At 49.0% G+C, this 121,861-nt stretch overlaps 3 protein-coding genes across 4 annotated transcripts; 1 reads left to right on the top strand and 2 right to left on the bottom strand.

The window, feature by feature from the left end:
• Window positions 1-469: 469 nt before the first annotated feature.
• CYCS (cytochrome c, somatic) lies at window positions 470-18,331 on the bottom strand. Its single transcript, XM_069212152.1, has 3 exons — window positions 18,181-18,331; window positions 13,494-13,670; window positions 470-896 (listed from the first exon to the last, which is right to left on the bottom strand). Exons 2-3 carry the CDS (start codon window positions 13,660-13,662, stop codon window positions 748-750), a joined length of 318 nt encoding a protein of 105 aa, XP_069068253.1. The 5' UTR covers window positions 13,663-13,670; window positions 18,181-18,331; the 3' UTR covers window positions 470-747.
• A 44-nt stretch (window positions 18,332-18,375) lies between these two features.
• On the top strand, window positions 18,376-32,324 carry CMC4 (C-X9-C motif containing 4). 2 transcript variants are annotated; one of them, XM_069212154.1, is made up of 3 exons: window positions 18,376-19,522; window positions 21,287-21,354; window positions 31,449-32,324. In XM_069212154.1, exons 2-3 carry the CDS (start codon window positions 21,297-21,299, stop codon window positions 31,622-31,624), a joined length of 234 nt encoding a protein of 77 aa, XP_069068255.1. In that variant the 5' UTR covers window positions 18,376-19,522; window positions 21,287-21,296; the 3' UTR covers window positions 31,625-32,324. The 2 variants fall into 2 exon arrangements, with proteins under 2 accessions (XP_069068255.1, XP_069068254.1); XM_069212153.1 differs by having other exon boundaries at window positions 18,379-18,984.
• Window positions 32,325-56,314: 23,990 nt separating this feature from the next.
• On the bottom strand, window positions 56,315-107,680 carry FUNDC2 (FUN14 domain containing 2). Its single transcript, XM_069212151.1, has 5 exons — window positions 107,572-107,680; window positions 77,299-77,449; window positions 73,536-73,611; window positions 73,268-73,402; window positions 56,315-58,438 (listed from the first exon to the last, which is right to left on the bottom strand). Exons 1-5 carry the CDS (start codon window positions 107,639-107,641, stop codon window positions 58,361-58,363), a joined length of 510 nt encoding a protein of 169 aa, XP_069068252.1. The 5' UTR covers window positions 107,642-107,680; the 3' UTR covers window positions 56,315-58,360.
• Window positions 107,681-121,861: the final 14,181 nt, after the last annotated feature.

The following is a 121,861-nucleotide window of genomic DNA, read 5'->3' as shown; positions in this document are numbered from 1 at the left end:
CACCTGCTGACGCTGCCACTTCACTCGCAACACAAAGCCGCCAGCCCACACCGGACCCGCACAACAGCCACCCAGGCGACTGAAACAACCTCGAACCACTCAATTGAAAAGTGCCCAATGCCAGACCCCCTCTGCAAACACGCCACAGAAATCTGGGACACCATCACAGCCCACTGCAAACTGCCAGGCCATGTCCTTTCCAAAACAGAAACACAAGCAACACCAGACTGGCTTTGGGCTTTTTGGGCATCGTCAGTAGAGTGAGACTTACTTCCAGTGGCAATCAATTGGTTGCAATGCTACCCTGAGTGATTGCCAGTCGTGTAGTTAATTTGCAAGCGACCCTCCCATCAGCAACTGTGTTTGCTATAAATAGCCGCAGCACAACAAAACAATCATTCTTCTTACAGTAGTCCAACTTCGACACAAGCACTTTGCAAACATACAATAAACAGACAAAACTTAGCTGTCTCCATAGACGGGTTTTTTATTTTTTTATTTGAGCTTTCGCTTACATAAAACCACCAGCAGCACTTATATATATAGGGCACACAAAATGCAGAGGTGTTGGATTAAACTGGCAGAGTCAATGAATAATGTTCACATATAAACTCAAAATACCCAACGGAAATTCAGTGTACGAAGAAGACACGTCTCACAGGTGAAATGATCGTCAAAAAGGACAAAAATGTGGAGTTTAAAAAGTGCCTCTGCCGGTCAGTCCACACTGACAAACATGCAGCTCTGTTAGTTTGACGTCGCCTCCTTCAGGTAAGCTATCAAGTTGCGCCTCTCCTTATCACTCCTTATGCCAGCAAAGATCATTTTTGTTCCTGGGATGTATTTTCTGGGATTATCCAAGTACTCCATCAGTGTTTCTTCACTCCAGGTAATGCCTAGACAAGATAGAAAAAGTAAGCACATTAAGTAACATATCGAACAAGTGAAAAACTATTTTGGGGCTGGTACACCAAGTGTTCCTTTAACACCTCCTGCTCTTACAAGACAAAGCAGGGGACCCATGATTACATTTGGGGAACCACACCCCTACACGCTGCCCAAGCACCTGGATACCTTCTGAGGCGATTAGTGCGCTATACAAATCAACATAACAACTCTCTCTCATAAAACACTTCCAAGGAGAGAGCAAACTAATCAGAAAGACTCAAACACCAAAAACTAACATAGCTCTGCTCTGGGTGTGGAAAGGGGATATTTTTAAGCATTTATTTTAAAAAGGAATGCACTTACGGAATGTATGCAAAAGAGCTACAGCAACTTTTCAAAAAGCTTATTTCTTACAGAGTGAGAAATAGTTCACTAAACGTTTACTTAAGGTACAGGTGTACTTCTATGGGGGGGGGGAGATTACAATGCTTCTCATGAAGCTGAATGCTTAGTGCACACGCCTGGGAGACGCTGCTCTGCGTTTCTTTAACCATAGGTCTATTGTGCACGAGTAATTGTAATCGTATTTATATAGCGCTTACTACCCCTGACGAGGCGTCGAAGCGCTTTTCGATGAGTAGCACGCTACTCCGGTACCCAACAAGAATTAGTGATGGATTAGTATAATTTAATAAGGAGTACAGTTTTAGTATTATTATGAGTTAATTTGAGTTGCAGATATGAGAGTTTGTTAGTTAGATTGACTGGAGTAATGGAGGTGTGGAGGAGGAAAGAAATCCAGAAGTGTTAATTGGGAGTTTATCCTTCATTTACTCAATCCAAAGGCTTGAGATGAATAATAGGGGAGTGGGGGGGGAAAAGAGGATGTGGATGGGTTAGGGAGAGCATAGAAGTAGGGTGAGAAGAATGCAGGAGAATTTAGTAGGGTTGTGTGGGAGGTCACAGAGGTAGAGTGAGGTTTGGTGAGTTAGATGTGGAGGTGGAGGGGAAGAGCTTAGGCAGAGATATTTAGGAGATGAAAGTGGTCGAAGGGATTTGGGATGAGTCCGAGTGAGAATGGAGGATAGTTTGATAGAGACATGACATAAGAGTGATGGGTAGATAAGTGTGATAAAAAGAGAGCAGAAATTCATAGATATCAGGAGCCATGCAATGATCCACAAACATGCCAGGCACAGAAACATATACACATGCATACACATATATATATATTTATACACACACACACACACACACAAATAAAACACACATATGCACATACAATACATAATTAGAATCATGGGTAAAAAATACTTAGACAGGTTTAAAAGAGTGTGTGTGTATTTTATTGTTATTGGTTTAGTTTCTGTAAAATGAGCATCGTGGCCTACCCAACCGGAGTATTTTCTACGAGTAGGTCAGTAAGCGTTACCTAGCATGTTTTATACGCCCCGTTTATATTGTACAGTAAGAGTACGTGATGGGCCACGGGGTAAAAAAACATCTCCAGCAAACCTTGTGTGCCATTGGCAATGTGATTGTTACTAGTGCGTCTTTGTGGATATGTCCTCGTGCTTCTGAGCATCAACAACGCACCACCGGAATCGGCGGTAAACGCAGTGGGGTCGTTTGGAAAGCTGTCCATCATCGTGGTAAAAGGCGGGGAATTCCTTTACCTACTTCGAGGGTGGGCGGGGCGTGGCTCAGCGGGCGGAGCTTACAGGTGCTTTATAAAGGGAGAAACCTTCTACTCTGTGTCTCCAGCAGAGGAAGATAGAACCTGCGCGTCACAGTCAGATACAGATTACGCTCTAGTACATCATCAGTTCACCTCCAGGATGGATTCTAGATCTTTTTCTGCTATGGGATCTCTGAGCGCACAGCCTTGCTTTATCTTTGCCAAGCCCAAGAGTTAGGGTGGCTTGTCCTTTCCAGAAGCTGAGCTTCAACTGCGGCACCTGCTACGATTATATTTGTAAGTGCTTCTTTTGAGGTTTAGTTTCTGTAAAATTGAGCATCGTGGCCTACCCAACCGGAGTATTTTCTACGAGTATGTCAGTAAGCGTAACCTAGCATGTTTTATGCGCCCCGTTTATATTGTACACTAAGGGTACGTGATGGGCCACGGGGTAAAACGTCTCCAGCAACCTTGTGTTCCTTTGGCAATATGATTGTTACTAGTGCGTCTTTGTGGAGATGTCCTCGTGCTTCTGAGCATCAACAACGCACCACCGGAATCGGCGGTAAACGCATTGGGGTCGTTTTGGAAAGCTGTCCATCATCCTGGTAAAAAGGCGGGAGTTCCTTTACCTACTTCGAGGGTGGACGGGGCGTGGCTCAGCGGGCGGAGCTTACAGGTGCTTTATAAAGGGAGAACCTACTACAAAAACGATTTTGTGTTTATATTGTACACTAGGGGTACGTGATGGGCCACGGGGTAAACGTATCCAGCAACCTTGTGTGCCTTTGGGAATGTTATTGTTACTAGTGCGTCTTTGTGGAGATGTCCTCGTGCTTCTGTGCATCAACAACGCACCACTTGAATCAGCGGTAAAAACGCAGTGGGGTCATTTTGGAAAGCTGTCCATCATCCTGGTAAAAAGGTAAAAGGCGGGAATTCCTTTACCTACTTCGAGGGTGGACGGGGCGTGGCTCAGCGGGCGGAGCTTACAGGTGCTTTATAAAGGGAGAACCTTCAACTCTGTTTCTCCAGGAGAGGAAGATTGAAACCGCACGTCACAGTCAGATACAGATTACGCTCCAGTACATCATCAGTTCACCTCCAGGAAGGATTCTAGATTGTTTTCTGCTTTGGAATCTCTGAGCGCACAGCCTTGCTTTATCTTTGCCAAGCCCAGGAGTTAGGGTGGCTTGTCCTTTCCAGAAGCTGAGCTTCAACTGGGGCACCTGCTACGTTTATATTTGTAAGTGCTTCCTGTTGAGGTTTAGTGTCTGTAAAATGAGCATCGTGGCCTACCCAACCGGATTATTTTCTACGAGTAATTCAGTAAGCGTTACCTAGCATGTTTTATATGCCCCGTTTATGTTGTACACTGAGGCTACGTGATGGACCAAGGGAGAAAGTCTCTAGCAACCTTGTGTGCCTTTGGCAATGTGATTGTTACTAGTGCATCTTTGTGGATATGTCCTTGTGCTCCTGCGCATCAACAACGCACCACCGGAATCGTCGGTAAACGCAGTGGGGTCGTTTTGGAAAGCTGTCCATCATCCTGGTAAGAGGCGGGAATTCCAATACCTACTACGAGTGTAGACGGGGCGTGGTTCAGCGGGCGGAGCTTACAGGTGTTTTATAAAGGGAGAACCTTCAACTCTGTCTTCAGGAGAGGAGGATAGAAACCGCGCGTCACAGTCAGATACAGATTACGCTCCAGTACATCATCAATTCACCTCCAGGTAGGATTCTAGATTGTTTTCTGCTTTGGAATCTCTGAGCGCACAGCCTTGCTTTATCTTTGCCAAGCCCAAGAGTTAGGGTGGCTTGTCCTTTCCAGAAGCTGAGCTTCAACTGGGGCACCTGCTACGTTTATATTTGTAAGTGCTTCCTTTAAGGTTTAGTGTCTGTAAAATGAGCATCGTGACCTACCCAACCGGAGTATTTTCTACAAGTAATTCAGTAAGCGTTACCTAGCATGTTTTATATGCCCCGTTTATATTGTACACTGAGGCTACGTGATGGACCAAGGGAGAAACGTCTCTAGCAACCTTGTGTGCCTTTGGCAATGTGATTGTTACTAGTGCGTCTTTGTGGATATGTGCTCCTGCGCATCAACAACGCACCACCTGAAACGGCGGTAAACGCAGTGGGGTCGTTTTGGAAAGTTGTCCATCATCCTGGTAAAATGCGGGAATTCTTTTACCTACTACGAGTGTAGACGGGGCGTGGCTCAGCGGGCGGAGCTTACAGGTGTTTTATAAAGGGAGAAACCTTCAACTCTGTTTCTCCAGGAGAGGAGGATAGAAACCGCGCGTCACAGTCAGATACAGATTACGCTCCAGTACATCATCAATTCACCTCCAGGAAGGATTCTAGATTGTTTTCTGCTTTGGAATCTCTGAGCGCACAGCCTTGCTTTATCTTTGCCAAGCCCAAGAATTAGGGTGGCTTGTCCTTTCCAGCAGCTGGGCTTCAACTGGGGCACCTGCTACGTTTATATTTGTAAGTGCTTCCTGTTGAGGTTTAGTGTCTGGGAAAATGAGCATCGTGGCCTACCCAACGAGTAAGATGCTTCGCCAGGCTGCTTATAGTGTGTGGGGGATGCTTCCCTAAGCTGCACGCACAGGGTATGTGAGGGGAGAACGTGCTTCACGTTTCTCTAGCCAAAATAGCAAACCTATCAGAGGGTGAGGGCAGAGGGTGGCGGCTAGGGGGGGGGGGGTTTCTCTGACAGTGCATTGTCCTAACAGGCACCCGTCATTCAGTTGTCCTCACACGAGCGCCACAAAAACACCCTACCGTGTCATGGCGCTAGAATCTTTCCTTTTACTAATACAACTACCAGCATGTAAAACCAGGTCAAGTGACCGCCTCAATCCAGTGGAAGAAGTTTAAATGTGTCTAAAGTACTAAGTAAGATTGTATCAGTAGTTTGATAAGAGGAATTTATAAAGTATGGGCACAACATTAAAAACCAAGGGGCATTTACTCACCCAATTTAAATGTATAGCTACACATAAAAAACACAATAAAAATAAAATGTAATAATAATGAAATAATTTATAAAGTGCCTGGTTTGGTTCAAAAACAGAGCATCACCGGGCTGTAACAAACAGCAGGCGTCCACTGAACCTTGACCTCGGACTGACCTTTACAACTGCCTAAAGAACCAGGTCTTAAGTTTCTTGCGAACGGAAGACTCAGAATTTTTCTGTTTTATGTCGGAGAATACATAAGCATCAAACCAGATACCAAGATTTTTCACTTTCGACTAAGGCACTGGTAGAGGCCCTAGTACATCAGGTTACAAGGCAGAAGACCAGAAGAGGGCTGTTTTTCTACTAACAGTACCTCAGTCTTGCCAAAGTTTGGCTGATCTAGCAGAATGGATGTCTCAGAGCTGCCTTAAGCTCGACAGGATTTAAGCCGGGAGGCAGATACTCCGCTCTCCTGGGAGATCCACGTATGATAGGACCTTAAATCCACTCTCAATGACATCAGCAAAGGTGCCCATTTACAGATTTAACAAAGTGGGGCTCAGAGCTGCGTCTTGGGGCACCCCCTGCCTAATCAGCACAGCAGCTCCCCCTACCACATCCACTATCTGTCTCAAGGAATCACCTGCTAACAGGGTCGACTCTGCACTAAACAGAGGGCGGAAGACTGATTGGGTCTCAGCCCTCTTTGCAGAAATAGGAAGCAAATAGGCCTCAAGTTTTCCGGTTTTGCAGACTTGAAGGAGGGTTTTTGTTTTAAGCAAAGGCACAACTATCGCCTGTTTTCAACTCACAGGAAATTGCCCTGCTGTAAAGGACAATTTAAGGTGGTCATGTAACCCTGGGAGAATTGCTAGAATCATAGCAGGGGCCGGATCACTGGTGGCGCCTGATCTCACCTGCCCCCTTAGGGCACATACCTGATCACAGTCAGGGTCGCTAATCTCAACTAGTACTGCCTTAACATGCCTGGTTCAAACCATATATCGAGACGAGTAGCCCTGGTAACATCCTTTGGAAAAGAGCCATAAATATTGAGACCCTTAGCATGGAAGTAGAGAGCAAGTGTGTTGCACATTTCCTCAGTAGGTGTAGAAATCGGGGCCACTCGCTCTAACGAGGCCAGAGCCTTCACAACAGAGAAAAGTTCCTGTGAAGAACTCTTTGCTTGCTCCATTTTATTGGCATAAAAAAAAGACAGCATTTTTTCTTAACCTGTTTATGATAGTTTCTCAGAGCTATACAATAGGTATCTTCCTCCTACTGCATAGTTGTCTTGGGCGACGCTGGTATCACGCTCAAAGGCCTTTTTTAGTGCCCAAAGGTCTTCAGTGAACCACTCAGCCAAGGGTTTACTCGGCGTCGCTGTGTAACGTCACTGGAGCGATGCGGTCCAGCACACCCATGAGCCACTTCCAAGCTGAGTATTCGTCTCTTCTACATTGTTAGATAGGGTAGGGCGATTTACTGTTAAGTCTTCCCTAAAAGCCACTGAAGTGACTCTCCAAGTTGTGAGTAGCTGTTCTGCCTACCTGCATTACCCTTGTTGATACACTAGGGAATAAAATCTGAAAAGGTATCGCACAGTGGTCAGACCAAGTAAGAGGGATAGGAGGCTCAGTCGGCACCCCAGTCCAATGAGCAAAAATCAGGTCTAAAGTATGACCCTTACTGTAAGTGGGTGGGTGCACCAATTGGACATTCTGAAAAACTTCCAAATCTTCTACCACAAGGGGAGCTGCTTCACACTCTGGGTCTTCAAAATGCAGACTGAAGTCCCCTATGTAGGAAAGTACCCTCTTTTTTGCACGGTTACCCCCACTTTTTGCCTGATGTCAGTATGTTTTGACCGTGTTCACTGGGATACTGCTAATCACGAGCCCAGTGAATGTGCTCTCTCCCTCTCTGGAATCAAACATGTCTGAATCATAACCCAATACTGCTGCAAGTATTGGAAGTGTGATTCAATGCACTCCTAGGGCCCCTTAGAGGACCCCCAGCATTGCTACCACCGGTCTTACAGGGGTTTCTGGGCAGCCCAGCCACTGCCACCTCTCAGACAGGTTTCTGCCCTCCTGCTGCTTGATCTGATCAAGGCCAGGAAGGCAGAACAAAGGATTTCCTTTGGGAGAGAGAGGTAACACCCTCTACCTTTGGAAACAGGTGTGACTGGCTTGAGAGGGGTAGCCTCCCCAAGCCACTGGTTTGCTTTGAAGGGCATATTTGGTGCCCTCTGTGTCCACACTGGTTTAGGGACCCCCAGTCCCTGCTCTGGCACACAACTGGACAATGGAAAGGGGAGTGACCACTCCCCTATCCATCACCACCCCAAGGGGGGTGCCTAGTGATCCTCCAGAGGGTCTCTGGGTTCCGCTATGGTTTCCAAGGTTGGCAGGGAACTCTGGTGTCATCTGAGTGGGCAGGGAACTCTGGGGTCATCTGAGTGGCCAGGCCAGGCAGGTGATGTCAGAACCCCTTCCTGATAGGTGCTTACTTGGTTAGGTGACCAACCCCCCTTTCGGGGCTATTTAGGGCCTCTCTCTTGGGTGGGTCCTCCAATTCGGCTTGCAAGATTCCAGCAGGACTCCACAGCAACCTCTGCTTTGACGTCCGGCCACTGGAACTGAGACTGGACCCCTCCAGGAACCAGCAAGTGCTGCTACAACAAAGACTCTTCTGCAACTTTGTTTCCACGTCTCCTGCTAGCTCTGCAACATTTTCCCAGCTGTGCATCCTCAGAAGACTGCAACTCTTCAGCCTGCACAAGACAAAGAAGGAATCTCCCTTGGAGTGAAGGAGTCACTGCCATGCAACCGCAGGCACCTACAACAAGCAAAGGCCAACTGTGATCCCCTCTCCTGCTCAGCTGCGTGGATACTGCATCATGGGTGGTGGTCCGGAGTAATCCTCTTGGTCCTCTCTGCCAGCTGTCCCACTTTGGTAGAGGTAAGCCTTTGCCTTCCCAAACTGGACAGTACCCCAGTGCACTGCGTCCCTTGCAGCTGCCAAAGCTTGTTTGTATCTTCTCCAAGGGATCTTGGAGGCAACGTGTAGCTCCAGCCCCCAGCACTCCATCTTGCAAAGCATAGCCTCCTGGGTGGTTCTCCTGCGACGTGGGATCTTTTGTAGTGCTGCGGGGGCTTCCTCTGCAACTCTTGTATCCTGGCCCTGTGGGACTCCTGAGGGTGCTGCATCTGCTCCTGTGGACTCTGCAACACTGAGGGTCCCCTGTGGCTCCCCCTCCTGGGTTGAGGCCTCCCGGGTCTTGCTGGTCCCCGGCACCACCTCTTCCACTAACTGCGAGTTTGCCCTTGCCAAGGCTTGTTGGTGAAATTCCTGCATCAACACAAGTCTTCAGTCTTCCTTCCAGCGTGGGGTTTCATCTGCATTCATCAGGAACTTCTCTGGTTCTAGGGCTGCATTGCTGACCTGCTCTTCATCACTGTCGACCAACCCCTGCATCCACAACTGGGTGGGTAGTAGCTCCTACTCCTCCTGGATGCCACTGTGACTCTAGGACTTGGTCTCCTCTCTCCACAGGTCTTCTTCAGGAATCCACTGCTGGTTTTTGTGCAGTCTTGTCTGGGTGTCTTTTTCTCCTTTTCCTCATTTTGGGTGGTTTGAGGGAAATCCAGTGTTTTACTCACGCATTCCTGGTCACTGGGGATTTTGGGAGGGGGTGTTGTGTTACTTACCACTGGTTTTCTAGTACTCCCAGCTCCCCTACACATTCCATCCATTTAGTATAGGGTTTGTGATCCCCCATAGGGTCACTATTGGTTATTGATATTTGCACTGTTTTCTAGCCTTTTCTGAGTACTAGTGTATGTATTTAGAATATTACTTACCTCCCAGGGGTGGGTTACCTGTCTAGCATTTTGTGGTGATTTGCACCCCCTCACCCCCAAAAACAAAGTACCTTTATTTTTGTACGACTGGGTGTTTTTGTTCATGTGTTTAAGTGCTGTGTGACTGCAGTGGTATTGCATGAGCTCTGCATGTCTCCTAGTTCAGTCTTGGCTGCTCATCCACAGCTACCTCTAGCTCCAGCAGAGAGCCTGGCTTCTAGACACTGCCTACACTTCACATGGAGGGGATACATGGATCTGGTATAGGGTATAAGCTACACCTTAGGTACCCACCACAAACCAGGCCAGCTTCCTACAATCCTGCAGCTCGTTTTTTGTGTGTGTGTAATGGACTTATTGCTAACAAGAGAAAAGGGTAAGACTTGTTCTACCACAATTTTACCCTGGGAAAATCTCAGAGTCCATGCGCTAGGCTGCCAGAAAAGAAAATCCCCTCTACTATCTGTTTTTGTGAGGTGCTGCTAAAAAGCTGGAAGAATTGAGCCAACAGCTGCCAACTGGTGTAGGAACGACTCAGTCGCCTGCAATCAGGGGTGTTGTCGCCCCTAATCCAGCAGCCTCGTAGAGATAGAGTCATTAACAACAGCACGTACATTATAAAGAAGTTCTTGGGTTTAAATTATATATAAAAAGATGTTATTTTTTCAACTAGTCTTGGATTTATTCTTTGAGTGTCTCTCATTTATTGCCTCTAAGTACAACAAATGCTTAGCATTACTCTCGGATGAGCCTAACCACTTGCCCACAATACCACAAAAATAGAGCATTAGTCCTATCTATTTTTGTTTCCAGTGGAATCTCTGCACAGTGTACTTCTTTTTACAGCACCATATACAGGGAGTGCAGAATTATTAGGCAAGTTGTATTTTTGAGGATTAATTTTATTATTGAACAACAACCATGTTCTCAATGAACTCAAAAAACTCATTAATATCAAAACTGAATATTTTTGGAAGTAGTTTTTAGTTTGTTTTTAGTTTTAGCTATGTTAGGGGGATATCTGTGTGTGCAGGTGACTATCACTGTGCATAATTATTAGGCAACTTAACAAAAAAAAATATATACCCATTTCAATTATTTATCATTACCAGTGAAACCAATATAACATCTCAACATTCACAAATATACATTTCTGACATTCAAAAACAAAACAAAAACAAATCAGTGACCAATATAGCCACCTTTCTTTGCAAGGACACTCAAAAGCCTGCCATCCATGGATTCTGTCAGTGTTTTGATCTGTTCACCATCAACATTGCGTGCAGCAGCAACCACAGCCTCCCAGACACTGTTCAGAGAGGTGTACTGTTTTCCCTCCTTGTAAATCTCACATTTGATGATGGACCACAGGTTCTCAATGGGGTTCAGATCAGGTGAACAAGGAGGCCATGTCATTAGATTTCCTTCTTTTATACCCTTTCTTGCCAGCCACGCTGTGGAGTACTTGGACGCGTGTGATGGAGCATTGTCCTGCATGAAAATCATGTTTTTCTTGAAGGATGCACACTTCTTCCTGTACCACTGCTTGAAGAAGGTGTCTTCCAGGAACTGGCAGTAGGACTGGGAGTTGAGCTTGACTCCATCCTCAACCCGAAAAGGCCCCACAAGCTCATCTTTGATGATACCAGCCCAAACCAGTACTCCGCCTCCACCTTGCTGGCGTCTGAGTCGGACTGGAGCTCTCTGCCCTTTACCAATCCAGCCACGGGCCCATCCATCTGGCCCATCAAGACTCACTCTCATTTCATCAGTCCATAAAACCTTAGAAAAATCAGTCTTGAGATATTTCTTGGCCCAGTCTTGACGTTTCAGCTTGTGTGTCTTGTTCAGTGGTGGTCGTCTTTCAGCCTTTCTTACCTTGGCCATGTCTCTGAGTATTGCACACCTTGTGCTTTTGGGCACTCCAGTGATGTTGCAGCTCTGAAATATGGCCAAACTGGTGGCAAGTGGCATCGTGGCAGCTGCACGCTTGACTTTTCTCAGTTCATGGGCAGTTATTTTGCGCCTTGGTTTTTCCACACGCTTCTTGCGACCCTGTTGACTATTTTGAATGAAACGCTTGATTGTTCGATGATCACGCTTCAGAAGCTTTGCAATTTTAAGAGTGCTGCATCCCTCTGCAAGATATCTCACTATTTTTGACTTTTCTGAGCCTGTCAAGTCCTTCTTTTGACCCATTTTGCCAAAGGAAAGGAAGTTGCCTAATAATTATGCACACCTGATATAGGGTGTTGATGTCATTAGACCACACCCCTTCTCATTACAGAGATGCACATCACCTAATATGCTTAATTGGTAGTAGGCTTTCGAGCCTATACAGCTTGGAGTAAGACAACATGCATAAAGAGGATGATGTGGTCAAAATACTCATTTGCCTAATAATTCTGCACTCCCTGTACAGAGTCTGCTTCCTACGAGGAGGTATAACGTTTTGGTGCATATGCCTGTCTACATATGTTAGCATATATGGATTTGCATCTAAACTCATGGGTGGTGGCATAGAAATGCCCAAGAACCATCTTTGGAACTCCCACTTGATGAAAAGTAGAGTAATGACCCAGGAAAAGGAGGAAATGAGTAAGGTATGACGATGGTGCCAGTGAGATGGCTCAGAAGAGCAGGCACTATGTAGGAGCTTATTTTTTTTTACATATGGCAAATGCCCCTCAGGAAAAAAGGGCTATATAGGGTTTTTGTATTATTTTTATTACTAAGAGGAGCATTATTGCAGCAGATGCTGGACACTGGGGTGAGGTGTGAGTGGCCACTGCACCCCAATTGAAGAGGGTAATTTTCACAGAAGGGACAGAAAGTCTGCTTTGAGCATCAGGCCTGGGAGTGGAGGCCCAGTGGAGTTGGCGGAGGAGGCAGCCTGCCTGGCAGAGATGCAGGTGCCTGCTGCTGCAGCATCAGGGCCGAGCAGTATGAGAGAGCTAACTAAACCCAGATATGGCTGTTTAACTATCCTTGCTTGCGTTTGGGGCCCAGTGCCCAATGTCTTTGCCAGTACAGCTTTGGGCCTTAGAACAATTGCCCAAGGGAGAGATAGTAAAGCAAGGGAGACACTTTCTTCAGTTTGTGTCAGATGACAGGGAGGGAGATGGAGCGAAAAGGGACCCATGGTTTTCAACAAAGAACAGAGGAGAGCCCACGCTTCGCGGCAGCAGCCCGAGACCCTTTGCTGGAGTGGCCCAGGGAATCACAATTATACCCGTCTTACTATAAAAAGGAGGTGTGGGGGCTCATTTTCCTTGCTTTCGGCAAAAAAAAGATGGCAACATGTGGGAGCTCATTTTTTTTTAGAAAGAAATGGAGCCTGTTTTATTGGTGGAGTGGTGGTCGGGCATGGGGGTGGGGGGATGAAAAGGCGGAAGAGATGGCTGCGTCTTGGGGCCTCAGCTAACAGTGCAGCAGCTTCGGGGTCCAAAAGTGCTAGGAGCTCAAAGCCCCAACTATCGGTAGTTGTGGTTTATCAGTTTTGTTTGATGGTTTTGTTCCTCTACAAGTTTCACATTGAGACTTGTGCCAAAAATGATCTTTAGCTTGTGAACGACGATCAAAGGTTTGCAGACCCACTTACTGGAGCCATCACTGCAGCACCAAAAGCCCATTGTTCAAGTCACAGATATATTCGGGAGTGAGGGGCCTCTGCTTAGACTTCAAGAAGTGCAAAAAAACTGAAACATAGCTTTTGGGAAAGGCAATCTCACATTTGCCCGGTTCGCCCCTCCCACCAAGTTCTTGACTATTCTACTGCCGCATAAGACTCACTGGGTAAATGTGTGAGCTCTGGTATTACCAACAAAGATCGCTTTGGCTCCAGAACAATCTGTGCTTCAGGGTCCTTTGGGAACTCAGGGAACAAGATCAATGTTAATTTGGGGTGGAACCGCAGACACTAGAACCTCTGCGCCGCACAGCCCGAATGGCGAATCCGAATGTCAGACATTCATTTGGAGGGAATTTTGGGCGTCCGAGACTGGTGTTGGGGGCCTTGTGAGGTCTGCAGAATGGAGATAACCAGGGCTCGGTGATAAAGGGCACATTTACAAGCAGCACATTTACCTTTGTTTTTGTTGGCCTCCGTATACGAGAAGCCTGGAGCCTGCCCAGTCTTGCGCCCAAACAGGCCATGTAGGTTGGGGCCAACCTTGTGCTTCCCGCCTTTTTCAAGGGTGTGGCACTGCGCGCACTTCAGAACGAAGACCTTCTTTCCTTTCTCAACGTCACCCATTTTGAAGTCTGAAAAACAATTTAAACAGTCACTTTTTTTAATACTGGTTAGTCTTAACACCTGGAAAAAAAGCATGGTTAGGAAAGGGTGGCGGTTCGTGTGAAGGCACCACACATTGGTGAAGTAGGAAGACAAATCAATTACCTACTGTCAAAGAATAAGTAGGATGCCAAGATCCTCCCTGTTTCAGGCCTGAACTGCTCAGGTTTAGACAGTCTACGCCGAGAAACGGGGTCTACTTACTGCTATGTCGTCAGGTGCTGCCGCTGCTCATCTGCTTTGGCACAGCTGGGAAGTATGCCTATTCCAGAATTAGAAAGGATCATTTCACTTTTTAAGAACCGATCCAGCAATGAGAGAAGTGCAGGCAGGTGGGCGTACAGAACACTTGCAAACTATATCCACTGTAAAGAAAACAATGCAATCTTTTGTAACGCTCTGTAATCAACTCTCCCGACCGGTAAACGTTGTGTGAGTTGGGTGGCTGCAAGACAGGACGTGCAGGTCGAACACAGAATGTCAATCAACTGAAAGGCAGCACTGCTCTCTAACAAGCGTACCCCGTGGTATGTGCACCCACAGAAGGAAGACATCTTAGTGGTGACAAGTTAGAGTACAGCACACTCCTTCTCTGCTACATAAGCTTACTGACTCAGAACACTGAAAATATGTTCTGCTAAGTAGGGAACATACATTTTCACACTCACAATACACTGAGCCAGGCTCAGAAAGGAAGGCTGGAGTGTGCTGGGAAGGAATCCAAAGTCACCCGTGGCAGACAGACATCCAAGGTGATACTACGAGTGACCAGGACAGGGGGGGACGCGTGTGGTCTGGAGTAAACTAAAATATGCATAAGATCAATCTTTCCAGTATTGTGTGAGACATGGTGATGTGGAATCAGAGTGGGTGCACAGAAGTGTGGGATGACAGGGCGTCTACAACAGACTCACGGGTGTAGACGGACCATGGGTCTGTGTAATAACGCTCAGAGGTCTCCAGCAGAATGCAGCATCCAGGCGTAGACAGGCCCGGGGGTCTGCTGCACACAGGCGTAGAAAGGCCCCGGGGGTCTGCTGCGCACAGGCGTAGAAAGGCCCCGGGGGGTCTGCTGCGCACAGGCGTAGAAAGGCCCCGGGGGGTCTGCTGCGCACAGGCGTAGAAAGGCCCCGGGGGGTCTGCTGCGCACAGGCGTAGAAAGGCCCCGGGGGGTCTGCTGCACACAGGCGTAGAAAGGCCCCGGGGGGTCTGCTGCACACAGGCGTAGAAAGGCCCCGGGGGGTCTGCTGCACACAGGCGTAGAAAGGCCCCGGGGTGTACAGCAGACTAGAGCAGGTAGGTGTGGAAAGACCAGGGGTCTACAACACATTACTCCAGGCAGGAAATACCTCGAAAAAAATCAAAACTATAACTAGACCCGCAGGTCTAGATCTTGACTAATCTAGCATTGTCATCGGGGGTGGGCAGAAACATTTCACAGTTCATGTTTAAAAATTGCTTATAATAAATATATTACTAAATCATGATGTGCACTGTCATTTACAGAGAGCATATGTGCAATTAAGTTGGCCACTAACATACAATTTCACTGAAAACTGTGTGGCACAAACAATGCTTGAAAATTGGGCGTCAGTAAAAATATTTATCATTTGCACATCACCAAGTGAAGTGTTCCGAATTTTTTGAAATCCCATAAAATCTTTTTCTTCGCCACAAAGAATTGCAAAAATGTACTTTCATACCTACTTAAATATATTTTTAAATGCGTGTGCAGTCACTTATTAGCTTAAATATGTGTGTTAGGAAAAAAGCTCAGCTTACAGCCTTTCACGCCACGCGCTTGCACAGTGCGACTGTCAGTTCACTTAACCAAACCCTCTCGCTTCGCAGAAAGAAAAAACTAAACGCATGAAAAGGCAAACTGACCTTTAACCTCGGTCTTTAAAGGCAAAGCAAATGTGGCCAGATGAAAACAGGATTTAAAGGCATCTGCATTGCTCAATCACTGTGAGTGAACAGAACATCTGACAGCTCGCCAGAATGGCCCAGTAGGTCCTAAAAATAGCTCCCCCTGATGAAATCTGACACGGCGTGGCGAGTAGATACCGCGGGGCTTGCAGCTGTAGGAAGACCAGGGGTCCACAACAGAATACTGCAGACGGGTGTAGGAAGACCAGGGGTCTCAGTGGCGTAGGAAGACCAGGGTTACACAACAGAACACTGCAGCCAGGTGCAGGAAGAGCAGGGGCCCGCAGCAGTGTAGGAAGACCAGGGGTCTACAACAGAATACTGCAGACAGGTGTAGGAAGACCAGCGCCTTGAGACCCTCACGGCCGAGTAGTTGCGCTATACAAAAACTGATTGATGGCCAGAGGTCCACAACAGAATTGGCGACAATGGAGCGATGGTCCAGGGTCTGAAGTCTGGATGCAACCCTCCGACATGAAGGCAGAAAGAAGGATGCTCGCCCGGCAGCCCGCATGTGGTCTGAAGAGCGGAAATAGCCGCACCGCTGCATCCACCACTGAGATGAGGAGGGGCAGAATAAGGGAACTAACAACTAAAACCCTGAAGTGAGGCATGCAGAGTGGGCCTTGTGGGTACCGCTGCCACGGAGTTCTCCATTAGGACACATGGAGACATTCTGCCAAGCGTGCTCTGCGGGATTTGTCGGACTGGTGCACGGAACACACACCCCAGGGAGTTTTATGGCGCAGGTCGCCCCCCCATGATTAAGAAATGGACGTAGCAGCCGAGGCCCTCACTGGAGTGTAAATGGTCACCGGGCCTCGTCCAGTTTGTTCAGATCGGAGCAGGGCCCCTCAGGCCCGCGTCTAACGTTACACACCACAGGACTGCGGTTCACCTGCCTCTGGCATCCTGCACAGCCCTCTGCCCCACACATGTCACAGAGAGAACGATAAAGAAATGTACCAAGACATGCGGTACAACTTTCGAGGATTAATTAAAACATTATGCTAAGAGAATACAAAATAAAATAAACAGAAGCATGTGATCAAAAACATCCGTGTCTACTGCCACAAGAAGAGCCCCTCCACAACTCAAAAAGCACACCGCATCGCGATATATTACGTGAAATTCAGATTTGAACAGGTCAGGATGCTGAGTGAGTTCCTCCCCGAGCAGACCGAGGTCAAGGATTGCCGCGGGAGGGGCCGAGGCAAGCTGAGACAAAAGAGGGGACAGAGGGCACGTCAGCTGTGCCCTTCAATGCCCAGGCCTGCCGAGCGCCCCCGGCCACGCGAGCCCCTAAGTGCCACGCCAGGGAGGTGATCACCCCAGAGGCCCTGGACCTGTCAGATTAAAGGGAGCACCCCGTGTATGCCAACCGCTCAATTCGTAAGCAGGGTCCCTGGGGGTGACGAGGACTGAGGGTCACTGTCGAGCGCTCCACCAGATGGTCCCCAGGGGTGATACACTCCGAGGGCTGTGTGAATGCCCGAGACCAACCAGATGACCTTGTGTATATGAACTGATCTCTCACAAGGTAGGCTCTCCGGGGGGGGGACGGCGTCGTGGTTGAGTCGGCGACCCTCCACCAGAGACGATCCTGTGTACATCGGGCCTGCCTTCATACCACAGGGTTGTTACGTTTGGGGAGTGTCCATCACAGATGACCTTGTGTACATCAACTGGTCCCTCACAAGGCAGGTTCTCCGTGGGGTGACAGCGATTTTGGCGCGTGTGTGCTCCCGCACCAGAGATGACCTTGTGTACATGAACTGATCTCATAAGCCGGATTCCCGGGGGGGGACGAGTGCTGTGGGTCAGTCTGTGACATCCCCCCCCAAATCACAAATGACCTCGGGCCCGCCCTTGATACCACCGGGTTCTTACGGGACTGAGCTCCCCGTGCCCATCGGAGGTTACCTTGTGACCCGGCTGTTGCCTTCAGAGCCGCCCAGGAGTGTCCAGCACCAGAGCACGGCCGGGCGCGTCAGCCCCCCCTTTATTACACAGCGCCTCCCCGGGCGCCGGCACCGAGGCAACGCCCCTGCGGGGGCCCGGGGACCGCTACCGAGGGGTGCTCTTCACCGCCGGGTCCTGGGAGACACTGACCGCCCGCACCGGGAGCTCAGTCCTAGAGTGATCCTGCGTATGTCACCGGTCACTTAGGGTCACACACACCGGGAGGTCAGTCCGTAAGATGACTCAGGGGGGCATCTGTCCCCCGAGGCTACTCACACCGGGAGGTCAGTCCCCGAAGTGACCTCGTGTATGTCACCAGTTCCCCGGGTTCTCACTCACACCGGGAGGTCAGTCCTCTCCCTCCCTTGGGTTCGAGGGCCCCGGGGGTCAGTCAGGGTGGGGGTCACCGCCGAGGCCCCCGCCAGCAGCAGCGCCCCCCGGGAGTCCCCTCCTGTCTGGGGTGCCCCCCTCACCCCGGGGTCCCCTCCATGGCTGCCCCGGTGTCCCCTCGGCCACGGGTCCCCTCCATCGCTCCCGCGGTGTTCCCCCTCACCCCGGTGTCCCCTCCATGGCTGCCCCGGCGCCCACCTCCGGCTCCGTCCGCTCCGCCCGCAGCTGCTCCGCTCGCGCTCAAGGACACGCTCTGATCCGTCGCCGGCCGGCTCGCGCCCTTCACACTTCCGCTTCCGGGGAAGCTCCCGCGCACTTCCGCCGACGCCGCGCACGCACTTCCGGTGCCGCCTCCTCTCACAGGCAGCCTGAGCGGTGACCCCGAGGGGCGGCGCCGTCCCGGGGGAGGGAGGAGGCGCGAGGCACTCCCGCAGCGCGTGACGCCTGCGTGACACCTGCGTGACGCTCCGCCCTGTCCCAGGCGCCCCCTCAAGGAAGAGCCCAGTGACCTCCAGGAGCTCCTGAGCCGGCGCCGCCCTCCCGGCCTTCGTGTCCTCCCTGTGACCTCCGCAGCTTCACCCCTCCCCCTGTAGCTCCAGGTGACCCCCCCGGGAGCCCACACACCCCGCGTCGCCTTCCCCATCCGCGGCTACTCTTCAGCGATTCCAGACAGCGCTGTAAAGCAATTCTCGGACCCAGGCACACACTTTCTTGCATCAGCCAACTAGGGCCAGGGCGACGCTTGCACGTTCATCTTCACAATTTCCGTTCGAGATAGCACTGGTTATATTTGCCCGAATATGTATTTCACAGAACTGGCAAAGAACAGCAGAGTTCCAGCCACGGCCCGGAACGCCCTCCCTCTCCACATCAGACAAACCACCTCCCTCCTCAGCTTCACGAAGCAACTGAAGACACGGCTTTCTCAATAACCACCTCACCGGTATACGCTACTCTTCCTCCTCCCCACACCGCCCCCTGAGTGTCTTCAGACCCTAACGGGTGAGTACTTGTGCTTTACAAGCACTGATTGATTGACCGGGTAGCACACAGAGCAGCTAACTAATGACGACCACTTCTCAAGGACCACCTCTCTTGAACTGAACCACCATTATCATCTCAAAGTCATCTCACAGGAGCCGGATTACAGAGGATTTAAAGGATTTCAGCAAGAACGGCCGTAAACCTCTTTCCAAAGAACGCAATACTCTAGAATACAACCTCTGCTGCCAACCACCAGTCTTCCCCTTGCCTCATGAGGCGGTGTACTTTCCTAGACTTTCTGTTGGGGCACACTTTGGATTGTCCCTTCGACTAGCAAAGACTAGCAGACAATTACTGACAGTAATACAGTGCTGGTCCCACAGGGGAATAGCACAAAATGGCACAGAACTGAGTAAAACGACAGTTACTGTCATCTACATACTTCGGAGATTTTCATTCCAATAGTTTTTACTAAAGAGAATAATTGCAACTCATAGCTGAGTAGTCTTCACAATGCCAAATGAGCACTCAGCATCCATTCGCCCTCCCCTTTGGAGTAAGTACCCTATGCAATTTTCAGGTGGGCTTCTAACGTCTAGTTCCTCCTTAAAAGTACTGCCCTTTATAGCTGAATATCCATTTTAACGCAAACATGGTTCCCTTTGTTGCACTAGGGTCAATAACTCTAAGTAAACATAGTTTTTGATATTCAACTTCTTCCACACTCATACTACACTTGGTTCACAGTTAGTGACTTTCCCTGACTTGCTGCCCCAACCCACCTCTTCATTTAGTTTTACTGCTTGCTCCAACTAAACTCGCAGGCTCCCAAAAGAGAAGTTAATGGATCCCCCAGAAAAATGAAAAGTAGTGGCACCTCTGCATAAATTTAAGAAGCAAAGGGCTTTTCAAACCTTGGAACATTCGGCCCATAACAAAGGCGTGCATCCCCCTTTGAGAGGGGTCAGAGGGGACCCTGCAAGACTCTGGACTTTGTAATCATAGGACTTGTTCTCTTTATCCTAACATTGGTTGATCGCTGTTCATTCCACCAGTGGCATCAGATTGCCTGGCATGTCTTTGTAGACACAATCGGTGTTAGCGTACTTCCAGATATTTCTTCCGTCTTTGGCATGGGAGTTGCACATGTCATAGCGCATCCATCCGTAAAGAGATCTAAAAATATTTTGATATGCACTGGGGTCAAAGCTAGCTTTTGCTCCATGGGAAGGAAGTGGTTAGGGAATAGTCATGATAGGTGAACCCACACCTGTGCTGCAAGCCCTTGTTTTTTGTTATAGCCCTGATCACTGCAAGTATGAGCGTTAAAATGTTCCCTTGTTATACTGATCATTACGACAGAAAGTGAGTTAATTTGTTCCAATATAGTGACTTCAATCAGTAGGGATGGTGTCTTTCCATTCTAGTCCTGTTCAGTGCTGCTGCATGACACAAGTTCAGATCGACACTTGGCTTTTGGTATTGATGCCACAAGCCCTCATATGCCACTCGGACCCCATAGATGGCGCTCAGGGGAAATACCAGTATTTTTCAGGCCTTAAAAAAATCATAAAAATGTTACTAGACCTGCAGGTGAATTAACTTAAACAATCTACTCAACCTAACTGTAATGTACGTGATCCGTAAACGGGTCTCAAATTGTGTGATCCTAGGCAAATAGTTTAGAGTCTCCTTTTTCTTCATTCTCACATATGACTGCACCTTCAAATAGGTGAGCTCAGCATTTCTGCAGTACAAAAAACCTCTTTTGTTTGACTAAATTTTCGTGCATGTATCACAAGAATCTACTCGCATATAAGGGACACATGGCTTCTTTTAGTTTACTAACAACATTGCCATCAGGGCAGCAGTGTTTCTCAGTTTGTTTAAACACTCACTTTTAATAACTATATTACTAAACCATGATGTGATAGTATATTGTCACCCACACACAATCAATTTTCAAAAAATGTGCAAAAACCTTTCCACTAACTTGCAACTTTACTGGTAAAACTATATAGTGTATTAACAATCTGTGAAAATTGTGTTTCAGAAAACATATCGTTAGCACATCAACACGCAAAGTATTCTGATTTGTTTTCATCCTTTAAAAAATTAAAGGCATCCTTTATTGCCCCTCTGCTTTTCAAGTAAACATTTTTTGTCAGCTTGCCAGAAGGGGCAAGTAAGTCCTAACAATAGCTTGACCTGATCAAATAATACTCGCCATGGTCAAGTAGATTTTTCGAGGCCTGTTTTTTACCATTAATGAGTGTAGCATTGGGCTAACTTGAAATAATGCATGATGTTCACGTTGCAGGCTCCTGGCTATGTCTCAGAAAGATCCCTGTCAGAAGCAAGCGTGTGACATACAGAAATGTTTACAAGGTATGTAAGTGATTGATTTATACCCAATTAAACTGTTAATACAATATGGACAACATGCATGAGAAATAAATCTGAAGTTCATTTTTCATTGTCTAGGGGAAGTACATGGTGTGAGTGTGTTGGAGATGCAAGAACTTATATGGATCTGCATATCCACTTGTATCCAGGTACCTTCTCTAATATGTTAATGTTTACACAGAGATTATGGTTTTCCACTGGAGGGTGAATCTTAATGTCAGTGGGGTTTGAATCCATTGTCATATGAAATACTATCCATCCACTGTATGATACCAGTAGAGCCCAGCCTGGAGTGGGATGATCGCAATCTAAAAAATTGTGGGATCACAGATATTGACATGCTCAGTTGAACAGTTGACAGCACAGACATACACGCAGCATCACTACCACCATCAAAACACATCTTCACGAGTGCAATGTAAGTAATAAAGCCTATATGCATCAAGGACTGAGAAGAATCAGGAAGCCACAACTTAATAGCCAGCAGTACAGTTGTCTTCTCACCAGAAGGGGAAATCTAGGGACACCATCACAAGCGATTAAAGGAAAGCCGCCAAGAAGAGGGCTTATGAAGTAGGCACCCGGGTGAGCCATCGCAAGGTATAACAGAAGCATTCAAGAGTACCAGGCCTCCAGAAGCTTGTCACCCCGCTACCCCCTGCAGAGACAACACCCTGGACTTCACATTTAGATCTATGTCCCGCCTCAGTTGCCACTATTTGCTGCACATTGACCGGTCAAACCCCACAACACTTGCCTTCGATCTACTGAACCCCAAGCGTCAAACCAGAGGACACATGTAGCCAGCAAAACCGTTCCAGTCGGAATCTAAACTCTGGCAGATTCATCAGACCCATTGTTAACATTAGCTACCATTCTCCAATTCAACCCTATCTTCCATACAACTATAGACCCTTTGTTCCACTCTAAACACTCCAATCGGATGTCACTCCGCCCTAACAGCCAAATGCTCTTTCGAAAGAAACTCCTGATGAACTAGAGTAAAAGTGGCATCAATGATGACAAGAAGTCCTCTCAGCCCCAAAGGCTGTCTAGTCTCAAAGGCAATTCATCACCGAGGCTAGTTCCATCGTCAGTACAACATCCAAGAGAAGTAGATCCTGCTCCAAGAGGATTGGACATTGTCTCTGCTCTGTAACACTCCAAGGAAAAGTGCAGAGCAATCAACACTTTTTTCAACAAGATTGACAGAATCACACTCTACATTAACATCATGGAAGTACCACCCTCCTCCACCTGTTGGTGAATTTAAATTCACTTTAGTGTAACCATTTTCACACACTGAGTTGATGATCTTTCGTCACCACTCAACTTGCTGAAGGTCACATTCTTGAAGAAAAGATTATACCCAGCTCCGGTGAGGCTCTCAAACCTCAGCTCAATGCAGTCAACTCTCGTTATTTAGGAAGTTTCAAGACACACTGAATACTGGCAAGTTCTGCCACTGCTATAGATGCCCAAAACCTGGACTCCGAGGCTCTGAACTACTGTCCATCAGCTGCCTGCGTGTCCGAAGCAAGAGAACTGAAGGGGCTGTCACTTCCCAGCTCACTAACATCAACAGCAAAGCCCTACTTCAAGCTTCTCAGCCAGGTTTAAGAACAAACTGCAGCACTAAATGGCAGCAATGCACACATGATCATAGACAGTGGTGACTGCTGTCTCCTCATCTCGCTTCACCTCTCTGCAGCCTTCAACACTGTGATACCTCACTTAATGCCTTCTCAAGACGAAGCTTTAGCAACAATATCCTCAAATGTTTTTCATGCTATCTGAGCAACATATCCCAGTGTGTGCAGATAAAGTCTTACAGTTTAGAGTAAAACGCTATGTTCTCTGGCATAGAGTAAGGTTCAGTTTTGTCTCCAGCCTATAAATGTGATGCCTCGTGGTGTTCCTGCAGACCAGACAAGAACCTAAGATTCACCCATAGGCAGGCGACATCAAGCTCTACTCAAATGAATGTTTCACTGGGAAGTGACTGACTGGGGGCACACATCACTGGAGTGGAGTCTTGAGCTCTGGGGGCAGACTACAAGCCCCAGACTGCCCTGGAACAAGGAAGAGGGGGGGAGCAGCATTGCCCCTTGCTGGCGCCTAAAAGTGCTGCTGGTGCCCCGCAGCACGTGGGACGTGCCCAGAAGAAGACCGGGCCTGTCTTCGCCATTCATCGGCCGGCAGAGGCTGGGACGGGACCCCCTCCAAACTTGTAGCTCATTGATGGGGGCTGCACTGTGATCTGAAAGTAAGGCTTGTGTGTGACTGAGAGCCATGCGGAAAAGGAAGACACTCATTCTCCCGTCCAACCCCCAGTTGCAAACTACCTAGCCTCAGTGATGGGGGCCATAGAATCTGAATTGGGGCAAGTGGAGGAACAGATTGGGCGGTGCAGAAACTGACTCAGAGGCCGCCACTGGAGCCACTTGCAACAATGACTGCCACGCATATCAAGCTCATCATGCGCAGCGAACGCAAACCCCGCTCAGGAAGGGCTACAGCTGCAGTCATTGCTCCTGGGCCTGCAGACAAGTCTGTCTGAAAATGCAATAAACAACGCTTCTCTAGCGAATCCCCGCCTCCAACTAAAAAGAGGAGGTAGGGGAAAAATGCAGTTTGCTTCAACAGGACAAAAAAAGAATAAGACCACACACCAAGAAGTGAGCAGGGGAAGCAGGTGGTTGGTGAGACGCCATCAAGGGATCCGAATAAGGGGGAAGATATTTTGAATGACCTTCCCCTTAAAATCAACTCAGTTCTAAAATCCTTTTGTACATCTTTGGAGGAGAAGGTGATTCATCTAATATCTGGGAAGAAGGACCAATTGCATGCACATGTGATTAAAACATTAGTGCAAAAAGGGACGAGGGGATCCACTTTACTCAAGCAGACAAGCTGCGGTATGGATATAGGAACAAAGATAGAGATATGGATATAGGAACAAAGATAGAGATATGGATATAGGAACAAAGATAGAGATATGGATATAGGAACAAAGATAGAGATATGGATATAGGAACAAAGAGATATGGATATAGGAACAAAGATAGAGATATGGATATAGGAACAAAGATAGAGATATGGATATAGGAACAAAGAGATATGGATATAGGAACCAAGATAGAGATATGGATAGAAGAACAAAGATAGAGATATGGATATAGGAACAAAGAGATATGGATATAGGAACAAAGATAGAAATATGGATAGAAGAACAAAGATAGAGATATGGATATAGGAACAAAGATAGAGATATGGATATAGGAACAAATATTGAGATATAGATAGAAGAACAAAGATAGAGATATGGATATAGGAACAAATATAGAGATATGGATAGAAGAACAAAGATAGAGATATGGATATAGGAACCGAGATATGGATATAGGAACCAAGATAGAGATATGGATAGAAGAACAAAGATAGAGATATGGATATAGGAACAAAGAGATATGGATATAGGAACAAAGATAGAGATATGGATAGAAGAACAAAGATAGAGATATGGATATAGGAACAAAGATAGAGATATGGATATAGGAACAAAGATAGAGATATGGATATAGGAACAAAGATAGAGATATGGATATAGGAACAAAGATAGAGATCTGGATAGAAGAACAAAGATAGAGATCTGGATAGAAGAACAAAGATAGAGATAAGGATAGAAGAACAAAGATAAAGAAATGGATAGAAAAACAAAGATAGATATATGGATATAAGAACAAAGATAGAGATATGGATATAGGAATTAAAGATAGAGTCCCGCACAGGCCTAGCGCAAGGGAGCCTGATTCTTTCACTGCTCAGCAGGGAAAAAAAACAAACCGCGAGAACTCGTACCGTGAGAGAGCAATATTTGGACCTTTCTAAGTGCCCAAAGTTTTCAAATCCCACTGCAGATAGCGCTGAAGGCACATTCCATCTACCACCATAAAGCGCGCCATGCATTCTAATTTTGGAAATTGTGCCACCATTGGCGTTGGTCGACAAGGAAAATACAATGGCTTTGATAAGAAAATCAGCCCACCGGTTGTGCGCAAAACCTGGCTTTTTTGATGATTTAAACAGCAAGATCTTGCATGCACAAAGAGTGAGATGGGTGGGCCTAAGGGAAAATCATCTGCAGGAGACTGTATAGTGATCATTTCTAGAGACCCGCATCTCGTGAGATCCCTGTTAGCAAATTTGAACTTTTGTGCAGGGATTCAAAGGGGGATTCGAGTTCATCCACTTCGTTACTTCTATGATCCACCTTTATTATTTAAGAAAACTTTGAAAGTGACACAAACCCCCTGTAGCAATTTGACTCCTTTACAGGCAAAACCAAATGTCCCAACATCAAACCACTTTGAGATATTGAGTACCCTTGTCTCAAATAATTGGCTCTTGAAAGACGACAAACTATTGCAACAGGAGGATGCCCCAGAAGAAGAAGTAGCTTTCATCCAAGGTGTGGTGGGTTCATCATGTCCTCGAGCTGTATGCCTCTTCTCCCCTGTTTCTCCCCCTGCAACCATGGGTAAAACAAATTAAACGGTAGGTCTGAAATGCTTATCCCTGATTTGTTGTAACATTGCATTTGTTCAGACTAAATTGAATAACCCAGACTGGCTAAGCTTTGTATCCCTGTTTGATATTATTTGTTTTCAGGAGATCTGAGTGATTGAATCTTTTTATTTAGATGTCTGTTTATCCCCACATCAACCTGCACATCTGTCAGCCCCCAGCTGACCCCTCCCCCCCCCTCCTACCTCTTATGGCGGCCGCTGCGCGACTGCGCAGCGGGCGCGCGCAGCGGGCACGCCGCTGGCGCGCCGGAGGCGCGCCAGAGGCAAGCCCGTCTGCGCCCGTCCGCGTCTGGCCCGCGCCTGGCCCGCGCCCAGCGCCACGACCCCTGGTCCCCAGCTCCCCCAAGCCCCGCTGATCCGCTACGACCCCACCACCCTCCACGCCCTCAACCCAGGGCGCTCCAAAACCTGCTTCCTAGCTCACCCCAAACGCACCCATGGACCCTTCGCCTGCAACTCCTGCAAACGCATCTTCCACCACGCAACTACCACGACCACAAGCCCACGCGCCATCAACCACCTCAAGTGCATCCTGATCAACGCTCGTTCCGTCCACAAGCACGCCGTTGAACTTTGGGACCTCCTGGACTCCACAGCCCCGGACGTCGCCTTCATCACGGAGACATGGATGAACGCCTCCTCTGCTCCAGACATCGCTACCGCCATCCCCGAAGGCTACAAGATCTCCAGAAAAGACCGCACCAACCAAGTAGGAGGAGGTGTCGCCATCATCTTCAAAGACTCCATCAGCGTCACCACCTCCACCGAAGACCCCCCCCTCGCCGCTGAACACCTGCATTTTCAGATTTGCACCGACCCAAGGACCACCCTTAGAGGATCCCTCGTCTACCGTCCTCCCGGACCTCGCGCCTCTTTCAGCGACGCCATCGCCGACTTCATCTCCCCGCACGCCCTCGCCTCACCGGACTACATCCTCCTAGGCGACCTCAACTTCCATCTGGAACAAAACAACGACCCCAACACCACCACCCTGCTCGACAACCTCGCCAACCTCGGCCTCAAACAACTGGTGAACACCGCCACCCACATCGCCGGACACACGCTCGACCCTATCTTCTCCGCCAGCAAACACGTCTTCTTCAGCCACACCTCTGCCCTACACTGGACCGACCACAGCTGCGTCCACTTCACATTCCGACGCGAGAACTCCCACCTCCGCACTCAACCCACCCCTCGTCGACAGTGGAACAAGATCCCTGAAGAGCAACTCTTCTCCGCTCTCGCCGCCAACCAACCCACCCTCACCACCGACCCCAACGACGCAGCTCTCAACCTCACAAACTGGATCTCCAACTGCGCTGACAACCTTGCTCCCCTCAAACGCACGCATCGACAGACCAACACCAAAAAACCTCTCTGGTTCTCTGACACCCTCAAAGAATCAAAGAAAACTTGTCGTGCCCTTGAGAAGGCCTGGCGCAAGGACCACACCGCGGACAACATGACCGCCCTCAAGAACGCTACACGCGAACACCACCACCTGATCCGCACTGCCAAAAGGAACTTTTTCACCGACAGACTAGACAAAAACAGCCACAACAGCAGAGAACTCTTCAGCATCGTCAAAGAGTTCTCCAACCCCAGCGCCAGCGCCAACGCCGTCACGCCCTCACAGGATTTGTGCGAATCCCTCGCCACTTTCTTCCATCGCAAGATCAGCGACCTCCACGACAGCTTCGGACACCAGACCCAACCATACACCACTGAACCCGCTTCCCCGGACATCACCCTCAACAACTGGACCCACATCAACACGGAAGAAACCAAATCCATCATGAACTCTATCCACTCCGGCGCCCCTTCGGACCCCTGCCCGCACTTCATCTTTAACAAAGCCGACGACATCATCGCCCCGCACCTCCAGACCGTCATCAACTCTTCTTTTTCTTCTGCTACCTTCCCCGAATGCTGGAAGCACGCTGAAGTCAACGCCCTACTAAAGAAACCTACGGCTGACCCAAGCGACCTGAAAAACTTCCGCCCCATCTCTCTTCTACCTTTCCCAGCCAAGGTAATAGAAAAGACCGTCAACAAACAGCTGACCACCTTCCTGGAAGACAACAACCTGCTCGACCCTTCACAAACCGGATTCCGAACCAACCACAGCACGGAAACCGCCCTCATCTCAGTCACAGACGACATCAGAACCCTGATGGACAACGGTGAAACAGTCGCCCTCATTCTCCTCGACCTCTCGGCTGCCTTTGACACCGTCTGTCACCGCACCCTAATCACCCGCCTACGCTCCACCGGGATCCAAGGCCAGGCCCTGGACTGGATCGCCTCCTTCCTCGCTAACCGCTCCCAAAGAGTTTACCTCCCTCCGTTTCGCTCAGAACCCACCAAGATCATCTGCGGCGTACCTCAAGGCTCATCGCTCAGCCCGACACTCTTCAATGTCTACATGAGCCCCCTCGCCGACATCGTACGCAAGCACGACATCATCATCACCTCCTACGCCGACGACACCCAACTTGTACTCTCCCTCACCAAGGACCCCGCCAGCGCCAAGACCAACCTACAAGAGGGTATGAAGGACGTCGCAGATTGGATGAGGCTCAGCCGCCTAAAGCTGAACTCTGAAAAAACGGAAGTCCTCATCCTCGGCAACACCCCGTCCGCCTGGGACGACTCCTGGTGGCCCTCGGCACCGCACCGACCCCCGCAGACCACGCCCGCAACCTCGGCTTCATCTTGGACCCTCTTCTCACCATGACCAAGCAAGTCAACGCCGTGTCCTCCGCCTGCTTCCTCACTCTCCGCATGCTCCGCAAGATCTTCCGCTGGATCCCCGCCGACACCAGAAAAACCGTGACCCACGCCCTTGTCACGAGTCGCCTGGACTACGGCAACACCCTCTACGCCGGGACCACCGCCAAACTCCAAAACCGCCTGCAACGCATCCAAAACGCCTCGGCCCGCCTCATCCTCGACGTACCCCGCAACAGCCACATCTCCGCACACCTGAGACACCTGCATTGGCTCCCAGTCAGCAAAAGGATCACCTTCCGTCTTCTCACCCACGCACACAAAGCCCTCCACAACAAGGGACCGGAATACCTCAACAGACGCCTCAGCTTCTACGTCCCCACCCGCCCCCTCCGCTCCGCTGGCCTCGCACTTGCTGCCGTCCCTCGCACCCGCCGCTCCACGGCGGGTGGGAGATCTTTCTCCTTCCTGGCGGCCAAGACCTGGAACTCCCTCCCCACCAGCCTCAGGACCACCCAGGACCACTCCGCTTTCCGGAGACTCCTAAAGACTTGGCTGTTCGAGCAGCGATAACCCCCCCTTTCCCCCCTAGCGCCTTGAGACCCGCACGGGTGAGTAGCGCGCTTTATAAATGTTAATGATTTGATTTGATTTGTCATCAGCAGGGAGATCTAGAGGGGGGCTTGCTATTTTTGTACTCCTTAAATTAGAGTCTGTAAAGGTAACACTTAAAAGGTCCTCACCTTACTTTTTGATTGCTTTGATATCGGTTGATGGGGAAAAAATAAATTTTAATAATAAACATTTACAATGAAGTTCTGCAGGGCTGTGTAATCAAAGCCTTTGAGGATGTAGCTGACTTCCTTGATAATTTCCTCTGACACCAGAAAAAGGAGATGGTTATGTTATGGGTTGGGGATTTCAATATTCCAACATGCCTACTGCAGAACCCAAATCCGTGTAGTTTCCCGAATGAGGGCAGGGAAGGTAGGATACATTTTAAGCACAAAGAAGTGGGGGAGTCCCGAATACTTTAATAAGTAAATATGATTTTGGATTCTCATTCGAGGCCATGCCTCAAGGTAATTATAAAATCACTTCTTTTGTAGGGAACTCCTCGGGAAGTATCATAGATTTCATACTCAGTAGCTGAGAAGCCTTTCACTTAATTAAGGATTTCAAAATCATTCCGCATTGTCCTAGTGGCCATAATCCTGTGAGCCTTATTGTAAGTTACAGTATTAAATCAAGAGTAGAGGACAAGGACCTAGTGTGCTCTTTGATAAAAACACAGGCCTGAGACTTAGGTAGGGGAAGATGGATCAAGTGAAGTTTAATAAAAAAATCAACACAGATATCTGTCTGTTTGTCACAGTCACCAAACTGTGAACTTGTAGTTAGAGAATTTGAGCGGTTATGTGGCTCTATTTCCACTGCACTAGTTACGCATAGGCTGAGCTGGTGATGTTTGTGAGTCCATGATGATGGCTGAGCTGGTGATGTTTGTGAGTCCGTGAAGGATGGGTGAGCTGGTGGTGTTTGTGAGTCCATGACTGGTGGCTGAGCTGGTGATGTTTGTGAGTCCATGATAATGGCTGAGCTGGTGATGTTTGTAAGTCCATGATGATGGCTGAGCTGGTGATGTTTGTGAGTCCATGACTGGTGGGTGAGCTGGTAATGTTTGTGAGTCCATGACTGATGAGTGAGCTGGTAATGTTTGTGAGTCCGTGACTGAAGGCTGAGCTGGTAATGTTTGTGAGTCCATGACGGATGAGTGAGCTGGTAATGTTTGTGAGTCCACGACTGATGGATGAGCTGGTGATGTTTGTGAGTCCGTGACGGATGGGAGAGCTGGTGGTGTTTGTGAGTCCATGACTGATGAGTGAGCTGGTAATGTTTGTGAGTCCGTGACTGAAGGCTGAGCTGGTAATGTTTGTGAGTCCATGACGAATGAGTGAGCTGGTAATGTTTGTGAGTCCATGACGAATGAGTGAGCTGGTAATGTTTGTGAGTCCATGACTGGTGGGTGAGCTGGTAATGTTTGTGAGTCCGTGACTGGTGGGTGAGCTGGTAATGTTTGTGAGTCCGTGACTGGTGGGTGAGCTGGTAATGTTTGTGAGTCCGTGACTGGTGGGTGAGCTGGTAATGTTTGTGAGTCCATGACTGGTGGGTGAGCTGGTAATGTTTGTGAGTCCACGAAGGATGGGTGAGCTGGTAATGTTTGTGAGTCCATGACTGGTGGGTGAGCTGGTAATGTTTGTGAGTCCATGACTGATGAGTGAGCTGGTAATGTTTGTGAGTCCGTGACTGAAGGCTGAGCTGGTAATGTTTGTGAGTCCACGACGGATGAGTGAGCTGGTAATGTTTGTTAGTCCACGACTGTTGGATGAGCTGGTGATGTTTGTGAGTCCGTGAAGGATGGGAGAGCTGGTGGTGTTTGTGAGTCCATGATGATGGGAGAGCTGGTAATGTTTGTGAGTCCATGACTGGTGGGTCAGCTGGTAATGTTTGTGAGTCCATGACTGGTGGGTGAGCTGGTACTGTTTGTGAGGCCGTGACTGAAGGCAGAGCTGGTGATGTTTGTGAGTCTATGACAGATGGCTGAGCTGGCAACGTGTGTGAGTTCTTAGTAGATGGTTGATAACTTGGTGCATGACATGTCTGGTCAGTTAGAGGGAACAGCCATTGCGTGAAGATATGAAGTGTATTTCTCCTTTTGTCAAGCTTTATTTATTTGTGCTTTTCTACCATTTTCAGCCAACAAGTATGTGGAGAGCAAGTGTGAAGCGGTGATCCAGGAGATGCGTCGCTGTTGTGCCCTCCACCCACCCGGGAGGTCCATCTGCTGCTCTGGGTTTCAGAAAGAGGACGAAGCCAAAAGTGGTGCCAGGAAGCCTGTGGCAGACGCCACTTCTCCTGGGAGCCTGGAGTAAGCCGGGTCCACACATCACACACCAAATAAGACGCGGATAACTGAGCAGGTGTTGCGTGTCATGGACGGTTCTAAGAACAGTAATCCGGAACAAGACTGACTGCGTCGAAGTAGCCAGCAGTGCTGGGCCCGATGCCACCTGTCCAGGGAGGTGTTAACACCTAGACCTTAGTTCTGGTGTGAGGGGACCTTCCCTGTAAGCAGCAAAGCACCCCTTCCCACACTTCTTTCTAGGAGGGCCAAGGACTGATTGTCACGTGTCTTCTGTAAACAGCAATGAACCCCACCATACACTTCTCTCTAGGAGGGCCAAGGACTGATTGTCATGTGTCTCCTGTAAGCAGCAAAGAACCCCAACCCACACTTCCCTCTAGGAGGGCCAAGGACTGACTGACACGTGTCTTCTGTAAACAGCAAAGCACCCCTTCCCACACTTCTGTCTAGGAGGGCCAAGGACTGATTGTCATGTGTCTTCTGTAAACAGCAAAGAACCCGTTCCCACACTTCTCTCTAGGAGGGCCAAGGACTGACTGTCCTGTGTCTCCCTTAGATGGATGGCCATGAGCTGGGCCTGGGTAAGAGTTTTACGCAGAGCCTCTCCTGCAGATGGATTATGTACTGAGGTCACAAAACAGCATAAGTGATTACACCACAGACGTATCTTTCGTGCACTGTCTAAAATTAAACTATTTCTATTTTGCTTTGTCAAGTCGTTTATGAAGTTAGGCATCTTGTTCTTTCTAAGCTCTACTTTAGTGAACTCTCGCCCGGTCAATACAAATGTAGCTCCTTGAAACACACTTCCATTCCTACCAATGGTCCCCTGCAATAATTGGTTTGAATATACATCTGTGGTGGTGAGCGCTTCAGTGCACACAAGTATGCCTGTGTTTTTAGATTAACAAGACCGCATGTTGTCTTCTTAGAACATAATACCTGGGGTTCGTCTTCCATTGTTTGTGAGGCTTTCCAAATGGACCATCCTGTCCCATTGAAAATGATGCAGAGCTCTGGGAAGGCATCCTTTGCAACAAGAGCTGATATGTGGAGTCCCTTTTAGGGCTTAAAGAACACAAGATGTACATCATTGAGGTTCTGCTGAGGAACTAGCGATTCATGCCGGTTCATCTTCACCGACCTTCCTAGGATACTGACCAGAAATGCAGCATCTCCCACTAACTACTATCTGACATTGCACAGTCAGAAACATGCTCAGAGCTGTGGAGTCCTGAGCCCGCAGCTCTACTGCTCGTAGGCTTTTCGATTATCGAGGTACCGCTCGGTACCATAGCGGGCCACGGAGTTAGAAGTCATCCAAGGCTTGGAGGTGGAACAGGCTGATATCCTTCTCCCCAGCACCGTGGCTAGTGACAGTGCAGCCACGTCTGGGTATGAGGAGACTCCAAATCCAAGACCACCCTCCAAGGACCTGAAGATGTTTTCATCTGCCACAGCGGGACTGTGCACTCCAGCCGTCATGATAGCCATGTGTGGAGGTTGTCTCCCCTTGCAGTCTGTGAGCTACTTGTACGCCAGAGTATATTTACCAGGAGGTGATCCTGCCAGCTTGTGCACCAGTCACCGACCGTGCATGTTCAGTGTCGTCAATGCAACATAAAGCAGCATCTGGAGAATTCCTTTGTCCTCGTCACCTTGATGATTTAGCATCATTTATGAAAGGCTTGCTTTTGCGGAACTCTTTGATGTGATGAAACAGACCCTCTGTGACAACAGCCGACATCTCCACCAAAGGTGCTTTATTCAACATCCAACACTTTATGTGGAGCTTCTGAACACCGGTTTATGGCACGGGACTCCACACAAGGTTGGTGGCATTCTCAACTTTTGAGATGAGACCAGGCTCTGGGCGGCATGGTGTGAGGCCTAGACACAATCTGCTCACATTTTCAGGTTCTGTGGCACCTACTCAGGTTCACGACCAAGTGGAGCAAGTGTTTCCTTTTCAGGACTAGAGACAGATGACTGTTGATGGTTCCCAGCTATTCTTTTAGACGGCTGTAAATGAATCTGGGCACCTGGGCATCACTAGGCAGCATTCTGTGGTTTGCTGTATAGCTCCAGGGAGGACATTCATCGCTGGAGGAAGCTCCTGGTGGCTGCCGGGCAAGGTGGTGCTGTTTAACTTAATACATATGTGACCTATAGAAACCTTTCTGGATTCATAAGGACAAGTTACAGAAAAAGCCTTGAACTCTGGGATCACTACTCTCCCCTCGAAGTGGAGCTAGGGTGCCCCTGAATATATTATGTGAATGTCCCACTGAGGCCACAAAGCTCTTCCCATCACAGTTACTAGACTTCCCTGCTGACAGAAGCAAACTACTTGTGCTCCTTCGGAGGAACTCTCACTGAAAATCTAAAGATGTGTGATGTGGACAGCCTACCTTGTGGAAGTGCTACTTTACATTCTGGAATTTGGCAACACACCAGGTCTTTGAAAAAGATGGAGAATCTTCAAAGTGATGAGGACGTGTGCCCTGCCAAAGGGAACCCCCAAAGAGTCTGTCGTGGGACCCCGGGGTGCTGAAACAGGAAGACTGGTTGAGAGGCTCAGACTGGTTGACTTGCTCTATTACCGGCACTTACAGGATGAGTGAAGTATTGATGAATGTAGGGTTTACACAGTGGGATTTGATTGGTTTTCATGGCTAAGAGATATCTGTGGAGCATCCTGCAGGAACCCTTTGACCGGTTGGTGAAGAGTAGGATTTGAACAAGTATGAATTCTTCTGGAGACTTACAGCGCTTGCATCACGACTGAGGCGAGCATGCAGGACATTTATCCCCCAAGAGCCAGGTACTAGGTGAGTCCTTGGTAAACCGGGTCTTATGCATTTATACAACTTTCCTCAAGTGGTTCAGGTCAACTAAACCAGAAAAGGGAGAGTGGCATCGGTCCTCCACACGAGCCTGGTTGGCGGAAGCCGTGATGCAGGAGGTGTAATTACAATAGGATTTATGTGCTTGAGGTGTCTCTAATGGAGGAGAAGCATGTTCACTCGTTTTGAAGACCGCGATAGCCTCTGTACATCAATGTTCAGACGGCATGTATGCACTGCAGTGTCGGGCCAGAGCTCGCGATCTTAGCCGCCCAGTGTTGTGGGGTTTGCTGCTTTACAAATGTGGTTGCTAAACTATGAGCCTATTTCTCAAGGCATCCAGCCTAGCAACCCTGCTCCCAGGAGGTACCTGCAGGGTGACATAGTCTGGCTTTAATAAAGATAGCTGTGCAGCGTCGTGCGATTGTTCTTTCTCCACCGCTCATGCCTCAGTAGAATGTGAAGTGCAGGGTCCTTCCAACCTCACTGACCCTCCCCAAAGATGCTCTAGAATTTTAATGAAAGGTTCTAACTCCCTTTGTATGAATTTAAACTTAAACATGAACATTTTGCAGTGGTTTCTGGAAGGTCACGTTTCCCTGAAGCTCTCTTCATAAGACATTGACATTTATCTTGGTGACCATCACCTTGTCGAGGATGATAGATTGATACAATTTGTCTTCCCCCTTCTCGGACAGATCTGAGGCTGGGAGTTTGCATCACAGTGTTGGAGCTGCTAAGATCACTCCTCCCCTTAGCCCTTGTGGGTGGGGGTTCTGGGGTCTGTGCTCTTGTCTTATAGTAGGTGGTGGTTGCACTAGTCGGGGTTGGATGGCCTTGGTGTCAAGAAAGGCGGGGCATCTCGCAGCAGTCCTCCCACTGCTGAAATAGCTTGTGACCGGTGCCCTTGCAGATCTATAGCCAGGAATCAGGAATAGAAATTGTGTGTAATGACTTCTAAGGCGTCTAACCATGGGTACTTGGATCACGTGGGAAACTAGGGCTATCAGCAGATGTGTGGGAGCAAGATTTGTGATTAAGGTACAGTTTGTAAAAGGCTTCTGGCTTTGTCCATAAAAATGGCTTTCCGTGTTCACACGGGATGAAATAAATGTCCTGTTCCTAAAGCACCAGGTACCCTTCCTTGTCCTCCACATTGGGGTGCTTTCAAACTCTTCTGCAGAGAGTCTCCTTAGGGATTTGCACTAGTGGTTTGGAGGAGCTTTGATAAGAGACTCCTGTATAACCACAGGAGCAAAGCAGAAAAGAGGCAGCGGGCGTAAGGTTTGTGATGTGTCCCACGCGCCGTCAGTGCTCACAAGAGATGTGACTTTGGTGACCGTTGATAGTCTGGGTCATTGATAAAGGTGACAGCAATGGATGCCCATTGAGTGTGCTGTCCATAATGTTTGGGTTCTTGATTTAAGGGTCCTCATCAATGGAAAGGGCTTTGGTCTTACCCTCTTGGACAGCGAGCCTCTTGCGGGTGAAGATCTTGCACCTGACGAGGTGTCTTCACGCTTGCCGATGACAAGTAGAAGCTGCTGACGAGGAGCCACGGTGACCTCTGCGGAGGCTGAAGGTCCTTAGGCAGCCCAGGTCAGCAATGATGTCCTCACCCCTTTAGATGCTTCCTCACTCATATAGTGAAGCCTTCCTGGCAACGACTGGTCTCCGCACCCCTCTTACTAATAGTTGTGACTAGAAACATTTAACAAAAGTGACACGGTTGTCGCACGAGGTTGGGATGCAGACATTAAAAGCCCTGTACTTGGAGGTGGTAAGTGGAAACCTTTTTTGCGTCACAGGTCTGTTGAAACAGGACATTTTTAGCTTTCCTAGGAGTCTCACCTACGCTCGTACTACCGATGGGACCAAGTAGATAAAACATTATGTGTAGCTTTCCCTTGAACCGTCTGCCCAGAGTAGGAACTTGAACAGCCTTTAAGGACCTGTAACTAGAAGTACTGCTGAGGAAAGGTAGAGAAGGAAGGACCTGCCTGTCCCTGGGAAGCTGTGGTCACCTGAGAGCCTCGGAGCTGCCTCCACAGGGCTAGTAATCTACCCTGGAGCGCAGTGTCCCTGGGAAGCTCTGCTCACCTGAGAGTCTCTGAGCTGCCCCCCCAGGGCTAGTAATGTACCCTGCAGTGCAGTGGTGGTTGTAGCCTTCATCAGGGTGGCAGATGTGCTGCACACCTCTCTTCCTACTGCATCCATTTGTTACTTTCTTTATTTAGTGATATTGAACACCACGGCATGCCGGATAAAGCTCCCTCACCTAGGGTGACCACCCATCTGTAATTTTTACAGACTGCCCGCAATTTCGCCCTGCCGTCCGTTGTCCGTGATGAAAGCCTTAAGGCACAGCATTTGACCGTAATTTTAGTCTTTCACCTAAAGGACGAAATGTAATTAGGACAGATCCGTTTTCCCAGCTGGACTGAAAGGAGGGAGTCACCTGTGCTCTGAGGGAGGGGCAGACAGATAAGATACAGGCCTGCCTGCCAGGGGGTCTCCTTCAAAGAAATGCAGATGTGCACAACTGGTAAATCTGCAAATGTAAAGGGACATAGGGCCAGATGTAGCAAGCCTTTTGCATGTTGCAAACTGCGAAAAACGCAGTTTACGCCATGCAAATGGCCTCCCGCGATGCACATTCACAAATTGCGAGTCAGTACCGACTCGCAATTTGTGAATGCGACTCGTAAATAGGAAGGGGTGTTCCCTTCCTATTTGCGAGTCGCATCGCAATTCAGAATTGCTTTGTAACCGCGAATGCGGTCGCAAACCAACTCGCAGTTACCACCAGTGTCACACTGGTGGTAACTCATTCGCAAAAGGGAAGGGGTCCCCATGGGACCCCTTCGCCTTTGTGAATGTCGACAAAAATATTTTTTCAGAGCAGGCAGTGGTCCTATGCACCACTGCCTACTCTGAAAAAAACGAAACAAAATGGTTTCAGTATTTTTTTCATTTTTCAACTCGTTTTCCTTTAAGGAAAACGGGCTGCAAAATGAAAAAAAAAAAACTGCTTTATTTCAAAAGCAGTCACAGACATAGAGGTCTGCTGACTTCAGCAGGTCACCATCCCTGTGAGTGCAGGGACTCGCTATGGGGTCGCAAAATGCGACCCACCTCATGAATATTGATGACACCCATGTTGTCTGATTTTAGGAATTGTCCCACCTTGTTCTTCTCTTCCTTATTTATCCAGTTCTTAGCAGCAACCTTTTGAATCACTTGCTGTGGATCTGTCACTTGGTCTCAATTTCATCCTCCTCTTTTATTATCTTTGATTGGTAGTGCTCCCAGTTCTGAGATAAACGTAGAGTATCAGACATATACTCTAGTGCTGTGTGACTACAGACAAGTTGTGGGTACCTCACATCCTGACATTAGGTGTGAGACTGTCACCCACACTATCAGCCCTGCCTAATTTTTTTTTTTTAGGTTGAAAGTCCATGGGTGGTTGGGGTCAGTCAGATGTATTTGTTGAATTTGTTTAAACTAGCATAAGGTTAATTACCTTAATGTTTCCCAAACTGTTTGCCAGGGGTTTTAAAATGTTCAGAAACATAAACAAAATGTTGTTTCTTTCCCTTCAAGAAGGATTGGTTAGATTTGGGTAGGGGTGATGGCCTTGACACAGTGTTGAAAGGCATTAATTTACTACTGAACAAGGGGGTAATGTGACCCCTGAAGGTAGCATACCAGGAGGCAATCACAAAAAGACCAGGGTAAATAAATAGCACTATGTTAAAAAAAAAAAGAGTAAATAAATGCACTGACAATATAGTGAGCCATAGGCTCTCTTCGGTGTGTCTGTAAAACTGACGTTTGTTCTTGAATTTTTATCCTGAATTTCAACCCTTTGTCCTGAATTTTTGTTACAGTCCTGTCCAGAATTTGCCTCAATGCCAGGTGGTCACCCTACCAAACATTAATTCAGGACCCCACCAAAGACCAGGGGGTCTTGCTCACCCTTCCCTTTCTTGGTGAGGGGTGAAGTGACTGCGTCAAGAGTACTTCCAGGGTTTCCTCAAGCCTGGGCCAGGGCCTCGAGCATACGAGGGGTCTCCTTCAGGAAGAGTGAAAGGGAGGGTCACTGTCTTGTCAGGAAGGGATTCAATCCACCTGTGATATTCTGGACAGTGATCTATTGGGGGACGGAGAAGGGTGGGGGGGTTGGAAGGGATGGATGGTGATTTCAACGTCCTTGGTGATTCCTAAATTGTGTTGCTTTTAAGGAGCCCAGCACCCCCTCAGGGTTCTGGGGTTGGAGTATTTTCTACATGTCACGCATTTCCTTGGGCCTCACGTGTAGACAGCTTTAGCTGTGTAGACAGACCCACTGTCACCACACAAAGAACACAACAGGACACGTACAGAAGTGGGTGTGGACAGTTCCTTTTAGCCATTGGCTTCCGTGGTTCAGCTCACTTCAGGCATTGGCTAAGAGGGCTGTGCAATAGCAGTTCAGGGATGCTAACATCCTATGAATATGACCTCTCCTCATTCTCACACACCGTGGCCACACTGACCCCTCTCCCATCCATCAGTGCCCCCGGTCCTCCCTCTTTCCCCTGCTCCCCCATTCAAGGGCGCCCAGCACACCCCTCACTGGCCCCTTCCCTCCACTGCCACCACAGTGCAGAGAAGCAGCCCTTAAGGCGCTCTCCCGAGACACCTGCCACTGTGTTTGCAATATTTCAGAGCAGTGAAGTACTGAAGTGGTGCGGCCTGGATTGGAACTCGTGATCTCAGGCCTCAGATCACAGCAGATGTCAGCAGCGAGCGGTAAACGCGTGTTGTTTTACCTGCTTGTCTGAATGAGGCGCCTCTGCCCTCTTAACGTATATTTCCAGGAAAAAAGCAGCTGCATATTATGTACATGAATGAACCCAGCAGTGTGAGGCCTGCATTCAGCTGAGGCTGTGAGGCAGTGAAGGTTGCTCAGCCACCACCAGTGAGAGGCAGAGTTGTGATCTGAGTGAAATCAAGCATTCGCTTCCTCAGTGGTTCTTGCATTTTTCAACCGTTAGCCTTGCCAATGCTTTTTTTCAGATTCTGTGCATCATTCTGTAGGGACGATCTTTGTTGTTTATTTACCCATTCAAGATGATTGACAACATTTTTAAAAATGCGATTTTATTTGCATGAAAGTGCTTTTTGCAGCTGCCATGTCCTCCAGAAAAATGAAACAACAAAGGATGTAAATCACAGCAAAGGATGCAAGGAACATGGGTGGAGGGGGAACAGTGAGGAATGGCCAGGGCCAAGGGAGACCAAAAAGGAATAATAAAAACAAGCATTTGCAATGCAACAGCTCTCGCATTCTCTTGAGTTGGAACAATTGGCACTGTAAATGCATAACTGGACTTTTTGTTTGCCACATATTAAGATCCTTTCTGCCACATAACTCCAGTGCCCCTACATATAACAAAAGGGCTAGGAGGCCTACTGGAATATTTTTTTAAACAAAGCCCTTAAAACACATACTACTCCCGGGTGTAAAATATATTTTCTTGGCAGTTGGTACAGACGACATTGCCCGTGGGGCAATGAATAAATAGTTGTACTCCACGAATGTGTGCTCACTGGATAACTGTCCCTTTACTGCAGTCTGCGGAGTCAAACATAACTCCAATGTTTTTTTACACGCTTGAGGAGAGCCATCTCACGTGATAATAATGATTCTTCCTCAGTCTTGAACTGAAATATTAGTTATAAAATGCTGACCATTGTACAGCATAATCAACTGTAAGCGCTCCTCGAGGTTAGTTTTATAAATACACGCACATACAGCTCAAGTTTTACAGACTCCGACATGTGTAGTTCATCTAGTAAGGGTTCTGCTTTGTATTCACAGCTTGTGTCACGTTATAAAAATAAAACTACAAGTCCCAGAATGCAAAGCTAAAACATAAACTAAATGAGTGAATCACGCATCGAACTAGGGAGCTGGACAACTCTACGAATCCTACTCTAAGGGCTGCTTTCCAGCATGTATCATGTTATAAAAATAAAACTACAAGTCCCAGAATACAAAGCAGAAACATAAACTAAATGAGCGAATCACGCATCGAACTAGGGAGCTGGACAACTCTATAAATACTACTCCAAGGGCTGGTTTTCCACTTGTATCACGTTATAAAAATAAAACTACAAGTCCCAGAATCCAAAGCAGAAGCACAAACTAAATGAGCAAATCACACATCGAACTAGGGAGGTGGACAACTCTACGAATACTACTCCAAAGGCTGGTTTCCAGCTTTACGATATTATAGTTGGAATGCCCTCTTGATTAGTAGTGTTTCATAGTAAAAACACGACAAAGCCAGGATTTCAGCACCTTAGCTGATTGTTTTCCTCACGCACTGCAGCTCCAGCTCATGAGCTGGGGTTGGCTGTCTGCACAGGGTTTGGAAGCGGCCGCAGTGCACAAGTTTCAAAGGTATTTATTAAGGAGTTCAGTAAAGCTATATTGCGCTCAAAGAAATAATGCATTATTCCTGGCAGCCCAAAAAAACAAACATCTTCAAAGCAGAAAATAGCTTTAAAGCGCTATCCAGTAACCCTGCTGCTTCATATAAATGTTAAAGCACTAAATACTGAGGCAACATAGTTTAAAAGCCATATCGGGCCAATATATATCACGTCCAGCCACTCCCGGCATCTTCAGCTCACTATTAGTTTTGTTTTCCATTTGTGACATTTTTCTGTTGAGAGTGCATCCAATGTAAAAATGGCAAAACAGCTCTGATAATTAATGTTCTTTCTGGAGAGAGAAGGTACTTTTGTCTAGTGTAAGCTTGGAGTCATTATAAGGTAGTGCATAGGGTTAATGTGCCTGCTGCAAAGAACATGTACTAAACAGATCAGAGTGCATTTAATGTAAAAATATCAAAATAACTCTGGCGATTAATGGAGAGAACGGCTTTTTATTTCCACCTCCGGGTCAAATCTCTACAAAGAAGTCACTCAAGGTCTTTGATATGTGTCCTGGTGACCCGTTGTTTTGTCCACGCTCCCTTCCCCCTGGTTATGACTCCTCAGAGACCTCATTTGCCACACTGGACACAGTGACACCCGCCTACAGCTTGCCCAAGCACGACGGGCGACAGTGCTTTCAACACACCTCAGGACCTGGAAAGAAAATGCTTTCTGATGTGCCTGGAAGTGACAGCTCTAATAATAAACAAATACATAAATATTTACCATGCATTATCCAAGAAGGTAATCCGGTAACCTACAGATCACGCAAATAAAAGCCAAAAGCAAAACTAAAACAACTCTTATTAGATAACAGTGTAAACGAGTTTGAGCTGTGAGCACCACGGCGGCCACGGAGCGCAGACAGAAGAAACAAGCAGTTTGCCAACGCTGAAGTATATAAGCAATCGTGCAATTATCCCTGTAACAGAGTCGGTGTCCAAGGCGGTAACCAAATTGTCCCAAAGCGTGACAAATGCAAAGCATTTACCAATGACATCAAGTGATATTTGAAAGTCAAGCCCACAAACGATTGAAAATGATGGGCGTGAGGTGGGCGTGGTTTAAAGCCCACAATACTTACAACAGGTCAAATCTCTTGCACTCTCGACCTAAAAAGTAAATCAGTGACAGCCCGAAGAACTCTTCCAAGGAATAATATTAGATAGAAGCCCAGAAAATATGCTAATTTATGAGCTCAACAATATCGTTCATTAGAATAGATTGGTTTATTTATCCAAGTTCTTAAAAATAAACAAGTAAATAAACGCTGTCCTGATTCTAACTCTTACATTGCAGGTGAGTCTAAATTGAGTTTACAGTGTATCGTTTATTCAGCATATGGCACATGGGTTACCATTACACTTTGAAAATGCAATATATAATTTATAACAGTCATATAAGTGCATATGTGGACATATAAAAGTGCAGGGAAACATTGTATGTGCATAACACCAAGGAACCACCAGGCAGCTCAGTGAGCTAAAAGCTCAGTGTCCAAATATATGAAAATGTGAATCGTAAAATACAAACAGCAGAAAGACGTCTGTTCTTTTACAGAGGGTAAACTAAGTACAATACACAGTGGAAGGTGCTTCAGGGACTGATCCAACATTAAAAGTAAATGCATTGAAAACTGGAATCAGATACTGCGGGTTTGGACTAACAAGGCCTCTGTTAGTCTGGAGCATCCTCGCACATGAAAGTGAAAACCAGGCTTCATAAAAAGTGTTACAATGTGTCTGGCATTTTCGTGTGGAAAGATCTTATCCTGCACTAAGATAGATGGTAATGTGTTGGCCATCAATAAACCATAAACAATGTAAATTGTCCATATGTTAAGCTGATGCCTAAACTAAAAAGCAGTTTTGAACTTTAAAATGTCACACATCTAACAGCAAGTGCATATTTAGTAACAGTAAATAATTAAGCTATTGAGTGTGGGCATAGTGGAAATATCTGGAGAGTCCATCTGCATTGGAGTGGTTACTCCCAGGTCTATGTTCCACTGTATAGTCCATTCCCTGTAGAGATATGGACCACCTCAATCATTTGGAGTTTTCCCCCTTCATCTGTTTGAGCCATAGACGGGGCTTGCTGTCTGTTTGAACAATGAAGTGAGTCCCACACAGGTATGGTCTCAGCTTCTTCAAGGCCCAGACCAAAACAAAGGCCTCCCTTTCTATAGCTGACCAACGCCTCTCTCTGGGAGTCAACCTTCTGCTTATGAAAGTAACTGGTTCATCCTGGCCTCAGTGTTAAGTTGTGAAGGAACTGCCCCAACCCCTACCTCCAAAGCATCAGTCAGAACTATGAATTTCTTGGAGTAGTCAGGGCTTTTTAACACAGGTGCTGAACAAATGGCCTGTTTGAGGTCCTCAAAAGCTTTTTGACAGCTGGCTGTCCACAAAACTCTTTTAGACATCCTTTCAGATGCAAGTCATTAGGAGGGGCTGTAATGGAGCCAGAATTCTTGATGAACTTCCTGTAGTACCCAGTGAGGCCTAAGAAGGCTCTTACCTTGGTCTGTGTAGTAGGGGGAGTCCAATCTAAAATAGTTTGGATCTTCCCCTGCAATGGTTGAATCTGGCCTCCACCTACCAGGTGGCCCAGATACACAACCTTCCCATTCCCTAGCTGGCGCTTAGAGGCCTTGATAATGAGGCCTGCTTTTTGTAGAGCCCCCAAGACATTCCAGAGGTGGACCAGGTCGTCGTTCCAGGTGGAGCTAAAGACAGCTATGTCATCTAGATAAGCTGCAGGCAGGTGCATTCTTCAAACCAAAGGGCATCACTGTGAAATGATAATGCCCTCCAATGGTTAAGAATGCAGTTTGTGCTTTAGCATCCTCTGATAACTTGATCTGCCAATAAACTGCAGTCATGTCAAATGCGCTTAGATACTTGGCAGATGCCAGTGTATATATAAGCTCATCTGCCCTAGGAATAGGGTGAGCATCAGTTTTTGTGACAGTGTTGAGCCCTCTAAAATCAACACAAAATCTCATCTCCCTTTTACCATTTTGGGAGTGAGGTTTTGGGACCAGCACCACTGGGCTAGCCCAGGGGCTGTCAGAGTGCTCAATGACTCCTAGGTCTCTTTTGCACCTCTACATTGATGCAGTCTTTAACATGGTCAGGTTGCCTGTAAATTTTACTTTTGAAAGGCAAACCGTCCCCTGTATCAATGGTGTGCTCACTCCATGTTGTCTGACCAGGTATCATAGAGAACAGTTCTGGGAACTGCCCTAGAAGGTTCCTGCAGTGTTCCTTCTGAGATTCAGAAAGGCAGTCTGCTAGGACAACCCAATCCACTAAGCCAGTGGTTCCCAACCTTTTCACTTCTGTGGACCCCCATTTTATCAATACTGGAGCCCGGGGACCCCCCACTGAATCATTATTGGAACCGGGGGACCCCCACTGAGTCAATACTGATAGCTGGGACCTAATATTACATTTTTTAAGCAGCCGCGGACCCCCTGATGAGGCTTCGCGGACCCCCAGGGTTCCCCGGCCCACAGGTTGGGAACCACTGCACTAAGCCATCAGCTGCAATGTTGGAGAAGAGGGTCACTGTCTTCTTCCTGCCTCTCATCAGTGGGCACGAGCAGGGTCATGTCAGCCCTGTCATAAAAGGGCTTAAGGCGGTTCACATGCAGCACCCTGAGGGGGCTTCTGGGAATACCTAGGACCACTAAATAGGTGACCTCACCTTTTTTTCTGCACTATATTGTGGAGACCACTCCACTTGCCCTGGAGTGACCTGGGAGATACAGGCTCCAGGACCCACACCTTATGCCCTGGCTGGTAAACAGTAAGGACAGCCTTCTGGTAATGCCACTGCTTTTGCAGTTCCTGGCTGGCCTGAAGGATTTTAGTGACCTTTTTTATGTACTCGGCCATTCTAGATCTGAGGACAAGTACATAATCCACAATGTCTTGTTTAGGGGGCTTGAGAGGTTGCTCCCAGCCCTCCCTTACAAGAGCAAGTGGACCCCTAACAGGGTGTCCAAACAGAAGTTCAAAGGGGCTGTAGCCCACTCCCTTCTGAGGAACCTCCCTGTAGGCAAAAGAGGAGGCATGGTAGCATGACTTCCCATTTCCTTCTGAGTTTTTCAAAGTCCCATGATCATGAGTTTTATTAAATCTCTCTACCAAACCATTGGTTTGGGGATGAACTTGTAAGTTATACCACATTCTTTCCACATGGCCTTAAGGTATGCAGACATAAAGTTTGTACCTCTGTCTGATACCACCTCTTTTGGGAAGCGTACTCTGGAGAAAATTCCCAGGAAAACGTTTGCCACTGCAGGAGCTGTAGTGGTCCTTGTAGGTTTAGCCTCTGGATACCTGGTGCAGCCTCAGGTTGGCCTCCTCCAGCCTCAGTTTCCTGAGTTCCTTGTCTAAGGAATCTTCTTCTGGAGTTGAGCAGCATGTCCCCTCAGATACAGAGGCGACATGAGAGTGGGCAGAGGAGGATCTGTCCCTATTCTTAGTAACCCTTTCCAATAACCCTCTAGGCACAATGGGGGCCCCTACTATTATGGCTGCCCTTCCCACTATCTGAGGTGCTCCCAGCTAGGCTAGAGGGTTTACTAGGGACTCTGTGATCCTTCGAGGGACCCTGATGACCCTCTTCAGTGTCCAGACTATCTCTTTCTAACACTGGGGGCTATAGTCTACATCCTCCTCCCTCTCCTCCTGGTCACCAGCATGGTCCTGGTCATCCTGGAGAGGAAGCCCTGGCAGCAGAATCTTGTTAGATATCCTCCCTGTCTTCAGGTTCCTTTCTTTGTACTTCTCCCTCAATTCCTGAAAAGTGAGGCTCTCATAAGGAAAGTCCATAGCCTGAGATGTGCTCTGTCCTGAAGACATGTTTGTGTTAGAGTGGTGTAGGGTGTTCCTAACTACTCCAACTAAATCCCCAAAAGAATTTTGGAGTAAGGGCTATGCCTACACCCTTCTCTTACCCAAACCCAGGAGACGGGTTCCCTGATACTAGGTGTAAGTGTAGACCCCTAGCTAGTAAGTGGTCTTTCCTGTGGAAAGTACCAAGTGGCAGAGTGGTAAGGCAATTGCAAGTGCTTATCCCACCAATGTTGGAAGCTGGCCTGGTGTGTGGTGGGTACCTAAGGTACTTACATCTTATACCAGGTCCAGGGATCCCCTCTTAGTGAAGTGTAAGCAGAGTGTAGAAGCCAGGCTCTCTAGAGGTAGCTGTCGATGAGCAGCCAAGGCTTATCTAGGAGACATGCAAAGCTCATGCAATACCACTGTAGTCACACAGCACTTACACACACGAAAGAAAATACTCAGTTGTACAAAAATAAGGTACTTTATTTTTGGTACACAATGCCACAAAATAATAGAAGGGCAACCCTCCAATAGGAGGTAAGTAATACACTAAATATATACACTAGGAATCAGACAATAGGCATAGAAAAGGTCAGAAAACAGTGCAAATAAAAATAACCAATAGTGACACTAGGGGGACCCCAAACCATGTACAAAAATAATGGGATGTGAACACCGGACCCCCACCTAGGTAAGTGGAATGTGTAGAGGGGAGCTGGGAGCACTAAAAAACCAGAGAGGTAAGTAACACAGTGCCCCCCCCCCCCCCAGCAACCAGGAATGCAGGAGTAAAACACTGATTTTCCCCAAACCACCCAAAAGGAGGAAAAGAAGAAAAAGAAGACATCCAGACAAGACTGCAAGGAACCAGCAGTGGATTACCGAAGGAGACCTGTGGAGAGAGGGGGATCCAGTCCAAAAGTCACAGTGGAGTCCAGGAGGAGTAGGAGCTTCTGCCCACCCAGCTGTACTTGCAAGAGTTGGTCGACGGTGTTGGAAATGGCCCTTTTTGCAAGGTTATCCCCAAACCTTTTGTCTTCTTCCTCCTATTTTTTGAGGTCTGTTTTTGCTCGTTTATTGTCTCTGCGCACTTTACCAGTGCTAAAGTGCAAGTGCTCCCTATAGAAATTGTACTGTTGATTGTTTTATCCATGATTGGCATATTTGATGCACTAGAGGTGCCCAGGGCCTGTAAATCAAATGCTACTAGTGGGCCTGCAGCACTGGTTGTGCCACCCACATTAGTAGCCCTGTAAACATGGCTCAGACCTGCCATTGGAGTGTCTGTGTGTGCAGTTTTAACCTGCCAATTCGACTTGGCAAGTGTACCCACTTGCCAGGCCTCAACCTCCCCTTTTACTGCATGTAAAGCACCCCTAAGTTAGGCCCTAGGGAGCCCCAAGGGCAGGGTGCAGTCTATGTTTAAGGTAGGACATCTACTAGTGTGTTTTATATGCCCTAACAGTGAAATACTGCCAAATTCAGTTTTCACTGTGCAAGGCCTATCTCTCTCATAGGTTAACATGGGGGCTGCCTTTAAATATCCTTAAAGCACAGATTCTCTTTGAGAGCAGACAAAAATGAGGAGTTTAGGGTCTCTGAGCTCACAATTTAAAAATACATCTGTTAGTGAAGTTGGTTTTTAAATTGACTGTTTGAAAATGCCACTTTTAGAAAGTAGGCATTTTCTTGCTTATACCATTCTGTGACTGTGCCGGTTTGTGGATTCCCTGGGTCAGTTTGACAGTTGGGCTGTTCACACCTCTCCTCTAGACAGTGACACAAAGGGGGCTGGGGTGTAGCCTGCATATCTTGATTAGCCATCTGTGCTGGAGGGGAGGAGTGGTCACTCACACCTGAAAGGACTGTGCCTGCCCTCACATATTGCCGTCTCCGACCCTCTGGTGAGTGTCTGGGGCCTGGCCTGGACAAGGAAGGATCTTGCAAACACTTGAGACTTTGCTTTGAAGTTTGCCATCTTCAAAGGCAGAACTGGGTATAAGAAGAAGACCCAAAACCCCAGACTTTTAGACTCTTTCTGGAATCAAGAGGAACCTCTGCCCAGAAGAAGAGCTGAAGGAGGAGTACTGTCCCTCTGCTGTGTTGCTTTGCTGGACTGGCCTGCAGTTGCTGCTTCTGCCTGAAAAGAGTGTAAAGGGTGAACTTTCCTGTGTGTCCTGCTTGAGAACATTCTCCAAGGGCTTGGAGTGGAGCTTGCCTCCTGTTGGAAGTCTCAGGGACACCAAAGACTTCAGTTTCCTTGACCTGCAGCACTGGGAACTGTGTGTTTTGTGTTGTTCAAGAGGAGAAACCACCGACAGCGCTTCAGCAACAATGACGCGGCCTGCACCGTGAGCTGTGGACACCGCACGTCGCATCATCCAGCTTCGCACCGCAGCCCCGACGCCATCCACGCCAGCACACCTGACTTCATCAGCCTGGAGTTCGATCTGCAACGCATGTGACCTCAAGGGCCCGATGACTCCTGCACCGACTCCGGAACTGACACTGCGACGTCAGTGACGCCGCTCTCCGGAGCTCACCGCAAGGATCACGACGCCCTGCAAATCCAAGGTACTGTTTGGGGGTCTTCCCAACACCATAGCTGGCCTGCAACACTGTGGTGGGGTTGAACTGTTGGTTTTGTTGATCACAACACCGTGATAGCCCCAGGTGGTGCTATTGACTTCAAGGAACTGTAGTTTTGAGTAAATCTTGCAGAATTCATATTTTTCTTACTGTATGTTGGATTTTTATCGTATTTGGTCTTTTTATATAGATAAATATTGGCTATGTTTCTAAAACTGGTGTGGTGTCCTTTTGTAGTGTTTTCACTTATTACTGTGTGTTATGTGCAAATGCTATACACATTGCTTCTGAGATAAGTCTGACTGTTCGTGCCAAGCTACCAAGGGGGTGAGCAGGGGTTATCTGAGTGGGTATCTCCCTTATCCTAACTAGAGTGAGAGTCCCTACTTGGACAGGGTGCAAACCAACTGCCAACTAGAGACCCCATTTCTAACAGACGGTGAAGATCAGGTCAGTACTGCAGTCCTGGCGCCGGAGAAGAGTTCCTGATGGATGGAGCAGATGTCCCACGCTGGAGTCCACGGGAGCAGAGGCGGCACCGACAGGAGTCCCACCGGACAGGGACATAGAAGTTGCAGAAGGAGCCCAGGTAGTACTACAAAAAGGGATCCCACGCCGCAGGAGACCACGCAGAAGGCTGGGTGTCGCAGGACGGAGTGCTGGGGACTGGAGCTACACGTCGCCTGAAGATCCCTTGTAGAAGATGTAAACAAGCTTTGGCAGCTGCAACAGATGCGGTACACAGGGTACTGTCCTGCGTAGGAAGGCAAGGGCTTACCTCTACCGAAGTTGAACAGCTGGCAGAGAGGAGCAAGAGGGCTACTCCAGACCACCACCCATGATGTAGGATCTGCACAGCTCAGGATGAGAGGAGATTCACGCCGCCGGTCGTCATTGCAGCAGGTGCCTGCGGATTCAGGGGAGTGATTCCTTCACTCCAAGGGAGATTCCTTCTTCTTCTTGTGCAGGCTGAAGAGTTGCTGTCTTCTGAGGATGCACAGCTGGGGAAATGTTGCAAAGCTGGCAGGAACTGTGGAAAGAGTCTTCTTTGTGGATTGCAGCGTTGTCAGTTCCTGGAGGGTCCAGGCACAGTTCCAGTGGCCAGAAGTCAAAGTGGAGGTTGCAGAGGAGTTCTGCTGGAGTCTTGCAAGCTGAACCTGAGGACCCACCCAAGAGAGAGACCCTAAATAGCCCTGAAAGGGGGATCCATCACCTAGCCAGGTAAGCACCTATTAGGATGGGGCTCTGACGTCAGCTGCCTGGCCTGGCCACTCAGAGGCTCCCAGAGTTCCCTGCCAATCTCGGAAACAAGATGGCAGAACCCAGGGACCCTCTGGAGGAGCTCTGAGCACCACCCCTGGAGCGGTGATGGCCAGGGGAGTGGTTACTCCCCTTTCCATTTTCCAGTTTCGCACCAGAGCAGGGACTGGGGGTCCCTAAACCGGTGTGGACTGGTTTATGCACCGAGGGCACACCTTCAAAGCAAACCAGTGGCTTGGGGAGGCTACCCTTACCAAGTCACACCCCTTTCCAAAGGGAGAGGGTATTACCTCCCTCTCCCAAAGGAAATCCTTTGTTCTGCCTTCCTGGGCTTGATCAGATCAAGCAGCAGGAGGGCAGAAACCTGTCTGAGGGCTGGCAGCAGCTTGGGGTGCCAAGAAAACCCTGTAAGACTGGTGGTAGCAATGCCAGGGGACCTCTAAGGAGCCCCCAGAGTGCATGGAATCATTCTTCCAATACTTGCAACAGTATTGGGGTATGATTCCAACATGTTTGATACAAAAACATGCCCAGGTTCAGAGTTACCATTATGTAGCTGGATATAGGTAGTGACCTATGTCCAGTACACGCATAACATGGCGTACCCGCACTCACAAAGTCCAGGAAAATGGGCCTGGAGTTTGTGGCCCCTCTGCTAGTGCAGGGGTGCCCTCACACATATGTACCTGCACCCTGCCCTCTGTTCTGAGAGGGCCTACCATGGGGGTAACTTATAGTGAGTGACCTGTAGTGAAAACGGGTGCATGCACCCCTTTCACGCAGACTGCAATGGCAAGCCTGCAGAACACTTTGCATGGGCTCCCTACGGGTGGCAGAATAACTGCTGCAGCCCATAGGGATCCCCTGGTACCCCAATACCCTGGGTACCTAGGTACCATATACTAGGGACTTACATTGGGGGACCAGTATGCCAATTGTGGGGAGAGAAATGCACAGTTACCAATGTTAGAAGGGAGAAAGCATAATCACTATGGTCCTGGTTACAGGATCCCAGTGAACACAGTCAAACACACTGACAACAGGCAGACAATGGGGGTAACCATGCCAAGAAAGAGGGCACTTTCCTACAGTAGTTACATGCTATTATGTGCTTTTGGGAGGAGTTAATAGCTGGGGAAAGGGACAAAGTAAAATTATACTGCCTGTCTTCTAGGTGAACAATCACCTCATGCTTTTGTAAGACAGTGACAAGGAAGGGAAGATTTGGAGCAATGAAGTTGATCAGTACATACCTGGGACATTATCTTCTGTTGAAAATCAACCTTGGAGGGCACGTATTCTCATCCATGACAAACAACACTTGGAAATGACATAGGCCAATACATAGGAAGGTCTGCTGCAGCAGAAATTACTGTGGTTGTACCCAAGCAGGCCCCCATTCCCTACCCCTATACAGACCTCCCTTTTATCCAGGGTGGGGTAACCTGAGAATGTGTGTTCGGACATTCACATCTCCCTGGTGAAGCTATTGATGTGGTCGGATGAGTGAGATGGGTCTTCCTTCTGTGACTACTCTTTTGCTTTCTTTGTTGAGTGATAATGAAGGGGACATCAATGTGAGCGAACACTTCTTCAGCACTGAGACAATTGAGTTGTGTGTTGGATCTCACCTAGGAAGGCATGGTCTTGTTCTGGAGGGATATACTTAGTGATGAAGCAAAAAGCTACTAACTAAAGGCTCTGTGGTCCGCTCATTCAAGCTGCCCAGTTCTGCAAGGTATCAAATCTTAGAGAGGATCAAGCTTAGCTCACGTGTAAAAAAGAAAAAGGTGGTTTTGTGGCACCTCCTCTTCTGAGAGGTAGTGGCCAGACCCCAGGGATATTCTAGATATTGGTCTTGTGAGGAGGAGGTGGGGATTTATACAACCTCCATGATGGTTGTGGATGTGTCCCTTTTAGGAGCATGATGGGTGGCTGCAAGGTGTCTGGAACTAGAGTACACGCTTTCATACGAAGAAAGAGTAAATTTACTACTTGAAGGTGGTCTTGTAGTAACACGTAATGTATGACCTACTACGAGTCTTCTTGCGTGTTTCATTGGGTGGGGAAACAATCACACTTACCAGAGAAGGGTGTTTTACAAGTGGACAGTTAAGAAAGAGCAGATGTAGCACACGTTTGCTAACGGGGCATGCCCCCACGTATTTACGTGTCAGGGTGCTCTCTAGGATGGGGTACCTGGGAAGGTAGCGGTGCATCACTAGGATTTCCTCTATTCTATATGCTTTGCTACCGATCTCCACAGTTCATTTGCAAGCTTAAAAGCTGAAGCTTCTTTAGTAATCCGTGATCTATAAGACTCAGTGATAGGTCCCGACTCTTGTGTGGCTGATCCCAGGATCTTACATTCACTGCATTTATCTCATTACTGAACTGGTGATTGAGTTGCAGGAGAGGGGGAGGAGGTGTCTCATCTGCTTGCACTGATACGGACATATGGGAACCAGGATGTCAGCAAAACAGTTAGATGTTGCACTCGTGGGTACGGCCCACACTAGCCCTTACACCCTTCAGTTACTGCTAGACTATTTCTACAAACCTGAAGGAAGAGCCTACAACACGGAAATGTCTATCAATCAAAGGTGATAAGAGAGGACCACCAATCTACCAGACACTCAGAATGCTAAAGCAAATCTTGTTGAATGGTTGCAGGTGGCCATCTAAGTGGAGCTGAAAGCTTTGAACTCATGAAGGGTCTGCGGGCACAGCATATCCTCCTTTAGACAGGCTGTGGGAGGAGTGTTTTCTTAATCGATTACAGAGGGACAACAGTTGTAAGCTAGAAGATTTGGGAATGTTGAAATGAGGATTGCTGACTGACTGATCTGGAAGTGCGACAAAGGATTCTGAGGGATGGCTGTCCATGATACAAGCATTTACAAGATTTAGAGCCTCTGGCGTTGTAAATGACAATGTTTTTTATTTATGTGTTTGGAGTGTAGGGGATGTATGTGGTGTGGAGTGGAAATTTGTGGTTTGTATTTTAATTGTTACTTGTGGGACTGTGCAGTGTGGAATTGTGTGGTACGAAGTGTACTTGTGTAGTAGAATTACGTGGAATGGTGAATATATATGGGTGAGAGCTGCATAGAATAGATAGAAAGGACGATAGAGAAGGATAGGTAGTTTATTTTGGAACTGGTGCAAGCTTCCCTCACACAGAAGGTACAATGCAAGCTTCCCTCACACTGAAGGTACAATGCAAGCTTCCCTCACACAAAAGGTACAATGCAAGCTTCCCTCAAAGGCTTCCCTCACACACAGAAGGTACAATGCAAGCTTCCCTCAAAAGCTTCCCTCACACAGAAGGTACAATGCAAGCATCCCTCACACAGAAGGTACAATGCAAGCTTTCCTCACACAGAAGGTACAATGCAAGCTTCCCTCACACAGAAGGTACAATGCAAGCTTCCCTCACACAGAAGGTACAATGCAAGCTTCCCTTACACAGAAGGTACAATGCAAGCTTCCCTTACACAGAAAATACATATAACTGTGATCATATTGCTGGTATGATGCACTAACATTGAGGTTGCATTTGTTGCTTCCATAGAGTGCTTCCCTAAAGTGGTAATGAGCATAACATAGGAAACACTATGCCGGTGCCTGTATTTATTATTTTTTTGTGACACCTCAGACAGCACGTACACATCAAGAAGAGATGCTGATAATTCCCTTTGCCACTCTTGCCGAATGCAATGTTCCATTTGCACATAAAATACCCACCATAATGACAATTAAAAATGCAGCCGTCTAAATCTGTTTTTCTTGCATCTTCTGGCTGTGGGTGAGTTTCTGCTTTGCTGTCACGTGACCGTGGTGGCTCCCCACACGACGGGCGATGAGCTGGGTCAGTGTCTGTTAGCCAGCAGGTTATATGAGTGAGGATAGTGCTAGAAATAAACAGTGTGTGTCAGACTGCCTTCTTTATGTAGTGAAAAACTGCAGTTTTCGTGGTACTGTGCAGCCAAAAAGATCTCAACAGTGAAATAAACAGCTGCATGCTACAACCAAGAAAATCCTCCTCAAGGTGGCCTGGGAAAAGCTGGACACACACACAATGCAAACACCGCTGTGCAGCACGAAAACAGGGAGCAGCCGCTGACGTGGCTGAGAAGGAGCCGAGGGATGTGCCCATACTGCTGACTGATCGGAGTTAGAGAGACAATGCTATTTACAGGGACATTAAGGTATCTCCGTACTGAATGGATGCTGACAAAGGGCAGCGCGAGCCAAAGTGGAAAATAATTTGCAAACGAGGGAAAACTTTGGATTAAATGAAGAGTAATTTGTACGAGAGGGATAGAAGTCACACAGTAGGAGAAAATTAAAGTCTGTGAAACAGCCATTTTTTTCTTTTGATTTGTAGTTCTGAGGTATATTGGCAAATAAATAGAAACAAGCATTTGCAATGCAGCGAGTCTCGCATTTGCTCGAGTTAGAGCTATTCGCATGTTAAACTCCTAACCGGACTTTTCTTGCCACATAAACTGAAAAGTAAAACAGTTTCACATAAGCGAGCCGACGGCCACCATGAAGCGAACAGAAGTTTGCTCACAGTGAAACTTATTGGCAAAAGTGGAATTATCCATGTAACCAGCAAAAGTGCATTTAGCCATGTAACTGGCAAAAGTGCAATTAGTCATGTAACAGGGTCCATGTCATGCAAAGCACACAACTACTGCCCAGCGACATCGCGCTGCCTGCGAAATAAAGAGAAAAAGTAGTCCAGAAACCATACCGAAAACACTGAGCCTCGCATGTTTTCAGTAGTTGGCTTGTGCGCTTGAAGCGGGCTAAACACTTAAAAAGGCATGACGTATGCATGCCTTCCATTAATGAAATTAAGCGAATTGTAAAAGGCAAGCCCACGAACCAACTAAACTGATGGGGGTGGTTAAAAGCCCATAGAGAGATGACACCAGGGGTCGAGTGGGGCCGAGCGCTTTGCACTCGACCCTAAAAAAAAGTTATGAAGGCATGCTTTTTCTTTTTTATTTTAGTCAAGGATGGGATAGCTTTAGCAGAAGGTTTGAAGCGATGGGAGGGCGGGTGGGGAGAGAGGGGTGGTAGAGTAGAACTGAATAGTTTCTTGTTCAGTTGTGAAAGCAGACACATAGCTATAAAGATTGCTATCAGTTTTGCAAACGAGGGAAAGACACTGCCTTTCAATTTGCACACACTTTATCTGAATGAAAAGTCAGGATGTCTCTTGTTTTTGCTAAACTGCAATCATATTTTAATACTATGTTGTGTTTCAACTTAATAAAAAGTTTTTGGGTTTTTTTGTTGGTGCCTTTGTGCAAATTAAAAGATGACAGCCGGCATATGTAGTGCAGGGATGTTTAAAAATACGACTGAATGTCAGAGCGAGAACACTTTACCTAAAGTTGCGCCTTTCACCCACTCCTCCCCCAGGGAAGTCCTTCTGTCAGTTTTTGCGGATTACAACGCTCACCGTGGAGTAGGTCCACATACTGCCTTCTGTGTCAAAACACAGGCTCAGCGTGGAACATGGGGAGGAGATTTTGGTGACCGCGAGCAGAGTCTGAAAGAAAGTGCACTGCTTGCAGGCTAACTTCAAGCATGCGTGCGGCAACAGAAATGGTCAATTTAAGTTACATATATTTGTGGTTAAAAGTGACAGTGTGTCATGCCCTTCATTAAGCAACAGGGCCGTTTATTGCTGCTGATAAAAGAAGAGATACAGATATGTCACCTCGGAACTACACAACTCGGGGCTCGACTGCCACCAATAGCAAAAAGCAAACAAATAGCAGCTGTTAAAGAGAAGCTCAGAGACGGCTCTTAATATTCAACAGGCTTTTTAGCAAAACCATGCCCGACAGGAGGACTGGCCGGAAGCCGCTTTGTGTAATGGGGCAACACTGAGGTCCTTACTCGTGATTTCCTTCTCAAACAAGTCTTAATTAATAGCACACGCTGGGTGCTTTAGGGCAAATATGAGGACAAAAGAACAATCTTTACAAGCCTGTCTATGTCGGAAAGCCTGGAGCAGTGATCCTTAGTCTGCAGACAGTACTGGGTGATTAAGTTTACTCACTGCACACAGTAGCACCAGCAGGAATCAAAGAAGGAAGTAGTCCCACAACACACCAGATGAACAGACAAAGTGCAAGGATATAGTAGTTGGCCTCTGCTCCATTGAAGGGAAAAAGAGGAAGCATTGACTGCTAGCTAGCATGGAAGAATTTTTAAATGACACTGAAACGAGGAAATGAAATGCCTTTAACTTCATTGAAGAAGTATAATTCAAAAATATACAAGAGGCCGTATGCTTACGCTTGACCTAAAAAATGATCAGCTCTACTCAGCTGATGATGTATTTTATTTGTAAAGCAATGTGAGCCTCTGTTACACACTGCGCCGTTATAAGGCGCATGGCCAGAACATACCCAGCATTCAGTCAGAGCTAGTTTTCTCAGGTTAAACAGTATATAACAGAGCATTTCAAATCATTCAGCGGTTTTAAAACAATTTTGAGGAAATTCAAAATACGAATTGGAGCAAGTTAACCTTTGAGAATGAGTTTACCCATACTGTCTGTATCCGAACAAAGCTTTCTGCAGAGCTTAGATGTCTTAGATGCACTTATCTCAGACACACATAGCACAATTAGGCCAACTAAGTTTAATAAAATACTCAATACAAGCATTTGCATTTAATAAACAAGTCATTCAATGGATCCTGAGGTTTCTTAACCACTGTCGATGTGCTTGGATAAGAGAAACCACACAAGCCACTTTTGGCACCAATGTCAGGGATGGCATTACACATTTTCTGTCCAAGCTGCAAATTCACTTTGGCGGCTCCTTCACTGAAAGGAAAAGCTGACCAGTTCTGATGAAATTTCAACAAACCATCTACAAATCTGCCATATGCGAGTCAGCTAGTCCTGTATTCATAATACTAGCGATACACCTGCACCGAGAGTCCCCTTCATGAACCTCTGCCGCAAACGGGCGCCTCCCCTCCATCACAGATCCCTTGAGCAGGTGAAGCACCCTACAGTATCATATTCCCAGTGCTGTGGGACATCTTGGGAGTGGGGGCATCTAAACTCTGTACATCCCCACTGCTGGTGGGATTACCCAGGGGTCTCACGTACCAAGTGCGGGGGGAGCACCAGTGCTAGTGGACGCCTCCCACCACCGGGTATCACATTCCCAGTGCCCATGAGAATCCCCGTTTCAGTAAAGGTTACACCGGTTAGGTGCACCCCTGGACTAAAGGCGGTACATAAAACCCAAGGCAGTCAGGAACCACCAGAGAACAAATGTTCTCTACCAGCCTACTGACAACAGTGCCAAAGAAATATCTGCAGGGATGGGAACACATCCACATGTACACTGCGACCACTGCCATGCATCCCAGGGTGGTGGTGTACCATCACTGACTGCCACTGAGACAATGCAGCTGGCTTAGAAAAGGATGCGGGCAGAGGAAAACAGCAGAGATCTTTAAACTAAGGTGTTCGTTTGTCAAACTCCGGGAGGGACTTCTGGAACTGCACCAGAACCTCAGGTGCCAGTGCAGTGGGTCCAGACTAATGTAGGGAGGAGTCACTCATCTGGCAGCAGTGAGATGAGTGAAGAAAGGAGAAATGTGTCATGTTGAACTACTTCTAAATACTGAGCTGCCTGTGTAAGAAAACGCATCATCTAAATGAAGGGCTCGCAGGTGGAGTGTTATCAAGGGGGACCCGGACCACAATGAAGCACCTCCAAGGCGTAGTGTAGTGTGGAGGAGTGAGCTGCGCCCAGAGTCATGAGCGGTGTAGTGTACACTACATATGTCCCTTCACTTACTCGCAGTACCATGAAGAGACATACGTGCACCTTGCCGGCCTCCTAGCGTTGTACAAGTGCACAGGTAAGCTTTTGCAGGTGCTGGAAAAATACAACACCTTCCTCTGTCTGTGAGTCTCAAACAGTCAGTGGTGACCACAGACAACACCAACAGTAATTATTGTGCCAAACAGTCAACTGGCACCTAGAGGGAGGAGTGCAACATTATACGGACAGTTAATGCAGAAACACCAAAAAACAAATAGCGAAATAAATAACTAACGGCAAGAGCTGCACAGTAATTTCATTGCAGGCAGTAACATTCCATGGCAGTGCGTAGAACCCAATGCAGAGGTCATGGTGCAAAGCAGGCAGGAACCACCAGAGAACAAATGTCCAGGAGCCAAGAGTCTGATCGAAATCCCTTTATAGCCATGGTTTGCAATAGTAGCAGCTTGACGGGGGTAGCAGAACGCGTCAAGGAGGGCTCCATGGTAAACTTCCAGGCTCTGCTATCATCATAGTGTAAAGGACTGGAGAGGGGAGTGAAACCTGGGAAGGAACTGGGTTTAAATGACCAGTAGTCATCACTAATAAGGAGGAAAAAACTAAAGGTCATCCAGAGGGTAAGGAAGTCTTTTAGGGTTTATGTCCCAAACCTCAGTGAGGTAAAAGCAAATTCCACACAAGTAATCAAAAAATTCATACATGGCCACCATCTTTGCTGCCAAGCAGTCAGCATTGGAAGAGATCAGCTAGTAACGGCTTCCAAGGCAGAGCAGCAACAAGACTGAGAAGCAACGCCAGACGGTCCTAAATGTGCAAACTCCATTATCTCTGGGAAACTGAAGAGGTGGCCCAGGCGAGCGCCATCCTATGACGCCATGCCAATCAGAAATCCTCCAACGAATCCACCACTCAGTACGATGTTTTTGTTCACAAAGCTTTTTACCTGAGAATAGAGAAAAAATGTTTAGTAGAAGCACAGAATCATCACCTCACTGGTACATACTGGAGGAGGTATTGGCATTACCCCGTCAGCACACCACACTTCTACAGGGAGTGCAGAATTATTAGGCAAGTTGTATTTTTGAGGATTAATTTTATTATTGAACAACAACCATGTTCTCAATGAACCCAAAAAACTCATTAATATCAAAGCTGAATATTTTTGGAAGTAGTTTTTAGTTTGTTTTTATTTTTAGCTATGTTAGGGGGATATCTGTGTGTGCAGGTGACTATTACTGTGCATAATTATTAGGCAACTTAACAAAAAACAAATATATACCCATTTCAATTATTTATTATTACCAGTGAAACCAATATAACATCTCAACATTCACAAATATACATTTCTGACATTCAAAAACAAAACAAAAACAAATCAGTGACCAATATAGCCACCTTTCTTTGCAAGGACACTCAAAAGCCTGCCATCCATGGATTCTGTCAGTGTTTTGATCTGTTCACCATCAACATTGCGTGCAGCAGCAACCACAGCCTCCCAGACACTGTTCAGAGAGGTGTACTGTTTTCCCTCCTTGTAAATCTCACATTTGATGATGGACCACAGGTTCTCAATGGGGTTCAGATCAGGTGAACAGGGAGGCCATGTCATTAGATTTCCTTCTTTTATACCCTTTCTTGCCAGCCACGCTGTGGAGTACTTGGAGGCGTGTGATGGAGCATTGTCCTGCATGAAAATCATGTTTTTCTTGAAGGATGCAGACTTCTTCCTGTACCACTGCTTGAAGAAGGTGTCTTCCAGGAACTGGCAGTAGGACTGGGAGTTGAGCTTGACTCCATCCTCAATCCGAAAAGGCCCCACAAGCTCATCTTTGATGATACCAGCCCAAACCAGTACTCCACCTCCACCTTGCTGGCGTCTGAGTCGGACTGGAGCTCTCTGCCCTTTACCATTCCAGCCACGGGCCCATCCATCTGGCCCATCAAGACTCACTCTCATTTCATCAGTCCATAAAACCTTAGAAAAATCAGTCTTGAGATATTTCTTGGCCCAGTCTTGACGTTTCAGCTTGTGTGTCTTGTTCAGTGGTGGTCGTCTTTCAGCCTTTCTTACCTTGGCCGTGTCTCTGAGTATTGCACACCTTGTGCTTTTGGGCACTCCAGTGATGTTGCAGCTCTGAAATATGGCCAAACTGGTGGCAAGTGGCATCGTGGCAGCTGCACGCTTGACTTTTCTCAGTTCATGGGCAGTTATTTTGCGCCTTGGTTTTTCCACACGCTTCTTGCGACCCTGTTGACTATTTTGAATGAAACGCTTGATTGTTCGATGATCACGCTTCAGAAGCTTTGCAATTTTAAGAGTGCTGCATCCCTCTGCAAGATATCTCACTATTTTTGACTTTTCTGAGCCTGTCAAGTCCTTCTTTTGACCCATTTTGCCAAAGGAAAGGAAGTTGCCTAATAATTATGCACACCTGATATAGGGTGTTGATGTCATTAGACCACACCCCTTCTCATTACAGAGATGCACATCACCTAATATGCTTAATTGGTAGTAGGCTTTCGAGCCTATACAGCTTGGAGTAAGACAACATGCATAAAGAGGATGATGTGGTCAAAATACTCATTTGCCTAATAATTCTGCACTCCCTGTATAAGCCATGGTGAGGAGCTGCTTTGGTCCTTGCGGACACAGATTAACACATCTCATGGTGAGGAATCGCTAAGTCCAACATCCACCGAACTGCTCCAGCACACAACAGCTACCATTCAGAAACCAACGATCTCACACCAGGCCCCGCCCTACAGGGGACATTAGTAACTTTCTTGTATAAAGGTTCCCTGCTGCAGAATGCATACTTTTCTCTAGTGTGAAAATAACTGATGTTATTATCACCACACTTTACGGTATTCATCTCTGAAGGGTGAGTTGGCTTTGTGGGATTTAAATCTGTGATCTACAAGTTACACTGATGTCAAAAGAGAGTGCATGAACTGTATAATCAACTCACTAGCTTGATAAGGAACAGGTTACTTACCTGTAACAATAGATTTGCAACATGAGGCTGATTCACACGCTTTTCCGCAATCTAGTGCCTGGGCTTGGGAAAGCATCTTGAATCATGTTTTTGTCTCTGTATCCTGCAGCACATTCAAGAAGCATGAAACACCCACGTTCGTGTCTGGCGTGACCCTCACATTGTGAACCTTATAAAACATCTAGTAAAGAAAACACCTACAACTAATGATGACAATTGTGTTATCTGTTGTAAGCTCTGTTTTGAAACCCGATAATGGCCAAATGCAACTGCAGAAAAATGTTTAAAACATCACAAGTGACAAGTATATCAGGTAAACATGAACTTTAAAACAGAAGTGGTTTGTTGCTACTTTCAGGGCACACCTTCTTCCTAAGATGGCATGCATACGTCCTACTCTCTGCTTCCTTCTGTGTGTCACTGAGCTCACAGTGAATGCACTGTACTAGTATGATTTATTACATCGTCAACAAAATGTCCTTGGATAGTTCTCTTTATTTCCAAAGAACCATAAACAGTTGGTTATTCTAGTTAATGCCTCTTCTGATGCTGTACCCGTCACTGGCCAAGAGAAATGTCCACAATGGGATAAGAGCAGTCACCGCCTGGATGGAAGCCAGCTGCCCCAAACTCAACTCGGACAAGACTGAGATCCTCGTAATCTGCTCCACCCCATCCACCTGGAACGAATCCTGGTGACCCACCGCACTGGGAAACGGACCATGCAGGCAATCTGGGTATCACCCTGGACTCCTCTCTACCCTTGACCCACCAAGTCAACACCATCTCATCGTCATGCTTCGCACTCTCCGACTCCTTCGAAAGATCTTCAAGTGGATCCCCTCTGACACAAGGAAGACAGTCACCTACGCAGTCCTCACTAGCAAACTGGACTACAGCAATGCATCACCAGGAAACTACAATCAAGACTACAAAGAATCTAGAATGCAGCAGCCAGACTCATCCTGGACATCCCCCCAACACAGTGACATCTCCTCCCAACTCCGAGACCTACACTGGCTCCCAGTCAACAAACGCATCACATACAAACTCCTGATCCACACATTGAAGGCACTACACAACACAGGCTCGGCATACCTCAACCACTGCCTCTACATACCCAACAGACATCTCCATTCTTCTCAGCTCGCCCTTGCAGCCGTTCCCAAGATCCAGAAAAGCACAGCAGGAGGTAGATCCTTCTCCTACATGGCAGCCTGGACATGGAACGCGCTACCTCTCAAACTCAGGCAGACCGCATCACTGAAGCAGTTCAGGAAGGACCTCAAGACCTGGCTCTTCGATTGAGCAGCACACCCGCAAACAGCGCCTTGAGACCCTATGGGGATTAGCCAAGTTTTCGAAATTACTAATTGATTGATTGACTTTCCCTGAGGGATACATCCTGGCATCCAGGTCATTCTACCTATACCAGACCTAATAAGAATCTTAAGAGGAAGCAGAGGCATCAATATGCATCAATATGCAGAGAGCACCCAATTATACCTAAATAAAAAAAACATATCACCACCCCAGGATATACACACGCCAAACGTCATCAAGTGGTTTTCATCAGACAATCCCACTAATCCAGATTCAATACAAACTGGCCTTCTGAGCCCCACTTCGACTGATTTACCCCACACTAGTAAATGAAGTGAAATTAAGTGGCTTGTGGGCAAAATCATACAGCCTCCTAGGCAAGATCATACAGCCTCCTAGGCAAGATCATACAGCCACCTAGGCAAGATCATACAGCCACCTAGGCAAGATCATACAGCCCCCTAGGCAAGATCATACAGCCCCCTAGGCAAGATCATACAGCCACCTAGGCAAGATCATACAGCCACCTAGGCAAGATCATACAGCCACCTAGGCAAGATCATACAGCCCCCTAGGCAAGATCATACGGCCACCTAGGCAAGATCATACGGCCACCTAGGCAAGATCATACGGCCCCCTAGGCAAGATCATACGGCCCCCTAGGCAAGATCATACGGCCCCCTAGGCAAGATCATACAGCCCCCTAGGCAAGATCATACAGCCCCCTAGGCAAGATCATACAGCCCCCTAGGCAAGATCATACAGCCCCCTAGGCAAGATCATACAGCCACCTAGGCAAGATCCTCCCTCCATGCATTTGAAAAGCTGCAACCTCTTTTGCTTGCAAAACTTTCCCAGCAGGACTATGGAAACTGCATTCTCACAGGCACCCCTCCACCTTTCGAACATCTAAAAAAAGTGTTCTTCACTCTACAGCAAGAGTGATATCTCTGCAACCAGAAAGTCTGACTGCATATCACCAGTCCTGAAAGACCTACACTGGCTTCCTCTTGAAGGCAGGATGATATTTAAACTGGCTTGAGTCACACTTCAATGCACACACCATCAATCACTCCGATATCTAAAAACATCTCAAAAAAATTCAGACGAAAAATACATAAGAGCAACTGGCAATATAAGACTGGAAACCACAAAAAAAAACTTTAAATCTTGTAAAGCAGCCAAACAATATTTCTAGGGCTCAGCCTTCTCCACTTGGGAGTCGCTTCCTGGTAATCTGAGATGTGCCATGTATGTACAATTCTGCGAAAGACTAAAAACTCCTCCGTTTAAGATATCTCTAGATTGATCTCTTTGGGCTTTCTTATCTCTTCTTCTCCAGGTAAGCTGCTTTTCTTCCTTGCATCTCCCTTATCTTCCTGCCATGCAACCACCTCTTTTAGCCCATCCTCCCCTCGGTCACCCATACCTCACCTTCAAGAACCGTACCGCCTTGTGTGCGCTGTACCCACTCCACAAGTCTCATGTGAGTGGAAATGCCCCTTGCTTGCATTAGGAGCTGGTGAGCTTGCCCACTAGGAAAAGATGACTGCCAAACACGATGCCTTTTTGAAAATATTTGCGTCATCTGATTCCTGCCTGCTCCAAGATGGCCACTGCCACTTAAATATTGTGTGACTTGGCATCGCTCGCAAGAACATGCTAAATCTTGAAAGCCGCCTTAGTTTGGTGGCTATAAGGTCTGACCAGTGCGTGTTACTGGGAGTAGTTACAAGGAGTTGGAGTTGAGCAAGGGAGCTGAGGAAAAGCATTTGAGGAAGACCGAATCGTTGCAGGAGAATTTCAGATAGGCCGTGAGTCGCGGTCTTTATTTCCGAGGCTTTCCAAGTGGTACAAGAGTCTAAGGGTCACATGTATGAACATTTGGAATTGCGATTCCATGTGAAGCGCAGTTAGGAAATCGCAATTCCAAATGTAAGAAACTCCACTGAGTTTCTTTTGAGATTCCTGGTGAGTCACAAATTGACCTACTGCATGAATATTAATGAGGTAGGTCGCATTTTGGGACCCACTGGGAATCGCAAAATTCACAGGGATGGTGGCCTGTTGGGATCAGCAGCCCCCCATGTCTGTAATTGCTTTTAAATAAAGTATTATTATTTATTTTTTTAATTTTTTTAAATGCAGCTCGTTTTCCTTAAAGGAAAACTGGATGCGTTTAAAAAGAAAAAAATGAAACTTTTCAGTTTCATTTTTTAAGAGCAGGCAGTGGCCCGCGGGACCACTGCCTGCTCTTAAAACACCTTGTGGCATGCATTCACAAAGGGGAAGGGGTCCTTATGGGACTCCTTCCCCTTTACGAATGAGTTACCACCAATTTAAAATTGGTGTTAACTGCGATTATTTTACGATTGAATTCACAGTCGCAAAACAGTCATACATACCATTTAAATTCGGTATTAGGTAGGGATGCCCTGAACATGCCCCTTCCTAATACTGAAACCCAAAACCCAAATTGTTATTCAGTAACAAGTTACCAAATCTCTATTTGGACTTTGTAAACCCCCAAAAGCATTTTTCTAGTCGCAAACGTACCGATTCTGCAAATCGGCCCATTTGCAACTAGAAAAATGCTTTGTACTTGTGGCCCTAAGTTAATTAGTCAGTCAGTCATCATAGCCGTACTCTAGATGGACCATATCTAGCGTTGTTTTGTATACGAAAAAGTACAGAGTGCAGATAAACTCTCCAGGGGTAGCTTGATTGTACAAATGTGCTGTCAATGCTGAGAGATTAAGCAAGAGCCAAGTCTTGAGAGGAAATATTATTGTCTTATCTGTTTCACATATGTGACAAGAAACTATTTGTTATTGTTGCATTGAGTGCTTAATAAGAGGCTAAAAACTGGTAATCAAAGGACTGAAGCTCCAAAGTGTTTAACTCCACAAAGCAACAGAGAAGAACACAACTTGGAAGGAGAGACTATTTATTACCTCACTGATATCCCACAGTGTGTCACGAGAAGTTCAGCTAAGACAGCTTCGTCTGGCCACCCAGATACTCTGTGGTATTCCAACCATAGTCGGGGCTGCCGGAAGGTGGGATTTTGGGAGGTAGTGTTCCTAAGGATTCTTCGGCCTGACACTTTCTGATTTGAAGCAAATTGTTCTCATATTTTCAAACAATGGTACATCTGCAATGATTCCTCCGTTTGTGTCCTACAACATTTACGCTTCGCACCAGTCTTTCTTCTCGGTTCTACTATCACGGATTCTCTTCCTGTGCTTTTAGATGTTCCTCTTTCGCTCACATTGAACTTCAAGCTACGCCTGCCCTCTTCCCATTTTGCTGAAATCTTGAATGTGTTCAGTTCATCAGTCTTACGCCCCTCCTCTTTCCTAAACGAATCTATTGTGACAAAACTGTCATTCTCCTTGATAGCTATCACTGTGCCTGTCTCTCCTCCACATTCTCCCCTCAGGATGCTCTTCGGATGGATCTGATCTCCACAAACCCTCCATCCTGCCTTGATACCTGCAAAGATCATGGATGAGTGCATTACTGATATCCTGCTTCACGCATTGGTAGATGAAAGTTTGCTACATCTTTCACTGAAGGCATTCCCCCACAACTCCACATTTGTTATACCGTACTGCACAGTGACCCCTTTTTGGTACGGTGTTCATCTATAAAAATGTGAAATGTTTGAATTAATCTGAGCCACTGGTAATTATACTTGGCCACATTCTATTGATTTCATCTCCGTTGTACTACTACAGATAGGGGCCAACCCTCTGCAAACAAATGATCAACGCAAGCTGTAACTATGATTTACGCAACACCACACTGGTATTGTAGAGCCGAGGGTTCAAGCTGGACTGTACACTGCTCTTATGTTTATGAGAAGGACCCGGTGGCCCTCGGTGTCTCCAGTCCTTTATGAGAAGAGTAGGACGTGCTCAGATCGCTTCATGGAGTAGTATGCCACTCTCCAACCAACTAACCTGAATCAGAAACCGCTTCCTTAAAATATGGGCTTTCCATCTATAAGGAATTAGGGTTATCTCCAAACATTTCTCTCCATCTAGGATTCACAAGTGGTAGTAGAAAAGAGAACTGCCTCTAATGACATAATGAGAATGCTACATAACCATACTAAAATGCCAAGTTTTTTATTTTCCATTTATGTGAAAAGCAGTTTATCAGGGCTCAAAAGATCTACTCAACCACTCGCTACTGCGAGCCATATTTAATAACGTCGAGCTATTTTTAGGACTAACTCACCCCTTCTGGCGCGTTGACAAAGAACAAGTATTCTGTTCAGCCAGAAAGTGGAGGGGCAATTAAAGACTCCTTTAAATCTTGTTCCTGTATGTCACATTTGCTCTGTGTTCACAGAGAGAGGTCAAAAGTCAGTTTGTCTTACAATTCATTTTCTTTCTGACTGCAGAGTTCCAGGACATTGTAAGCTGAACTGTCTGACCTGCTGTTTAGAGTGTGAAATAAAAGGCTACATGGTGTCAGGTTTTTCCTAACACACAACGTTTAAATGACTAAGTCAACTGTAAAAACATTTTAATACATCAGTAGTTGTGAAAGGCCATTTTTTTTGTATTTCTGTGAGATGAAAAAAATATTTTAATACGATGAAAACAAATCAGAATACTTTACATGTTGATGTGCAAAGGATATGTTTTCTAAAACCCAATTTTCACAGACTGTTAATACACTATAACGTTTTATCAGTAAAGCTGCAAGTTAGTAGAACGTTTTTGGACATTTCTTGGAAATTTACTGTGTGTAGATCACAGTATGCTACCACATCATAGTTTAGTGATATATTTTTTAAGAGTGAGCGTTTAAACAAACTGAGCAACACTCCTGCCCTGATGGCAATGCTATTAGTAAACTAAAAGCAAGTCATGGGTCATGTGTCCCCTGTATGTGGGCTGGATTCTTGTGATACATGCAGTAAACTTTAGTCTACTTAATCAAACAATAGAGGTTTTTTTTGTATTGCAAAGATGCCGAGCTCACATATTTAAAGGTACAATTATATGTGAGAATGAAGAAAAAGGCTCTGTAATAACTATTTGCATAGGATCACACAATGAGACCCATTTACGGGTCAAGTACATTACAGTTAGGTCAAGTAGATAATTCAAGTTACTTGACCTGCAGGTCTAGTGACATTTTTATGATTTTTCGAGGCCTGTTTATTCACTCTTGCAAGCCTGGACTTTACAAAAAGGGCCAAGGTAGATAGCATACTAACACAGTGCTAGGATAGGCAATGTGTACGGAAAAGATTACATCACAGTATGAAGATAGCTTTTAGTTCCTTAGATAAAAAGCTGTGTGCTCTCCTGCCGTCAAGTGTTGGGTCCAGATTACGTCTGTCATCCAAGCCTTTGCTTCAGGCATGACGTGTGTAACTCGTGACAACAACCCCTGAGACTCGATGCACCAGGATGTAAGTTCCACCTTAGACTATCTTTGTTTTCCCTATCAAAATAGGTGGCTGCGTAAATCCGTGTTAAAGAAACTCTCCGCTGCTTCTATGCCCGTGGGAGTCAGGGGGGACACGTGTATCAATAGCTTGAGGTAAGTAATATTTCCATTTGCAGCTTGTAGTGTTGTAGACCATGTGCTGTGCAATGGTTGGGTAGCAGTAGGCTCTCCTAGTAAAGCAGCAGTTGGCGCAACGTTGCAGAAGAGGACGCAAATAAAGTCTCCAACAATCTGACCAACTTCTGGTTCTTCTCCAACTCGTGTATATAAAAGTGTGAATTTGTAAACTGATGTCCATACAGCAGCTCTACAAATGTAGGTAAAAGGCACACTGTGGCTTCCTTCTTACAAAGAGTGTGCTCATGGATTGCACACCTGCATACACCCAGCAAGGCATCAAGCAATGTCTGCTTTAGAAATGTCAAGGTCTTGATGCGGGTGTACAAAAGTAGAACATGTTTGCCATTCTTTCAGACTATCAATCAATGTAGTACAATGAGTGCTCTTAAGTACATGACATGTTTTTGTTAAACATTTTGTGAATATCTACCAATCAAATCTTTTAACTAGCCTCTACCATGAATATACTTGAGTTTGTTTGGTGGTATTATGTTCTCCTGAGTCCGGAACCAAGAATGCACTCGGCCTTCAACCTATAAATTGTCTTTTTTCTGGGACCAGTGGTAGTCTGTGGCTTCTGCGTATTATTTTAGGCAGTAGAGTTGATTGCTGTGGATCCCAAAGCTTTGGGTGCTAATGCACTCCAAATGTATATGCAAGCCCCTCTCTTCGCACATTTGACAGCCCAAGAACAACTAGGCCAGTAGTTAGGATTTACTTCAGGAGGTGGTAACTAATGGGTTTGGTACCGATACAATGCGGCTGCCACCATTGTCAGATCATAAGAGCATGGCAGTAACTGGTGCCAGTTTTGGAATCAACCGCCTGTATGAATTTGTTTCTGATGTCGAATCAAAGAACGGAAGACATATCTCAATTGGGAATAATTGGGGCAGTTTATGTTTGGAATGATTTAGCTGTGAGAGTGTTTCCTTGTTTTAGTGTGGCATTTGTTTGAATGCATTATGAGTTTGGTGAATAAAATCTTGGTTATGCATTCAAGATGTAAAAAAACTTTAAAGATTCCCCTTTCACTTTCTAAAGTTTAAACTGCAATATTGGTAGGCTGTAAGTCATAACCAGGTAGTTTAAACGGTTCTGAAATTAGGATAACGTGACTCAGTCAATTGGTTGCCACCTTAAATAAGGCAGGCATCAAAATGACATGTCCTCCAAGTCCCTCTTGAGCTTTAAGATGAGGTGAAATGGGCTCCCACAAACTCTGTGGGTTACGGTGTACATAATGAAGTCACCACACATGCAGTCCTGGAATGTCACCTGCAGGTCCTTGGCTTCAGTGTGAAACAGTGGTCCATGGTGCAGGTCTAGCCGGTCCCGGATTCTCATAATGATTTAGTGGGGGTCCCTGGGTTCCAGTAATGAAAAACTGGGGGTCCACAGAAGGCAAGAGGTTGGGAACCACTGACCTAAAGTCTACTAAAGTCTACAACGTCTATGCCCTAGTCTGCTAGGCCTTGCTCTTTCCTCTTAGCTAAGGACAAGACTTTCTCCACGCACTGGGTAGAATGGCTTCCCCTTCTTCCAGGGTGGATCACGGGTGAAGGGATAAGTAACTTTCGAAGTTCTGCTCCCGGAAAGACACAAAACTCAGCTGATGCTGCAGAGCTTCTCTGTAAGTGCTGATAAATGCAATTACTGGATTGGGAGGTACGGGGGGGTCAGGATGAGAACCAATGGTGAGAATCAGGGGTCGATCAAACCAAGGAATGAAGTTAAATAAGAACTCTATGCAACATCTGTAGAGACCTTGTTGCGTGGCTTTGTTTCTGGGCTTTCCCAAAGGAGAAGGGTGTGCACCACATGGCTCAAGAGTGCACATCAGGAGACTGTCAATAAGATAAGATTCTAGACGGCTCCCAGGGCTGGAGACAGCTTATGTGGTCACAGAAGCATCGACTGTGCACAGGGAGGCCACATGCACACCTGGATACCGAGCTGTCAAAGCAGCATGTCTGATGCTGCCATTTGTCCAAAAGCATTGTTTGAGCTGCAGGAAGCAGATGTATATGACCTATACCTTCCTTCGCAGGGCAGAGAGCAGTAAAAACCAGCACAATTTGATGTCTACATAGGCAAACACAGGGGAGCGGGGGACCCACACTAAGTTTAACAGTAACTGTCTTCTTGCAAGGGATTCTACCCACACAGCAGAGCAATATTCCACAGGCTCGTCCTTTTTTCCCAAATATGAATGACAAGAAAAGTAGAGCAATAGTAAACGGACTATCCAGGGTCTGGTTGTGCTCTACCTTGTGGTCTAATGCAGGTTAACACAGTGAGCTATGACCAGGAAGAAGCCATTTCACTGACATTCACAATGATTCTAGCAGACATGAATGAAGCATCTATTCATTACTGTCAGAAACAGCTTTTTGTCTGTATCTAATCTAGACTGTCTGACAATGTGATTGGTACTGAACACAGCAGTCTCAATCACAGGCAATAAATATACTGTGGACGTATTATTACCAGCTCAGTTGTTTTTACAAGGGTTGCATTCTTGTTTACTTTGTCTATTCATAAGTTGAGAAATTAACACATTTCAAAGGCTCCTGATGAACTGAACAGTGCAGAATGTATTGAGCTGGTGTACCTGGAAGAAATCTCCCTAAATAATGAGTGCAGTCTACCCAGATATGCCAGGACACTGTGCCTTCACATCAACGAGACATGATATACTTTGGAACAAGCACAAATCTAGGATACCTGAGGTACAGATTTACCATTCAGGTTGGCGATTATGGCGAATGATTATATCCTTTACTGCAGGGCTTCCCAAACTTTTTAGAAACGCGATCCAATTTTTAGAACAAACTTTTGCAACCCACCTAGCTTTAATGGACATGAGGAGAAGGTGATTTTTGTTAATGTAACTAAAGCATGGCGTGGAAGCACACTGCCATTTACAGACAGCACATTTTCTATTGAAATTGTCACTAAATGTGCACTGACGGAGTTTTACTGATTAAACGATATCGCGCACACACATGGGTTTCAGTGAATATTTATTATTTCTGCATTGCCAATTAAAATGTCTGGAATTGTTTTGAGCCTGTTAAAATCTTTGTTTCTGTCACACTTTAGAAATACAAAACATACTTCATTTCTGCTTTCCTAACTATTGAGTATGCACGGTTCATTTACATGTCTTTTAGTTTTGTGTGTTACAAACAATGGCATCCGACAGCCTTTCCTTTCACACTCCCTGTACCCCAGCAAGATTATTACATAATTCACTTTACTTTTCCTTCTCTGACTGAAACGCGAGGAGTTTGTAAACACCAGTTTCCAAGTTAAAAAAAGATAAGCAACAATTTGTCAGAAGACATAGCCTGACATTTGACCTCATCTTCGAAGTACAGAAAATATGACAAGATAAATACAGAATTTAGAGGCATCTTTATTTACTGCTTAGACTTTCGTGGCCCACCAGAAATCGGCTTTGGACCGAACCACAGTTTGGGAAACACTGCTTTACAGACTTTTCACCAATGCATTTTGAAGAGATAAGGTGGGAGGTGGGATTTTTTGGATTGAGGGAGAACAAAGCATAACAAACTGGGACTATTGATAAGTAACTTCTTATGCGATTATCTGTGAAGAGACAGAAATATATTTCTTAGGTAAAGAGATTGTGCAAGGAGTTTAATTACACAGAGAAGGTAAACAGAGTATGAAGTTGTTTATTGAGCCAGGCACCTCAGCTTCAAGGAGGCCTTACCTACCCGGTATCAGAACTGGAGTCAGTGCAACTTCTGTAATTTTTGCCTGCCCAAAGTTGGCACAGGTGTCAAGGCTGCTGCTTTGCAAATTTCTGGAACTGGCAGTCATATCTCGCACCAAGGCAGCAGCAAACACTTCTCCCCATGTCTAATGTGCTTTTGGCTTATAAGGAAGGAGTCTGTTAGCCATTTGTATTTGGCAACTCCTAGTTAAGCAGAGAATTATCCCTCTAGCTATGGCGCGATAAAACAGTACAGGGGCCACTCTGTAATTTCCAAACAGTTGTTTCGTTTTTGTTACCTCCTTTGTTTTGACCATGTATTTTAGAGTCCTCTTCACATCTCGAGTATGGAGAGATCTTTCTGCCGAAGAAGTATTTTCCAGTAAGAAAGTTGTAAGTCTGGTTGATACAAAAATGAGGTATCACCTTAGACAAGAAAAAAAGAAGAGCTCTTAAGGAGACCTTACAAAGTTAGGAGCTCATTCACTCTTCTGGACACGCCTAAAGACACTTTGAGGGAAATGTGTTTAAATCTGTCGTGTGGGCGGCTCAAATGGACAGCCCATTTGACATTAAGCTCTCATGGAGGGAATGGTTTCTTTAGACCTTCAAGGAAATCCACTTCTTACCACCAACAGTGGCATCCACATGTACTTTGAGAGAAGAGAATTGAAGGTCACTTTTTACCAAACAAAGAAGATACATTAAAACCATTTCCTCTTATGTTCCGGGATCCATCTGCTTCTGAAGACACTATGCACAGAGAATCATTCCAGTGAGTCTCTATTATATTAACAGCCCAATAAGGTCACATAACTACCTGGCCTTAAAAGAGTACCTGATGAAGTCCAGATTTTTCTTCCCACCACATATCTATTTGCTTTACTTTTTTAGAAAGAGCAGTACAAGGGGAACCAGATGTGTTAATGCGCTTCCTAGATGCAGACACAACAAGAGAAATAGTCTAGTATGCCTCTTTATAGAATAGTGAATATGAATCAGGAGCTCTGTACTTCTGTTTCTCCATGGCTTTGGTTGAGGTTAGAAGGTGTGCACTGTTGACTCCAAAGTCCTAGCACCAGGGCTACCATGTGTGTACCTTGTGATTCCAGAAACAAAAACTTTAAAACAATGGAGTTTTAGTACACTTGTGCAGACAATTAAGTTTCCTTGCAGCTCTACTGGTTAGCAAATGGCAGGAGATGTCATCCACTGGCAAAAGTTTGTGAGTTGCCATATCTGGGGATCTGGCAGAAAGCTCACTCACGTCTTTGTGAGGACAGATTCTCTGTCCCTTGAAAGACGAGAATGGTGATTCTTTTTCTTGCTGGCTCATCATTTGAAGACTGGAGGGGGTTAATGGGATATTGAGGGAGCACCTCAAAGTCAGTCTGGAATATGAACGCAAGCATCTGAAGAATCTGCCCAAGAGTGGAGGCAGATGGGACATGGTAACACCAGGGACGGAAGAAGAAGGAGACAACTCTTTTGTCCTCTGGAGCTAATAAACTACAAGGCTGAAGGGCCAACGCTTCCATAAGAGAAACTCTCTCCCTGTCCCTGAGACACCAACAGGGCATCTCCAAACATATCTTGAACATCTGAAAGGCAGATGAATCACACATCTGTTCACCCTTCCATGGCATTTATCAAAGAGCAGGAATGGTGGCTCTAGAGACAGAGGTGAGGAGGAACATCTCAGAGAAAAATGGACCTTACAAAGTAGATGCTTAAAAACATAGAGTGAAGCACAATCACCCGCCCCCTAAATAAAATAAAGGGTTTCAACCAAAATAAGACATAAAAAGGCAGCAGCTGTTCTTGGAACCTTCTAAGGTGAGCCAGAAAAAAAGAACGGTATCTCTAACCATGCACTGTATGATGGGAAGGCTGGTAGCCTTATAATTCCTGAACGGGGCAGCTTTAAGTTAGAAACTGTGTGTTCAGCCTGCTGTAAGCTACATTTTACACCTTGGCTCTGGGTTTAAAAAGGATGTAATTCAGTTGGGTTTTCAGACCAACACTTCCACTTGTGTGCAGGTTTCTTTCTGACAGACAGTGCCATTTCCACACATTTCACCAACCCCTGCATCAGCTACCCTGACTCTGGCCTCACCTCATGGATACGGCTCCTCATTTCAGGAGACGGGTTCTGGCTGCTTTTTTTAATCTTCAGTTGCTGCTTGGCTTTGTTCACATCTTTTTCCACTCGTTTCCAGTCCACTTTGATGTAACCCGTGTGGTTTGCAATCTACAAATGACCAAAATCAGTCTTTAGGACAAACACAAAGGGCAGTAAGCAAAGTGGTGCACAAACAAGTGCAGGAAAGTGTTCTAATGTTGAACCAAGGCAGAAAAAACATATGATTGAAAGAGTGACAGACCTGAAGAAGGAAAAAGCCACCTCCGACTGCCGTTGCAGCTAATTTCCCAACTTTCTGGAATAGGAAGCCTGCACACCTACAAGCAAAGCAACAAACAGTTGAAGGATCAAAAGTGGCCGACTAGCTAAGCTGCGGACTTTAAAACCCAGAGAACTGGGTTGTAAACCTGGCTCTGGCATTTTACTGAAAATTATGGATCTGGGTAAATCACAATCTCCGAATGCCTAAAATTCCAAAGATGTGTACTGAGAAGGGTAATGCAGTTAAGCAAATCAAATGAATGACTATCCAATTGATTACACAGCCTTGTATCGCCCCCTCCCCCAAAATCATGCACAGCAATCCATTGCAAAACAATAAGGTGTGCTATTTATTTATTTATATTAACTGGTGGCGGTCGCCCCTAGGTAGTTATCGTTAGGACCTAGTTTTCATTGAAAAAGCGTTTTTTTGTTTTGCTAATAACTTTGGCGCTGTTTAATGAATCTTCACAATGTTTTCCAAAAAACAACAGATGTCACTTCAGTTGCTGTCAGAAAGTTTCGGGGTGATCTGTCAAGCAGGGGCCAAGAAAAACAGAGGGACCATAAACAACCCCCAGGCTAAAAAGCATTTTTTTTTTTTAATGTTACAGCAGAATCACAACAGGGTCGCAAATCTGCTGCAAATTTATTTAATGAAATGAAGCCTGGACTCCCGCGCATCATTACTGAGATTTTAATGCGGGGGAGGGGCACCCGGCCCCCTCCTGTTGCCCCGGGAACTGCCTCCTCCCCGGGATTTATAACTAATATGTGGGGGCCGTGCGCCCCCTGCTGCCCTGGGGACCACTGCCCTCGCTTTTTACTGTTAATTACCCTACAAATTACGGCACGCATGACATCTTTGATAAAATCATTGATAATATCAATGTAATATTTGCAGTAAATTTTGATGTAAAAACTGTGCATGGCAGGGGTGCGAGTTATAGTTACCTTAGGGCACAAGTTATAGTTACTTCAGATAACTAACTACAACTGGTGAATTTCTATGTGTTTTTAATTCTGTTTCCCAACTATAACGCCCCTGTAACTTTTCTTTTTCCAGTATATATATATATATATACACGCACGGACACACAAAAAGAAGAGAGAACTCTGGCTAGTTCCCAAGTTTAGGTGGAGAGCAGCTCCAGTAAGGAACACCTTGCAACACCAGCAACAGATTTGCTCACATCAAATGTCTGTTTTTCTAGCAAGGTTTTTTAAGACTAGCATTAGCATATTGCCATCCAAACCGAGCTAGAAAGGGACACAGTCCTTTGCCATTTGAACAGCAAAATAAAGCATAGGATTGGCCCAGTGCCATCCTTGCAGAACTGTAAAATGAAAAAAAGCCTTTCACCACTCCAGGCACAGTATTACAGTGTTGGATTTGTAAAATACATTCAAACCAATCTGGAATGAGCAAAAGCAACCCCTGACACACATTTTGCTATCATTATAGAGAGGTTTAGGTTTGTACAGACACAAGGGAGCACCCCAGTATAAGTAAACACAAAACCCTTTCATGGTTAGAGTGACACATGAATTATGCAACAAAAGCAAAATATGTGCACACCAGTACATTCAGACACTGAAGCCTCAAGGGGAAGTACCTGCTAGTCGGTCACCTATAGTCCAATCGGTGTCAACCAGAAGGGTCATCTAGTTTGACAGGGGACCAAACGTGGCACGATCAACCTATGCCAGGTAAGTTCATCAGCCACCACAAGAAAGCCTCTCCAGTGAGCCAAACACACACTGGTCACTGGCACCAGCCACGGCATGATCAGGAGCTGGGCACATTTGCCATCAAACCTCCCCTAACAGGCCCAGGGCCAATGCCACTAGGGCCTCCGGCTGTAACTGGCAGGCTTCGAGAAGTTTATACTATTAACCACAGAGCGGATTCCCAGGCTTTACTTCCAAAAGCAGAACACACGAGCAGAAATGATGGCCGAGTGTCCATCAGTCAGTAACCAGGGACTTGATATCTGTGGGAGTAGCTGGACTCGAAATCATGCCCTACCCCACTAATTTATTTGCATGTCTGTTTTGTTACCATCAATATCTAACCATGCTTCTGCTGTGTCACTGTCTGGCAACAGACTCCATGGTTCTTTTAACAGTACGCTAGCCTATGGACACCAAAACTCAACACCTGCCAATCTCTTTTGACTGGCTGAAGAGATTGCCTTAAGGGCGATCAATAAAAAAAATGGATTCTCTTATGAGAGCTAAATGTGTGGTTAGTGGCACCCACCAGTCAGGCATTACTTATTTCTAAGTGAACTGGCAGTTCACAACATAAAGCTGCTGAATACCGAACCTACCCAAATAGCCGGCCACATTCTTCTGCCCATATTGTCAGCCAGCGATAAACTTAAGCCAAATCCTTTGCATGGACCAACCATTTTAGGTCCCATTCAACAATAGGATTTCTGGAAAGCCCAAAACTCACAATCCTCATCATGCAGCTGGAAATATTTCAGTTATGATCTTGTACCCCTTAGTGAGCCATTGTCACTCCCATAGAGACGGAAACCTTGACAGCCTCTTGAACGCGCTCTATTGTGCGTTACCACTGGCTCTTGAAGACTCGTAGCTTGTTAAAAAATGGAAGCAGGTCACTAACCATAAAAGGAGAAACAACCTTTGGTTCTCTGCTGAATTGAAAGTGCTCAAGCTCATGGCAAAAAGATTATGTGGCCCAACTGAAAATAGCTTACCCAGCTTTGTCTTGGTGGAGGAGGCGTCAGCTAAAAGTGATGGGTTTTGATGTGTGTAAAGGTTGGAGGGAGATGTTGGGGGAGGTGTCAGCTAAAAGTGAAGGGTTGTGTGTGTATAAAGGTTGGAGGGAGATGCTGGTGGAGGTGTCAGCTAAAAGTGAAGGGTTGTGTGTGTGTAAAGGTTGGAGGGAAAGGCTGGTGGAGGTGTCAGCTAAAAGTGAAGGGTTGTGTGTGTGTGTAAAGGTTGGAGGGAGATGTTGGTGAAGGTGTCAGCCCGAAGTGAAGGGTTGTGTGTGTAAAGGTTGGAGGGAGATGTTGGTGGCAGTGTCAGCTAAAAGTGAAGGGTTGTGTGTATGTGTACAGGTTGGAGGGAGACGCTGGTGGAGGTGTCAGCTAAAAGTGAATGGTTGCGATGTGTGTAAAGATTGGAGGGAGATGTTGGTGGAGGTGTCAGCTAAAAGTGAAGGGTTGTGTGTGTGTAAAGGTTGGAGGGCAATGTTGGTGGAGGTGTCAGCTAAACGTGAATGGTTGTGATGTGTGTAAAGATTGGAGGGAGATGTTGGTGGAGGTGTCAGCTAAAAGTGAAGGGTTGTGTGTGTGTAAAGGTTGGAGGGAGATGCTGGTGGAGGTGTCAGCTAAAAGTGAAGGGTTGTGATGTGTGTGACGCCCACTTACAAACCAGGGGACTTGAAGTGCTGGTGGTTATTGTATCATAATGCAGGGAACATAAATATAACTAAATATATAACACAGATTAGGGGTAGCAACAGCTCAGGGGTAGATTTTCATTATGTGATACTTTAAAGTAATTTCATATTAAAAAACAACACACTGTTGGTGCAAGAATGGGTTAGGAATTAGCGACAAGGTAAAGATCACAAGAAGATGGCATCGAGTTGATGCTGATTTCAATGCTAGTTATAGCATGAGGGGGGTCAGGGAAATCATGGTTAGAGTAATGAGGTAATGGTATGTGGTGTATGTGTCCCACAGTCATTACATGCTCCTTCTTACCATCCTGTGGCGCCTCCTATTGCCAGCTGGGTGGCCACGGAGTACTTTTCTGCGATGGGCCCAGAGTTTTGTCCAAAGATCTTGTTCCACCAGCGCTGTCTCTTTGCGTATTCAGCCAGATCCAGTGCCTCAAGTGCCTCTTCTGCAGCCTCTGCGAAAAAGGAGGAGGGCCATTTACCAACACGAATACAAAACCAATACAAATACAATCTTTAGGAAAGAGATAAACAAGCAACCCAAGAATATGTAACCAAACCACTAGTCCTTGAGGACTCTTACAGGTGGAGGAGCTCACCGGCCCTGCCTCACCTCTGCCTCCTCTTTCCACAATGTGATGAACGAATAAACCAAAGCAGGTGCCTTGTGGAGAAACCTTCTTTTTAAACAGGTTATAAGGCTGTGTCTAGTGTTTGCCTTAAAACTCAAGTGCAGCCTCTGTCCTCCACTCTGACAGAACAAACATACATGAATAATGCTAAAAAGGAGATGGTTTGTGGGCACAGCGAAGACCTGGAACAGGGAGTGAACCCTGCAGGGCGAGGGCATATTTTAAACAACAGCATTTAGTTCAAGTAGTTTCTGTAAAAAAACAACTTAGAACAATGCTTACTGACCTATTCATACAACAAGGCAATCCCACGCGAGGGACGGCAGAAGCCCAGATGGCAAAGCACAGCACTGGAGGAGAACAGTGTCACAAGGGACACATACTAATACCATAGGACAAGACCCACCACTCGTTGGGCATTTGACACAACCTGGAGAAAAGTTGTGACCATAGGAAAAGGACACAACACTAGAACAGCAGAGTGGCCCTCAAGACAAAATCAAATGCCACTAGAGAGTAGCTGAATCCCAAAGGATACGGCCCATCACTGGAGGCACACAGGACAAAGTATAATGCTGTTAGAGAAAACTGTGCCCCTCAAGAAAGATTCACCACTGGAGGAGCATCTGTTGCACGGGAGACAATCCAATTCAGCTGGGGAAAGCTGTGCCCCACACAAGACTTCCTACCAGATGAGCACAAAACATAATCTAATGCTGCTGGATGAAAGCTGTGCCCCACGGAAAAAGACCCAATACTGAAGGAGTACATGGTCCCACAAAACAAACTCTAATGCCACTGGAGGAGAGCTGTGTCCACAGGTAAAGACCCACTGCGAGTGGAGCACATGACACAGAATATTGCTGCTAGAGGAAAACTGTGCCCCACAGAAAAGACCGACCATTGAAGAAGCACAGGACACCATCTGCTGTCAGAAAACTGTGCCACTCAGTAAAAGACCCACTCCTGGTGGAGCACATCACGCAATCTAATGCTGCTGGAGGACAGCCGTGCCACAAAGGGCAAGGCCGGTCATTGGAGGAGCGCAATGTTGCACAGGACACAATCTAATGACACTGAAGGGGGTGAAACTGAGCCCAATGGGTACATGAGACCACACAGAGACCACACAGTCCGACAACATGGACATCTCTTCAGCCCTAAATACCTCCCACAGAGCAACAGCCACCAGGGTCCAATGCATGGAAGGTATCCTGGAAGCAGCACACTAGTTATAGGTCTTTAGCATTAGATCATTCTATCATAAATCTGTAGACTCAGGCTAGACTGGTCATCCGAGAGCTTTCAACATGCATAGATCATGTGTATTTGACTTTCTAAGCATGTTAGATTTGATTAAAGTCAAGAATGTAGATATTACAGGCACGTTCACGCCCCTCCCTCTTACGTGAGCTCGATGGACCTTGTTCAGGTCCACCTTCGGCTACTGGATCTCGCTGCATTGTGTACAGTATTGCTTTACAGTGACCTCACTGCCACGATCAACATGATCAAGAGCCTGTACGTGCAGGTTCCTCGGCTACAGATCCTTTCTCTCGAGCCTCTCTGCGTCCAGGGCAGTCTCCGTCGTCGATGTCACTGCTGACAAGGTGCTATGGCCACCTGCCACGTTCCTCGCACAAGAGCCTATACGTGCAGGTTCCTCGGCAACAGATCCTTTCTCTCTAGCCTCTCAGCGTCCAAGGCAGTCTCCGTCGTCCCAGTCACTGCTGACAAGCTGCTGCTGCCACGTTCCTCGCACAAGAGCCTGTACGTGCAGGTTCCTCGGCTACAGATCCTTTCTCTCTAGCCTCTCAGCGTCCAGGGCAGTCTCCGTCGTCCCAGTCACTGCTGACAAGCTGCTGCTGCCACGTTCCTCGCACAAGAGCCTGTACATGCAGGTTCCTCGGCTACAGATCCTTTCTCTCTAGCCTCTCAGCGTCCAGGGCAGTCTCCGTCGTCCCAATCACTGCTGACAAGGTGCTGCTGCCACCTGGCACGTTCCTCGCACAAGAGCCTGTACGTGCAGGTTCCTCGGCTACAGATCCTTTCTCTCTAGCCTCTCAGCGTCCAGGGCAGTCTCCGTCGTCCCAATCACTGCTGACAAGGTGCTGCTGCCACCTGGCACGTTCCTCGCACAAGAGCCTGTACGTGCAGGTTCCTCGGCTACAGATCCTTTCTCTCTAGTCTCTCAGCGTCCAGGGCAGTCTCCGTCGTCCCCATCACTGCTGACAAGGTGCTGCTGCCACCTGGCACGTTCCTCGCACAAGAGCCTGTACGTGCAGGTTCCTCGGCTACAGATCCTTTCTCTCTAGTCTCTCAGCGTCCAGGGCAGTCTCCGTCGTCCCCATCACTGCTGACAAGGTGCTGCGGCCACCTGCCATGCTCCTCGCACAAGAGAACCTAATGTGTGCACAGCTGAGTTTTAATCCCCGATTACATCACAGTGAGGTAACAATGCCCCTTGTTGCTACTGAGGGAATAGTGTTAAAGGAATACTGAATGTAATACAGAGTTCTTTGTCTTTAATAAATTCTTTGACTTTCTTGCATGAGCCTATAATTTCCCACTTCCTGATATGCTGCAGTGAGGGACCCGCCCATTTGATCTCTACCCAGAGGAACTACTGTAACAGAAGAAATATTAAAACATGCTAAAATTGGGAATTTCAAAACTGATTCACGCACCAAGTGTGTAACATTTATTTAGTTGTATATTTTGACCACCATGGCACAAGTAAAGGCTATACAGAAGTGTTTGAGAGGAAGAAGGAAGCCACATGGTCTCAGAGAGATTGTCCATTTTGGTTCATTTGATATCTGCTCTGTGAGGACCGAAAGTAGTTCCCAGCATATCAAAAGGGTCCTGGCCTATGACAACAGGGTCCTTTTCCTTGCAAGCCAATCCCAGGGTGTTTCTGAAGGAGAAGTAGCAGTAATTCCGGATGACCTTAGGCTCTATGATAAGTCATTTCTGTGCCAGCTCTGAAACTCCAATACTCTATGCAACCACTCTGACCGGTGGTGCTTCTGGCACACAAACTGTGAGTGAGAAGGGACGGGCAAGGAAGAGATATCTGGCAACCAATCAGAACAATTCTATCACACTGCCACTCAAGCCCTCTGGGTTTTGAGATTTGAGACAAACAATATTGATCCTGCAAATTGTTAAGAAACAGGGGCACGAAAGGGGCACCCCGGCCTGTGACTATAAGTATCTCAATCACCAGCTGCTACTGAGGTCACAAATTGAGGGCATATGAACATCTCAAAGGGGTTACTATCCATGCATGGGGGAGGAGTTAGGAAGTGCATTTAGGGCATAAGCACCTGGGTGCACACAGTGGAACAGGTGAATGCTCCCTTGAAGTACCTTTGAATCTTATTATTTTGCTCTAATTTGGGCCCCTCCCTTTAAGGGACAGGGGATGCAGTGCTGGCATTGTCTAATGCAGAGATGAAGGTCTGCTGTCCCTCACAGGCCTCTGTCACTGCATTCTCAGCCATACTGAAGGATTAACAGAGAGAACTCTGCCTCAATAATACACATAAGGCAAGATTTCTGTGTAAATGGCAGTTTTAAGGTTGACTCGATGAGAGCATGCGTCACAGCACAAAATATAGAGAAAATAGAGATCAGTTTGCATCGCAGTTTGTGCAAAAACAGCTCCCGCTTTGGGACCCTAAAGTCATCCAACATCCTTGGCTGCGAAAACTTCACAGAGTTCAGAACCAAATCACGTCTCCTTCACCCCATGGCATACATGGAAATAAACCTGCACACCAGGCTGCTTAGAGGTTACACAGGTACAACTTCTACTCCACGTCGTTTACTCTCCAGCCAATCCATCATGGGTTTCAGCCTTCCACTGGTAGCCTTGTTGTGAATCTGCCTTTCACAACTGTGCCTTTATGTACATCCGCGCAATTTGTAACAAACCACGTTTTGGCGACGGTCAGTGGTTATCAGAAGGGTCAGAACAATATCTAGTTAGTGATGCTGCTTTTTTTTTTAACCAACACTTCTCATGAACATGACCCCATGGTTCGAGAAAAATAAGAGGAAGTACTGATGAGGGGTTGTCAATGAATCACACTAGTAACAAAGAGCACTGTGCGGAACTATAGAAGGTATAAGTCCTCCGTAGAGTGCTTAACCAACACCCCCAATCACAGCACCAATTAGCGAGACCACCATTCTCTACCCCAATCTATTACTACAGGACACGTGTGCTCACTCGCCACACTGCTAACGAGACACCTCTTACAAAGGCATAGGCTGTTGTACCTACATCACATCAAAAACGTCTTCATAATAGGCTCTTCACGAGATACCGACTTGTTGTGTAGGTGCTACTTTCTGTTTATATTCAGCTGTCACATCGTGAGCATCTGCTGCGGTGCACTGTGCTCGGCGCGAGCTATCGCTGTGACGCGTGCTGCATGTTTGCGTCACTATGTTCTCTTTAGCAGCGCACTCTGTATTTTTTTTTTACATAGCGTATGTTTTCTTTTATTATAGAATTGTGACATTCAGTTTAGAATTGGTACTTTTAAGTAACAGCTCGCATGCGTGTAACATGTTGTATTTTGAAAAAGTATAACTCTAATATATATATATATGTAAGTGTGACATCGGTTAAGACAGTTTACTCTGTCTCACCGATGCTCTTGTCATGTTGATTATGGTCTCCTATTTTTGGTGCTTAATAAATAAGTTCTACACTCGATCGTTGCTTGGAGAGCCTCATTTATTTTTAAATACTAAGGCACATGCAACACGACTTTGAATTTAAATAGACAGAAAAGCACGGTTTCGCAAATTTCTGAATCTCGCATGAAGAAATATCACAGGAAACCCTGCGTTTCTGATGATCCAGATGCACAGTCCGTAGCTCAAGAGCCTCGTGAAAGGATCACTTCTCACTCTGCGGCCTGATATCTTGTGAGAGAAGGAACAAAGATAGCTCTCATGCTTTTAGGGAAAAAGGTATATAAAAACTCCTGTTTTTTACTACCTTCAGAAGGTTTCATGCTTTCCAGGTAACAATATAGTGGTCATCTGAGCACCCTGCCCACCAACCACAAACACTGAATCAATAAAAGATGCCTCAACATTACAGACATGAGATGTATAAGGGCACAGGTACATTTCTGCCACACTGGTCCGTCTCCAGACTGGTCCGTCATTGTGAATTACGCCCACTGGAAGGCAGTGAGACCACTGCCAGTTCTCCCACAGTCTGCATGCACAGCTCAGTGGGCTTAAGGGGCAAACCAGGAATGACAAAAATTGTTATGGCTCCTGTCAACTTTCTTGACAGGTGTTGTTGCTTACAAAATAATCCCTTGGGATTGTTTTTAACATATTAAAGTTCTTCCCAAAGAGCCCTTCCAACTTGCCCATGGAGCCTTCCCTCCTCTGCCTTACTGCCCATTATCAGGCAAAATATTTATAGGAGGAAGACCATCTGCTCCAAAGCAATGTTTCAAAATAGTCTCCTTCTGGTCCTCAAAAAATGCATCTCCTCTTACTGGCGGGAAACACATTTTTATCAAATCCTTCCATTCTCCCTCCAGTATAGAAGGTTCCTGCCTTTGGGGCACTGAACTGTGCATACTTCCTGTTTAATAGACTTCCAAATATATACTAACAGATTCCTCCACAACACGCCTAGCGCATTCACTAGGAGAGATGCAACGTCATTCTTCACAGACAGTTAGTGGTCTGTTATGTGCTAGGATAGTGGTTCCCAACCTGTGAACCGGTGACCCCTGGGGGTCCGTGAAGCCTCTTCAGGGGGTCTGCAACGGCTCAGAAAATGAAATAACATTAACAGATTAGGACCCCAGCTTTCAGTAATTACTCAGTGGGGGGGGTGGGGGGATGGGGGGAATACCTGGATTCCAATAATGATTCAGTGGGGGTCCCCAGGATCCAGTAATGATAAAGTGTGGGTCCACAGAAGTCAAAAGGTTGGGAACCACTGGGCTAGGAAGTTCCCTAAACATTCAGGTTGGGTACTCGCTGGTTCCTCTCCAATGAATAAACACTCCAATTTCAATGGGTTGCACGGTCAGCAAGTTTGTGAATGATATTCTGGCACGTAGAAGAAACAGTCCAAAGCAGCAGGTTTGTTGTACTATATGCATCAGTGACACCGGCCACCATTAAAAAGATGGTTCTAAGGTGTATGGAAAGCCAGAAAGGAGTTTACAGTAAGCAGAACACTCCAAAGAGGCATATCACCCTGGGCCGCCACTGCAAGCGAAGGCCTGGCACATCTTATTGTTCCACAGCCCATAAGAATATGTTAATAAAGCATTAGAACACTTGTTAAAGAGTCTCTACTCACATCCTAAGCTGAAGCCACATGTGCAAATGTTTTGACGATTGTAAACATAGATTGGTGCAGTGGTTCCCAACCTGTGGTCCGAGGACCCCTGGGGGTCCGCAAAGCCTTCTCAGGGGGTCCGCAACTGCTTAGAAGATTAACAAATATTAATAAATATTGACAAATTAGGGCCCAAGCTTCCAGTAATGACTCAGTGGGGGGTCCTCAGATTCCAATGATGATTCAGTGGGGGTCCCTGGGTTCCATTAATGATAAAGTGGGGGTCCACAGAAGTCAAAAGGTTGGGAACCACTGGATTAGTGCATAGGTAGACAATGTATACCGGCGCCTTCCTATAATGCCCACATGGCTCTATCAACAGGTTCCAGCACCGATGCTGGCCTTTGTATAAGCTCTCAAAGAATCTCAGACCACTATGGAGCACCAGGACTCGAACTACACATATTCCTCTAAGAAACATAAGTGCAAACCTAGAAACAAGACCTGGAAGTATAAGTAAAAAAACTAGTCATCTCAAGGCACCCAGGAACCAAGGGTGTAAACATAAATCAAAATCATGCACAGTACCTTCTTTATCTTCATTCATTTTCAACGACTTTGTGTAAAAGTAATAAACACTGACAAAGCAGAAGCCCTCTGGGATTCTTGTCTAAAAACTATGGGGGTCATTACGACCCTGGCGGTTGGTGGTAATGCAGCGGTAAGACCGCAAACAGGCCGGCGGAAAAAAAATGGAATTATGACCGCGGCGGTCATCTGCCACTTCACCATTCCGACCGCCATGGCGGTGAAGACCGCTGGGCTGGAGACTGCAGTCTTCAGCCCAGCGGTCGTCACTAGACCGCCGATGGTATCAGGACCCTGCATACCGCCATGGATCTCGGGTGGTTGGGAACCGCTGTGAGATCCATGGCGGTAGGCACTATCAGTGCCAGGGAATTCCTTCCCTGGCATTGATAGGGGTCTCCCCCACCACCGCTACCCCCCACAAATCCTCCCCCCACACCCCTACCCCCCTGCCACACCCCAAAGGTGGCACAACCCCCCTCCCCACCCCCGAACATGCACATATACACACCCCTAAATGCACACACCCCCAACATGCACATATACACACCCCTACACACACACACCCCCAACATGCACATATACACACCCCGACAACACATACCCGCACACATACAGACATGCACACCGTCCGACCCACACACATTTCCCATACACACAACACCCCTGCACGCATACACTCACCCCCTCTGCACTCTCACACGCACACCCCCATGCACGCACACAACACCCCCTCCCCTAATGGACGATCAATTTACCTTGTCCGTTGTTCCTCCGGGAGGGGACGGGATCCATGGGGGCAGCTCCGCCACCAGAACACCGCCACACGGAATCATGGGACATGATTCAGTGGACGATGTTCTGTTGACGTGGCAGTGGAGGTTGGCAGCAGTCATAATACGCTGCACGGAAGACCGCCACCACTGGCGGTCTTCCGCACGGCGGTACCTCAGCGGTCTTGCGAAAAGACCGCTCAGGTCGTAATGACCCCCAGTAAGTGCTGCATATCAGAAACCACAACTATGCACACACCCAATACTCATTCCCTGTGCTGACTGCACAAGTAGACACACAGAAGCATACCCACACAAGGGCATGGGTGGTACCCAATTCCTCATCTGAAAACACAAATACAGCAGGTACACAAGTTACACTTTCTGTCTTATTCACAAGAGGATCCCTCAAGTCCTTGTTCCTACTTGTTACACAGCCATAAATGCCCAATCTATTGTCTTGAGAGGCCTGTGTTCAGACCAGCCTCCTCAAGTCTGGAAAATTACAAGTTTCTGGTAGTGTCCCCTGTATGCCGTCATCCACAAGAAGAGTCCAGCTTGAGCTACCCAAGAGCACCTACTGTGCATGCCCGAGATGACCACACATAGCTCAATATCCAAGTCCCATCACTGACTGAAGAATGATACAACATTTTCATTTCAAGCTACTACTAAGAGAACTTCACTGCTAGTTAAAATATCCAAAATCCCAGTGGGACTAAGTTCACTTCCCATCTGCAAAGTAAAAACTAGCCCAACAAGCATTTCCAATGCAATAGTCTTGCGTCTGCTCGACTTAGACCTATTAGTGTTGTAAATTCCTAACTGGACTTTTCTTGCACATAAATTGAAAATGAAAAGTAAAACAGTTGACATAAGCGACCCAATTGAAAGTGCCACGGCCGTCATGAGTGCAAGAGTTATTGGCTCCCTGTGTGATTTTCTAGAAAGGATCGCGGCTGGGATGAAAGGGAAACCGAAACCGTTAGAGGGGCATCACACGCTGTAACAGGAGGAAGCATGACGTAGTGTGACGGCCAACAAAAATGTTCACTTAGTGAAATCACCTGGGAGGGAACTCAGAATTCAAAGGAGGGACATTTTATAAAATGCACTAATAAAAATTAAGCATTTAAGACAAGCACAACAAAGAAAGAATAACAAGAGTGGGCGTGGTAAAAGCCCACAGAGAGATTACAACAGGCCACAGCGCTTGTGCACTGTATCTAAACAGCTATTCCAATCAAAATAATTTGTAAGAAAAATTCCATCCAATATTTCGGAGCTGTGTTTGAATTATTCTACACTGTATAAAATGCAGCTGTCTGAATCTACTGCAGAGTCAAACATTCATATTTGGAAAACTATTAGCAAATGAGTCAGGGTTACACTCAAGTTTCTTCATCAGTGCCCCTGTTCCGGGACCCTTGATACATCATACATATTGACTCTCATCTGCACCCAAGCCGATGAGTTCCCAACCTCTGCCCACGTAGAAGATTCAAACAGAAGCCTACTTAATGCTTCACAGCATGCTGGCTCCCGAAACCAGACTCAGGATGAAGGCACTGCTCACCCCCTGAGCAGTCTTCGCTGCAGGCTTTAGCAAGCATTAGGTTCCTCTATCTGCAAGGGCTGCAGAAGCAGCGACCAGCCAGCCTTACCTAAATCAGTGCCAACTCTCTCCACCCCCACGCAGTTACATGCACTGCCTCAAATATTTCAGTCTTGCCCAGCAACTATATTTAGACTCTGTCACTGCAAAGAGGTTTGTGAAGCAGACACTGAGACCGTGCTGGATTAGATTTAATTTGCAACTAAGGAGTCCATTTCAGACACATGTAGATGTCAGTACATTTTCAAAGCATGAGTGGGGCATGGAACCAGCACATATGTACCATGTGCAATGCGTGACATGACAGCGACTGTAGACACCTCTCAATGCCATGATAAAAGATGCCAGTTACCCAGAGAGTACATTGAAAAGCCAAGCCTGCATACAGTTAAACTATCAAAAAAAGAAAACCCCACCATACACTGATGTTCTCAATCGCTTAATATAACTAGCATTGGCAAAATCAATAGGTCTCGGCTATGTGAGGTTCTGGCTTTGTTAATGGTTTTTGGCTATGTTGTACAGCAGCGCAGATGCTATTCAGCATGGCTCAGTTATTTGAAAAAAAAAAACCCTCAGCTTCAGAATGGAGAGGGAATACTGCACTCTGCAGTATCAGCATCAACCAGGTATGCCTTTCGTACTTCAGTCGCCTGAAATGAACCTCTCCATGCAGAGTTTACTCAGTGAGAAAGGGGGAATAATGTGCTGGGACAGTCTTAGCACATAACTACACATCCCTCTGGTAAATGCACAGTATCTCGCTTTCTGACATTTTGAATATGCGCAGTCCTTAAGATAAAACCTTAAAGAACACTATGCACAACCAAAAACAGGGACTTAGTTTAAAGTCAACTAAGTTTGTGCTCAATTTTAATACTACCAAGGTACTCAAGATGCACCTGGAATCTGGAACAATATCCCAGAATCCCTGATTACATATCTAGTGACACAGGTCCCAAAAATGAACCTGCAAAGCTGATTGAGCCCCACAAGAAGCACATTTCTTTACGTCTGATTATGGTTACGTTAAATTTTCATGGGCGCTACCTGGGGAAGATCACTCTGGACATATGAATTAAGGGTTATGATTTAATCACTCTTCTGACTTATTTTGCATCTGCCTATTATTCCAAATTATTTGGCTTGAATACGCTGCATTGTACATTGCTCTATGTAGTTGGAATGGCCAGTTCGGTATGTATGTACGCAAGGTTTCGATTACTCAAGTTAACACTCACTGAATGTTTTAAAACCTGAATTAACCCTTAAATTAGCATGAACATACACCCAGTCCTGATACAACGCACAGACTCCCTCAAAGATTGACTACCCCACTCAAGGTTAATCAGTGGTGAAGTATAATTATTCTCTCTTCTCTAGTCTTCTCCATCTGTTCCCCAACGGGAATAAACGTACACCTACCACATCAGTGCCAATCTAATTGCGTAGTGCAGCATTAATATGTTCCCCTTCTGGAATCAACCTACCCCGCCAGACAAGCATCAATCTAATGTAGTACAGAAAGGATCTAGTCTCCTGCTGTAGTTTAACACAATTCTTGCTGACAGATTTGGTTGCACCTGAATCTAACCATTTGTAGCCCATCTTGAGCCAATTCTAGTTCCATCCCAATATGAGATCCTCTGTCGATGTCTAACATGAAGGGAGACCCCGTGGAACATGCACCAAACCACTGCAACCAGTCAATCTGAGACATAAATCTGCTCCTAAAGTACGTGTTGTTATCTCTCCCGAACCAAGTCCAGCCCAAATCGGTGTCAACCCTAACATGTCATCTTATATCTACAGGTGCCCCAGTCGAGACCGAATGAAAGTGCAGAGAAGTGTAAATTTACCCTATCTTCGGCCTCAAATCAGTGCAGTAAAACAAAAACATCACAGAGCAGCAAACGAATGTCCTGAGGCTCCAATCAACTCTGCCCTGCCTGTAATCCTCATACCCACCAGTTCAGCCTAACTTCAGCCTTTTGTGTCCAAACTAAAAATGTCCCCAGACAATTCTGAATCTAACACCCAGGACACAAAGTCAGGAGCATGCATTTGGCCTCATAGATTGTGTGCCAAACTCATTACACTTCAGCGTTACCTGCCCTCAGTAAAGCCTGAATGTACTTGCAGCCAGACACAAACCTATCCCCTTACTTCACTGAGCTGAAGAGTGTAGGAGGCTGGCCTGGTATGTGGTGGGTACCTACGGTACTTACACCTTATACCGGGTACCAGGTCCAGTTATCCCTTATTAGTGAAGTGTAGGCAGTGTCTAGAAGCCAGGGCTGCCTAGAGGTAGCTGTAGCTGAGCAGCCAAGGCTTATCTAGGAGACATGCAAAGCACATGCAATACCACTGTAGTCACACAGTACTTCCACACATGAAAGAAAATACTCAGTGTTACAAAAATAAAGGTAATTTATTTTGGTGACACAATTAATAAAAATACTAGATGGGCAAAATAATACACTAAATATGTACACTAGTAGTCAGAAATAGGCATAAATAGCAATAGAAAACAGTGCAATTGTAATAGTGACCCTATGGGGAGCCCAAACCATAACCTACAAAAATGGAATGCAAATGCAGGACCCCTACCTAGTTAAGTGGAATCTTTGTAGGAAAGCTGGAGGAACTAGGAAACCCTAAAGGCAAGTACCACAGTGCCCCCCCCCCCAGTGACCAGGAAGAAAGGAGTAAATTACTGTATTTTCCACAAAATACCAAAAGAACTGAAAATGAAGATAATTCAACACCCAGACAAGACTGCAAGACACCAGCAGTGTATTCCTGAAGAGGAAGACCTGAAAAAAAAGGACCAAGTCGAGAAGTCGCAGGAGTGTCCAGTGGTGGCAGAAGCCACTATACACCTGTATGTGGTTGCAGGTGTTGGTCGACGGTAGGATGAAGACGGTCAGTAATGCAGCTCAAGAGCCGGTGAAGAGTTCCTGAAGGATGCAGTCGACGTCCCACACCGGATAGAGGATTGCAGTTTGTCTGTAGCGTGGAAAAGCCACCAACAAGCCTTGGCAAAGGCAAGAATCGTGGTAGAGGAAAAGTGGAGCTTCCGGGGACCAGCAAGGGCCAGGAGGACTCAAGCCACAGGGGGAAGGGGGGGGGGGGGGGGGGGGGAAATCGGGGGTTGGACGTCTTCAGCAAGGCAGAGAGTCCAAAGAAGAAGAGGCAGCCCCGCAGGAGACACACTGAAAGAGGGCGCAGGATTCGCAGAGGAGCCCACACAGGACAACTGAAGAAGGGCACCACACCGCAGGAGAAGCACGCAGAGGGTGGTTCATCGCAGGGAAGAGTGCTAGGGGCTCAGGCTACAGGGAGCCTGAAGACCCCTTGGAGTAGATTCCAACAAGCCTTGGTAACTGCAAGAGACAGTGCACAGGGGTACGGTCCTGCGTGGGAAGGCTAGGGCTTACCTCCACCAAAGCTGGACAGCTGGCAGAGAGGACCAAGAGGACTACTCTGGACCACCACCTGTGATGCAGGATCCACGCAGCTCAGGATGAGGGGAGATCCACGCAGCCAGTCGTCATTGCAGTTGGTGCCTGCAGATGCAGGGGAGTGACTCCTTCACTCCAAGGGAGATTCCTTCTCGTACAGATTGAAGACTTGCTGCCCTCAGAGAATGCACAGCCGGAGAAATGTTGCAAAAGCTGAAAGGAGCCGTGGAAACAATGTTGTAAGCAGTCTCTTCGTTGTGGATGCAGATTGTCAGTTCCTGGAGGGTCCAGTCAGTTTTTCCATGGCAAGAAGTCGAAGCAGAGGTTGCACAGGAGTCCTGCTGGAATCTTGCAATCTGAATCCGAGGATCCACCCAAGACAGACACCCTAAATAGCCCTCAAAGGGGGACTGGTCACCTAGCCAACTGACCACCTAACAGGAGGGGAGTCTGACGTCACCTGCCTGACCTGGCCACTCAGATGCTCCCAGAGGCCTCTGCCCACCTTGGATTCAAGATGGCAGTATCAAGAGACCCTCTGGAGGAGTCTGGGAACCACCCCAGGGGTGGTGATGGCCAGGGGAATAGTCACTCCCTTTTCTATTGTTCAGTTTCACGCTGGACAGGGACCAGAGGTCCCTGAACTGATGCAGACTGGTTTATGCAAGGAGGGCACCAAATGTGCCCTTCAAAGCATACTAGTAGCTTAGGGAGGCTACCCCTCCCAAGCCATGTAACACCTATTTCTAAAGGGAGAGGGTATTACACCCCTCTCCCAAAGGAAATCCTTTGTTCTGCCTTCCTGGGCTTAAGGTGATCAAGCAGCAGGAGGGCAGAAACCGGTCTGAGGGTTGACAGCAGCTTGGGCTGCCCGGAAACCCCCAGAAAGCTGCCAGGAGCAATGCTGGTGTCCTCTAAGGAGCCCCCAGACTGCATGGAATCATACTTCCAATACTGGCAACAGTACTGGGGTATGATTCCGACATGTTTGATAACAAACATGCCTAGGTTCGGAGTTACCATTATGTAGCTGGACATAGGTGGTGACCTATGTCCGGTACACAAGTAAAATGTCGTCCCGCACTCACAAAGTCCATAAAAACAGAGCTGGAATTTGTGGGGGCTCCTCTGCTCCTGCAGGGGTGCCCTCACACACAGGTACCTGCACCTTGCCCTCTGGGCTCAGACGGCCTACCATAGATAGGGGCAACTTACAGTGACCTAAAGTGAAAAGGGTGCATGCACCCTGTCAGGCAGGCTGCAATGGCAAGCCTGCAGACACACTTTGTATGGGCTCTCCATGGGCAGCTTAATACATGCTGCAGCCCATGGGGGACCCCTGGAGCCCCAATGCCCTGGGTACCTGGGTACCATGTACTAGGGACTTACATGGGGGCACCAGTGTGCCAAATGTGGGGTGTAGGAGGCTGGCCTGGTGTGTCGTCGAAGTCCGCCAACAAGCCTTGGCACACGCAAATCTCGCGGTTAACGGAAAACAGCGCTGCCGGAGACCAGGAAGGACCAGGTGGACTCCACCCAGCTGTGTCAGAGGGGGCCCTCAGCAACACAGAGAGCCCACAGAAGACCAGGCAGCACTCACAGGAGTCTCACAGGACGGGGACACGAAAGTTGCAGAAGAGGCCCATGCAGCACTACGAGAACGGCTCCCACGCCGCCGGAGAACGACTGAGGGAGCTGTGCATCGCAGGATAGAGTACTGGGGGCTCGAGCTTCAAAATGCACGAAGATCTTGGAGGAAGGATGCCAACAAGCCTTGGCAGTTGCAAAGGACGCGGTGCACGGGGGTACTGTCTTGCGTGGGAAGGCATGGTCTTACCTCCACCAGAGTTGGACAGTTGGAAGAGAGGACCGTCGGGACCACTTCAGTTCACCACCCGTGATGCAGGATCCAACCAGCTCAGCAGGAGAGAGGACCTAAGCAGCCGGTCGTTGTTGCAGTTGGTGCCTGCAGAAGCAGGGGAGTGACTCCTTCTCTCCAAAGGAGATTCCTTCTTTCTTCTGATGCAGGCTGAAGACGGGCTGTCCTCAAAGGATGCACAACGTAAAATGTTGCAGTTGCTGGAAGGGGCCAGAGATACAATGTTGCAGACAGAGTCTTGCTTCTTCGTTGCAGCTTGTAGGGTCCTGAAGAGTCCAGATACAGTTTCTTCAGAGAAGGGATTCCTGCTGGAGTCTTGCAATCCGAATCTGAGGAACCACCCAAAGGAGAGGCCCTAATTAGCCCTGAATGGGGGATTGGTCACCTAACCAGGTAAGCACATATCAGGGGAGGGCTCTGACGTCATCTGCTGGCACTGGCCACTCAGATGCTCCCAGAGTTCCCTGCCAACCTTCAATCCAAGATGGCAAAACCCATGGACTCTCTGGAGGAGCTCTGAGCACCACCCCTGGGGTGGTGATGGACAGGGGAGTGGTCACTCCCCTTTCTTTTGTCCAGTTTCATGCCAGAGCAGGAACTGGGGGTCCCAGAACCGGTGTAGACTGGTTTATGCAAGGAGGGCACTAAATGTGCCCTTCAAAGCATTTCAAGAAGGCTGTAATGGTAATATTGGGAAGTCCTCTAAATACCCCTCAGAGTACATAGAATCATACAACCAGTGCTGCAAAAGCCTTGGGGTATGATTCCAACATGTTTGATACCAAACATGCCTATGTTCGGAGTTACCATTATTTAGAAGGACACCTATGTCCAGTACACACGTAAAATGGCGTCCCTGCACTCACGAAGTCTGGGAAACTGGGCCTGGAGTTCATGTGTGAACCTCTGCCCTCACACACAGGTACTTTGCACCCTGCCCTCTGGGCTAGAAGGCCTGCCATAGGGGCGACTTATAAGTAACCTGGTGTAGTGTAAAATGGCAGTGAAAGGGTGCTTGCACCTTTTCACGCAGGCTGCAATGGCAGTCCTACAGAAGCCTTTGCATGGGCTCCCTATGGGTGGCAAAATATATGCTGCAGCCCACAGGGATCCCCTGGAACACCAACGCCCTTGGCACCTAGGTACCATATAATAGAGACTTATAATGGGGCACAAGTGTGCCAACTGTGGATGAAATACTGTGACAACAGTAACCAACAACTAAATTTAAGGGAGAGAGCATAACTACTGGGGATCTGGTCAGCAGGATCCCAGTAGACCCAGTCAAACACACTGACAAAACAGGCCAAAAGTGGGGGTAACCAAGCTAGAAAGAGGCTAATTTCCTACATGGGGTGTGTGTGTGGTCCAAGCAACCAAATTTAAAGGGAGAGAGCATAGTCATTGGGGTCCTGGTTAGCAGGATCCCAGTGAACACAGTCAAAACACACTGAAAACAGGCAATAAGTGGGGGTAACATTGCTACAAAAAAGGCTACTTTCCTACAAAGAGCATCAGTGACCACCATAAATCTAGCTCAAAGAACCCTGCCAAGTCTTGTCAGTGCCACCATGTCCCACAGCCCAGAGTGTGATGCAGTTCTATAACTAATCAGTTTGAAGGTATCTAACCCCAGAATGACAGGGTGACCCTTGATAGCAGACAGTCTGTACAGCAGCCCGGACAGAATCCCAACACCGTCACATCACTCCGGGTCCAACATAGTGACATATTGCCCTCCCACAGACCATGTGCGTCCAGTGAATGAACTGTAACCACATCCCTCTCACACCTCCTCTATACCCGTCACTCTCCACTCAATGACCCCCTACACCCTCACTGGGCCCGCTTTATACCTGTCACTCTCCATTCAATGATCCCTGCCGCCCCCTCTGTGCCCCTCTATACCTGTCACTCCTCACACAATGAACCCTGACATCCCTCTATGCCCCCTCTATACCAATCACTTTACACTCAATGACCCCTGACACCCCTCTGTGCCCAGTCCTTAGCAGTCACCCTTTACTCAATGACCCCTGACAATGTTCTGTGCCGCCTATACCTGTCACCATCCACTCAATGACCCCTGACACCCCTGCCCCCTCTACACCTATCACCCTTCACTCAATGACCCCTCTGTGCCCCCTCTACACCTGTCACCCTTCACTCAATGACCCCTGACACCCCTCTGTGCCCCCTTTACACCCATCACCCTTCACTCAATGACCCCTGACACCCCTCTGTGCCCCCCACACCTGTCACCCTTCACTCAATGACCCCTGACACTCCTCTGTGCCCTCTACACCCGTCACCCTTCACTCAATGACCCCTGACACCCCTCTGTGCCCCCTCTACATCCGTCACCCTTCACTCAATGACCCCTGACACCCCTCTGTGCCCCCTCTACACCCGTCACCCTTCACTCAATGACCCCTGACACCCCTCTGTGCCCCCTCTACACCCGTCACCCTTCACTCAATGACCCCTGACACCCCTCTGTGCCCCCCACACCTGTCACCCTTCACTCAATGACCCCTGACACACCCTGAGCCCCCTCTAAACCTGTCACCCTTCACTCAATGAACCCTGACACCCCTCTGTGCCCCCTCTACACCTGTCACCCTTCACTGAATGACCCCTGACACCCCTCTGTGCCCAGTCCTTAGCAGTCACCCTTCACTCAATGACCCCTGACACCCCTCTGTGCCCCCCACACCTGTCACCCTTCACTCAATGACCCCTGACACACCCTGAGCCCCCTCTAAACCTGTCACCCTTCACTCAATGACCCCTGACACCCCTCTGTGCCCCCTCTACACCTGTCACCCTTCACTGAATGACCCCTGACACCCCTCTGTGCCCAGTCCTTAGCAGTCACCCTTCACTCAATGACCCCTGACAGCCCTCTGTGTCCCCTCTACACCCGTCACCCTTCACTCAATGACCCCTGGCACCCCTCTGTGCCCCCTCTACACCTCTCACCCTTCACTCAATGACCCCTGGCACCCCTCTGTGCCCCCTCTACACCCGTCACCCTTCACTCAATGACCCCTGACACCCCTCTGTGCCCCCTCTACACCTGTCACCCTCCACTCAATGACCCCTGACACCCCTCTGTGCCCCCTCTACACCTATCACCCTTCACTCAATGACCCCTGACACCCCTCTGTGCCCCCTCTACACCCGTCACCCTTCACTCAATGACCCCTGACACCCCTCTGTGCCCCCTCTACACCCGTCACCCTTCACTCAATGACCCCCGACACCCCTCTGTGCCCCCTCTACACCCGTCACCCTTCACTCAATGACCCCCGGCACCCCTCTGTGCCCCCTCTACACCCGTCACCCTTCACTCAATGACCCCCGGCACCCCTCTGTGCCCCCTCTACACCTGTCACCCTTCACTCAATGACCCCTGACACCCCTCTGTGCCCCCTCTACACCCATCACCCTTCACTCAATGACCCCTGACACCCCTCTGTGCCCCCTCTACACCCGTCACCCTTCACTCAATGACCCCTGACACCCCTCTGTGCCCCCTCTACACCTGTCACCCTTCACTCAATGACCCCTGACACCCCTCTGTGCCCCCTCTACACCTGTCACCCTTCACTCAATGACCCCTGACACCCCTCTGTGCCCCCTCTACACCCGTCACCCTCCACTCAATGACCCCTGGCACCCCTCTGTGCCCCCTCTACACCCGTCACCCTCCACTCAATGACCCCTGGCACCCCTCTGTGCCCCCTCTACACCCGTCACCCTTCACTCAATGACCCCTGGCACCCCTCTGTGCCCCCTCTACACCCGTCACCCTTCACTCAATGACCCCTGACACCCCTCTGTGCCCCCTCTACACCCGTCACCCTTCACTCAATGACCCTGACACCCCTCTGTGCCCCCTCTACACCTGTCACCCTCCACTCAATGACCCCTGACACCCCTCTGTGCCCCCTCTACACCTATCACCCTTCACTCAATGACCCCTGACACCCCTCTGTGCCCCCTCTACACCCGTCACCCTTCACTCAATGACCCCTGACACCCCTCTGTGCCCCCTCTACACCTGTCACCCTTCACTCAATGACCCCTGGCACCCCTCTGTGCCCCCTCTACACCTGTCACCCTTCACTCAATGACCGCTGACACCCCTCTGTGCCCCCTCTACACCCATCACCCTTCACTCAATGACCCCTGACACCCCTCTGTGCCCCCTCTACACCCGTCACCCTTCACTCAATGACCCCTGACACCCCTCTGTGCCCCCCACACCTGTCACCCTTCACTCAATGACCCCTGACACCCCTCTGTGCCCCCTCTACACCCGTCACCCTTCACTCAATGACCCCTGACACCCCTCTGTGCCCCCCACACCTGTCACCCTTCACTCAATGACCCCTGACACCCCTCTGTGCCCCCTCTACACCCGTCACCCTTCACTCAATGACCCCTGACACCCCTCTGTGCCCCCTCTACACCTGTCACCCTTCACTCAATGACCCCTGACACCCCTCTGTGCCCCCTCTACACCTGTCACCCTTCACTCAATGACCCCTGACACCCCTCTGTGCCCCCCACACCTGTCACCCTTCACTCAATGACCCCTGACACCCCTCTGTGCCCCCTCTACACCCGTCACCCTTCACTCAATGACCCCTGACACCCCTCTGTGCCCCCTCTACACCGGTCACCCTTCACTCAATGACCCCTGACACCCCTCTGTGCCCCCTCTACACCTGTCACCCTTCACTCAATGACCCCTGGCACCCCTCTCTGCCCAGTCCTTAGCAGTCACCCTTCACTCAAAGACCCCTGACACCCCTCTGTGCCCCCCACACCTGCCACCCTTCACTCAATGACCCCTGGCACCCCTCTGTGCCCCCTCTACACCTGTCACCCTTCACTCAATGACCCCTGACACCCCTCTGTGCCCCCTCTACACCTGTCACCCTCCACTCAATGACCCCTGACACCCCTCTGTGCCCCCTCTACACCTATCACCCTTCACTCAATGACCCCTGACACCCCTCTGTGCCCCCTCTACACCTGTCACCCTTCACTCAATGACCCCTGACACCCCTCTGTGCCCCCCACACCTGTCACCCTTCACTCAATGACCCCTGACACCCCTCTGTGCCCCCTCTACACCCGTCACCCTTCACTCAATGACCCCTGACACCCCTCTGTGCCCCCTCTACACCGGTCACCCTTCACTCAATGACCCCTGACACCCCTCTGTGCCCCCTCTACACCTGTCACCCTTCACTCAATGACCCCTGGCACCCCTCTCTGCCCAGTCCTTAGCAGTCACCCTTCACTCAAAGACCCCTGACACCCCTCTGTGCCCCCCACACCTGCCACCCTTCACTCAATGACCCCTGGCACCCCTCTGTGCCCCCTCTACACCTGTCACCCTTCACTCAATGACCCCTGACACCCCTCTGTGCCCCCTCTACACCTGTCACCCTCCACTCAATGACCCCTGACACCCCTCTGTGCCCCCTCTACACCTATCACCCTTCACTCAATGACCCCTGACACCCCTCTGTGCCCCCTCTACACCCGTCACCCTTCACTCAATGACCCCTGACACCCCTCTGTGCCCCCTCTACACCTGTCACCCTTCACTCAATGACCCCTGGCACCCCTCTGTGTCCCCTCTACACCTGTCACCCTTCACTCAATGACCCCTGACACCCCTGTGCCCCCTCTACACCCGTCACCCTTCACCCTTCACTCAATGACCCCTGACACCCCTCTGTGCCCCCTCTACACCCGTCACCCTCCACTCAATGACCCCTGACAGCCCTCTGTGTCCAATCTATACCCGTCACCCTTCACTCAATGACCCCTGACACCCCTCTGTGCCCAGTCCTTAGCAGTCACCCTTCACTCAAAGACCCCTGACGCCCCTCTGTGCCCCCCACACCTGCCACCCTTCACTCAATGACCCCTGGCACCCCTCTGTGCCCCCTCTACACCCGTCACCCTTCACTCAATGACCCCTGACACCCCTCTGTGCCCCCTCTACACCTGTCACCCTTCACTCAATGACCCCTGACACCCCTCTGTGCCCCCTCTACACCTGTCACCCTTCACTCAATGACCCCTGGCACCCCTCTGTGCCCCCTCTACACCTGTCACCCTTCACTCAATGACCGCTGACACCCCTCTGTGCCCCCTCTACACCCATCACCCTTCACTCAATGACCCCTGACACCCCTCTGTGCCCCCTCTACACCCGTCACCCTTCACTCAATGACCCCTGACACCCCTCTGTGCCCCCCACACCTGTCACCCTTCACTCAATGACCCCTGACACCCCTCTGTGCCTCCTCTACACCCGTCACCCTTCACTCAATGACCCCTGACACCCCTCTGTGCCCCCCACACCTGTCACCCTTCACTCAATGACCCGACACCCCTCTGTGCCCCCTCTACACCCGTCACCCTTCACTCAATGACCCCTGACACCCCTCTGTGCCCCCTCTACACCTGTCACCCTTCACTCAATGACCCCTGACACCCCTCTGTGCCCCCTCTACACCTGTCACCCTTCACTCAATGACCCCTGACACCCCTCTGTGCCCCCCACACCTGTCACCCTTCACTCAATGACCCCTGACACCCCTCTGTGCCCCCTCTACACCCGTCACCCTTCACTCAATGACCCCTGACACCCCTCTGTGCCCCCTCTACACCGGTCACCCTTCACTCAATGACCCCTGACACCCCTCTGCGCCCCCTCTACACCTGTCACCCTTCACTCAATGACCCCTGGCACCCCTCTCTGCCCAGTCCTTAGCAGTCACCCTTCACTCAAAGACCCCTGACACCCCTCTGTGCCCCCCACACCTGCCACCCTTCACTCAATGACCCCTGGCACCCCTCTGTGCCCCCTCTACACCTGTCACCCTTCACTCAATGACCCCTGACACCCCTCTGTGCCCCCTCTACACCTGTCACCCTCCACTCAATGACCCCTGACACCCCTCTGTGCCCCCTCTACACCTATCACCCTTCACTCAATGACCCCTGACACCCCTCTGTGCCCCCTCTACACCTGTCACCCTTCACTCAATGACCCCTGACACCCCTCTGTGCCCCCCACACCTGTCACCCTTCACTCAATGACCCCTGACACCCCTCTGTGCCCCCTCTACACCCGTCACCCTTCACTCAATGACCCCTGACACCCCTCTGTGCCCCCTCTACACCGGTCACCCTTCACTCAATGACCCCTGACACCCCTCTGTGCCCCCTCTACACCTGTCACCCTTCACTCAATGACCCCTGGCACCCCTCTCTGCCCAGTCCTTAGCAGTCACCCTTCACTCAAAGACCCCTGACACCCCTCTGTGCCCCCCACACCTGCCACCCTTCACTCAATGACCCCTGGCACCCCTCTGTGCCCCCTCTACACCGGTCACCCTTCACTCAATGACCCCTGACACCCCTCTGTGCCCCCTCTACACCTGTCACCCTTCACTCAATGACCCCTGACACCCCTCTGTGCCCCCTCTACACCCGTCACCCTTCACTCAATGACCCCTGACACCCCTCTGTGCCCCCTCTACACCCGTCACCCTTCACTCAATGACCCCTGACACCCCTCTGTGCCCCCTCTACACCTGTCACCCTTCACTCAATGACCCCTGGCACCCCTCTGTGTCCCCTCTACACCTGTCACCCTTCACTCAATGACCCCTGACACCCCTCTGTGCCCCCTCTACACCCGTCACCCTTCACTCAATGACCCCTGACACCCCTCTGTGCCCCCTCTACACCCGTCACCCTCCACTCAATGACCCCTGACAGCCCTCTGTGTCCAATCTATACCCGTCACCCTTCACTCAATGACCCCTGACACCCCTCTGTGCCCAGTCCTTAGCAGTCACCCTTCACTCAAAGACCCCTGACGCCCCTCTGTGCCCCCCACACCTGCCACCCTTCACTCAATGACCCCTGGCACCCCTCTGTGCCCCCTCTACACCCGTCACCCTTCACTCAATGACCCCTGACACCCCTCTGTGCCCCCTCTACACCTGTCACCCTTCACTCAATGACCCCTGACACCCCTCTGTGCCCCCTCTACACCTGTCACCCTCCACTCAATGACCCCTGACACCCCTCTGTGCCCCCTCTACACCTATCACCCTTCACTCAATGACCCCTGACAGCCCTCTGTGTCCAATCTATACCCGTCACCCTTCACTCAATGACCCCTGACACCCCTCTGTGCCCAGTCCTTAGCAGTCACCCTTCACTCAAAGACCCCTGACACCCCTCTGTGCCCCCCACACCTGCCACCCTTCACTCAATGACCCCTGACACCCCTCTGTGCCCCCTCTACACCTGTCACCCTTCACTCAATGACCCCTGACACCCCTCTGTGCCCCCTCTACACCTATCACCCTTCACTCAATGACCCCTGACACCCCTCTGTGCCCCCTCTACACCTGTCACCCTTCACTCAATGACCCCTGGCACCCCTCTGTGCCCAGTCCTTAGCAGTCACCCTTCACTCAAAGACCCCTGACACCCCTCTGTGCCCCCCACACCTGCCACCCTTCACTCAATGACCCCTGACAGCCCTCTGTGTCCAATCTATACCCGTCACCCTTCACTCAATGACCCCTGACACCCCTCTGTGCCCCCTCTACACCCGTCACCCTTCACTCAATGACCCCTGGCACCCCTCTGTGCCCCCTCTACACCCGTCACCCTTCACTCAATGACCCCTGACACCCCTCTGTGCCCCCTCTACACCCGTCACCCTTCACTCAATGACTCCTGACACCCCTCTGTGCCCCCTCTACACCCGTCACCCTCCACTCAATGACCCCTGACACCCCTCTGTGCCCCCTCTACACCTGTCACCCTTCACTCAATGACCCCTGACACCCCTCTGTGCCCCCTCTACACCCGTCACCCTTCACTCAATGACCCCTGGCACCCCTCTGTGCCCCCTCTACACCTGTCACCCTCCACTCAATGACCCCTGGCACCCCTCTGTGCCCCCTCTACACCTGTCACCCTTCACTCAATGACCCCTGGCACCCCTCTGTGCCCCCTCTACACCTGTCACCCTTCACTCAATGACCCCTCTGTGCCCCCTCTACACCCGTCACCCTCCACTCAATGACCCCTGACACCCCTCTGTGCCCCCTCTACACCCGTCACCCTTCACTCAATGACCCCTGACACCCCTCTGTGCCCCCTCTACACCCGTCACCCTCCACTCAATGACCCCTGGCACCCCTCTGTGCCCCCTCTACACCTGTCACCCTTCACTCAATGACCCCTGACACCCCTCTGTGCCCCCTCTACACCCGTCACCCTTCACTCAATGACCCCTGACACCCCTCTGTGCCCCCTCTACACCGGTCACCCTTCACTCAATGACCCCTGACACCCCTCTGAGCCCCCTCTACACCCGTCACCCTTCACTCAATGACCCCTGGCACCCCTCTGTGCCCCCTCTACACCCGTCACCCTCCACTCAATGACCCCTGGCACCCCTCTGTGCCCCCTCTACACCTGTCACCCTTCACTCAATGACCCCTGGCACCCCTCTGTGCCCCCTCTACACCTGTCACCCTTCACTCAATGACCCCTTACACCCCTCTGTGCCCCCTCTACACCTGTCACCCTTCACTCAATGACCCCTGGCACCCCTCTGTGCCCCCTCTACACCCGTCACCCTCCACTCAATGACCCCTGGCACCCCTCTGTGCCCCCTCTACACCTGTCACCCTTCACTCAATGACCCCTGGCACCCCTCTGTGCCCCCTCTACACCCGTCACCCTCCACTCAATGACCCCTGGCACCCCTCTGTGCCCCCTCTACACCCGTCACCCTTCACTCAATGACCCCTGACACCCCTCTGTGCCCCCTCTACACCCGTCACCCTTCACTCAATGACCCTGACACCCCTCTGTGCCCCCTCTACACCTGTCACCCTCCACTCAATGACCCCTGACACCCCTCTGTGCCCCCTCTACACCTATCACCCTTCACTCAATGACCCCTGACACCCCTCTGTGCCCCCTCTACACCCGTCACCCTTCACTGAATGACCCCTGACACCCCTCTGTGCCCCCTCTACACCTGTCACCCTTCACTCAATGACCCCTGACACCCCTCTGTGCCCCCTCTACACCCGTCACCCTCCACTCAATGACCCCTGGCACCCCTCTGTGCCCCCTCTACACCTGTCACCCTTCACTCAATGACCCCTGACACCCCTCTGTGCCCCCTCTACACCCGTCACCCTTCACTCAATGACCCCTGACACCCCTCTACACCTGTCACCCTTCACTCAATGACCCCTGACACCCCTCTGTGCCCCCTCTACACCTGTCACCCTTCACTGAATGACCCCTGACACCCCTCTGTGCCCAGTCCTTAGCAGTCACCCTTCACTCAATGACCCCTGACAGCCTTCTGTGTCCCCTCTACACCCGTCACCCTTCACTCAATGACCCCTGGCACCCCTCTGTTTCCCCTCTACACCTCTCACCCTTCACTCAATGACCCCTGGCACCCCTCTGTGCCCCCTCTACACCCGTCACCCTTCACTCAATGACCCCTGACACCCCTCTGTGCCCCCTCTACACCTGTCACCCTCCACTCAATGACCCCTGACACCCCTCTGTGCCCCCTCTACACCTGTCACCCTTCACTCAATGACCCCTGACACCCCTCTGTGCCCCCTCTACACCCGTCACCCTCCACTCAATGACCCCTGGCACCCCTCTGTGCCCCCTCTACACCTGTCACCCTTCACTCAATGACCCCTGACACCCCTCTGTGCCCCCTCTACACCCGTCACACTTCACTCAATGACCCCCGGCACCCCTCTGTGCCCCCTCTACACCTGTCACCCTTCACTCAATGACCCCTGGCACCCCTCTGTGCCCCCTCTACACCTGTCACCCTTCACTCAATGACCCCTGACACCCCTCTGTGCCCCCTCTACACCCGTCACCCTTCACTCAATGACCCCTGACACCCCTCTGTGCCCCCTCTACACCCGTCACCCTTCACTCAATGACCCCTGACACCCCTCTGTGCCCCCTCTACACCCGTCACCCTTCACTCAATGACCCCTGACACCCCTCTGTGCCCCCTCTACACCTGTCACCCTTCACTCATTGACCCCTGACACCCCTCTGTGCCCCCTCTACACCCGTCACCCTCCACTCAATGACCCCTGGCACCCCTCTGTGCCCCCTCTACACCCGTCACCCTCCACTCAATGACCCCTGGCACCCCTCTGTGCCCCCTCTACACCCGTCACCCTTCACTCAATGACCCCTGGCACCCCTCTGTGCCCCCTCTACACCCGTCACCCTTCACTCAATGACCCCTGACACCCCTCTGTGCCCCCTCTACAAGCGTCACCCTTCACTCAATGACCCTGACACCCCTCTGTGCCCCCTCTACACCTGTCACCCTCCACTCAATGACCCCTGACACCCCTCTGTGCCCCCTCTACACCTATCACCCTTCACTCAATGACCCCTGACACCCCTCTGTGCCCCCTCTACACCCGTCACCCTTCACTCAATGACCCCTGACACCCCTCTGTGCCCCCTCTACACCTGTCACCCTTCACTCAATGACCCCTGGCACCCCTCTGTGCCCCCTCTACACCTGTCACCCTTCACTCAATGACCGCTGACACCCCTCTGTGCCCCCTCTACACCCATCACCCTTCACTCAATGACCCCTGACACCCCTCTGTGCCCCCTCTACACCCGTCACCCTTCACTCAATGACCCCTGACACCCCTCTGTGCCCCCCACACCTGTCACCCTTCACTCAATGACCCCTGACACCCCTCTGTGCCCCCTCTACACCCGTCACCCTTCACTCAATGACCCCTGACACCCCTCTGTGCCCCCCACACCTGTCACCCTTCACTCAATGACCCCTGACACCCCTCTGTGCCCCCTCTACACCCGTCACCCTTCACTCAATGACCCCTGACACCCCTCTGTGCCCCCTCTACACCTGTCACCCTTCACTCAATGACCCCTGACACCCCTCTGTGCCCCCTCTACACCTGTCACCCTTCACTCAATGACCCCTGACACCCCTCTGTGCCCCCCACACCTGTCACCCTTCACTCAATGACCCCTGACACCCCTCTGTGCCCCCTCTACACCCGTCACCCTTCACTCAATGACCCCTGACACCCCTCTGTGCCCCCTCTACACCGGTCACCCTTCACTCAATGACCCCTGACACCCCTCTGTGCCCCCTCTACACCTGTCACCCTTCACTCAATGACCCCTGGCACCCCTCTCTGCCCAGTCCTTAGCAGTCACCCTTCACTCAAAGACCCCTGACACCCCTCTGTGCCCCCCACACCTGCCACCCTTCACTCAATGACCCCTGGCACCCCTCTGTGCCCCCTCTACACCTGTCACCCTTCACTCAATGACCCCTGACACCCCTCTGTGCCCCCTCTACACCTGTCACCCTCCACTCAATGACCCCTGACACCCCTCTGTGCCCCCTCTACACCTATCACCCTTCACTCAATGACCCCTGACACCCCTCTGTGCCCCCTCTACACCCGTCACCCTTCACTCAATGACCCCTGACACCCCTCTGTGCCCCCCACACCTGTCACCCTTCACTCAATGACCCCTGACACCCCTCTGTGCCCCCTCTACACCCGTCACCCTTCACTCAATGACCCCTGACACCCCTCTGTGCCCCCTCTACACCGGTCACCCTTCACTCAATGACCCCTGACACCCCTCTGTGCCCCCTCTACACCTGTCACCCTTCACTCAATGACCCCTGGCACCCCTCTCTGCCCAGTCCTTAGCAGTCACCCTTCACTCAAAGACCCCTGACACCCCTCTGTGCCCCCCACACCTGCCACCCTTCACTCAATGACCCCTGGCACCCCTCTGTGCCCCCTCTACACCTGTCACCCTTCACTCAATGACCCCTGACACCCCTCTGTGCCCCCTCTACACCTGTCACCCTTCACTCAATGACCCCTGACACCCCTCTGTGCCCCCTCTACACCTGTCACCCTTCACTCAATGACCCCTGGCACCCCTCTGTGCCCCCTCTACACCGGTCACCCTTCACTCAATGACCCCTGACACCCCTCTGTGCCCCCTCTACACCCGTCACCCTTCACTCAATGACCCCTGACACCCCTCTGTGCCCCCTCTACACCTGTCACCCTCCACTCAATGACCCCTGACACCCCTCTGTGCCCCCTCTACACCTGTCACCCTTCACTCAATGACCGCTGACACCCCTCTGTGCCCCCTCTACACCCGTCACCCTTCACTCAATGACCCCTGACACCCCTCTGTGCCCCCTCTACACCTGTCACCCTCCACTCAATGACCCCTGACACCCCTCTGTGCCCCCTCTACACCCGTCACCCTTCACTCAATGACCCCTGACACCCCTCTGTGCCCCCTCTACACCCGTCACCCTTCACTCAATGACCCCTGACACCCCTCTGTGCCCCCTCTACACCCGTCACCCTTCACTCAATGACCCCTGACAGCCCTCTGTGTCCAATCTATACCCGTCACCCTTCACTCAATGACCCCTGACACCCCTCTGTGCCCCCTCTACACCTATCACCCTTCACTCAATGACCCCTGACACCCCTCTGTGCCCCCTCTACACCTGTCACCCTTTACTCAATGACCCCTGACACCCCTCTGTGCCCCCCACACCTGTCACCCTTCACTCAATGACCCCTGACACCCCTCTGTGCCCCCTCTACACCCGTCACCCTTCACTCAATGACCCCTGACACCCCTCTGTGCCCCCTCTACACCGGTCACCCTTCACTCAATGACCCCTGACACCCCTCTGTGCCCCCTCTACACCTGTCACCCTTCACTCAATGACCCCTGGCACCCCTCTCTGCCCAGTCCTTAGCAGTCACCCTTCACTCAAAGACCCCTGACACCCCTCTGTGCCCCCCACACCTGCCACCCTTCACTCAATGACCCCTGGCACCCCTCTGTGCCCCCTCTACACCTGTCACCCTTCACTCAATGACCCCTGACACCCCTCTGTGCCCCCTCTACACCTGTCACCCTCCACTCAATGACCCCTGACACCCCTCTGTGCCCCCTCTACACCTATCACCCTTCACTCAATGACCCCTGACACCCCTCTGTGCCCCCTCTACACCTGTCACCCTTCACTCAATGACCCCTGACACCCCTCTGTGCCCCCCACACCTGTCACCCTTCACTCAATGACCCCTGACACCCCTCTGTGCCCCCTCTACACCCGTCACCCTTCACTCAATGACCCCTGACACCCCTCTGTGCCCCCTCTACACCGGTCACCCTTCACTCAATGACCCCTGACACCCCTCTGTGCCCCCCACACCTGTCACCCTTCACTCAATGACCCCTGACACCCCTCTGTGCCCCCTCTACACCTGTCACCCTTCACTCAATGAACCCTGACACCCCTCTGTGCCCCCTCTACACCTGTCACCCTTCACTCAATGACCCCTGGCACCCCTCTGTGCCCCCCACACCTGTCACCCTTCACTCAATGACCCCTGACACCCCTCTGTGCCCCCTCTACACCCGTCACCCTTCACTCAAAGACCCCTGACACCCCTCTGTGCCCCCCACACCTGCCACCCTTCACTCAATGACCCCTGGCACCCCTCTGTGCCCCCTCTACACCTGTCACCCTTCACTCAATGACCCCTGACACCCCTCTGTGCCCCCTCTACACCTGTCACCCTCCACTCAATGACCCCTGACACCCCTCTGTGCCCCCTCTACACCTATCACCCTTCACTCAATGACCCCTGACACCCCTCTGTGCCCCCTCTACACCTGTCACCCTTCACTCAATGACCCCTGACACCCCTCTGTGCCCCCCACACCTGTCACCCTTCACTCAATGACCCCTGACACCCCTCTGTGCCCCCTCTACACCCGTCACCCTTCACTCAATGACCCCTGACACCCCTCTGTGCCCCCTCTACACCTGTCACCCTTCACTCAATGACCCCTGACACCCCTCTGTGCCCCCTCTACACCTGTCACCCTTCACTCAATGAACCCTGACACCCCTCTGTGCCCCCTCTACACCTGTCACCCTTCACTCAATGACCCCTGGCACCCCTCTGTGCCCCCCACACCTGTCACCCTTCACTCAATGACCCCTGACACCCCTCTGTGCCCCCTCTACACCCGTCACCCTTCACTCAATGACCCCTGACACCCCTCTGACCGCCCCCGCCCCCGTCCTCTCTCTCACACCCACCTCTCGCCTTCGCCGCCATCTTGTATCTTTCTGGACTGTCTGCGCATGCGCGTTGGGAGCCGGCTTCCATGGTCACGTGCCACTGAGGCGTAGGCAGAGAAGACGGACTTCTGACTTGACGCTCTTTGCCTGACTCCTCGGGGCCGCCATGTTGGGGTCAGTCAGGCAGCCTGGGGGAGGCAGGAGCCCCGGGGTCGGGTGTTTGCTCCCCTGGGGCGGTGGATGAAAGAGGCTGCGGTAGCCGCGCTGCCTTTCTCACCGCCGTCAGTGCTTGAGAAGCGCCCTCTGCGCGTGTGACCGCTGCCCCGGCGCAGCTCCATGTGCCCCTGAGCGCCGGCTCGCGTGGCCCAGTCTTGTAATGCAGTGACCAAGACTACAAGTCCCAGAATTCATAGTAAAAGCCTGGCGTGGAGCAGAGGCCACTGGCCCGGGCCTCGGCGGGCAGGGTCTGCCAGAGCCTGTGCCCTGCTGGGTGCGGCCCTCTCCCATCCCAGCCGCGCCAGGCGCGCCGCGCTCCAGCGAAAGAGACACGACGCGTCTGCGGGAGCCGCTGCAGCTGTGCGCTGTCGCGTCCCCAGACAAGAGCGCCCCACGAGCGCCCGCGTAGCGTCTTCACTCATCAGCGAGCTCCCGCGTAGCGTCTTCACTCATCAGCGAGCTCCCGCGTAGCGTCTTCACTCATCAGCGAGCTCCCGCGTAGCGTCTTTACCCATCAGCCAGCTCCCGCGTAGCGTCTTTACTCATCAGCCAGCTCCCGCGTAGCGTCTTTACTCATCAGCCAGCTCCCGCGTAGCGTCTTTACTCATCTGTCAGCTCCTGAGTAGCGTCTTTACTCATCAGCGAGCTCCCGCGTCGCGTCTTTACTCATCAGCGAGCTCCTGGGTAGCGGCTTTACTCATCAGTCAGCTCCTGACTAGCCTCTTTACTCATCAACGAGCTCCCGCGTAGCGTCTGTACTCATCAGCCAGCTCCCGCGTAGTGTCTTTACTCATCACCCAGCTCCTGCGTAGCGTCTGTACTCATCAGCCAGCTCCCGCGTAGCGTCTGTACTCATCAGCCAGCTCCCGCGTAGCGTCTGTACTCATCAGCGAGCTCCCGCGTAGCCTCTTTACTCCTCACCCAGCTCCCGCGTAGCGTCTGTACTCATCAGCCAGCTCCTGGGTAGCGTCTTTACCCATCAGCGAGCTCATGGCTAGCGTCTGTACTCATCAGCGAGCTCCCGCGTAGCGTCTGTACTCATCAGCGAGCTCCCGCGTAGCGTCTTTACTCATCAGCGAGCTCATGGCTAGCGTCTGTACTCATCAGCGAGCTCCCGCGTAGCGTCTGTACTCATCAGCGAGCTCCCGCGTAGCGTCTTTACTCATCAGCGAGCTCCTGCGTAGCGTCTTTACCCATCAGCGAGCTCCTGCATAGCGTCTGTACTCATCAGTGAGCTCCCGCGTAGCATCTTTACCCATCAGCGAGCTCATGGCTAGCGTCTGTACTCATCAACGAGCTCCCGCGTAGCGTCTGTACTCATCAGCGAGCTCCCGCGTAGCGTCTTTACTCATCAGCGAGCTCCTGCGTAGCGTCTTTACCCATCAGCGAGCTCCTGCATAGCGTCTGTACTCATCAGTGAGCTCCCGCGTAGCATCTTTACTCATCAGCCAGCTCCTGGGTAGCGTCTTTACTCATCAGCCAGCTCCTGACTAGCCTCTTTACTCATCAACGAGCTCCCGCGTAGCGTCTTCACTCATCAGCCAGCTCCCGCGTAGCGTCCGTACTCATCAGCCAGCTCCTGCGTAGTGTCTGTACTCATCAGCCAGCTCCTGGGTAGCGTCCTTACTCATCAGCCAGCTCCTGGGTAGCGTCCTTACTCATCAGCCAGCTCCTGCGTAGCGTCTTTACTCATCACCCAGCTCCTGCGTAGCGTCTGTACTCATCAGCCAGCTCCCGCGTAGCGTCTGTACTCATCAGCCAGCTCCCGCGTAGCGTCTGTACTCATCAGCCAGCTCCCGCGTAGCGTCCTTACTCATCAGCCAGCTTCCGCGTAGCGTCTTTACTCATCACCCAGCTCCCGCGTAGCGTCTTTACTCATCAGCCAGCTCCTGGGTAGCGTCCTTACTCATCAGCCAGCTCCTGCGTAGCATCTTTACTCATCACCCAGCTCCCGCGTAGCGTCTGTACTCATCACCCAGCTCCCGCGTAGCATCTGTACTCATCAGTGAGCTCCCGCGTAGCGTCTTTACTCATCAGTCAGCTCCCGCGTAGCGTCTTTACTCATCAGTCAGCTCCTGCGTAGCGTCTTTACTCATCAGTCAGCTCCCGCGTAGCGTCTTTACTCATCAGCGAGCTCCCGTGTACCGTCTTTACTCATCAGCGAGCTCCCGCGTAGCGTCTTCACTCATCAGCGAGCTCCCGTGTAGCGTCTTCACTCATCAGCGAGCTCCCGCGTAGCGTCTTTACTCATCAGCCAGCTCCTGGGTAGCGTCTTTACTCATCAGCCAGCTCATGGGCAGCGTCTTTACTCATCAGCCATCTCCTGGGTAGCGTCTTCACTCATCAGCCAGCTCCTGTGTAGCATCTTCACTCATCAGCCAGCTCCTGGGCAGCGTCTTTACTCATCAGCCAGCTCCCACTTAGCGTCTGTACTCGTCACCCAGCTCCCGCGTAGCGTCTGTACTCATCAGTGAGCTCCTGCGTAGCGTCTTTACTCATCAGCCAGCTCCCGGGTAGCGTCTTTACTCATCAGTCAGCTCCTGCGTAGCGTCTTTACTCATCAGTCAGCTCCTGCGTAGCGTCTTTACTCATCAGCCAGCTCCCGCGTAGCGTCTGTACTCATCACCCAGCTCCCGGGTAGCGTCTTTACTCATCAGCCAGCTCCTGCGTAGCGTCTTTACTCATCAGCGAGCTCCTGCGTAGCGTCTTTACTCATCAGCCAGCTCCCACGTAGCGTCTGTACTCATCAGTGAGCTCCCGCGTAGCGTCTGTACTCATCAGTGAGCTCCCGCGTAGCGTCTTTACTCATCAGTCAGCTCCTGAGTAGCGTCTTTACTCATCAGCGAGCTCCCGCGTAGCGTCTTCACTCATCAGCGAGCTCCCGCGTAGCGTCTTTACTCATCAGCCAGCTCCTGGGTAGCGTCTTTACTCATCAGCCAGCTCCTGGGTAGCGTCTTCACTCATCAGCCAGCTCCTGGGTAGCGTCTTTACTCATCAGCCAGCTCCTGGGTAGCGTCTTTACTCATCAGCCAGCTCCTGGGTAGCGTCTTTACTCATCAGCCAGCTCCTGACTAGCGTCTTTACTCATCAGTCAGCTCCTGAGTAGCGTCTTTACTCATCAGCCAGCTCCTGGGTAGCGTCTTTACTCATCAGCCAGCTCCTGACTAGCGTCTTTACTCATCAGCCAGCTCCTGACTAGCGTCTTTACTCATCAGCCAGCTCCTGGGTAGCGTCTTTACTCATCAGCCAGCTCCTGGGTAGCGTCTTTACTCATCAGCCAGCTCCTGGGTAGCGTCTTTACTCATCAGCCAGCTCCTGGGTAGTGTCTTTACTCATCAGCCAGCTCATGGCTAGCGTCTTCACTCATCAGCCAGCTCATGGCTAGCGTCTTTACTCATCAGCCAGCTCCTGGGTAGTGTCTTTACTCATCAGCTAGCTCCTGGGTAGCGTCTTTACTCATCAGTGAGCTCATGGCTAGCGTCTTTACTCATCAGCCAGCTCCTGGGTAGCGTCTTTACTCATCAGCGAGCTCCGGCGTAGCGTCTTTACTCATCAGTGAGCTCCCGCGTAGCGTCTTCACTCATGAGCCAGCTCCTGCGTAGCGTCTTCACTCATCAGCCAGCTCCTGCGTAGCCTCTTTACTCATCAGCCAGCTCCCGCGTAGCGTCTTCACTCATCAGCGAGCTCCCGCGTAGCGTCTTTACTCATCAGCGAGCTCCTGCGTAGCGTCTTCACTCATTAGCGAGCTCCTGCATAGCATCTTTACTCAGCGAATTAATGGCTAGCGTCTTTACTCATCAGCGTGCAGCATGATGAAACCTGCAATATCCCAATAATTGTTAAAGGCCCCACCTTGACACCTTCCAGACCGATTATGTAATTTGCTTCATATGTCCGCCCCAAGTCATGAGGTCCTAACCCTTACAGTTTTAGGACATTACATCTACCCCTTGTTAAATAATAGACATAAACAAAAGATGTGAACAAATAGCAGCATTGCATTTCTTCGATCAGCCCTCAAGGTGCTCGTGCAGTGTATCCAGATGGTGTCATATCAGATAGTTGACCCAAACCTGAGGTGGACCCCTAGAGTACAGGGTCTAATATCTGATCAGAGTCTTCAGGTGGGGCACTTTCCGCTGAACCTGTAGGAACTGATTATTGACGAGACAGATGTCTGAAGTCAGACAAGTCCCTTGTGATGGTTTTACAGAGACGATGCACCATTATCATATGTCCCTTTCGTGTCACATATTTAAAAGTTCAACATCAAATGGAAGATCTGTCTTTTGCTTTCTCTTTTTTTTTATCACAACCAAACCACCCTCATCAAACTAATCTCTTAAGTTTGATGACTTCGAACAGCATATGTCTTCATCTGATGCTTCCAAATAAGATCAGTATCACAAACCACATATCATGTAAGGTTCACTCAGGGATCCACTGTGGAGGTTTGGTTCTTATGGCTCTCCCGAACATCAGAGTAGCAGGACTGTCACCTGTAGTGGAATGTAGAGTTGATTGATAAGCACAGAGGGCTTGGCATAAAGCCTGACTCAGATCATGTCCCTCTATCATTGCACGTTGAATCTCCATTTTCAGGGCCCATATAAATAGTTCCGGACACCATTGGCTTGAGGCCACAAAGGTGTGCTTTTCAGATATTTGATGTTAAGACCGTCTAGAAACTCCTTGAACACCTTGTTGTTGAACGGTGGACCATTGTCTAACTTGAGGATGTCCACTATGACCCACACTGCAAAGATATTATTTAGCTGCTCAATGACTTTGTTGTGTGTTGCTAATGACGTCTTTTACCAGAGCAAACCAGGAATGCTCCTAAACGCTCACGAAAAGGTGTTGTCCATTGGTGGTGTCAATTGGGCCATTTTGGCCCGAAGAAATCAACAGCAATTCTTTCCCACACAAGCGCAGGGAAATCAGACATTGTCAGGGGATGCTGGGTCATCTTGGGAAACAGGAAGTTGTATAAACAACACTCCTTTAGTTCCCGCTCCACTTTCTCATAAAATTGAGGGAACCACATGTGATCCCTCAAAGACAGCTTGGTGGCCCAATGCCATGCTAGCCTTCCTACGCGAGTTGAATAACTAGCTGTCTCAAACTTGCAAGTATAACAATCCGGGATCCTCATTGCACAATCCCTTCTTTAGTGACAGACATTTCATCTTGGACATTGCAATATACCTGAAATTCAACATAGTCACTTAAAGGTCTAACACTCTGTCTCCAGGACCATCCTGCAATAATGTCTTTAAGGGCACACATGTCCCTGTCAGCATTGGTAGCAGCAATGATCCGCTCAATGGACAGAGCTGCAGGCATGCTGGACTTTACAAGGAAGTTGATGTCCTCGTCTTCAGTTTTCAACATTGATCTATGCTGCTGTAGGTTTACTCATGAAAAATAATTGGCAGGGTTTTGAATCTTGCCTGGCTTGTGCACAATTGTGTATTAGTACTCTTGTAGATGCAATCCCCCCCTCTTGATGCGAGGGGGCATCCTGGCTTTCAGATTGCCAAAATTGGTGAGTAATCCCTGATGGTCACTGACGATCGTGAAATGCTTTCCATACAGAAACACATGGAAAAGTTCACAGGCCCAAACCACCACTACCAGACTTTCCTTTTCTGTCTGGGAATAGGCGGTTTCTGTGTCAGACAAACTTCGACTGGCATACGCCACAGTGCGTCTCCGAGCATTCCACTATGCTGAGCAATGATTTCCTCCCAGCCCCACCAGGCTTGCATCAATAGTGATCTCAGTGCACACTTTAGGATCAAAGTAAGCCATCTCAGAATTGCATGTTTAAAATTTTTGAAACTGGGGTCACATTTACTGGACCATTAGAACTGGACATTTCATTTTGCCAGGTCTCTGCTTCTTGACCCTTCTGGCATCCATCGTCTCCTGCTGTGATGCACTTGGTTTTTCCCTCACTTATAAAGTGGTTCTCTTCTGTGCACCCTTTACATGTTTGTCTGATGGCTGGACATTTATTCTCATATGGAAATGAAAATCCTCATCGGAAACACAGTCTTTCTTTTTGACGAGGAAATCAACTTACTGGCATCTGCTTGACGCTGGTGTCTACTCTTAGTACCTGATGCCGATTCTCCTTTTGCTGTTCCTGCTTCCATGTCGGCGGCTTGCTGATCTGCTCATGCTTCAGCTCTGGCAGCTATTAATACCTTTTCTAGACTTAGGCCCAGATTTAAGAGGGCATAGCGTCATTCCAATGCCACATTAGCATAATTGTTTTACGCTAATGTTGCGCAGGAATGCCAAAAATGCCACACAATATTCACAAAGTGGCACAGTGCTTGCATTGCGCCACTTTGTAACCCCTTGCTCCACATTATGCCAGTAATAATGTATGCGGTGGGGGGGGGGGACGAAAAAATTACGCAAAGAAACCTAAGAGATTTCTTTGCTTCATTTATATCGGCATTTATAACGCCTGTTAAGAGCAGGCGTTAAATGGGGCATGCCATTGAATACAATGATCCCCTATGTACTCTGCAGGAGTAGCACTAACATTTTGGTTCTGCTCCTGCAGAGTGCATCAATAGCACCAAAAATAATGATGCTATTGCCCCCTACAGAGGTGCGCTAAAGGTGTAAGAAAAGTGGCGCTGCACCGTGCACCACTCCACTTTTCTTAAATATGTCCTTGAGTGTCTCTTGCAAAATGCGTCTCCTGAATGAGTCTGACAAACAACCATCAAGTACTCTGAGGCACCTGGCTTCTTCTTCATCAAATTAATTACATTTGCAATGTTTGATGAGCACATCAAATCTTTCAACAAACTCATTCATCGTTTCACCAACTTGTCCCGCTTGATTGAAACAGTACTTTCATTGTCGATGTAGGAAAATGCCTCTGTTGGCATGGTTACCCCCTAAAGTTTTGCCTTTTGTTGATGCTAATTGTGATTGAAAGTGTGCTGGGACCCTGCTAACCAGGCCCAGCACCAGTGTTCTTTCCCTAAACTGTACCTTTGTCTCCACAATAGGCACAGCCTTGACACACAGATAAGTCCCTTGTAACTGGTACCCCTGGTACCAAGTGCCCTGTGGCCAGGGAAGGTCTCTAAGGGCTGCAGCATGTATTATGCCACCCTGGGGGCCTCTCACTCAGCACATGCACACTGCCTCACAGCTTGTGTGGTGGGGAGAAAAAGACTTAAGTCGACATTGCACTCCCCTCAGAGTGCCATGCCCACAACCCACTGGCTGTGGCATAGGAAAGTCACCCCTCTAGCTGGACTTACAGCCCTAAGGCAGGGTGCACTATACCACAGGTGATGGCATAGTTCCATGAGCACTACAGTGTCTAGGCCAATTCTTAGACATTGTAAGTGCAGGGTAGCCATAAAGGGTATATGGTCTGGGAGTTTGTCAAACACGAACTCCACAGTTCCATAATGGCTACACTGAATACTGGGAAGTTTGGTATCAAACCTCTCAGCACAGTAAATCCACACTGATGCCAGTGTGTGATTTATTGAGAAATGCACACTGAGGGCATCTTAGAGATGCCCCCTGTATACCAGTCCATCTATTACAGCTAGGCTGACCAGTTTCTGCCAGCCTGCCACATCCAGATGGGTTTCTGGCCACATGGGGTGAGTGCCTTTGTCACTCTGTTGCCAGGAACAAAGCCTGTACTGAGTGGAGGCGCTTCACACCTCCCCCTGCAGGAACTGTAACACCTGGTGGTGAGCCTCAAAGGCTCAAGCCTGGTGTTACAGCACCCCAGGGCACTCCAGCTAGTGGAGATGCCCGCCCCGACACAGTCCCCACTTTTGGCGGCAAGTTCGGAGGAGATAATGAGAACAACAAGGAGGAGTCACCCTCCAGCCAGGACAGCCCCTAAGGTGACCTGAGCTGAGGTGACCCCTGCCTTAGGAAACCTCCATCTTTCTTTGGAGGATTCCCCCCAATAGGATTAGGGATGCGCCCCCCTCCCCACAGGGAGGAGGCACAAAGAGGGTGTAGCCACCCTCAAGGACAGTAGCCATTGGCTACTGCCCCCCAGACCTAAACACACCCCTAAATTGAGTATTTTGGGCGACCATGAACCCAGGAAACCAGATTCCTGATGACCTACAACAAGAAGGAGGACTACTGACCGGAAAGCCCTGCAGAGACGATGGAGACGACAACTGACTTGGTCCCAGGCCTTTCTCCAGACTCAAAGAACCTGTACAGCAACGCATCCAGCGGGACCAGCAACCTCTGAGGACTCTGAGGACTGCCCTGCAACCAAAGGACCAAGAAACTCCTGTGGACAGCGGCCCTTTCTAAACAGCAACAAAGAAACCATCTTTAAAAGGACTCCAGCTTCACTCCGGAAGTGTAAGTCCCCAACACTCTGCACCCGACGCCCCCGGCTCGTGTCCAGAAGAACCAACATTGCAGAGAGGACCCCCAGGCGACTCCAACGATGTGGACACCCTGAGACGACCTCCCTGCACCCTCACAGCGATGCCTGCAGAGAGAATCCAGAGGCTCCCCCTGACCGCGACTGCCCGGTAACAAAGAAACCTGACACCTGGAAGAAGCACTGCACCCGCAGCCCCCAGGCCCGAGAGAAACCAACTACCAGTGCAGGAGTGACCAGCAGGCGGCCCTCATCCTTGCCCAGTCAGTGGCTGGCCTGAGAAGCCCCCCTGTGCTCTGCCTGCATCGCCAAAGTGACCCCCAGGTCTCTCCATTGATTTCAACCTAAAACCCAACACCTACTTCACACACTGCACCCGGCTGCTCCTGTGCCGCTGAGGGTTTATTTTGTGTGCCTGTTTGTGACCCCCCCAGTGCTCTACAAAACCTCCCTGGTCTGCTTCCGAGAACGCAGGTACTTACCTGCTAGCAGACTGGAACCGGAGCACCCCTGGTCTCCATAGGCGCCTATGCTATTTGGGCCCTACTTTGACCTCTGCACCTGACCGGCCCTGGGTTGCTGGTGCTGGGTGTTTGGAGTTGCCTTTAACCCCCAACGGTGGGCTGCCTATGCCTATGAGACTGCACTTGTAAGTGCTTTACTTACCTGAGACACTAACCAATACTTACCTCCCCCAGGAACTGTTAATTTTTGCACTGTGTCCACTTTTAAAATAGCTTATTGTCATTTTTGCCAAAACTGTGTACAATACTGTTTTAATTCAAAGTTCCATATTTACCTGTGCCAAGTACCTTACAATTTATGTACTTACTTGAATTTTGAATCTTGAAGTTCTAAAATAAATTAAGAAAATAATATTTTTCTATATAAAAACCTATTGGCCTGGAGTTAAGTCTTAGAGTGTGTGTTCCTCATTTATTGTCTGTGTGTGTACAACAAATGCTTAACACTACCCTCTGAAAAGCCTACTGCTCGACCACACTACCACAAAATAGAGCATTAGAATTATCTAATTCTGCCACTATCAACCTCTAAGGGGAACCCTTGGACTCTGCACACTATCTCTCACTTTTGAGATAGTATATAGAGAGCCAACTTCCTACAGTCGACATTTGGCATCAGATTGAACTTGGCTCCTAACGCTTCTATGATTTGACGGTAAGACAGTCTCAGTCTGTGAGAGTTTCTTTATCACTTCTTTCACTCCATCGCCAGCAAGATTCTTTAAGTATTTAATAATTTTTCTTATCACTTACTTCTTACAGAACATCTATGAAATCATCAAAAGTCTTGATCTACGATGTCCATCTGGCGTCAATATTCTGTTTTTTGGTGGTATCGAATGGTGGTGTGGGAATCATGAAAGCAGCTTCTGTGTACTTCACCTTTATTTCTTCTGATGTTGAAAGTATGTGCTCGTCGGGCAGCGTTGGTTGTGCATCTGAATCCATGCCTTCTGGAAGCATCAGCTCCACTGGACTGTAACGGCCCCGTGGCTTTGCTGCATCTTCTTCACTTTTGACTGCTCAGGGTATCTGTCTGTAAAGGCATTGATGGTCCAGGTGCAGCTCAGTGGATCTGTCTGTATCAGCAGTGGCAAGCCAGATGCAGCTCAGAGGGTCTGTCTTTATCAGCAGTGATGGTCCTCGTGCAGCTCAGAAGGTCGGTCTGTATCATACATGTACTTCGTCAGTGCTGAGCTCGTCAAATATACTGGTCGATCTTCGAGGTGGCTGCCAGCTGTGGTCACAACCAGGTTTTGGCACCCAGTTGTCAAGGTAATTTGGAGGAGTCTTAATGCGCCCTTGATTGCAGTTGTGATACTTCAGGGAAGCCCCCGTCACATGCACTCCAGCTTCCGCAGAGCCATTATAGAGATAGCCCAGGGCGCAAGGCCTCACCCGGAGGCTTGGCAATGTCGGTCCTTCTCGTTGTCACAACGAGCCAATCATCTGTGCGGTTCTCACATCTCCTCTAGACCTCTATTTTAAGCAGCCTTCCTTTTGTGCTTGGGCACCTCAAGCACCCTCTCCCACATTCTCTGGGCTCCTCCCCTCAAGAAGTTGCAACCAGCTGTTCCTCGTAAGATGCAGACTTTCCCAGGTTTCTGGTCCCAAACCTAACAAAGAGAATTGCCAGCCAATGGCCCCTACCCCTGATGCTCAAACGTCTTAACTCGTCTCCAGTTGTGTGGGATTCCTGTGCTTGATCGAAAATCCTGACACAATAACTGTGGGTTTCAGCACCATCTTTCTTCCCAGATCACAGACAGAGTTTGTGGTTTCCGGTGCTCTGGCTGTACACTGGCTTCAGGCAGATCATATTCTTTATCAAATTCCTCCAAGATTGGTCCAGCCACAACCAATGTCTCCCTGTGTCAGTTAGAAGGAGGGGTGGGCTGAGAGCCCCCTGTGAGGGGAACCCAACACAAAGGCACAAGAGGGAGAGGATTCTCCAATCAGCTAACACTTAACCTGTTTGGAGTGACACCTCTCAGTGACGCGTGAGACAGGAAAGTAGTAATGTTAGGTTCCTGCAGTGCAGACGGACCCTTTGGCTCCTCTCCACCACATCCAAAAAGTCAAGTCTACTGCAAGAAAGTCAGGAGTGCCTGGGAGGAACCCTGCAATCTTCACTGCTGTCCAGCACATGCTGCTCTACCTACATCCTGTCACTTCTGTTCAGACACTCCAAGATGGCTTCCTGGTTGGCACTGTTCAACACAGACACAGTTGGTGCCTATTCTGCCATGGTTCTTATTAAACAACCCCCATCACGTTCATATCCTGCACGAATGACCACATGACCAGCAACTGTCTTTCCATCTGCTTTGAAGATGCAGAAGTGGAGATCCTTGAACTCTGGCTAGGGGTTGGCATTACTCCGAAGGGAAGAGAATGGATTTGAAACTGGGGAGGTGCAGCAATGTCTCATTTGGTGACCTGACCGTAGTGGTGTGAGGCCTGAGCCTGTAAACTTTGGTGACCTGACCATAGAGGTGTGAGACCTGAGCCTCTAAACCTTGGTGACCTGACCATAGAGGTGTGAGGCCTGAGCCTCTAAACCTTGGTGACCTGACTATAATGGTGTGAGACGTGAGCCGCTACACTTTGGTGACCTGACCATAGAGGTGTGAGACCTGAGTCTCTAAACTTTGGTGATCTGACCATAGCCCGTGTGAGGTGTGAGCAAGGTATACTGCCTACAGCCTGAAGCCTTGGGGACTTCCCAGGGGCATGGATGCAGAGATGGAGAGAGGCAGGGAGGCAGAGGGGCAGGGAGGGAGGGCAGGAGACATAGGGGCAGGGAGGCAGACATGCAGAGAGTGAGAGAGGCAGGGAGGTATGAAGGAAGGGAGGCATGGAGGGAGGCAGGGGGTGTTGTGGAAGTTTACTGTAGTTTTCAATGTCTGGCATCAGATGAGTACAGGGAGGCAGTCTTGTTCCATGCTGGACAGACAAGAGGACCAGCGACCTAAGGCTACTTGACCTAGAGGGCCTGGAAGGGAGAAGGTGAACCCATAGGTCAGAACGTGGAGAGGTAGGTGCAGGAGCAGAGATAGGTGCAGGGGGCGGAAGAAGGAGAGGCAGGTGCAGGAGGAGAGATAGGTGCAGGACGTAGAAGGAGGAGAGGTAGGTGTAAAAGGAGAGGTAGGTGCAGGACAATAGGTAGGTGCAGGATAAGAGGTAGGTGCAGGACGTGGAAGCAGTAGCAGTAGGTGCAGGAGGAGACGGAGGAGATTTAGGTCCAAGAGGAGAGGTGGGTGCAGGAGTAGAGGTAGGTGCAGGAGGAGATAGGTACAGGACGTAGAAGGAGGGGAGGTAGGAGCAGGAGAAGAGGGAAGTGCAAGAGAGGGAAGTAGGAGAGGTGCAGGACAAGAGGTAGTTGCAGGGCAAGAGGTAGATGCAGAATGAGAGGTAGGTGCAGGAGAAGAAGTAGGTGTATGAGAAGTAGATGCAGAATGATAGGTAGGTGCAGGAGAAGAAGTAGGTGTATGAGAAGTAGATGCAGGAGGAGAGGTAGGTGCAGGTGGTGAGGGAGGTGCAGGATGAGGGGTAGGCGCAAGAGAAGAGGTAGATGCAGGAGGAGAAGTAGGTGCCAGACAAGAGGTAGGTGCAGGAGGAGAGGTAGGGGCAGGAGGCGGAGGAGAAGAGGTAGGTGTAGGAGAAGAGGTAGGTGCAGGGCGAGAGGTAGGTGTAGGAGGTGTAAGAAGGAGAGGTAGGAGCAGGAGGAGAGGTAGGTGCAGGGCGAGAGGTAGGTGCAGGAGGTGCAAGAAGGAGAGGTAGGTGCAGGAGGTTTGAGAAGGAGTGGTGGGTGCAGGAGGAGAGAGTGCAAAAGGAGAGGGAGGTGCAAGAGGAGAGATATGTGCAGGACAAGAGGTAGGTGCAAGAGGAGAGTTAGATGCAAGAGGAGAGGGAGGTGCAGAAGGTGGAAGTAGGAGAGAGGTGGAGGAGGAGCTGAAAGTTCAGGACGTGGTAGGTGGATGGGGAGAGGTAGGTGCAGGAGGAGAGGGAGGTGCAGGAGGAGAGGTAGGTGCCGGAAGAGAGGCAAGTGCAGGAGGTGTAAGAAGGAGAGGTGGGTGCAGGAGGAGAGGTAGGTGCAAAAGGAGAGGGCAGTGCAGGAGGAGAGGTAGGTGCAGGACAAGAGGTAGGTGCAGGAGGTGGAAGGAGGAGAGGTAGGTGGAGGAGGAGAGGTAGGTGCAGGACAAGAGGTAGGTTCAGGAGGAGGAGAGGTAGGTGCAGAAGGATAGGTAGGTGCAAGAGAAGAGGTAGGTGCAGGAGGTGCAAGAAGGAGAGGTAGGTGGAGGAGGAGAGGCGGGTGCAGGAGGAGAGGTAGGTGCAGGAGGAGAGGGAGATGCAGGAGGAGAGGTAGGTGCAAGAAGGAGAGGTAGGTGGAGGAGGAGAGGCGGGTGCAGGAGGAGAGGTAGGTGCAAAAGGAGAGGGAGGTGCAGGAAGGAGAGGTAGGTGGAGGAGGAGAGGCGGGTGCAGGAGGAGAGGTAGGTGCAAAAGGAGAGGGAGGTGCAGGAGGATAGGGAGGTGCAGGAGGAGAGACAGGTGAAGGACATAGGTAGGTGCGAGAGGAAAGTTAGATGCAAGAGGAGAGGGAGGAGGTGGAAGTAGGTTAGAGGTGGAGCAGGAGCGGAAGGTTCAGGACGTGGTAGGTGGATGGGAAGAGGTAGGTGCAGGAGGAGAGGTAGGTGCAGGAAGAAACGCAAGTGCAGAAGGAGAGGTAGGTGCCAGAGGAGAGGTAGGTGCAGGAAGAGACGTAGGTGTAGGAGGAGAGGTAGGTGCAGGATGAGCGGTAGGTGCAGGAAGAGGTAGGTGCTGGAGGAGAGGTAGGTGCAGGCAGAGAGGTAGGTGCAGGAAGAGGTAGGTGCAGGAGGTGGAAGGAGGAGCAGTAGGTTCAGGATGTGGCAGGTGCGTCAGGAGAGGTAGGTGCAGGAAGAGAGGTAGGTGCAGAAGGAGAGGTAGGTGCAGGAGGAGAGGTAGGTGCAGGAGGAGAGGTAGGTGCAGGAAGAGAGGTAAGTGCAGAAGGAAAGGTAGGTGCTGGAGGAGAGGTAGGTGCAGGAAGAGAGATAAGTGCAGGAGGAGAGGTAGGTGCAGGAGGTGGAAGGAGGAGAGGTAGGTGCAAGAGGAGAGCGAGATGCAGGGCCAGAGGTAGGTG

Source organism: Pleurodeles waltl, chromosome 10 (assembly GCF_031143425.1).
Source record: "Pleurodeles waltl isolate 20211129_DDA chromosome 10, aPleWal1.hap1.20221129, whole genome shotgun sequence".
Taxonomy (NCBI): domain Eukaryota; kingdom Metazoa; phylum Chordata; class Amphibia; order Caudata; family Salamandridae; genus Pleurodeles; species Pleurodeles waltl.
This window is presented reverse-complemented; position numbering and strand designations above follow the sequence as displayed.

Bases quoted from the DNA above. Each gene is read 5' to 3' on its own strand.
- CYCS (XM_069212152.1), bottom strand. From the start codon at position 13,662: ATGGGTGACGTTGAGAAAGGAAAGAAGGTCTTCGTTCTGAAGTGCGCG. The intron at 897-13,493 runs GTAAATGTGCTG...TATCTTGTCTAG, and splicing joins GGAGGCCAACAAAAACAAAG to GCATTACCTGGAGTGAAGAA.
- CMC4 (XM_069212154.1), top strand. From the start codon at position 21,297: ATGTCTCAGAAAGATCCCTGTCAGAAGCAAGCGTGTGACATACAGAAA. The intron at 21,355-31,448 runs GTATGTAAGTGA...TACCATTTTCAG, and splicing joins CATACAGAAATGTTTACAAG to CCAACAAGTATGTGGAGAGC.
- FUNDC2 (XM_069212151.1), bottom strand. From the start codon at position 107,641: ATGGAAGCCGGCTCCCAACGCGCATGCGCAGACAGTCCAGAAAGATAC. The intron at 77,450-107,571 runs GTGGGTGTGAGA...CCTTTTTCGCAG, and splicing joins GATGGCGGCGAAGGCGAGAG to AGGCTGCAGAAGAGGCACTT. The intron at 73,403-73,535 runs GTCTGTCACTCT...GGTCATTTGTAG, and splicing joins GTGGCTTTTTCCTTCTTCAG to ATTGCAAACCACACGGGTTA.